At 42.7% G+C, this 144,120-nt stretch overlaps 1 protein-coding gene and 2 long non-coding RNA genes across 8 annotated transcripts; 2 read left to right on the top strand and 1 right to left on the bottom strand.

Moving 5' to 3' along the window:
- Window positions 1-16,033: 16,033 nt before the first annotated feature.
- Window positions 16,034-84,879, top strand: ILDR2 (immunoglobulin like domain containing receptor 2). Of its 6 annotated transcripts, XR_003033820.2 has the most exons (11): window positions 16,034-16,382; window positions 37,474-37,806; window positions 38,841-38,960; window positions 60,721-60,777; window positions 64,125-64,271; window positions 65,362-65,538; window positions 74,047-74,160; window positions 78,041-78,257; window positions 79,397-80,072; window positions 81,327-82,123; window positions 84,642-84,879. XR_003033820.2 is itself a non-coding variant. In NM_001102073.1 (10 exon segments), coding segments are annotated over 10 exon segments (1,923 nt in total). In that variant the 5' UTR covers window positions 16,077-16,336; the 3' UTR covers window positions 81,363-82,832.
- Window positions 56,604-61,442, bottom strand: LOC112445923 (uncharacterized). Its single transcript, XR_003033906.2, has 2 exons — window positions 57,612-61,442; window positions 56,604-56,696 (listed from the first exon to the last, which is right to left on the bottom strand). It is a non-coding gene; the product is annotated as an uncharacterized lncRNA (long non-coding RNA).
- Window positions 84,880-89,811: 4,932 nt separating the features above from the next.
- Window positions 89,812-96,507, top strand: LOC112445924 (uncharacterized). The gene is made up of 2 exons (XR_003033908.2): window positions 89,812-94,671; window positions 96,289-96,507. It is a non-coding gene; the product is annotated as an uncharacterized lncRNA (long non-coding RNA).
- The last annotated feature ends 47,613 nt before the right edge of the window (window positions 96,508-144,120 follow it).

Here is a 144,120-nt window from a genome sequence, read left to right on the forward strand (position 1 = left end):
TCCCGTCTTTTGAAGAATTTTCCAGTTTGTGGTGATCCACACAGAGGCTTTGGCATAGTCAATAAAGCAGAAATAGGTGGTTTACAGTTGTAAGGGGGCTTTCCTCATAGCTCAGTCAGTAAAGAATCTGCCTGTAATGCAGGAGACCTGGGTTAGATTCCTGGGTCAGGAAGATCCTATGGAGAAGGAAATGGTAATCCATTCCAGTATCCTTGCCTGGAAAATCCCATGGACAGAGGAGCCTGGTGGGCTACAGTCCACAGGGTCGCAAGAGTCGGAGATGACTTAGCAACTAAACGACCACCACCACCATGGTTGTAAGGGGCCAACTCTGTGCCAAGACTGTGAAAGGTCTTGGGTGGACAGAGGGAGGAACACCACAAATGAGATCTTTTCCCTCAAAAAGTTTACAGTCTAATGGGGGGAGGGGCAGGTAAGATGACAAAAGCAAGAGAACCAACCAGAATGATTTGATTTGGTTTCCGCCCTGATTCTTAAACATTACTTAAGAATATGGTTTTTAAAAAGTTTTTCATAAGTATTATAAAGGAAACACAGTAAGAGGCTGGGATGTTAAATACCGTCCTTGAATAAAGTTTTATAGATTTCCTCATAAAGGTCTGATTCATTTTATTCCTTTCTTTGTTTTATTCCTAGAATGTATATAGAAGTATTATACATGTTTCTTTTTTCCATTATGTTTTCTAATTAGTTACTGATGATGTGTAGAGAAACATATTGATTTTAGTGTTAATCTTGTGTATTTAGACACTGCTGAATTCTCAAATTGATTCAAATAGTGTCAGTCAATTTTCTTGGATTTTCTTGGATATGTGCTTCCCAGAGAACTGTCTGTCTCTATTTGGTTAAGTATGTGTATGCATGTTGTATATATATATTTTAAAAGCAAGAACAAGATTTTAAAATATTTTTAAACGCTTTTTGTGCATCTTCTCAGATGACCATGTGGTTTTATCCTTTGTTTAGTATAGTAAATGATATTGCTATATTTTTCTGTTAAAGCATCCTACCATTACTACTACTATAACCTCTTCTCAATCATGCTTGGCATTGTTTATTTTTTAAAGTATACTCAATGTGGGATTTTTGCCTCCTTGATTGAAGTGATATTAAATGATGGATTTTTTCCATGCGATCCGTACAAAATGTTGGTATAAGCAACCATAAAATGAACTGCCATCTTTTTCTCTGTTCACTTTGAAGAACAATGGCATTATCTATTCCTGGACAATTTGATAGAACTTCACTAATAAAACGCTTTGATCCTAGTATATCTATGGAGAATGGAGTTGACCTTTGATTATCATTTCAGTATTTTGCATGGTTATTACTCTTTAGGTTTCCCCACTTTCCTTCAGCTAATTTTGGTAATATTCCTCTTTAGAAAATTGTTTCATTTAGGTTTCCACTTATAGTGCTGTAAAATGTAGGCAAGGATGTGACACAACTAGGGTTTTCATACAGTGACAGTCTCTTATACAGATAAACTTACATTTACCATCAGACCCAGAACTTCCATTCATTTAGGAGAAATGAAAAAAAAAACAACACTTGGAAATGAATTTTCATAGCAGCTGTATTTGTAAGAGCCTCAAACTGGACAACCCAGATGATCATTAAAAGAGGAATTGATTTTAAAATTGTGGTATATCCTTATTAGCTACCCTGGTGGCTCAGATGGTGAAGAGTCAGCCTGTAATGCAAGAGACCTGAGTTTGATCCCTGGGTTGGCAAGAGCCCTTGGAGTAAAGAAAGCCTACCCACTCCAGTATTCTTGCCTGGAGAATCCCTTGGACAGAGGAACCTAGTAGGCTACAGTCCATGGGGTTGCAAAGAATCGGACACGACTGAGTGACTAACACGCTGCTATTCAGGAAAGAAATGCAATGAACTGTTGATATTTAACATGGATGAATTGCAGGATAATTTCATGGAGTGAAAAAAAAGAATATATAAAAGGATAGATAGATATCTTGATTCCATTTATACAAAACTCAAGAAAAGGCCAAACTATTGTATAGAAGACCACCCCCCACCCCCACACCTGCCCCAGGGATTTCCCAGGCAAGAATACTGGGGTGGGTTGCCATCTCCTTCTCCAGGGGATCTTCCCAGACCCAGGATAGAACCTGTGTCTCCTGTATTGACAGGCAGATTATTTACCACTGAGCCACCAGGGTTGCTCAAATCAGCAGTTGCCTAGGGCTAAGAGGTAGAGGAAGGGGATTGACTGAGATTGGAGAAGGAAATGGCAACCCACTCCAGTGTTCTTGCCTGGAGAATCCCAGGGACAGGGGAGCCTGGTGGGCTGCCGTCCATTGGGTCGCACAGAGTCGGACACGACTGAAGTGACTTAGCAGCAGCAGCGAGAGGTAGAGGGAGGGGACTGACTGCGAACTGACAAGAGAACTCCTGGGTTGTCAGAAATATTTTATACCTTGATTATGGCGATAGTGGTTACAAGTGGCATATCGTTATCAAAATTTCTCAAATAATATATTTAAAAGGTGTGCATTTTACTGTGTGTAAATTATACTTCAATAAAGTTGATTTAAAAAACAAGACTTATTGGCATAAAATACTTATAATATTTATTTATAATTTAAAACATACATATTCTAATATTGCTTTCCCTTTTCATTCCTAATATTATTACTACCTCATGTCTTTTTTTCCTCTTGCAAATGTTTATTTTACTTATCTTAAAAAAAAAAAAGCTTTGGGTTTTATTTATGAACTTTACAGTTTTCCTGTTCCTTTTTATTTCTGCTTTAAGTTTATGGAGTCCCTCTGTGTATCTCCTTCGGGCTATTTTGTGGTTCTTTTTCTAGTTTCTTGAATAAAAAGCTTCATTCAAGTATTTTCAGTTTCTGTTTACTATCGTTCTAGGTTTCTTATTTTTCCTTTTTCTGCTTTAGATGGATTGATCAGTATTTTTTACTCTGCTTTTTCTTACACTGGTTTCAAGTCATGCTTTCTATTTTGCTTCATTCTGTAGCTATCTATATTTTTAAGATAGTTGTTTTAAAACATATTTTTATAACAACTTATACAGTTAGCAGGTATCCACATCCATTCTTCTCAAATAGACAAGAAGCTTAGAAAACTATTGCTTCCCCTCACTTAGTATCCCAACTCACTGCTCCACCATTCCACTTGTTATTATCTGGGATTTTAGTTTCAGATTGTTTTTTTATACCAAGGTTGAGACATGTTGGAAGTATAGTAAATTAAATACATATATCTAAAGCATACAACTAGATGAGTTTTAACATATGTGTACAGCTGTGAAACCATCGCCACCATCAAGATAATAAACATATCCACCCCCAAAAGTTCTCTTACTACCCCCTTAGGCTCCTTGAAGTTGCCCCACAATCACTGATACTCTGTTCATTTGTTTTTCCTTCAGTCTTTGTTCTCTGTTTTATTTTTCAGTTTCTACTGTTTCTTCATGTTTACTAACCTTTTCTTTTGAGAGATCTAATTTGCTACTGAACCCATCCAGTATATTTTTTTGTATCAGATCATTTAGTTTTCATCTCTAGAATTTTATTTAAATCTTTCTTATGTCTTCCATATTTCTACTTAACATGGTCGATCTGTCTTCTACCTTTAACATGGAGTGTATTATAGTAACTACTGACTGTCTTTGTCCACTCATTCCATCATCTAGGTCATTTCTGGGTCTGTTTCTACTGGTTGATTTTTCTTATTATTATGGGTTTTATTTTGTCCTGCTTCTTTGTAAGCTTGGCAATATTTGGTTGGATGACCGTTGTAAATTTTACCCTGTTGGATGCTGCATGTTTTTCTAATAAATATTCTTGTGCTTTGTATTATGTTTTTGGAAACAATTTGGGTCTAGTTTTACCTCCTTTTGAGGTTTGCTTTTATGCTTAGTTATTCAGATTTAGAGCAACCTTTAGGACTAATTTTCTCCTCTGCTGATATAACATGCTTCTGAGTATTGTGCTGATAACCCATGAATTTGCAGGGTTTTCTTCCACTTTGGCTAATGGAAACGCAGACTATTTCTAGCCCTGTGTGAATTTCAAGGATTGTTCCTTCCAGTCCTTTCAGGTTGTTCTTTCCCTGGCACTGTATAGTTTCCTCCCACACATGCACTCATCAGTATTCAGCTGCAGCTCCAAGGGAGATCCTCAGCAGATTTCCAGAACCCTTCTTTGTGCTGCTCTCTTTGTCTGGTACTCTGCCCTGTGAACTCTAGCCACCTTGGCCTCCCTAGACAACAAACTCCATCTTCCAAGGAGGCCACAGGGCTCTGCCTAGGTTACTACTCTTGATTCATTTCCTGTTATTCCATCTTGGCTCAGATTGCTTTATCTTATTTTAAACACTTAAAAGAATACTCGGATTTAACTGTTAAATGTTTAGATAGGTGATCAGAGGCAAATCTTTCTGAGATATCATTTAAAATGAGAAAGAATGCAAAGGTATGGAGCTAGTCATGTTAAGAGTTGAAGAAGTGCATTCCAGACAGAGGGAACAGTGTATGAAAAAGCCTCACACAATAAAGAGCTTGGTGAATCCTCAGAACAAACAGAAGGTTGGTTGGTGTTGCTGAAGTGTATCCAGTCAGGTGGAGTGTGGTGCTTACTGAGGATGGAGTGACCAGCAACGACCTGGACGTGGCCAGTATCAGGGGTTCAAGTATTATCCTAAGGATGTTGGTGGTCATTTAAGAGATTTTTTAAGTGTCACATGGTTTAGAGTTTAAGAAGCTCACTCTTGATGCTAGTCCGAGAACAGTTTCAAATCAAGAATGGGCACGAGGAGATGAGTTAAAAGGTTCCTTCAGGAGTCCATGTGAAATGATGATGACCTAGAACAGAGACATGGAGCAGACATGGAGAGGTGACCATGGTTTTAATTGTACTTTGTGGAAAAATAGAACTAGCTGATGGATTGGTTATAAAGTGAGAGAAAGGGAGGAATACTAGGCTTTCTAGTACCAAAGAGGGTCTGCTCTTCATACTACTATTATCTGCTCCTCTCCTTCTTTGTTACAACTGACTTTTTTCTGGTTTTACTTAAGATCCTATGTAAACAGAATAGTGTTCCCCTCTTACCAGCCACATGGATCTTCCTATTCAGAAATTCTACAGGGTGGCAGGTTTTTGTTTGGGGCATGCATGGCAAGGGGAGGGGAGTCAAGAATTCAGTTATGGATGTTAATTTTGAAATGCCTATTATACATTCAAGATGTAAAGCAGTCAATCGGCTATCTATCTGGAGTTCTGGGCTAGCAATAGAATCTGGAAGTAAGCCACATAAAGCTGGTACATAGACTCATGGAAATGGATGAGATAATTTAGGCTGAGAGTGAAGAGAGAAAAAAAGGGCCCATGATGGAGTCCTGAGGAACACCAGCATTTAGAAGTCAGTTCATGGCATCTGGTCCCATCACTTCATGGCAAATAGATGGGGAAACAATGGAAACAGTGGCTGACTTTATTTTTTTAGGCTCCAAAATCACTGCAGATGGTGATTGCAGCCATGAAATTAAGATGCTTGCTCCTTGGAAGAAAAGTTATGACCAACCTAGACAGCATATTAAAAAGCAGAGACATTACTTTGCCAACAAAGGTCCAACTAATCAAAGCTATGGTTTTTCCAGTAGTCATATATGGATGTGAGAGTTGGACTATAGAGAAAGCTGAATGCTGAAGAATTGATGCTTTTGAACTGTGGTGTTGGAGAAGACTCTTGAGAGTCCCTTGGACAGCAAGGAGATCTAACTAGTCCATCCTAAAGGAAATCAGTCCTGAATATTCATTGGAAGGACTGATGCTGAAGCTGAAATTCCAATACTTTGGCCACCTGACGCAAAGAACTGACTCATTGTAAAGACCCTCATGCTGGGAAAGACTGAAGGCAGGAGGAGAAGGGGACGACAGAGGATGAGATGGTTGGATGGCATCACCGACTCAATGGACATGAGTTTGAGTAAACTCCAAGAGTTCGGATGGACAGGGAGGCCTGACATGCTACGGTCCATGGGGTCACAAAGAATTGGACATGACTGAGCAACTGAACTAGAAAAAGAATGGGGTTTCCTTGGTAGCTTAGCTGGTAAAGAATCCCCTGCAAAAGAGGAGATCCCGGTTCAATTCCTGGGTCAGGAAGATCTGTTGAAGAAGGGATAGGCTACCCATTCCAGTATTCTTGGGCTTCCCTGGTGACTCAGCTGGTAAAGAACCTGCCTGCAATGTGGGAGACTTGGGTTTGATCTCTGGGTTGGAAAGATTCCCTGGAGAAGAGAAAGACTACCCACTCCAGTATTCTGGCCTGGGAAATTCCATGGACTGAATAGTTCATGGGGTTGCAAAGAGTTGGACATGACTGAGCAACTTTCATTAGAAAAAGAAAACCTAGTAAAAGTAAGGAAGAAGGAATGTCTGAGGAAGCAGGGAGAAAACTAGGGAAACTAAGAGTTTCCAAGAGGAAGTGCTCCATTCATTTAATATTTGTTCAGAGTCTATGCAGCGCCAGGCTCTACTTCAGGCACAATAATAAGTAGAACAGAACAAAGCTTATAACATAATGAGGAAGGCAGAAAATAAATAAATAAATAACTACGTATATAATATGTTGTCTGAACACCTTATTGGACAATAAGTCCAATGAAGAAAGACAATACAGGATAAGGGAATAGGGATTGATGGAGGGTACAACTTTAGCATGGTCAGAAAAGGCCCTATTTGAGGAAATGACATTTAAGTAAACTCTGGAAGTGAGGAAGCAAACCATGAAGATATCAGGCAAAGATCACTCCCAGTCAAGGAAATAGCAAGTTCAAAGACTCCAAGGTGGGCACGCATCAAGGATGTCTGAGGAATAGCTAAATACGTCTGTAGTTGAAGTGAGCAAGGCGGGGGAGGGGCTCAGAGAGGTTATTGCAGAGGGAGATTGGGCCAAATCATACAGGGCTTACAAAGACAGTCTAAGAATTTTGGATTTCAATCTAAATGGGAGAGAAGCCATTAGAAACATGCATGGCTTCTACTTTTTTAAAATATTAAGTATGAGGTGTGATTTTCAGCCAAGTGAGTATGAAACCACCCCAAAAAATACAGCATTTTAAGAGAATGTTTATCTTATGCTATTTTTTTCCTGATGCTAGTTTAAATTAAGGCCCTGACAGTATAGAGTGCATCCTCCAACCTGTGCTAATAATAGTAATAATAGCTAACGTTCATTGAAAGCTATTGTGTCAGACTCCCTGCTAAACACTGCACAAGGGTTATCTGATCTCTCCTCTCCATAACATCCCTATGTAATAAATTCTATGATCTTCTGCATTTTGCAGAATGGGAAATTGGGGCTTCCCCAGGCCACACAGCCCATGAATGGCTCTGACCTCTGTGAGATCCCTGCTTCTTTAACACAAGTATTCCAAGCTGTTCATTATAGATGCTCAAGGATGTTTATTATACAAGGCTCTGCCAAAGCAAAAAAGGGGAATTTCCAAGTTCCCCATCATCTCTAGATGTTGCCTGAATTCACACCACATTCCTGAGTAACTCAGCCTTAAGTCTGGTTGGTTTTTCAGCTTGCTCAGTCTATACATATACAATCTCTTGTCAGGTTATGTGATTCCACTTCCTATGTCTCCCTGTAGTGTCTCTCACGTACAGTTGGCTTCCCATTCCTGCCACCCTATAGCTGAGTTCTGGTGCTTGTTCCTTCTTGGGTTCTTATGATGAGCTCTCCACTGAAGAGGCCTCTGCCTGTTGTCTCTCTTTCCACCAGTACATCCTACAGCCTGTGGCCACAATACCTTGTGTGAAGTATACGTCTGATCTTGTTTTTCCGCTTAGATATCCTTACGGGTGGTCCACTGCCTGCAGAGTTAAGTCCAGGCCTGGTAGCCTGGCTCCCCTTGTTCTGACCTCAGCCTGCCTTCCAGCCTCATTGCTGACTCACACTCCTGGCAGCAGGCCCCACTCTCACCTCAGCCCACTGCTGTGCATCTGCCCTACCTCTTGCTCCACTTCTGCTTTTAGAAACTCTGCCCAGATCATGTTTAGGACTTAGCTCAGGGGTCACCTATTCATGATGACATCTCTGACTGGCACTCCCACAGGTAACTGACCCCTCTCCCTTTGTGCCCCCACCATACCTACAAATGTCCCTACATAGGTCCTGCCACACTATCACATTCAAAGGCCATGTGTCTGACTCTCACCCCCCCAACACACACACACACACCCAGCCACACCCACATACGGCTACAGTTCAACTGTAAGCTCTTTGACAGAAGAGGCTGTGACTCATCCATCTTTGAATAGCTACTCATCTTGCATTTCTGGGCAGCACACTGTCTAAAATATAGTAGGTGCTCAATGAATGTGTATGGAATAAATAACTGAATGAATTCAAGAAAGAGAGAAGAGAAGATGAGGAAAAGGGAAGTAGGCCTTGGAACAGGTTGAAATCAGACGAAAAACATCTTGATCATATTTGTGTACAGGGAACTCATTCAGGATTGGGCTAGGAGTACAGAATTAACAGTCTATGAGACAGGCTCATGCTACAACTCCAACACAAAAGTCAAGGCTGCTGTTTTTTAACACTAGTTTTCAAGAGCCCACAAATGGCCATTCTGTTGCTTGAGCAGCTTCCTTTCATGATGTTCAGTGTTCTGGCTCCGTTTTCCCAATTGCCTTACCTGCCTGTTTTCTGGGGGTGAGGTCATTGGATGACACACTTATTCACTTCCTTCCCTTAGGGTCCATGTTAGACCTGTGCCAGCGGAGAAGGCCTCTAGGAGAATGCTTAGGGCTGAGAAGCAATCTTCTAGCTTAATCACCAAAACCTAGAACCCAAAGAATTGATAAAATACAGAAAGACAGGCTCCCTTCATCATTCCCCCTTTGGCTAAAGGATGCTCCTTGATTACTGGACTCTGCTCTGCTGCTAATTTGGGGGTCTTTCAATGCTGTTTTGATTTCCAAAGGATGCTAACACTGAAACAAAAACAGAAACAAAAGCAAAAACCAAAGATAGGGCTCATAAGAGAGAAGCAGACTTACTTCATGTTTGGCTCTGTTACTCAGAAAAATTATAGGTTGAATTGTCAGTCAGTAAGGGCTCCCAGGGCTTCAACCACTCATAATTAACTTGATTAACAGCTCATGATTGAGACAGAATGAGAGCAGGTGTACATCTGGGGGCTTTGTATCTGGCTAAAGATATAGGCCTGACAAAACCCCTGTCATTTCTTCTCGCTGACTCTCTCCTTCCTCCAGGGATGTCCCAGAGACTGAGTAAACTGTGGCACAGCTGTACCTATTGTCTAAGCAACAGTTTCTACACTGTAGAACTATTAGTGCATAGAGGAAATCTAAAGAAGAAAATATAAAGGAATGACTGCACTCCCTGATAAAACCATTATTACTCTTTTGTTGTTTCCATTGACTCCTTTAAAGGCATTTTCCATATTTGGGACTGTGCTCTAAATATAATTTGATGTTCTGCTCTTTTTTCCTGCACACTATTCTTGGATGGGCCTCTATGGGGAAAATATAGAGCGCTAACTCAGGTGGGGCTGCCTACTGATGGGGAGTCTGGCCTCAGGATGAGGCAAGCTGACGTCATCTAATTCTGTACCACCCCCTGCCCCCAGCACCACCGCAGTTTGATTTGAAGCCTGAGACAGCAGGCTGTTGGGTTAAATCTGCTTCAAGTTCATGAAATTTTCAGTATGTTCTCCCAATCTTCTACTGTTCTTGGCAATACAGCTTTTTAGAATTCTCTGGCATCATGCACTTTATATTTGCATTTCCTTTCTTTAAAGCATTTTCTTAATGAAACAGTTTATTCTTCAATATGAAAGGGCTTTCAGATTGAAAATGTTTCCAGTTTCTAGTACAGGGTGCTTAGAGTCTTCAGTATTTGTTTGTTCATATTTATTTATTTATTTTGGTTTCTCACATTAATTTAGACTTTTAAAAAAATTATAATTCATTGAAGGTGGTTTTGAAGAGATGAGGGATGGGAAAGATAAACTGAAAAGGTAGTACAAGGGAAGGAAGAGAAACAAAACTCAGATAAGAAACATAGTATCTGTTTGAAGGTCACACTTCATAGATTTCTCCTGGAAGACCAGATTGGACAGAAGTAGAAATGTGGTATTATCTATCTGCTTTAAAAAGACCTACATTCCACAGAATTCATGTGCATACATGCCTATGTGCCTGCAATGAAATCATGTTTTAAAGAGGATTCAGCTGCATTATATTTATAACTATGTGGTTGCTACCAGCTACCGGCCTGTCTCTTGCAGTGGTTCACTTCTCTTTTCTCCATGTCCTAATTCTGTTCTAAAGGGTGCAGCTTTGCTGAAGCTGCTGGTCAGTCCACACCCTCTTCCCATCATACACAATTCCAGCTGTGGCTTCCTAGGAATCCTGATCTGGTCCCACATGGGCCTATGTTCTGACATTTTTGTCTCTGGGTTGCAGAAGAAAGTTTGAAGCACTGGGGATCCAGACCCTTCCTTTGGTGGTGAAAGATGCATTTCTATGGGCGTCCTGTCCTATTTGACCAGGATAAACAGATAATTAGAGATCAACTGGATCTGAATCTGAGGCTCATTGGTAAACATCAAGTCAACAGCTTCCCCAGAAAACAAAGAAAGTGATTAAGTAGGGCTTCTGAAATATTAGTGAGCTTTAGAAGTATGCGAGGAAAGTGGTTAAAATGCAGATTTCCAGGCCCCACCCAAAGTTTCTGATCTCAAAGTTTTTAGTAGAGCCTGGGAACCTGCATTTAATCAAACACTTTCATGTGAGTCTGATGCTAGAAGTTCAAAACCACGCTTGGAAGAGCATCAGGGTTCTAGTGGCATATCCTGCTATGAACACCAATTCAGCAAAATAATGCCATTGTCCCAACCTCCTCTTACTTCTCTCTTTAGGTTGCAGGTTGTGAATCATTAGGTGTACCTAAAGTTCCTCGTAATCCTCAATTACCTTGCTAATAATATGTGTACTGGGGAGGGGCACACACTTCCCAATGACTTAGTCCAGTTTAGCAGCTCCTTCCTGGAGAAGAAAATGGCAACCCACTCCAGTATTCTTACCTGGAAAAGTACAAAAGAGTACAGCATGTTCACAGCATCATCTTTCAAGTTTTGCATAAAATATCCTTGTTATATGCTTAGATACTAAACATTATTCAGACTCTTTCATGCTTTGTGTGCATGTGCCCACCAGCACCCAGACACATACTTAGTAGGTGTGTGTAAATAAGTTGTAGACAATAAACATACCTTGTTATATCAACCCTCTGGTCTAGATGTCCCTGTCATAATGCAAAGGGCATATGCTTTGGAGGTTAATAGATCTTAATTCAAATCTACATGGAAACAACCTAGATGTCCATTGACAGATGAATGGATAAAGAAGCTGTGGTACATATATACAATGGAATATTACTCAGCCATAAAAAGGAGCACTTCTAAGTCAGTTCTAACGAGGTGGATGAACCTAGAGCCTATTATATAGAGGGAAATAAGTCAGAAAGATATTAAGCAGAAGGTATGAAGAAGAGATGGCAAGAATACACAGAAGAACTGTATGAAAAAGATCTTCACGACCCAGATAATCATGACGGTGTGATCACTCACACTCACCTAGAGCCAGACATCCTAGAATGTGAAGTCAAGTGGGCCTTAGGAAGTATCACTATGAACAAAGCTAGTGGAGGTGATGGAATTCCAGGTGAGCTATTTCAAATCCTGAAAGATGATGCTGTGAAAATGCTGCACTCAATATGCTAGCAAATTCGGAAAACTCAGCAGTGGCCACAGGACTGGAAAAGGTCAGTTTTCATTCCAATCCCAAAGAAAGGAAATGCCAAAGCATGCTCAAACTACTACACAATTGCACTCATCTCACACACTAGTAAAGTAATGCTCCAAATTCTCCAAGCCAGGCTTCAGCAATACGTGAATTGTCAACTTCCAGATGTTCAAGCTGGTTTTAGAAAAGGCAGAGGAACCAGAGATCAAATTGCCAACATGTGCTGGATCATGGAAAAAGCAAGAGAGTTCCAGAAAAACATCTATTACTGCTTTATTGACTATGCCAAAGCCTTTAACTGTGTTAATCACAATAAACTGTGGACAATTCTGAAAGAGATGGGAATACCAGATCACCTGACCTGCCTCTTGAGAAACCTGTATGCAGGTCAGGAAGCCACAGTTAGAACTGGACATGGAACAACAGACTGGTTCCAAATAGGAAAAAGAGTTTGTCAAGGCTGTATATTGTCACCCTGTTTATTTAACTTATATGCAGAGTACATCATGAGAAACGCTGGGCTGGATGAAGCACAAGCTGGACTCAAGATTGCTGGGAGAAATATCAATAACCTCAGATATGCAGATGACACCACCCTTATGGCAGAAAGTGAAGAAGAACTACAGAGCCTCTTGATGAAAGTGAAAGAGGAGAGTGAAAAAGTTGGCTTAAAGCTCAACATTCAGAAAACTAAGATCATGGCATCCAGTCCCATCACTTCATGGCAAAATAGATGGGGAAACAGTGGAAACAGTGGCTGACTTTATTTTTGGGGGCTCCAAAATCACTGCAGATGGTGATTGCAGCCATGAAATTAAAAGACACTTGCTCCTTGGAAGGAAAGTTATGACTAACCTAGACAGCATATTAAAAAGCAGAGACATTACTTTGTCAACAAAGGTCCATCTAGTCAAGGCAATGCATTTTCCAGTGTTCATGTATGGATGTGAGAGTTGGACTCTGAAGAAAGCTGAGCACTGAAGAATTGATGCTTTTGAACTGTGGTGTTGGAGAAGACTCTTGAGAGTCCCTTGGACTGCAAGGAGATGCAACCAGTCCATCCTAAAGGAATTCAGTCCTGAGTGTTCATTGGAAGGACTGATGTTGAAGCTGAAACTCCAATACTTTGGCCACCTGATGCGAAGAGCTGACTCATTTGGAAAGACCCTGATGCTGGGAAAGATTGAGGGCAGGAGGAGAAGGGGACGACAGAGGATGAGACGGTTGGATGGCATCATCGACTCCACGGACATGGGTTTGGGTGGACCCTGGGAGTTGGTGATGGACAGGGAGGCCTGGTGTGCTGTGGGTCATGGGGTCACAAAGAGTCGGACATGACTGAGTGACTGAACTAAACTGAAGTCAGAAAGAGGATCGTATACTTATGCATATATATAGAATCTAGAAAGATGGTACCAATGAATTTATTTACAAGGCAGCCTTGGAGAAGCAGACATAGAGAACAGACTTACGGACTCAGGGTGTGGTGGAGGAGAGGGTGAGAGTAACATGGCAAATCACATTACCATATGTAAATACACAGCCAATGGGAATTTGCTGTATGACTCAGGGAACTCAAACTGGGGCTCTGTAACAACCTATGGGGTGGGATGAGGAGGGAGACGGGAAGGAGGTTCAAGAGGTAGAGGACATATGTGTACCTATGGCTGATTCATGTTGATTTTGACAGAAAACAGCAAAGTTTTGTAAAGCAAGGCCCTTAATTTAAAAAGTAAATTAATTTTAAAAAATCTTAGTTCAAATCTAACCACTGCCATTTATTAGCTAGCTGATCTTAGAGGAGTTAAATTCTCTGGACCTGAGTTTCCTTATTTGGATTAATTGAGAAAGCTTGTAAAACATCTAGGACTATTTCTAGAAATGCACATCCCATGGACAGAGGAGCCTGGCAGGCTACAGTCCATGGGGTCACAAGAGTCAGGAACAACTGAGCATCTAAACCAATAATTGTTAGGTATCTCCTTTATTTCTATTTTCTTTCTTAATTTTTGTATATGAAAGAAAACAATCCTTCAAATTTCTCTCACACAGCCTCTTAGTCAGGGTTCTTAATTGCAAACTTCAGAAATCATCTCTGGCTAAATCAAGCAAAGAGGGAATGTACAAGGGGCCATTGGGTAGCTCACAGAATTGCTTGGAAGCCTGAAGAGCCAGGTGCAGAAAAAAAACTGGAACTCAGAGAGGCTTTACAACCAAAAGCACAGCCAAGATCTCACCTCAGAGTAGTCCGATGGCCTGGTATCTGCCACCGTTGACCGTGAACACTGGAGGCTGCTGTCCCCTCAGTGGCAAAACCGATTCTCCTCGGACTCTGCTTCTTGTCTCACGTGCTCCTGGTTCAAAAAGCTCTGAGAGATCAAGGAAAGACAGGATAAATTCTACTCTGGGTTGAACCAGCATCACACCTGGGTGTACGTTCTCCTAGTCTCCCATCAGTTCCTTGGCAATTCTAGTATAGGCTTCCAAGCAGCCTGCCCTTAGCTTATTCAGACGATCCACCATGTTGTAATCTGGCTTGTCTGCTTGGGCTTGGGAGGCCTGCTTAAAAAAAAACAAAAACAAAAACAAAACTCTGAGTGAGAGGCTTCCTGGTTGGTGAAACTGCTCTAGAGTTTTTGTCAAGGCTTTCATCCTTGACAATAAGAAGGGAATTGAGATGTCAGGAAGCCATGAAAGCCCAGAGTAAATCCTCACCATTTCTGATGTTCACATCTCATCCTCATTTCACATATACATACATTCATTCCTAAGGTTGTAGTCTCTCTCCAGGAACTCTCCTTAAGCCTAGAACCACTCTGTTTTCAGAGCAGTTTTACACCTTTCTGCCTCATCTCCTTTCTTTCCTCTGCCCAGTATTCCCCTGCCCTGTCCCCTTTCCACCACCAATCCCTCAACATAACAAATCCTGCCCATCCTGTAAATACCAACTGAGACATTAATTCATTTTTGCTGGTGTTGCTCACTGCCCCCACTCCCCAGCCCCACTAAACTGCTCCTTCCTTCATATTCCAGGGGCACTTTCTCCATACCTCCACCATCATGTTTGCTCCGTTTTATCACCAGTATGTCTTTTGTGTTTAATAGTCTGATTTTCCTCCCTCTCCTGGACCCAAGATGAGGCCCCTTAATGGCAGAAAATCTGCCTTCCTCATCTTTGTAGCTTTGGCTCTTAGCACCTAGTAGATGCTTGATACATGTTTGTTAACGTATATATTTCTTGGTTGTCTCGAAACATACATTTAGGATCCTTCCCTACACACACAGACAAATCCTTTTTAAAACTGAAGTAATCCATTTAAATACGCCCTGCAAACTATAAGTGAAGTTCGCTCAGTCATGGCCGACTCTTTTCGACCCCATGGACTATAGCCTGCCAGGCTCCCCTGTCCATGGAATTCTCCAGGCAAGAATACTGGAGTGGGTACCCATTTCTTACTCCAGGGTATCTTCCCTACCCAGGGATCGAACCGGGTCTCCTATATTGCACGCCGATTCTTTACTATCTGAGCCACAAGTGCGCCTTTTTTTAGACAAAAGGCGGAAAAGTGATTAAATGCTGGACAAATGTGAGCCGTATAATTGTTCACTTCATTCTATATTTACATTTTTTTCTGTTAAAGAGCTGCATGCCCTTATCTCATAATGTTTTAATCTCATAACGTTTCTAAAAGAAGAAAGTTTGGATGCGGATTCTCGCGTACCTTTTCCAATTCTGTGGAGCCCCTTAATGTTTGGCATTGTCAATAAGCGATCGGGATGGGGGGGGGCGGCAAGGGGGTTCAGCGAAAGCCCACAGCCTTGCCAACAAGTTATGCCAAGTCGCCGCAGGTCCCTCTCTCCCAGTTAGAATGGCCCTAGCCACGTGCGTACCCAGACTCCCTCCTCGAGTCCACAACCCCGCTTCTGGCTCTGGTCCCGAACGCTGGCTTCGCTGGGAGCTGCCGGCGCTGATCGCTCCCAGCTCGGCGCAGCCCGCTCAGCCGCCTCCCCCGCACCCCTCTCCCCCTTGTACTTTGTCTCTCGGCCCTGACCTCCCGGCCGCAGGGGCGTGCACGTGACGGAGAAACTTTGGCAGGCCCGGGGTGGCGGGCGGCGGGCGGCGGGCGGCGGGTTGGGGGGCCTGCAGCTGAGCCCCCCCGCGCGGCGTGCGCTGCGGCGGGAAGGCGCTCGGCGGGCTGCGCTGCCTGCGCGTGCGGGTGCGCCAGAAGGCTGGGAAGGCGCCGCCGAGCGCGGGGCGGACTCCTGGAGCCCGCGGCAACGCGCGTGCAGCCTGCGGCGCTGTCGGCCCGGAGGCCCGCCTGCGCTGCCGAGCCGGCGGGCGGCTGCATCCAGGGACGCCGGAGCCCCGCTCGCGCCCGGCGCCACGGCTCCGCTGCCGCCTCCGCCGCTCGGTTATATAGATCCTCAATCTATGCCGCTTCCTTCTTCCCTCACTCCTTAATCTGGATGGGAAGTTGGGGGAAATGGACAGGGTCGTGATGGCTTGGGTTGCTGTCCTCTGGCTAACAGGTAAGAGACATTTTCAACCGAGACGGATAACTTGACACGTATTCCGGTACTGGTACTGTTCTCACCCTCCTCCCCACCCCATCCCCAGTTCCCCCAGACTGTGTTTAAAGCTGCTTAGCAGGCTGGTGGTAAGTGGGGGAGGGGGCTGTGTGTGTGTATCTATATATATCTATATGTATGTATTAGAATGGTGGGGGAGGCCAAGAGAAGCCCGATAATCAAGTGAGCCGGATGGAGATGCAGGTGTTTTGACTCATTCGAGATATGAGATTGTTCTTGACAATGTGCATTTCCCTTTCCATACCACGGTTCTTCCTCAGTCTTATCCGGAGTTTGTATTATGTGAGTCCTGGGAAAAACCTGGTTGGGAGAAAAATGAAAGCTCAGGGGAGACTGATTAATTAAGAGAACTAGTTTTCTGGAGGTTGGAGGTACACGAGTGTCTCCTTAATTCCTTCCCTGGAGAAGCCCGGAGCCCCAGGGGCATTCTTCTGTGGCTCCCAGGGGTGCAGGGGAGCTGGAATGAGGAAGGAGACTGGGATGGAGGCTTGATTGGTTGTGGAGTTTAGGGCTTTGCGCTCACTCATTTGGTAGCATTTGGGGAGTGGTTCCATAGAGGAAAGGAGCCTTCCTCCCCCGATAAACAAGTGGGAACACCTCCTAATAAAGATAATTTGCAGATATATTTAGAAGGTAGGGTTTCTCTTTAGCATTAGAGTCACTTCTTCTAGCTTGGACCTCCATATTTCCCCCTCCCTTTTGGTGAACTTTCTACTCACCGTCCTGGGATCTGGAAAGGCTGTAGTTCCAAACATGTGTTCCCACAGGATGATCTGCGAGGTTGAGAGGTGGCCAGGCAGGGTGGGCAGCCCTGCGAGATTCATGGAGCAGCCCTGCCTTGGGTGGGGATGGAGGGGTTAAGCAAGCTGGAAACCAGGTGATGGAGGAGAGGAACAAGGGAGCAGAAAGGTGAGGACAAGAGGGGGCAGAGAAGGGCAAGAGAGAAAATGTAAAATAGCACCAAAAATAAAGTTGTGTCCCCTCTGGGGGCATTGAAGACTGGGAAAAATCAAGTCAGTAGGAAAAGAGGACCAAGATTAAAAATCTAAGGGAAGTGATTGAAAGAGGGTCAATAACACAGTTAAGAAGAAAGAAAACCACTATTTCCCTTAGTTTCAGAGTAAGGTTATAGATTGCCTCAGTTTTTTTCCTATCCCTAATGAAGGGTCCCTAACACTGGCTCTTGCTCCCTGCTAGGTTTAGGTTTGGGGGGAGTCTTTAGCAGAGTTAGCCACTTCTCTTGGCTGCTCTGAGTTCATCCCTCCCACATTATTCAAATCTGAATCATCTCTAATTTCAGGGTTTGGCTGATCCATGCCTCCCCACTCCTCTGGCGTCCCAGTGCCTTCCACTTCTACCCTTACTGATTCGGAATGTCCTTAATTTGCCTCTGCTTCTCAGTTATCATATTTGAGGGGAACTTTGGCCTTGAACCTCTATCACCTCCTTAAAGTCCGCTAGGCAACTGCGGAGGAGTCCTTGATTCAGAGATGCTCTTCTAGACACCCTGGGGTGTACCCTAGAAAAGCTCTCTAAGGACTTGCAGGGCATGGGCAGAAGGGGAAGATATAGCCCACGCTAGAGGGCTGACAGCTTTTTAATGCAATGGTCCCTGGAAGGAACAACCTAATTCAGTCCTCTCAATTTATACAAATGGAGACCCAGAAAAGCAATATTCACACAGTAAGTTTGTGTTAGAGCAGGTGCCAGAACCCAGTTCTCTTGAACCCCGGGCCTGTCCTTCTCCCATGGGCACCTGGAGAGATTGCTCCTGCCTGGGAACAGGCAACAGGTTATCAGGGCCATCCCAGCTGTCAGAGGGCCAGAACTTCCAGGCTCTGCAAGTCAGGTGGCTCCAGAGATCCCACTGATCACCCACTGGCATCCCCTGGTCCTAGCTTCTGCTTCCCTTTCTTGCCACGGTGGACAAGCCTTTCAGTCTCAGCAAAGTGCAGGAGCTAACAATGGCGGCTGGGGAGGGCGGGGGAGTTGGGGGGTGGTGGGGGGGTGGGGAGGAGAGAGGAGCAGTCAAGGATGAAATGGATTCAGACTCTTCGTTTACAGAGCAACCAGGAGAGGAAAGGTAAGACATTTTAGTCCAGCCCAATCAATGAATTTTCTCTTGAGGGGGTGGTGGAAAGGGAGGGAAAAAGGAAAGGACAGATTAAAAATGAGTCAGAGAGAGCCAGAGGGGGAAAAAACACATTCATTCTCCCTCTCCCTCCCTTTCTCTCTCCTCCTGCTTCTCTCCTTTTCTCCTCCCCTCCTCCCATCCACCCTCCCCCCGCCCCCCACCGCCAGTTTCTCTGTTTTAATGCAGGCTGAGCAATTTCTAATCAACACTTCAGGTTTTTTTTCCTCAGGCTCTAGCAGCTTCTTCCTCGTCTTTCAATGCAAAAATTCTGTATTTCTTTCTGCTATATATTTAGCCTCCTGATTTCCCATTGTCAGTGTGAGGGAGCTTCCTGCAATGGACTGTTTTGTTGCTGTTATTGTTCTTGTTGTATTGCACAAAATAAAATGCTTACCAGCTGCTATTTTAGCAACAGGTGCCATCTAGCAATAAGACTTGAGGACGGTTCACTATGCCTTTGTTCCTGAATACGGATGGTGTTTCAACCTTTCTGGCAGCAGAGGCTTTGAGAAACGCCAGAACTGTGACACTCTGGGAACATACTCTAGGAGCAGGCAGTGCATTTTCCTGGAGACTCTTTTGGGTCTCTCTGTGCTAAAGAGTGCTTATGCTATTTCTTTTGGTATTTCTATTAGTATTTCTTTTGGTACCTTTTTGGTGGTATTTATTCATTTATTCATCCATTCTCCAAGCACGTACCAAATACCTGTGGTTTCTAAGTATTTTTATAGGTGCTGAGAATACAGAGAGAAAAGACATAGTCTTTGCCCTCGAAGAGTGGCCAGTCTAGTGAGTGACTCAAATTTTTCAGATAATTTTGATATGGAGGTAAAAAGTCCTAGAGTAAGGGCCATGAGAGCCACACAGGTGCTGTAAGGGCATGGATGGGGCATACCCACCTCAAACCTGGGGTGGGAGTCAAACAACTCGGAAACAGACTCCTGGAAGAGGTGATGGCTGAGTTAGCATGTTTGTTCAAGCACAGTCAGCTGCTGAGTTACTGTCACATCCAGGCATTGCTCTGTGGTTAATAAGACAGCCCTGCACCCCAGCAACTTACAGTCTGGTGGTGGTGACATCAGTGATGGAACTGTGAACAGTTACAGAGTACCACTTGCAAAGGCGACCGTGGAGATAGGCATTAAGTGTTGTGGATGCCGTAAGGTGGCTACTAACCCAGGCTACATACAGCAGGAAGGGAAGTATCCAGGAAGGGTTGTTACCTGGTTTATTTGCATTCAGGTAGATGCCTGGTGACCATGTGAGAATGGGCTTGCGTATGGAGAATTAAAGTGTTATTAGTCCTAGAGAGGCAGAAGTTTCTTTTAAAGATTCCTGACACCTCAGCATCTGGCGTGCTGCGGTCCATGCGGTCATAGAGTTGGACACGACTGAGCAACTGAACTGAACTGTCACCTCAACTTCCATTATCTCCTTTTTCCATTCTTTGAATTCCCTTCTCTCCTCTGTCCATTTTTCCCCATAGAAGAGACCTTTTTTGTACTGGAGCATCTTTCGGCACTTTATTACAACTCTCTCCACTTCCTACCATAAGCCTGGATGAGTCTCTCCAGACTAGGAAAGGGGGCTTGTTTCAGTGTTGCATTCACTCCTTAGATTTTAGACTCATAATTCTGCCGAGTGTCTGGCTTATACAGACGTGGGGATTCGTTCTAGTAGTCCTAGTGTAATACTACGCTAGTACTATACTAGAGTCTTAGTGAAAGTACCTAGTGCTTATAGTGTTAGTAGTGTTAGTACCCGGAGAAGGCAATGGCACCCCACTCCAGTACTCTTGCCTGGGAAATCCCATGGACAGAGGAGCCTGGAAGGCTACAATGAGGTCGCTAAGAGTCGGGCACAACTAAGCGACTTCACTTTCACTTTTCACTTTCATGCATTGGAGAAGAAAATGGCAACCCACTCCAGTGTTCTTGCCTGGAGAATCCCAGGGACGGGGGAGCCTGGTGGGCTGCTGTCTATGGGGTCACGCAGAGTTGGACACAACTGAAGCAACTTAGCAGCAGCAGCAGCAGCAGTGTTAGTACCAGGACTTGGTTAGCGGAAAGAACTCTAACCTAGGATTTGAGGACTGGATTCCAGTCCCTTCTCCACAGATTAACTGTATATCCATGGGATCTTGGCACGTAATTTTATTATTTCATTGAGATATAATTGACATATAACATTAGTTTCAAGTGTACAAGTTTCCATATTTATATGTTATGAAATGATCACCACAATAAGTCTAGTTAACATCCATCATCATATATAGTTATAATTTTTTTTCTTGTGATAGCTTTCAGCATTTATTCTGTTAGCAACTTTCAAATATGCAACATAGTATTATTAACTTTAGTCACCAGCCTGTGCATTATATTGTTGTGGACTGCAGCACGACTGCAAAACGTGATCCCTGTCCTTCACTATCTCTCGGAGTTTGCTCAGACTCATGCCCATTGATTTGGTGATGCCATCCAACCATCTCATTCTCTGTTGTCCTCTTCTCCTCCTGCCCTCAGCATCAGGGTCTTTTCCAGTGAATTCGCTCTTTGCATCAGGTGGTCAAAGTATTGAAGCTTCAGCTTCAACATCAGTCCTGCCAGTGAATATTCAGGGTTGATTTCCTTTCGGATTGACTGGTTTGTTCTCCTTGCCTTCCAAGGAACTCTCAAGTGTCTTCTCCAGCACCACAATTCAAAAGCATCTATATTTGGTGCTCAGCCTTCTTCATAGTCCTACTCTCACATCTGTACATGACTGCTGGAGAAACTACAACTTTTTTTATATGGACTTTGTCAGCAAAGTGATGTCTCTGCTTTTTAGTATGCTGTCTAGGTTTGTCATGGCTTTTCTTCCAAGGAGCAAGTCTTCTAATTTCGTAGCTGCAGTCACCATCTGCAGTGATTTTGGAGCCCAAGAAAATGAAATCAGTGCATTATATACTCAGGACTTATTTATAAACTGGAAGTTTGTACCCTTTGACCCCCTTCACCCAGCCCCCACCTCTGGCAACCACCAATCTGTTCTCTGTATCTATGAGCTTGGTTTTTTGTTTTTGTTTTTAGAGATTACACATATAAGTGAGATCATACAGTATTTGTCTTTCTGATTTATTTCACTTAACATAATTATCTCAAGGTCCATCCATGTTGTCACAAATGGTAAGATTTCATTCTATTTTATGGCTGAATAATATTCCATTGTGTGTGCATAGATATAAATGTCAATTATACACACACACATGTATAAGTATATAGTATGGCATCTTTTAATCTATTTATTAAATGACAGACACTTAGCTTGTTTCCATATCTTGACTATTGGCTATTGTAAATAAAGTAGCAGTGAACATGGGATTGCATATATTATAATCTTTTAAAGATCCATTTCTTTTTATTATTTTATCTTTAATTGGAGGATAATTGCTTTACAATGTTGTCTTGCTATTATAATCTTTTGAATGAGGTCATGTCTTTCAGCTCTAAGATCCTTTGGTATGGAACTTTTCTCCCTTTAATTTTGATGAGTTGGAAATCAGACTTACAGAGCCCTTAGTGTCCCTTCATGGATCACAGCCTTGTCGTGGCAAAGGGACTTGCATAACTCAATGAAGCTATGAGCTATGCCACGCAGGGCCACCCAAGACAGACAGGCCATAGTGGAGAGCTCTGACAAAACGTGATCCACTGGAAGAGGGAATGGCAAATCACTCCAGTACTCTTGCTGTGAGAATCCCATGAACAGTATAAAAAGACAAAAAGATATGACACCAGACGATGAGCCCCCCAGGTCAGAAGGTATCCAGTACGCTACTGGTTAACAGGGCAATTACTAATAGCTCCAGAAAGGATGAAGCGGCTCAGCCAAAGCAGAAACGACTCTCAGTTTTGGATTTGCCTGGAGGAAAAAGTAAAATCCGATGCTGTAAATAACCGTCCTGCATAGGAACCTGGAATGATTGCCGAGAGAAATATCAACAACCTCGGATATGCAGATGATACCCCTCTAATGGCAGAAAGTAAAGAGAAACTTAAGAGCCTCTTGTTGAGGGTGCAAGAGGAGAGTAAAAAAGCTGACTTAAAACTCAACATTCAAAAAACTAAGAACATGAAATCCAGTCCCAACACTTCATGGCAAATAGGAGGGGAAAAGGGAGACGCAGTGGCAGATTTTATTTTTTTGAGTTCCAAAAATCACTGCTGCTGCTGCTGATGCTAAGTCGCTTCAGTCATGTCCGACTCCGTGTGACCCCATAGACAACAGCCCACCAGGCCCCACCGTCCCTGGGATTCTCCAGGCAAGAACACTGGGGTGGGTTGCCATTTCTTCCTCCAATGCATGAAAGTGAAAAGTGAAAGTGAAGTCACCCAGTCGTGTCCGACTCTTAGCAACCCCATGGACTGCAGCCTACCAGGCTCCTCCATCCATGGGATTTTCCAGGCAAGAGTACTGGAGTGGGTTGCCATTACTGATGGTAATTGTAGCCATGAAATTAAAAGACACATGCTCCTTGGAAGGAAAACTATGACCAACCTAGATAGCATATTAAAAAGCAGAGACATCACTTTGCTGACAAAGGTCCGTCTAGTCAAGGCTATGTTTTTCCAGTGGTCATGTATGGATGTAAGAGTAGAACCATAAAGAAGGCTGAGTGCCAAAGAATCGATGCTTTCTAACTGTAGTGCTGGAGAAGACTCTTCAGAGTCCCATGGACAGCACGGAGATCAAACCAGTCCATCCTAAACGAGATCAACCCTGAATATTCTTTGGAAGGACTAAAACTGAAGTTGCAATATATTGGCCTCCTGAGGCAAAGAGCCAACTCACTGGGAAAGACCCTGATGCTGGGAAAGATTTAAGGCTTAAAAGGAGAAGAGGGAAGCAGAGGACGAGATGATTAGAAAGCATCACTGACTCAATGGATATGAATTTGAGCAAACTCTGGGAGACTGTGAAGGACAGGGAAGCCTGGTGTGCTGCAGTTCATTGGGTTACAGGGAATCAAACTCAACTTAGCAACTGAACAAACAGAAACAAAAGGTCCTCAGTGAGGAGCCACAGAGGGAGCCCCAGTTATCTTCAGCCTTTCTCTGACCACCAATGATTGGAATGAAAAACAGCAGCTGGGAAAAGAGAGCACATGTTAGCATTTTCAGAGGAATGAGTAGCACCCAGTGCCTGGTGGACAGGATAGGGTCAACTCTAAACAATTAAATGTTGTCATATTGGGGGAACTGTTGAAGAGAGTCAAGTGCTTTGGGCCAGGTGGGATGAATCCTGCTCTAGCCAACATGGCCCTCAAATGTCCTTTCTGGTCTCAACTTTTTGTTCCAGGACACACTCACCTCTTTCAGTTCAGTTCAGTTCAGTCGCTCAGTCGTGTCTGACTCTTTGTGACCCCATGAATCGCAGCACACCAGGCCTTCCTGTCCATCACCAACTCCTGGGGTCCACCAAAACCCATGTCCATCGAGTCAATGATGCCATCCAACCATCTCATCCTCTGTCGTCCCCTTCGCCTCCTGCCCTCAATCTTTCTGACAGAATGTGGTCCACTGGAGAAGGGAATGGCAAACCACTTCAGTATTCTTGCCTTGAGAACCCCATGAACAGTATGAAAAGGCTTACCTCTTTACTCCTTCCAATTATTTTAGCTTTTATACCGACTTTCCCCCAATTAGGAATTATAAAGAAAGGTATAATCTAATTGTTGCTCTTGCTTAGATACTATAATGCTTTTCTAGTTTTGTGAGTGATAAAGAATCTGCCTGCCAGTGCAGAAGATGCAAGAGACACTGGTTCAGTCCCTGGCTCAGGAAGATCCCCTGGAGTAGGAAACGGCGACCCACTCCAGTTTTCTTGCCTGGAAAGTTCCATGGACAGAGGAGCCTGGCAGGCTACAGCCCATGGCGTTGCAAAGAGTCAGACATGACTGAGCATGCATGCAATACTTTTTTAATGTGTTTTATGACTTTTTAAAATCTCTTTTGATCCTTCTAAATAAGGCTGGTTATCATCTACCTATACATAAGAAGAATAAGGCTCAGAGGAAGTAAATGACTTGTCTAAGTCCATTGTATCTTATTGATTAAAAATAAGAAATAATGTCATTGACTTCCATATGACTTGGTTGTTTCAAATGCCTGAATCCAAGGGAAACATTTTCTAGTTAAGGTGGGTGAAACTAGAACTCCTGACTTAAGGGAACAAATCCAGGTGTCTGGGTTTCCCTGATGGCCCAGTGATAAAGAATCCACCTGCCAAGCAGGAGATCACACATTTGATCCCTGGGTTGGAAAGATCCCCTGGAGGAGGAAATGGCAGCCCACTCCAGTATTCTTGCCTGGGAAATTCCATGGACAGAGGAGCCTGGTGGGCTACAGTCCATGGGGTCACAGAGTCAGACACGACTTAGAGACTAACAACAGCACAACGTGGTTATCTGTCATAGGGCATTGGGTAATGAGGCTCAGAATTCACAGAACTCGGGGAAATATTACAGGGGAAAGTGGTAAAGAATAGCATTTAGTATTTCTAATTAAATCCTAAGATCTACAGGAAAGGAGTGAGTGAGGAGTGCTCCAGTGAGGCACAGGAGAGCATCAGATGTGGCCCTGTGACAGCAGAGACTGCTGGCATGTCAGAGCCCATCTGGGAGTAGTGGCCGGTACTGTGTATCCAGGAGCCACACAAGAGGTAGCATATGTAGCTTTAAAATCTTGGTCTTTAAGATAGCTTCTGGCTTGCTGGAAATGAAAGAAGGCATCTTGGATGACTAGAGTTCTTTGTGGGCCAAGAAACAAGGAAGAACTCAGAAGAACATGCTGCTTCCCTGTTCTCCTCCAGCGGCTGGAGCCCTGCAGGAAGTATTGCTCTAAATTAGGAGTAGAACCTTCACATTCAGCTGGAATCCTGCATCGTCACTCCTCCCTTGCCCTGGGCTCATCAGGAGACAGTTGGGAGAGAGGGATAAGGCTCAAACTGACTTGGATTTAAAGACTAAATTAACAGTTTACCTTGTTTTCTTTAGCTTTAAAATGGGAAAGCTAACTTACCTTGTAGGGTTGTTGTGATCATTAAAATGAAATGATGTACAATTCCTAGCACAGTATTTGGCACATAGTATGCGCTCAATACTTTTTATGGGCCCAAAATAGGAATATTAGTCAGCATTTTGATGTAGCAATAATCAACCTCATAATCTCGATAGCTCACAACACCAAATGTTTAGTTGTTCATATTATATGAGAGGTGCAGTCAGCTGCAGGTCAACTGTGAATTGGCTAGAATTGGTGGACTTGGCTCATTTCCAGATGTCTTCTTATTCCAAGACCCAGGATGAAGGAGCAGCCACAATGTGGGCATGCTATTCTCCTGGTGGAGGACTCAAGGCTGGTAGGGAGAGGGCACAGAGCCAAATGCCACAAATGCCTTTTAAGCTTCTGCTTGGACAAGTCTTATGGCACATGTACTCACATTTCATTAGCCAAACGTGTCACCTGGCCAAGCCATAGTCTATGGAGTGGTAAGTGTACTCTGCCTACAGGGAACAATGCAAGAGTGAAGAGAGAAATCCAACGGGGAGCAAATAATACAATCTATCAACTGGGTTAAATCATTCAACTGAATGTGCTGAGTACCTACTGCTGCTGCTGCTAAGTCACTTCAGTCGTGTCCGACTCCGTGTGACCCCATAGACAGCAGCCCAACAGGCTCCTCTGTCCCTGGGATTCTCCAGGGAAGAATACTGGAGTGGGTTGCCATTTTCTTCTCCAATGCATGAAAGTGAAAAGTGAAAGTGAAGTTGCTCAGTCACGTCTGACTCTTAGCGACCCCATGGACTGTAGCCCACCAGGCTCCTCCGTCCATGGGGTTCTCCAGGCAAGAGTACTGGAGTGGGTTGCCATTGCCTTCTCCGGAGTACCTTCTAGGTAGCGGTTTTTAAAAGCCTTCAGGAGAGAGCTTGTTGTTATTAATAATGACCAAGACAGATGACTAAATAGAAAATTCTTAGACAAGATTATGTGATTCTCTAGGGTACTATGACTGCAGTAAGAGCAAGAAGAAATTTTATATAAGAAGTGATAGCTGAGGAAGTCAGGAAAGATAAGTTGGTGTTACTAGAGGAAGAGTGGGATTGAGGGAAGGGAAATTTACAGAGGAGACAGCATGTGCAAAAGCCAGGAATCAAAAGAGGACATGATGTTTTTTGGAAAGTACAAATATTTTACTTTTTTTTTTTTTTAATGTGAGTGGGTAGCCTGTCCCTTCTCCAGGGGATCTTCGTGACCCAGAAATTGAACCAGAGTCTCCCGCGTTGCAGGCAGAAAGCCCCATGGAAGAGGGTGCCTCCATCTAAAATGAGTCTTGTACTTCTGAATGCCTACAGGGAGTATTTGAAAGTGTGAGAGCAAAGGAGTGCTATGACCAGATGTGCATTTTAGAAATATTATTTGAACCTCAATGTGGAGGGTAGATTAGATATAGGCAGACATGCAGCAAAAACCAGCTAGAAGACCCTTGCAGAAAGAGAAGGGAGACATGACGAGATTCTGAGCTCCGGTGGTGCAGTGACGACGAGAGGAGTAGACAGTGACAAGAGATGGAGGAAGTAATCCTGGCCTGGTTGCAAGTGGAAGTTGAAAGACAAGAGTATCAAAGATGTCTCCAGGTTCCTGTCTTGGGATTGCTAGAATGCCATTTATGGACATGAACTAATATAGGAGGAGGAACTTGTAAGGGAGGGAGATATAGGTTCAGTTTTTTGCATTATATTAGTTAGAGTAAGCCTAAGATGCTATAACAAAGAGACCCTAATAATAGTTTAAAACTCACATAAAATAGTTTTTTTTTTTTTTCCTCTCTCCTATAACAGAAGAGAACTAGTGGGACTGAGTCTACTGTTCCCATATGTGGCTCTCAAGACTGCTCCAGTGATAGGTGTTTTTCAGCTAGTAGAAGCAAGGAAAACAGAGGATCAAGTAGTTTGTTTTTCGGGAGGTGACGTGGAAATCGCATACATCATCCCTCCTCACTGTGTCCTGAATCTAGTCCTATGACCATAATTAGCTTCAAGGGAGGCTAGGAAATATAATATGTGGCTGTCTTGGTGGCCAGATTAAAACCTGGAAGGTTCTGTTTCTAAAAGAAGTGGACAGTTAGCATCTCCATCTATAGAATGATGAGTTTGGGGTGATTGTGTAACATCCGGATGGAAAAAGAAGTTATATATTTGGGTTTGGAGCTTGGGTAAGAGATCTAAACTAGACATACAGGTAACAAGTTGATGAAAGTGGAGAAGAGCTTTCTTACAGGAGCTTTCTCTGCCCAAATGGCTGGTCCATCCAAGGAGTCTGACCCACCTGATTGAATCAGAACCGTTTCCACGGTTCCTGGGCCGTGCAGGGTAGACTGACCTCTTTTAGTACTGCTTTGGTCACACTGGAACAGCATGTAAGCCAGCTAGACATTACCCATGAGCTTGCTTCAGATCTCTGGAAGATGAGCAAATCAAATAGAAAGGAGATGTGCTTCTGGCTTTCATTTGCACAGTGGTGGCAGAGAACGGGATAGCGTGGCTCAGTGGGACACACAGGACATATGCTTAATGAATGGCAAGCTCTGTATGCACAAGGGCCAGAGTTATAGACAGCGAATAATAAGTAGGCCATGAGCAAAGCCCACCTGAGCAAGGGTAACGCCAGTGTTTCCTTTAGCCCGTAGAAATGGGGAGATACTGATGCTTTTTAGGACCCTTGGGGAGAAAACATGGAAGAATGTTGTCATACTTTTAAAATATTTTTTAAAAGAAATCTCAAAATAGTACATCTGGTCACCCTAACCCTAAAATGTATCAAGCCATTAGGTACTGTGGTAGGAAACAAGAGAAACTGATTCTGTTCAATTTAAGCAATTGGACAGAAAGAAATTTATTGAAAGAAAATTGATTAACCTATAGGACCAATAAGCAAACTGGAGAACTAGGCTTAGAAAATAGGCAAGGGAATGTCTATGATTCTTGGTAAAGCCTTTTTTATTTTATAACCCAGCTATATCAAAAGATGAATAGTTTTTACTTCTGGTGGCTAAAAGGTTCACGTTGTGTTTTGTCTTTAAAAATTGAGTCTGTAGGTCAGAATTTCCCCAAATGCTTTGTTTTCCATGCTGACAGTACTCAGGGATGGGCACACTGGAGCAAACCCAGTGGAGATGCTTTAGCACCCATTATCCATCTCTTACACTTAGAAAACCCGCCTATCAGTTGTTCCTAAGACAATGTCATAGGAAATTGGCACAGTATGTTAAAAATGTGAGGACAAAAAGATGAATTTCTTAAAGATCTAACTTAACGGCAGGAAAAAGGAGATATGTATTGTCATATTGAATGAAGGAAAAACTCAGGGCTCTGAAAGCCAAGATATGCTGGTGAATGGGCAATTCTGAGGGCTTCAAGAGTTAAAGGATGGATGAGCTTGATATACAATTTCTAAAGATGCTGGTCTGTGGTGATAATAATTTTCCATTATCTTTAGCAGCAATCTTTACTTCTCTAAAATGTGTCTGTGCTTATAGATCTGCATCTCAAAAATGCTGGCAGGAATAGCTTACAACTAGTGGGGAAAAGGGACTTGCTTTGAAAAAAAAGAAAGTGCTAAAATAAGAACAGCATTGCTGTAGATACTGCTTTTGTTATCCTTCCAAGAACACAATTCCTCATGTAGAGACTCCTTTTTTTTCACATGAGAATTGGGGCAGGAACTTATTTTGCCATATGTAAGGAGGCACTGTCTATACTTGTAGCTGATCCTCCCTGGCCTGGTAACTAGGCACCCCTGGTGATTAGCTGAGATGGGGCCTGATGCGCTGAGCTGTCACTCATCACTCTGCCTTTAGGCAGCTTTTCTAGTTATTGATCAGAATCCATTCTCTGCACTGAGGACCACCTGCTGAGAAAGACCCTTTGGATTCACTTATTCATTTCTTCATTCATTCTTTGATTCATTCCACGTTTTGTGAGCTTCAGCTCTATTCTATGGCCTTGCTGTATAATGAGGATACAGAGTCAACCAAATCCACCAAGCTGGATTTAGAAAAGGCAGAGGAACCAGAGGTCAAATTGCCAACATCTGCTGGATCATCAAAAAAGCAAGAGAGTTCCAGAAAAACATCATCTACTTCTGCTTTATTGACTATGCCAAAGCCTTTGACTGTGTGGATCACAATAAACTGTGGAAAATTCTGAAAGAGATGGGAATACCAGACCACCTGACCTGCCTCTTGAGAAATCTGGATGCAGGTCAGGAAGCCACAGTTAGAACTAGACATGGAACAACAGACTGGTTCCAAAAAGGGAAAGGAGTACATCAAGGCTGTATATTGTTACCCTGCTTATTTAACTTATATGCAGAGCACATCATGAGAAATGTTGGGCTGGAGGAAGCACAAGCTGGACTCAAGATTGCTGGGAAAAATATCAATAACCTCAGATATGCAGATGACAACACCCTTATGGCAGAAAGTGAAGAACTAAAAAGCCTCTTGATGAAAGTGAAAGAGGAGAGTGAAAAAGTTGGCTTAAAACACAACATTCAGAAAATTAGGATCATGGCATCTGGTCCCATCAATTCATGGCAAATAGATGGGGAAGCAGTGGAAGCAGTGACAGACTTTATTTTCTTGGGCTCCAAAATCACTGCAGATGGTGACTGCAGCCATGAAGTTAAAAGATGCTTGCTCCTTAGAAAAAACGTTATGACCAACCTAGACAGCATATTAAAAAGTAGAGATATTACTTTGCCAACAAAAGTGCATCTAGTCAAAGCTATGGTATTCCATCTAGTCATGTATGGATGTGAGAGTTGGACTTTGGAGAAAGCTTAACACCGAAGAATTGATGCTTTTGAACTGTGGTGTTGGAAAAGACTCTTGAGAGTCCCTTGGACTGCAAGGAGATTTAACCAGTCCATCCTAAGGGAGATCAGTCCTGAATATTCACTGGCAGGACTGATGCTGAAACTGTAACTCCCAATACTTAGGCCACCTGATGCAAAGAACTGACTCATTGGAAAAGATCGTGATGCTGGGAAAGATTGAAGGTGAGAGGAGAAGGGGACAACAGAGGATGAGATGGTTTGATGGCATCACCGACTCGGTGTACATGAGTTTGAATAAACACTGGGAGTTAGTGATGGACAGGGAAGCCGGGCGTGCTGCAGTCCATGGGGTCGCAAAGAATTGGACACAACTGAGCAACTGAGCTTAACTGAAATCCACCAAATCCTAGTCCTTGCCCTCAGGGACCTTAGAGTTAGAAACCAATTTATATTGGTTCAATATATAAAATTCAGTTTATATTGAATTTTTCAAGATCAGAAGATGGTCTTTTAAATTTTATTTCCCCAGAACTTAACACTGTATTTTAAAACATGTTTTTGAATGAATTTGAGCTAGATAGTCAAGGGCAGTTTTCCTGAAGATCAGGGGCACAGTATAAACTGGAAGAATGGTCTGATGATCCAAGAATGATGACTCCTTTTGCAAATAGAGAAAACCACCTATAATCTTCAATCTTCAATATCATCTGGTGCTTCTTTTGGTCAGGAATCCTAGTTTTTACAGATGTGTTCTATATAGTATGATCCCTTATTTGACTTGCTTCCTTTTTCTGTCTTTTGTCGTCTTCTCTAAGCAGTCTCCTTCCAGTTTGGGGGGATCCTTGTTTTATTTTGTAGAGTGAAACATGGATTCTTCCCATACCTCTGTTAACGTCTTTATAAGAGCTTCAAAACACAAATCCTTTCTGGTGTCACCAGTGCCCAGATTCCGAGTCCCAGCCTTCCCATTGTGCCAGCATCTGCTTCTCATGTGTGTGCATGACCTACACTCAGTGCTTCTCCCTGTCTGCCTCCCAGAAACTCCTCAGCTACATGTCCTGATGTTTCCCCAGCTGGGCAACTAACATGTTTATAGTAAAAGAATGGAAAACATCTTAGTATGCCTGGAACATGTGTGGGGCCAAATCATGGAGAATATCTTACATGCCATGTCAAGGCATTTGGACCTTATCCTGGAAGGATTGGGGAATCTTTTGAGCCTTAAAACAGGAGACTGTCTTTTCTGAAAGAATATTCTAGATATAAAAAATGTGGAGAGTGCACCGGGCTGGAAGTAGGGAGACCACAGAAGAGGCTATTATAGAACCAGGAAGGTAATGAGGACTTGTGTAAAGTGATAGTAAGAGTTTTGGGCCCACTCTAGGTCTGGGCTTCTCTGGTGGCTCAGTGGTAAAGAATACACCTGCCAATGCAGGAGCCCCAGGTTTGATCCCTGGGTTGGGAAGATTCCCTGGAGAAGGAAATGGCAACCCACTCAAGTATTCTTGTCTGAGAAATTGCATGGCCAGAGGAGCCTCATAGGCTATAGTCCATGGCGTTGCAAAAGTGTCAAAACACAACTTTTACTTAACAGTAAAAGCCTAGCTTCAAATCTGTCACTTGCTAACCCTCATGTGTTAGGCAAGATACATACATTCTCTGAGAATCAGTTTCTTCATCTATAAAATGGATGTAATGATAATATCTACCTTATAGGGTTTTTTGAGAGAATTAAGCTACTACATGAATGACACTTAACACATTTTCTAATATATAGTAATTCTTTCACAATTACTTCCTGGTAGAAGGAATAGAAACCTGATTTATTCCCACTAGGAATGACCGTAGGAATAGAGAAGAGTCAAATTGGAGAAAGATTTGGAATTAGTGACCACTGAAAGTGGGTAGAGACAAAGAGGAAATGATCAAAGCTTTACTTTCTATGTGCAGGCACAGAACTAGGGCTGCATTGGCAAAAGAGCTAGGGAGACAAGGAAGACCAATCTATGAGCAAGAGTTGAGGTGGGAAAAGAGAAAGTGATGTATGTTTAATTGGAATAAAGAAAGTGAAGTCGCTCAGTCATGTCAGACTCTTTGTGACCCCATGGACTGTAGCCTACCAAGCTCCTCCGTCCATGGGATTCTCCAGGCAAGAATACTGGAGTGGGTTGCCATTTCCTTCTCCAGGAGATCTTCCTGACCCAGGGATTGAACCCGGGTCTCCTGCATTGAAGGCAGAAACTTTACTGTCTGAGCCGCCAGGGAAATCCTGTTTAATTTGAAGTATCTGTTAAACATGCAGATGAGGCTTCATAAAGTTGAGGGTCTGAGGCAAACTGGTAGTTAGAAACATGGGAGAATAAGATTTCTTAGATCAAATGCACAGGTGAACATTACAAAATGGCTGAAAAATTTCAGTTTATTTACCTGGCATTCAAAGATGTTCTTATTAGTCTGTATAGACCAGCATAAGAAGTACTAGGTTTTTGACATCTGACAGGTGGTGACATAGGAAAAAAAAAATCTATAAGAGGTGGGACTCAAGTTCAGGACACTAACCCTAGCCCCAGGGCAGATCTCTTGGGAACTAGAGTCAGAGGGAGGGTGTTCCCAGGCCAAACCTCAGTGTCCACAGGAGACTGTCAGTCTTGGTCCTCATCCAGACTTGCTGTGACTCTGAGGGGCCTGATCTGGCACAGGAGTCAGGATTCCATGAGTGGTGTTTTTTGAAGTTGAGTGAATAGCACTTTACAGTTTCAGATATAGATCAGTCGTGTGTGAGTATATTGGAAACAAAACCTAGTTCTCAGGAGAAGGACCTTATATCAGGGCCCAAGCAAGCAGGGCTGGATCTCGGGACAAGCCTTTGGTCCCAGTGGATTGCAAGCCAGGTGGAAACACAGCCTAATATAAGCAAGGACTGAGGGAAAGATCTGGCTCAGTGGGTGTGGGAATCGCAGCCCTCACCCAGAACCCAGGGTTAGGGCCAGAAGAGCAGTTCTAGGCCTCGCCTTCTGGTGGGAATGGGGCATCTAACAGGGCTGGCCAGGACAGGCTTGGGACCTGGGTGCCGTGTATCCTACAGTTTGGAAGCTCCTAGAGCTAATGCAGGGATTGGCTTCTTTAGCTTTCTAACTCTTCACTCTGGTCCTCAAATGTTCAATAAACTGACATTTCCTTGAAATTCCTAGTTCTGGCCTCTCCAGCTATCCAGATGTATCCCGAGCTTAGATTCCCAGGATTTTCATTGTCCCTGCATATGTATACATGTCTATGTATGTGCACACACTCAGGGGTACGCTCTGTTTCCAACTGCTGGGAGCTATGGATGTGACTGTGCTGTGCACCCAGTCATGGTTTGATACCGAATTACCCAGTCTGCAATACTATTCCTTTGCAGTTTCTGCCCATTCTGCCCTATAACTCACACCTTTGTGCTCACCTAGCTCTAGATTAGAAGAAGGCAATGGCACCCCACTCCAGTACTCTTGCCTGGAAAATCCCATGGACGGAGGAGCCCGGAAGGCTGCAGTCCATGGGGTTGCTGAGGGTTGGACATGACTGAGCGACTTCCCTTTCACTTTTCACTTTCATGCATTGGAGGAGGAAATGGCAACCCACTCCAGTGTTCTTGCCTGGAGAATCCCAGGGACAGGGGAGCCTGTTGGGCTGCCGTCTATGGGGTCGCACAGAGTCAGACATGACTGAAGCGACTTAGCAGCAGCAGCAGCAGCTCTAGGTTATATGGCTTTACAGAAATCAACAGATTGTTATTGACAGCAGCAGCAACAACTACATTTATTGAGTGCTTACTTTACATCAGTATTATCCTAAATGCTTAGGATAAAATCTTATTTAACCCTCAAACAGCTCCACAAAATAGTTAGTTATTCTGGTTTTACCAGTAAGGAAACCGAAACTCCTAAGAGGAGTAATCTACTGCAAGTCATGCAGTTAGGAAGTGGTAAGACTTGGATTTTAAATGAGAACTCCCTCTAAAATCCATGCCTTTAACTATCATGCTATAAAGAGGTAAATGTTTCTGAAAACATAGTCTTTATTCTTTGGAACATGAGCTTATGTGTATGTCATAGAAGAAACTGAGTTGACTAACCTCTGTTAATAATTAAGGGAGTCCACGATTTTAAAAAACAATAATTAATGGTGTCCCATGGCTTGGTCAAGTGTCTAATCTCATTAACAGAGAATAGAGCTGAGAAGGAGGTTATCCTTAGTAATCATCTAACGAAGAAAACCCTATACTTAAACAACCCTTCCCCCAACACTTTTTGTGTTGCACCTGCCTCCTTTGCTAGTTTCATTTATCCTGGAAGGGCTAGGAAATATTTCATTTCCCAAGTAGAGCCTGAATAGGTAGCAGAGAAGAAAGGTGGTTGGTCAGCAGCCAGCATTGTGATTGGTCAATACCTGTGACTGGTCATCCAGCCTCAGCGACTGCTCACTGAAGTCATTTCACCTCTCTGTCCCATTTTGTTACCTGGAAAATCAGACTGTGAATAAGGATTTGAAGAATTACAAGATTAAAAATTAATGCAGTAGAATTCAAGGAGAAACTATAGGAAAACAACAACAATAACACACAAGTCTTTGTCATCTAGATTCTAGATGTGTGAGTTGGGAAGAACAGAATCAGTGACACCAGCATTTGAGGGTGGTGGAGGGAAGCAGCAGAGCCTAGGAGGTTCTTTTCTGAGCTTCCAGATGGGAATTATCTGCCCCTCGCTGGCACTGATCTACATACTCTGGCTATAATCAAACCTTTTGGTGATGAATGGTCATCAAGATTCAAGAGCCTCTGAATGGGAGTCAAGGGCAAAGGCAGGAAAGGTAAGGGAGGGTTCCCATTTGAGATGTACCATCTATGGGTCATGGTCAAGGTGCTCTTAAAGAGTCCTCTCTCTGCAGGCACCCAGAGAGAGAAGGTTTAACAACTCTGTTGAGTTAAGGAATATGAGGCTCATTTTACAGGTGAAGGTTGCTTAAGAGACTTCATTTAGGCCTTACCATTAGTGGGTAGCCAGATGAGATTCAAAGCCTTATCTCTTTGATGCCAATGCTCTTTTACTATACTATGCTGTTTATGTCATTTAAACATAAATGTGAAGTCCTAGAAATTTGTGAAGTCCTAGAAATTTTCATATTAATATTCATTCATTTACTTGCCCATTCCTTTATTTATTGTACCTATCCAGCACTTAAGGTTCAAAATACTAAATCTTAAATACTCTACTGTATTCACTTCCCAATTCCATAGGATGAAAACCTTTTCTTCCTAACAGGAATTAAAACCTAGTTTTCACAGTGCTTTCATGGGGGAGAGTCACTAGTCTGGAAATCAGGAGTGAGTACAAATGTGGTATCTTGCCCTTGTTGAGCGAGCTATAAAGCTATTATTCGTGACTCTATGAAGAGTCATGAATAAATGCATATTCGAGTTGTGAGAGTGAGTTTGCTTTGTGGGCTGTCATCGTGACCATGGGCAGTAATGAAGGATAGTAGGCCCCCCTAGGAAACTAGTCCTCCTGCCTCTGAAGTCCACCTGCAATTCTAGGGTGAAACTCTTTGCCTCAAGCTACCTGAAGGTGGCTTGGCAGCCTCCTGGTTTCAACTCTGGACCTCTTTATCCTGTCTTTTTATTCATATTCCTTTTTTTGCTTCTCATCATGATTCTGCTTCTGTTTCAAAGCAGAATTAGATCAAGCTAGAAACTCTTACCTCTCCCAGTAACCTGAAGAAGTTGTGTTCTCTTTGTCTGGAGTTTCTAGACCTTACCATTGAGTTCATAGAAGCCCTTTGCCTCTCAAACACTCCCCTGGGCTTTCATTCATGGAAACTTCCCTCTCTTTCTTGGACACCAAGCTTCAAATTGATCTTTTTAACACTTAAACTTCTCATCTGCTTTCTAGTCTCCCCCCACCTCTTTTTGGATCGCCTTCAAAGCTTTTGAACTTGGTCTACTGCTTTTGATCTGAAATTCTCCCATTTCTCTCAAAGCCTTCTTTCCCCCTTAATCTCTGTCTCCTTTGCTTGGTCACCAGCTAGAAGGGAAGTCACTTTCTCCTAAATTCATACTTCCTGGATTCATTTTCCTCATTTATCAAATAGTTTAGTGTCTATGGGCTTCAGGAGCCAGGACAGCTAAATAAGACACGTTACTTAGTTGACCCGACAAGTCTGATGGTGTGAAAAGAAGAACTTGCAAAATTATTATAGTAAATGTCTGGCGGGGAATGCTGGGGACACTATGGCACAAAGGAGGAAGTGATACATAGATTGACTGGTCAGAGAAGGCTTGACAAGAAGCCTCTGAACTGGGTTTTAAAAGATGAAAATGAGTTTCCCAGGAAGATAAGTGAGGAAAAAGCTTGCCATAAACAAGAAACATGATGTGCCAAGATCTAGAGGTGTGATATAGCACATCCCACTTAGGGAAACTGTTAGTTTGCTGTCCTCTGAGGTTGATGCTCAAACAGAGGTGCTGCAAGAAGTGAGGCTGAGGAGGAATTAGATGATGAAGCACCTTAAACGCCTTGCTGAGAACTTTGGGTTTTGTTCTAAAGGCCATGGAGGATGAGTGAAGGATTTTAAGAAGGAGAGCCATAACAGTCAGATTTAAAAAGATAACCTGAAATTATAGCAAGGAGGATGGATACATGTGGGCAACTGCAGGTGGAGAGACCAGACAAGAGATTATTGCAAAATTATAGGCAAAAAATGAGAAGAACATACACGGAAGCATGGGTAGTGGGGTTAAAGAGGGGGGTGGAAATATTAAAGATGTTAAGAGGTCACGTTGACATGACTTTGTGACCACCTGGGTATTAGGAATGAGAGCAGATTCTGGACAGGGCGACCAGGTAGATATTGATGTTCTTCATTGTGATGGAAAAAACAAGGTGAGGGACAGGTTAGGGAGCTAAGGCAGAAAGGCGTGCCTGTGTAGTGTGAGGTGAGGTCCAGGATACAGATACTGTTTGGACATCTTCATTCTGTTTTGCAGCCATGGCTGAAGGCCTTCAGGTTACAGTGCCCGACAAGAAGAAGGTGGCCATGCTCTTCCAGCCCACTGTGCTCCACTGCCGCTTCTCTACATCCTCCCATCAGCCGGCCGTCGTCCAGTGGAAGTTCAAGTCCTATTGCCAGGATCGCATGGGGGAATCCCTGGGCATGTCATCTCCACGGACCCAGTCTCTCAGTAAAAGAAACCTGGAATGGGACCCTTACTTGGATTGCTTAGACAGCAGGAGGACTGTTCGAGTGGTAGCTTCTAAACAGGGCTCGACTGTGACCCTGGGAGATTTCTACAGGGGCAGAGAGATCACGATTGTTCACGGTAATAATGCCTCTGTTTTTAAGGAATGGGAGGGAGGTTGGTTTCATTCTTCACAGGTGCAAGAGGGTGTCAGCTGTGCACCCTTTCAGTCTCTCAAGGGTTTGATTTTATGGGAGATGATAGCATCAAGAAGCTTTCATGAGCTTGACTTTTAGTCTGATAATAAATGTATTATCAGCACTGAATTGAAATGGGTTCTAGTGAAAGCTTTCTCAGTCAAATACTTTACAGCTTGACACCAGGCTTTATTGCCCTTAACTCAGAAAGTAAACTTCCCTAGAAGTTCTCTGCTGGGAAAAGGGATGCATGTGTGTAAGTGCAGAGCCAGGTCACTTCATGGCCCAAGTCCCAGGCAGTTTTGCATTCGTTCCACTTTTTCTCCTGGTCTCTAAAGCTTTGGACAAGAAAAGGTCCAAAGTCTGGTATGACCTACTTGATTATTGGAATTTTGAAGAACTCCTGTGAACCCGTCTTGGGCTTCCCTGGTGGCTCAGACGGTAAAGACTCTGCCTGCAATGCAGGAAACCCGGTTTCCATTTCTGGGTTGGGGAGATCCCCTGGAGAAGGAAATGGCAATCCTCTCCAGTATTCTTGCCTGGAAAATCCCATGGACAGAAGAGCCTGGCAGGCTAACAGTCTATGGGGTTGCAAAGAGTCAGATACGGCTGAGTGACTAACACTTTTCACTTCCTGTGAACTCAGCTCATTTCCAGGAGTCCAGGTTAATTCTGGAATTTACTTGGCTTTCAGAGGCCTCAGTAAGCCTGGTTGAAAGCAACTGTTCTATTCCTGAAACCAGCCTGCAACTAGACCAGTTTCTGGGTGTGAATTCTCTCACCTTAGGGATGCTAGTTTTTATCATTGTTTTGTTAGTTTGTTTTCAGTAAAGCAAACATCACGTCAGCCACCATTTAGGCTGAAAAATAGAACACTGCAGACACCCAGAAGCACCTCATTTCCACCCACCCTCTGTTGTTCAGTGTTTTCTTCAAAGGACAGAATTTAGAACCAGGTCCTTCTCTTTGTGATAACAGATGCAGATCTTCAAATTGGAAAACTCATGTGGGGAGACAGCGGACTGTACTACTGTATCATCACCACCCCTGATGACCTGGAGGGCAAGAATGAGGACTCCGTGGAAGTACTGGTGCTGGGTAGGTGATGGTCCTCAGCGATATTTTCATCTTAGACTGCTTGCACTGCTCCTTCTTCTCACTTCTCCCTGCGTGTATCAGTAGGTTGCACACGCAGGCTTTACCTTTGGTGCACAAACTGATTTCAGAATATGGTCTTTAATGAGTATTTGTTATATTTTGTTTCTTGGCTGCTATGATCCCCTTTTTTGCATTGCCTAAATGTTTCTTCTGCTTTCTTAGTTTTTTTCTCCTCCTTTCCACTTGTACCTTTAACCCTGAATTATTTCTGCTTATTCTTTACATATGCTACTAGTGAGGAAAATGCCAGATGCCTTTGAAGCAGGGTAGAGACAGGAATTCACTGGTGTGTTAGGATCTCCTGAGGCCTTTGGGAATCTTTTCCCATTCAATTATCTCCCCTTAAGGCAATCCTAAGGAAAGATGGCTGTGCATTTTTAATAATAAAAGGTACCCAGTGAAAAGAGCTCTGGGGTAGACCTACTAGTGTTTAATTGGAGGGCAAATTTCTTGAAAGCTAAAAGTGCCTGAATTAGTCTCAAAGCAAATATAATCTAATCCTTATTAATATTAATTCCCTCATAAATGAAAACTCATTACTTTTGGCTACTTGTCTCTTTTGTGGATTAGAAGAATGTCAGTGGCAGATGACCTCCTTGTATGAAACTGAAGAACTGAGCACATATTTCATGCTCTATAAATGTTACTTGAACAAGAAAATTGGAATAAAATATGCAGAAATTAAGAAAAGAAACATTAACTGTAGGATAAAATGTAGATCCTTGAAGTCATTTTCAAAAGAAATTACTTTTTTTGTAGCCTCTAAGAAACCAGGTGATAACAATTTGGGGGCACAAATAAGGTGCTTTCTTTTATAGGCAAATAAAATTAAAGGTTAATTTTTACCCTCTGTGAGAAATTCAGTGCCCAGGGAGAAAATGGGATTTTCTACTTAGGATTTTTAGTTTTATTCTATCATGATTGGCAAATAAGGTTTACTGTTGCCTTAATTTTACGGTTTACAAAATGGACTAAGGTAAATATTTATTAAGTATTAACCCTTTAATAATAATCAGTGAATTGATGCTTTCAAATTGTGGTGCTGGAGAAAACTCTTGAGAGCCCCTTGGACTGAAAGGAGATCAAATCAGTCAATCCTAAAGGAAATCTACCCTGAATATTCATTAGAAGGACTGATGCTGAAGCTGAAACTCCAATACTTTGGCCACCTGATGTGAAGAGCCAAGTCATGGCAAGAGACCCTTATGCTGGGAAAGATTGAAGGCAAGAGGAGAAGGGGGCAGCAGAGGATGAGATGATTAGGTAACATCACTGACTCAAAGCACATGAATTGGAGCAAATCCTGGGAGATAGTGAAGGACAGAGGAGCCTGGCATGCTGCAATGAAAAACTGCTGTGATCTGTAAAAGAATGGGAAATACGACATACATTCAAAAGGAAATAAAAATGTAAAAGGTTTATATTGACATTATAAAAGACTACAGGGCAGTTAGATTTAGGATCTGTGTGACTCTGTAAATCTGTAGGAAATAAAAAGATAAATGTCTGCCTAATAACACAACTCTAATGGTTAAGTTTGAAGGAACAAGTGGCTCATTGAGCCTGCAATTAGCTGATTGTGAACACAAGTTATTTGACCAGTGCAACCGTTTGCAGCAAAGTAATTACCTGTGCAGGAAAAGGAGGCCAGGTAAAAACCACTTGAAATAATTTGGTCCCCGTTCTGCAAATGTGGGGAAATAAATAGAGTGAAAGCCTTGTCATTAGAGGATGTGCTGAAGTATATGAAGGGCATTTCTCTGGATTGAAACATACAGAGTAACTTGGGCAAAGATGCTATCCTCAGGACCAACAGGGAGGTGAAAGGAAGGCTCAGATGAAAAGGGTCAGCAATGATGGGAGAAAAGATAAGAAAAATTAGTGTTATCCTAAAAAGGGATCAGAAAGGCCAAATGTGGATGCTGCAAATCAGATAGAAGCAGCACATTTGTGAGATAAACAGATACACAGTGGAGTTCTTAGGGAGGAGAAACACATAATTCTGCTATTGTTGTTGTTTAGTTGCTAAGTTGTGTCTGACTCTTTTTCAACCCCAGGGACCGTAGCCTACCAGGCTCCTCTGCTCATGAAATTTCCCAGAGAAGAATACCGCAGTCTGTTGCCCTTTCCTTCTCCCGGGGATCTTCCCGACCCAGGGATCAAACCCGTGACTCCTACTGCGTCTCCTGCATTGCAGGCAGATTCTTTTCCACTGAGCCACTGGGGAAGCCTGTATCCCGCATTGATTAGAAATGTTCAAAGCACGGTAAATTTGCCATGTAAACTTTTTAGGGCAACACTGGTTGTGTTAGTTAATTAAAGGTATTAGTTTGAAATCTAGGAGAATTTCCTGAATGCGATATTTACTTTCCAAATGCAACATTCTGAATCTTCTTGGTCTTGACACCCCATTATGGAATTTTTCAAAATATTGTCACAGTTTTTAAAATTCTAATTATTTAGTGGTTATATATTGCAGGCCTGTTCATGAGGTATTCTTTTTATGTGAGACCAAGAGAGCAACCTGTTTCTGAAGTCAACCTCTAGGAGATAAAGACCTCGGTAGGAAGATAATGGTCCACAGTTTGCTGACTACAACCGTCATGAGCCACTTGTGGTCACCGAACTTACTATGAGGAATAGTTGGAGGAACTGGGAGGATTCGGTCTTGGGAAAGGGAGCATGGGAAGCCTCTCCAGATATCTGAAGTGAAATTGTGTAGGAGGATTGGAAACTTACCCATTGTAGCTAGGTAAAACTAGAGCCAGGAGTGGAAGTTACAAAGGGAAGGAGTCTGTCTCAGGATAAAGAAAGAACTGTTAACAATCGGAGAGGCATCTGAAGATGCAGTGTTCTTAGGAGTATTAATTTCTATGTCCTTAAGAAGGTGGAAAATTTCTTTTGAGTTATTGTATCATTTATTTATAGTAAAAGGTGTTCAACTCACTTATTTTTGAGCTTTATTTCAAATTTAAAATTATTGGTTTTAAAAAGTAGATGAATATGAGTGATGTGACTACTCTGATAAAGGGAGAAAATGACTTCCTGGTAATTTAGTCCTCATGACAGAGATAAAAGGGTTACAAGTTGGTTACAAGAACATACAGGATAGCATTCACTCAAAAGGAAGCCAGAGGGAATGCACTGTGGTCTTTTGTGGTAGGTCAGTGTTAAAAGAACTGATTCCACAAGAATAAGAATAAACTTGATGGAGGCTTGTAGGAACTGAAACGAGCTCTTCTTAGAGGATAATCACAGCGTGAGGAATAGAAAACTGTAGAATTTCAGATGACCAATTAGTAAGGGAGTTAGTTAAAGGGATAAACCAGAGGCAAAGTTAAGGAGAATTTGTTGTTTTCATTATACGCACAAAGGTAAAGTTGGAAAAGTTAATGGAGCAAGATTATCAAGTGTCTTATATGTCAGACTAAGAACTTTGTGTTCCATTTGAAGACTTAGAGGCGCCAGTGAAGAAGCCATCACAGAGGAATGAAATTAGATTTGAGGATCAGAATAGTAGTAGCAGGGTAGACAGTACATTAGAGAGGAGTACTAGAACAGAGGGGTTGGTTATGGGGTACTGCAGCAGCATGGGTGAAAGGGCATGAGATTCTGAACCAGAGTAATGAACTGAGAACAGACAGCATGGAAACATTTCTGAGAGGGAAGTGGTGGATATTGAGATACAGGGATGAGTCAAAAGGACACCGTGATTTATAGTTAACTGGGGAGCCAACTGTTCTGTCAACCAAGAGAGAGGCTACAGATTGGAAACCAGGTTGGAGAGGCCAGAAAATGAATTTGGTTCTTAATACATGGAATGTGAGATGTCTTGATGACAATTAGAAATATGGTCTGGAATTCAGTGGAAAAACAGGGATTAGAGATAATAGATTTGAGAGTCATGAATGATAGTCACAACCGTGAAAGAATAGATGAGTCACCCAAAAGGATTATATAAAGTGAAAAGGGCCAAAGGACAGAAGCTTTTCAGTCTTATATTCTAGTTTGACTTCATGTGAGTGGTGACCCTGGTACTGCGTGTATACTTGTCTTAATTTCCCTTACAACACTGGACCCTTCTCAGTAGCACTGGAACATGAGCTCTTCAATGGCCAGGGCCAGTTCTCATTCATCTATTTGCATTGGTTTGCAGAGTTTCTAGAATAAAGAAGTTTAAGTGAATGTTTTTTTAAATGACAAATGGGCAGAATCTGTAACTAATACTTACTTTGTACCTCTTAAATATTAGTCAATGCTGAGTATGTATTTGTTGACTTATGAAGTGTTAATACAATAAATGTTTACAGTCTCAAGTGAGATATAGCATAATTTAATCCCTTTGGTCATGATTCTTTATCTAGGTATTTAAATTTTTCCTAGTGATAGAACCACCAGGAAGTACGGTTGAAGCCACAATACCACACAACCTGTCTATATTACGAAGCTATAGAATGCTCCCTGGCATCAATCATGTTTTCAAAAATGTAACTGCTGCTTTAGGTAATGGTTTTTACTTGGCCCACATTTGCTTTAGTACTTCATTTCATTTCTCAGTGAAACTGCCTATAATCATTAACCTCACTTCAAAGACATAGTTGTCCTTGTCTATACTGCTTACCTCCCCACTGAGTATGACCTACCTTCTTTTCCCCATACATCTGAACTATCTATGAATTGCAGCTGATGCTTCTTTCAGAGGTTCAGAAATATCCAAAGATGTGATTTAGAGAAATGTGAGGATAACCACTGATTCACCATTAAACTCGAACACTATACTGAACACTTTTAAATCTCTTTTTGATGATTCAGAAGGTAGAGTCATTCTGAAGAAATGCTCGTGGTGTTTAGGGTGCTCTGAGATGATAGTGACAGGTACCTTAGAAATATTTAGATAGATGTTTGGGGTCATAGAGCCATGCCAGCAGACAGTTACAGAAGGTGGAAGTGTCCAGAAAATCTGCCACCCTGAGATTAGACATAGGTCTAGGATCAGGAACAATCTGTTTATAACCTGGAACCATGCCACTGTTTGGATAGGAATAAAGTTCCCCCGGGCAACTCCAGCTGGCAGGAAAAGGACTTCACCATTCAGGAAGGCTCAAGTAGGGAAGTTGCTATTTTAAAATCTAAAGGCAGCTCGCCTTGTTCTTATTTCTTTCTATGCACAAGGTAAGGGCCTGACCCCTTCTCTCTGATGTCTCATGTGATAGCTTGTTTTCTAAGGGCCAAAAGAAAAAAGGAGGGAAAGGGCCCCAGTAAAAATATGGCGCAATGAACACTTGTGCCTCTGGACTGAGAAAAGAATAACGACATGAGCCTGTTTCATGAGCATGTTTCAGCATGGAACAGGTTCTCTTGTCCAGGTTATCAGGATCAACAAGATGGCTTTAGCATCCTTTCTATAATTTTGACTTTATCTAAAATATCCACAAATTGCAGAATTAACTCTCTATATAGGGGATGCCCAAATACTGCTGTCCTGTTTTGTTTAATACTGCTTCTATTTTAGGAAAAGTGATACCTCTTTATTATAAAAACCAAACAAAACAGAAAACACGAGAAGAAAATCTCTTTTAAAAAATTCACCACTCACAGCTAACTATTGTGTTCTTCAGAACTCTTTTAATTGCAAGGGACAGATTCTCAAACTGGCTTAGGGGAACTTTTTGGCTTAGGTAACCAGTAAAGTGAAAGTGAAGTTGCTCAGTCGTGTCCGACTCTTTGCGACCCCATGGACTGTAGCCTGCCAGGCTCTTCCATCCATGAGATTCTCCAGGCAAGAATACTGGAGTGGGTTGCTGTTTCCTTCTCCACGGGATCTTCCTGCCCCAGGGATCAAACCGGGGTCTCCAGCACTGCAGGCAGACTCTTTACTGTAACCAGTAAATCCAAGGGTATTCCTAACTTCAAGCATGGTTGAGTTCCAGTGTTCAGATTATGTTTTAAATATCGCCATCTCCTCTGTGTTAGATTCATTCTCCAGCACGCTGTCTCCAAATGTGACCCCTAGCAGATCTTTAACACCTTTGATCTCAGGAGGATAAACTGCCTCTCTCCATAGTGTGGCAAAAGTCCTATTGTTGGGGGTGGGCTGTGCATTCTGGGAGGAACATAGGGTACCACCAGCCCCAAATGAACCATATGAATTGAAGGGAAAGGGAGTAGCTTCATAAAGAGAAATTGGACATTTGTTTCCAAATGAAGAAGAAAAGAATGCCAGGCAGGCAAAAATACACACTGTTAATATTTTGTGGAATTCATCAATTTCTGCTTCTTTTTAGGCCAAATGCAATGCTATTCCAGGAGGCCAGAAATAGGCTTGCTCCCAGCAGGTCCTTGTGAGTAGGCACTAAGTTGGAATTGCTTCTTCCCTGTGAAGGTAATGCAGCAGAATTACCTATGTTTTCCTGTCATGCTTCTATTTTTCCTTCCATCTCCTCCTGTGATTTATCCTGATTTATATTACCTTGACAAGAGGTGGAGAAACAGGCATGCATTAAATTTTTTAAAAATCAAATTATTCACAATACCGTGCCTGAAATTGTTCAGTTCAGTTCAGTTCAGTCGCACAGTCGTGTCCGACTCTTTGCGACTCCATGAATCACAGCATGCCAGGCCTCCCTGTCCATCACCAACTCCCGGAGTTCACTCAGACTCACGTCCATCGAGTCGGTGATGCCATCCAGCCATCTCATCCTCTGTTGTCCCCTTCTCCTCCTGCCCCAATCCCTTATGGCAGAAAGTGAAGAGGAACTAAAAAGCCTCTTGATGAAGGTGAAAGAGGAGAGTGAAAAAGTTGGCTTAAAACTCAACATTCAGAAAACGAAGATCATGGCATCTGGTCCCATCACTTCATGGGAAATAGATGGGGAAACAGTGGAAACAGACTATTTTTTTGGGCTCCCAAATCACTGCAGATGGTGACTGCAGCCATGAAATTAAAAGACGCTTACTCCTTGGAAGAAAAGTTATGACCAACCTAGATAGCATATTCAAAAGCAGAGACATTACTTTGCCAACAAAGGTCTGTCTAGTCAAAGCTATGGTTTTTCCAGTGGTCCTGTATGGATGTGAGAGTTGGACTGTGAAGAAAGCTGAGCGCCAAAGAATTGATGCTTTTGAACTGTGGTGCTGGAGAAGATTCCTGAGAGTCCCTTGGACTGCAAGGAGATCCACTCAGTCCATTCTGAAGGAGATCAGCCCTGGGATTTCTTTGGAAGGAATGATGCTAAAGCTGAAACTCCAGTACTTTGGCCACCTCATGCGAAGAGTTGACTCATTGGAAAAGACTCTGAAATTGTTATTCTGGTCTAAAATCAACTTTTTGGCCTACTAGCATTAAAAAGCCATTAAGAACATAATGAGAAATCAGGGAATTCTAGGGAGGGACATCTCTGAACTAGTGATCCACTTTAGGGATTTTTGATAGGAATCTGTTTCTATGGCTGTGCAGAAATATTCAGGCACACACCCCTCTGTCAGAGCTGCCTCAATTTGAATCCTGTTGTACTACCCACCCCCCTCCCATTAGTTCTGGCTATTTAGAAAGATTACTTGTTGCCAAGACTCCCCCTCCCTCTTCTCTTCCTGGCTTCCAGCCCCTGCTGCTAACCAAGGAGATTTGCCGATTAGAAGGGCTTCAGCTCAGAGAGTTCCCATGGCAACAGACTCCTCAGAGGTCTTTGTTGCCTGCTAAAACTTTGATCTCTGAGAGTGGCTGCTGCTGTTTCTCTCTAAGATTTACAAACAGAGGAAGAGGAGAAAAGAATTGGAGGAGAAGAAAAGTTTACTCCTGGCCAAAAGGAGAGAAGGAATTAATTACAGCCACACTCTAGCCATAAATCTGGAGGTTACTCCTTTGGAACATCTTCCATTTGGGCTGTTCCTACATTTTCATTTGTAGACTCGATTATATTACAGCTATCTTGGTTTCAAATGAAAGACTTAAAGTGGAGTTGATTCCTCTTGGAAGGTGGACCTATCCTATCCATCTTCAGATTTCCAGAAGAGTCGAAATAACTGCACAGGCTGCCATGAAAGCAGAGACACAGAACTAATATCGGGAGAGAGCTTTTTAGGCCCCAGACCCACTGGCTTTACTCCCTGCCCTTTCTCCTAATTCTGGCCTACTCTGCCCTGAGCTTACCTACATGCCTCTGTTGATCTTGGTTTTGAGAAGAACCAGAGTAATGTGTTGAAGGAGTGGGGAAGAAGGAAGAGGCAGAAAAATCAGCCAGGCATCAATAAGAAGTTGATTCTGTTTAATGGCTGTCAGTGAGCCTTCTACCATCTGAGGAGTGGAGTGGGGTTTGTGGTTGCTCCAATGACTGAGGATCATGCCTTTCACTCTTTGCAAGAAGCCTCTGATAGCCTTCACGCCTCTCTCCTGCATAATCACAGCCTTGTTCTTTGATGGGCATCATGGAATGGAGTCAGTTTTGCTTCAAGTGTGACTCGTATTTGCATTATGATTTAACTTTTAACCAGTCTTGTTTGCATACTATGTCCCTAACACAGGGAGGATACAAAATAAATAAAAGGCACTGTTCTGTCCCTATATAAATTACCATCTTTTGATAAAGATAAGTATTATATTTCTGAGGCAATGAGAGAATAATATAAGAAAAGTTAAAAAGTGTATTGATATTAAATATCTAGGCTACTGATTCACAAGAGGGGCCACTTTTGCCCCCCAGAAGATATTTGGCAATATTTGGAAACACTTTGGTTGTCACAGCTTGTGGGATACTATGGCATCTAGCAGGTAGAAGCCAAGGAGACTGCTGAATATCCCACAATGCACAGAACAGCCCTCCCACCTCCAACAAAGGATTATCTGTCCCCACAAGTGAATAGTGCCAAGGTTGCAAAACCCTGATCTTGATCAAAGGTCAATCTGGATACTGGATAAGGTCCACTGTGAAGAGCGTGGGCTTTGGGGGGGGTCACATTTATGTGGACTCCGTGCAGCCACATAACCTTTAATAACTCAATGTTGATGAGTCATGGTATCCTTATCTGTAAAAATGAGGGAGGAAAAACAAAAGTTAACATGGAAAACCTATTGTGAGGATTAAATAGCACAGAACACAAACTCAGTAAAACGTCAGTTCGGGGCTTCCCTGGTGGCTCAACAGTAAAGAGTCCGCCTGCTATGCAGGAGACTTGGTTTGGGAAGTTTGATCCTTGGGTTGGGAAGATCGCCTGGAGAAGGAAATGGTGATTCACTCCAGTATTCTTGCCGGGGAAAGCCCATGGACAGAAGAGCCTGGCAAGCTACAGAGTGGGGGTCATCAAAGAGTCGGACACAAGTGAACGACTAAACAGCAACGACAAAATGTCAGTTTCCTTCTACTTTTGCCATCCCCCACGTCTAGTTTGCAGTGTGCCACCCCTCATCCAGCGTTCTTGCCTGGAGAATCCCAGGGACCAGGGAGCCTGGTGGGTGCCAGCTATGGGGTCGCACGGAGTCGGACACGACTGGAGCGACTTAGCAGCAGCAGCAGCAGCCCTCATCTGAGGGAATCCTCTAAGGGAATTCTGTGTTCTGGGACTCATCCTAGAGAGCCGATTTTCCTTTAGCCTGTTCCATAGCAGAGGCTTTAATGAGCCATCTGAATTGGCGATCCTGTTACTAATAGGTTCATGTTTTTTCCGATGACATCTGTGCAGTGCTGTGCAGCGGTGACCCTCATCAACCCCGTGGGAATCTTCCTGCTAGTGGGTTTCAGGGTATTCTGTCCCAGCATGCAATCTTTTGGTTGCTATGTTTTGGTAGCTGTTGAAAGCCCCTGTTTCTCGTTAATTACACAGTGTTTGCTACCTGACCTACATACAAGGATTAGGTCATACAGGCCACTCGATGAAGGCTAGAAGGGTTTGGGAACACCTAAGACTTGGATTAGGATCTGGATGGACTTGGAAAGACTTTAGATAGGACAACCTTATAATTTCTTGTCCAAATTAGGTTGAAAGTGAAAAGGGGAGACTTTAAATAATTTATATCAAGACAACAGGCCTATGGGTGTGGTGATCACCCTGTCTCTAGAGATGATCACCTGGAAGGTTTTTTGGTTTTTGTTTTTGTTTTTTTTTTTTTAATTATAGAGAACAGAAGAGCCAGAGGAGCTGGGAGCAAATTAGTTTCAGCTCACCTTCACCTGCTGACCCCAAGATGTTAGCAGGCATTCTAATTAGGGAGCCTAATTAGCTTCCCTGGTAGCTCCTGCCAATGCAGGAGACCCTGGGTCGGGAAGATCCCTTGGAGAAGGGAATGACAACTCACTGCAGTATTCTTGCCTGGAGAATTCCATGGATGGAGGAGCCTGGTGGACTACAGTCCATGCAGTCACCAAGAGTCTGAGACCACTGAGCAACTAACACTTTCACTTTTACAGGGCTGTGTACATATCCATTCATTTACTGCTGCTGCTGCTGCTAAGTCGCATCAGTCGTGTCCGACTCTGTGCGACCCCAGAGACGGCAGCCCACCAGGCTCCCCCGTCCCTGGGATTCTCCAGGCAAGAACACTAGAGTGGGTTGCCATTTCCTTCTCCAATGCATGAAAGTGAAAAGTGAAAGTGAAGTCGCTCAGTCGTGTCCGACTCTAGCGACCCCATGGACTGCAGCCTACCAGGCTCCTCTGTCCATGGAGCTTTCCAGGCAAGAGTACTGGAGTGGGGTGCCATTGCCTTCTCCGCATTCATTTACTAGAAGCAAGCAAAGAGGTGGTGGTTTGCGGTACTACTTGTTCACTGAAAAATGTGTGCGAAGATTTCTGAACGGTGAAGGACGTTTAGGCTCTTCACTGCCCTGGGTTGTTAACAAACGAAGTCTTGAAGGCACTCATTGCCCTCCCCTCACCCACAACCACCCAGCCCGAGCTGTGACTGCCTCCCCTCCCCCCTTCCTCCGTCGAAGCCTGTATCCCGCCTCACTATTTTTGCTTCACTTGTTGCTCATCACTGTGGGAGGAAACTGGGCCTTCAATTAGTGCGCATTCCTGAAGCCCGCGGTTGCCGTGGTTACCCGGGCGGGAGCCGGGCAGCTGGGTCAGCTCGCCTGGCGCATTGTAGTCGGTGCACCCGGGCGGCGGTAAACGCGCTAAGCTGGTGCGCGTGAGGGCGGGGACGGGGCCGGCGGACGGGAGGCACTGGGGGCCCGCGGGACAGTGGGCGTCGCCGAAAATCGGCTCAGCTCTGGAAAAAAAGAATGGCAGCCCTTGAAAGCCGGTCAGGAGACAGTGACGGCATTTTTCTCCAGAGCCAGCTGCTGCTATTCGAGTCTGCCGGTTTTCGTTCACAGGGGGATAGTGCCTCTGAGTTCGCTCTGGGAAATGCCCCATGCTCAAGCCCCTCGCACTGAGAGGGGGCTGACCATGGAGGAAAGGGCAGAGCTCTGACCATCTAAGGCCTATCAAGCTGTGTGCCCCTGCGGTCAGCCTCGGACCTCCTGGGCTTTTTTGGTTAAGGAAACTAGCCATTTTGATACCTTTGCATCTGTGGTATCTGTGCTGGCCTGATGGATGGAGCACAGTGAGCTCAGGAAATCACACTGGGCACCAAGAAACTCAATTTCCTTCTTCCAATAAATCCCACCCTCCTCTATGTCATTTTGGAGTCAAATCTACCTGTCTTCAGCTTTTCATCTCATGCTAAGTTGAGCATGTTATATTACTAATAATACCTTTGCATCTGTTCACTCTAAGACTAGGGAGTTGGATCACTATAGCACTTTGCAAAGGCAGAGTGCTTCACAATCATTTTTATTATTACTTTTAGTAGTTTGTAGCGCACAGTGAATACCTTTTAATTAGCTCATACTGTGTTATGTATTCAGTAATCATTTTCTGGTCACAACTTTAAAAGGTGTTGAATTGTTAACCACCTCCTATCCAAAAATTATACTTGAGTTATGTAGGTAGAGCAATAACGCCACAAACACAGATTTCTGCATTGCTCATTGCAAAGACTAGAAATGCTTCACATTTCTAACATTTCTAAATTTAGAATAAGCAAAGCTTGAGGTGGAGTGAGATTGGGAAAGATACAAAAATACGGGTGAGTAGACCCAGGTTCTACTCCTGGTTTGATTATTAGTCAGCTGTGTGATTTTGGGTAAGATTCTTAAGCTCTCTGAACCTCAGGTTCTTGAAAATATGAAATGGATTATGGATTAGATGACCTCTGAAATCCTTTCTAGCAATACAATTCTAGAATTGTATTGATTGTATTGATTCAATCAATATAATCAATTGTTTTGATTCTAGAATTCTGTGTGAATAGAAGTCAGTGCCTTAGGCTAAGCTTACAACCACTGCCAAAAAAGCCTGAGGCATTTATTAACAGTTAATTGCAGATGGTCTGATACTAGTCATTTTGTGGAGAGAATTCAATGTCAGAATTACTCCCTATAATTTGAAGTGAACTAAAATGAAAGGGACAAGAAGAGAAAAAATACACACATGAAATGCTTACATAGTTTAAAAATACATATAAAAGAGAAGCTATGTCCACATTTGTGATGGATAATCATAAACTGTATATATTGAATGCATGGTTGCCATGGAAATATAGAATAAAAACAGAGATGTGTGTGCCCTTGGGAAATTTCCAATTGGAGGGGATTCCAAATAGTCATAGAAACAACTTTACACTTTAAAGGACCAGAGAGAAACATCTGCTCTTCTCAGAGACTTAGGAGAGAAACATTCTGGAGGGTTAGGAGCTGAGACAATAGGAGTGGATATAGTGCATCACTGAAAATGGATCCAGGGAATCTTAGGAAAGCTTGGAAGTATGATGAAGCCCAGATGTGCATTAAGCAGAAGGGGAAAGGAGGAAACCTCAAGGATCTGGGGAGGAAAAACATTCTATATTATCCTGAACAGAAGGTTCATTTTATAATATATTGGCAAACCCAAGGAGGACTCCCAAGTTAGTACATTTCAGAGAAATGGATGGAGATTCAGCAGTTTTGGCATCACATGGACAAAAGGAAGTTCTGTTTTCCCTTTTCATAGGTTCCAGTGCATAACATAATGTGTAGTCTTATGACTTATTAATGTGTCTTATAATTACTTAATCAAGTAATTAAGTAGCAGATCTAAAAATCTGAAAACAAGTTTGTCCTACATCTAGAACTTCTGTACCTTCCATTGTACTAAAAAGGCTTGGAACAGAACTTGGATTTAAGTTTTAAGACTAGAGACAAAAACCAATTTAGGGAGCATATTGAATCTCTCTGTAATGACTGCCTTGAAAATACCCTAGCATGGTGGCTTTCAACTTGTAGGGCTGGGGTATGGTGGTGCTTCAGTTCCCCAAGATGGCAGGATGGCATTTTATGAGATATTTCAGTGACCTGAAGATCTTCCTGACATTGAGCCCTGAGTCCAGGGCTGCTAAATATTCTCCAGTACATAGTATAGTGCTGAATGAATGGGCAGTTCCTTCAGATCCTCATTAAGAGCCCATTTCCATCTGGGATGGGTAAAAGGCACTATGGTGAGCAGTAAATCAGAAGTCTAGCATAGAAAACTGGGGATTTGCTGCTGGGAGAACTTCAAGGTCCTGATGGGTGAGGTGACTTCTTGTGCCAGGCTCTTAGGGATGCAGCACAGACACAGGCCCTGCCCCAGAGGGGTTTCCATCCTGCTAGTGGAGGAACATGTAAAGGAATCACTGTAGGCAAGATGTATTCTCAGGAAGGTGTGTACAGTGGTCATCAGGAGCATGGAGGAGGATGCACCCTATCAGAGCAGTATTCTTAGAGGACTCTGTTAGAACATATTTCGGAGTTTTGCAGACTGCGTGTGCTATGGATTTGAGAGAAGCAGAAGTTCATTAGCTAGTTATCTTAGTACAGAAGGTGAGTACGTCCTGCACTGAGAACCTGGCCAGCCCAGAAAAAGGGATTAGAACCTTGGGGAGATGTTACCAGGACATGGTCTGTTGTAAATATGCAAAAATAATGCCATGGATAGGAGAAGAGTGGGAAACCAGGCAAGGACTGTGTCTCTGAGGGAAGGCCTCATGACTAGGGGGAACCTGATGTCAAAAATGCCCCCCAAAAGCTGATGAAAACATGGAATTTGGCAGGAAGATAGTCCTTTGACCTTGGTAAATCATATGACACAGAAGCAGATAAGTAAAGATGAGTTCTTAACCTCACACTTTTGGACAAGCTGTGTGGGCAAGCCTGTGACTTTCAAGCATAGGGATCATGTCTTCTTCTCTGTGTCTCCACCTGGCACAAATAATACACATTTCCTTATTGATTGAATGAATGAATTGGAGACATTCCAAAACAGAGCTTGTTCTCAGGAATATGTACCAAGAGTTTAGTTGGGGATAACTTCACGTTGTCAGTGGCAGAAAACAGTTGAAATGGGGAATTATATAGTTAAAATCTGTAAGTTATTTTATTCACAATGATTGTTTTCTGCCCTCATCATTCAACCCAAAATATGTGAGTGTTTTGGGCTGTGAAGTTTCTGATGGTATGGTATGGTATGATACTGGCACATGTGTATGCGCATTACAAACTATTAGTATGCTTGATTCGTTTGGTCTATTCATGTGGAAGTTTCTTTAAAATATTGGATTCTGCAAGGTTTGGGGAAAACTGAGTGCTTACATGAAAACTATTTTCTAGTCATAACTTGAGCTGGGTTTGAAAAGAGTAAAGGTGACTTCTATTTGTGAGGTCTGTTCTCTATCCTTTTCTTAGACAGTAAAGTAACTTCTAATTGCCACTCTTAACTGAATCCTAGAAGAATGACAGTGATTCACAAGTGTTAGTAAAGTGCGGTGGAAATCTGGCATGTTTTTACTGCAGTTGTTCGGACTCTCAAAGATCAAACCTTCGTTGGATGTGATAGAATAGCAGAGAAAGGGAAGAAAAGTTAGAGCATTTCTAACTGACAACAGCATTTCTTAGAAATTGTTAAGCAAGAAGCTGAAAGCAAAATGACTTTCAGAAATACAGGATTTCAGTATAAATCCACTTGTTAAAATGCCTTTAGCTCCAGGAAAATATAGGTCATGGTATAAAAGCCAGAGAGCTTTTCTCTCTCTCCCTCTTCTCTCTGCTGTTGACAGAACATAGTGGTATTATCAGCTATCCCCAAACCCCTACTATATTCTGAATTTTGAAGACATTTAATTTTACCCACTTTACTGCCAAATTCTGTCACTCACAGCACCCTGGGGCTAACACTGCATGGGTGCATTATGGGAAGGCTTTACCGGCTTCTGGAACTTCAGCTTTTGGCTGTTGCTTCAGGGAGAATGAGAAGCCTGATGCATGTCTCTCTGTTGGAGTGACGAGTTTTGTGAACCTCCTGTCCATATTTCTTATTGTAAGTTTTTTAATTACACATATAAAAAAAATCTAAAAAATGAAAGCCCCTTCATTGTTCTTCATGATGCCCATTTCAGTTCCCCAGAAATAAGGGCTAACAGTTTGGTGTGTCATACTGTTGTTTTCAGATTTTAATTTGAACATCATGCCTAGAGCTTACATTCACTAACATTCTGTGTGTACAAGTAGTGTCAGAACACCATCAAGATGTTGTTTTAAACAGTCTCTGGGGAAACCCAGCTTTTGTGTTTTACCCATCATAATTATATCTGTGTTGATAGCACAGTTGGTAAAGAATCTGCCTGCAATGCTGGAGACCCTGGTTCCATTCCTGGGTCAGGAAGATGCACTGGAGAAAGGATAGGCTACCCACTCCAGTATTCTTGGGCTTCCCTTGTGGCTCAGCTGGTAAAGAATCCACCTGCAATGTGGGAGACCTGGGTTTGATCCCTGGGTTGGGAAGATCCTCTGGAGAAGGGAAAGGCTACCCACTCCAGTATTCTGGCCTGGAGAATTCCATGGACTGTGTAGTCCATGAGGTCGCAAAGAGCAGGACACATCGGAGCAGCTTTCACTTTCATGTATATCCCTCAGTGATTGCAAGCACATGATCTCTAGGTTTTATAGCCCCCAAACATATTTTATATGGCTTGCCCAATGCTTTTTAACAATTTATGAATCAGTTGCCAACATCTGAAAATCGGGATTTTTTACATAAAAATCTGAGGTCTGGCTAATCTTGAAAAATAGGAAGATTTGCAACCTTGAAGACACATTTCTGTGAGGTAACAATAGTCTAGAGGTGGGTAGGAGCAGCCCCTACAGACACAATATGCTGTTTGCCATACCCTTAACTGCTGTTGGTTGTATTACAGAAGGGCAGCTGCACTTGATTGCATTACCTACTGGAGAGTTGAGTTTGAAACTCTAATCATTAAGTATCAGATTGGAGAGTAGAAAATGTTATGGATGGGGTGACCATATAAATAATTGTCCAAATTAGAAGACTTTGAAATTAAAAAGGGGTGTTCTTAATAATTACATCAGGCATAAACCAGGACTGTCCTAGACAAACCAAGATGTAAGGTCTCCCTATTTATGGATCTCTTCCTCAACTATTTCACTTGACTAATGAGAAAACTGAACCCTAGAAAGAGGAAGGAATTTGCCTGTTAATGGTCAGCAAGTAAACTCTTGGCAAAGCTGCCTTTATTACCCTGATTCCCAGTCTACTACTTTCTCCAATAGAACATGCTCTATATAACAGGTGTGAGCACCATATCCTCCTTCAATTTTTTATAATGATTTTGTATTTATAGTTAATGATTATCATGTAGCTAATTTTCTGTGAGAAACTGTATACAAATCAATAGCTTGTATCATCGGTAACATTTCTATTATGAATGTAATTAATGATTTGGGCTATAGCACATAAAAGGATGTTTAAAACATTGGTAGGCTTGAGAACTAGAGAGTAAACACAATAAATGTCTCATTTTACTAGACATGATAAGAGATATATTTAGAAGTGCTAATGGTCCATATTTAAAAAAAAAAAAACCTTAAGTATCTGATAACTGTCTTGATAAAAAGCAAAGTATATTGACTTTTTAATCATTGGCTGTTGCCTGGTAATTAATACTAATTATTCCTTTAAGAGATGTCTAAGATCCTAAATTCCCAAATCCTTGACCACCTGTCTGTTACCTTGTTGATTTCCAAGAAATATTTGTCCACAAATCACTCCATAGGAGACCAATGGATGTTCTTCATCACTTGCTTGGACTTTAGTCCCATATCTGTGTCTCTCATAGGGAACTGGACTGCACCACATGTAAGCTTTACCGTTACCTCTCAGCCTTTCATGAAGGCTGAGGCCAAAGGCTAGTCAGAGAACTCTTCTTCAAGATGCCATTTTCCAGTGACCTACTTGGGCCCTACTTGTCTTTCCAAGAAACTTTGCAAGCAGCAGACTGCTCTTACCATGTCAGCTGCACAAGAAGGAAGATAGAAAGAAGGAAACCCTTCTTGCCAAAACCTAAAACAGCTAAGCTAGTGGCCCACTCCATGCTTCATTTTCCTGGGAATGTACTCTGGTCCTGATTAACTTTTCAAATGTGGGACCATGCAGGAGACATGACCGGGACACATTTCACTACACTGGCCTGGTATAGTTGAGGAGAGCCAAGAAAAATAAAGTGAGCAAAGAGTCCTCTCACCTGACTCCCTTGCACCTTGCCTCTGGTGCAACGTCTTCCTCTAGTCCTGGAAGAGCTCCTCTTTTCTTTGACTTTTGTCAGAGCTGCTTTTCTGTGGAGTGATTTGATAGAGGAGAGGATCAGTGACCAACTATGTCCTTTAGACACAAAATATAAGCCACATACATGGGTAACTTTTTCTTTAACACACCTCAACAGGAAAAGTTGTCTTCTAAGTGACCCAGAGAGACCAGACGTCTGGAGTTGTGCTTTGTAATAGTGATGAGCCTTTGAAGCATTAATATTTTGGCTACATTGATACAAGTGAAAATATTATGAAGCTAATTCCATATTTTTTTTAATTTAAACAACATACCTTTTTATTTACAATAAAGCCAATTGAAAGAGCTACAAAAGGAAATCTTTCAAACAAAACACAAATTTACCAAGATAGAACTTATTTTCAGCAAACACATTTTTCCATAATATAACTTTACAAAGTTTTTCATATGAATTGTTTCATGCCTCCTCCCCTAGAACGTGTACAGGATGCAACCCTTTCCCTAAATGGTGGGGGGCAGGGTGGATAGAATGTACAGATGCATACATACAGGATGCTTCATAGGCACGAGACATCTCTGCAAGGATTCACAGAAACTCATAACAATGGTCACCTCTAGAGATGGGTCCTGAGAAGCTGGGGTTAGAAGTGAGAAGCCCACTTGGTACTGCATGCCATTTTATACCTTTTAAATGTCGAATTCCATGAATACAGTTTTAACTTTAACAAAAATGGAATCATACTCTACACTGTATTATAATCTCTATGTTATATGATGTTACAAGCATCTTTCCTCATTAACACTCCATCATGTATAGATTCTACATCTTAGCTTTATGGCTTTAACAATTCTGTTAGTAAAGATAAAATAACTATGTGTCATCCCACCAAACTTGGCTAATCATTTGAATTCTCCCTGGCAATTCCATCAGGCTTCCTTCGATATATCCTGAATTATGTACTTACTTTATGCCAGGCCCTGGTGGCTCAGATGGTGAAGAATCTGACTGCAGTGCAGGAGACCTGGGTTCAGTTCTTGGGTTAGGAAGATCCCCTGGAGAAGATAATGGCTGTCTACTCCAGTATTATTGCCTGGAGAATTCCATGGACAGAGGAGCCTGGTGGGCTATAGTCCATGGAGACGCAGAGTTAGACACAACTGAGCAACTAACACTTTTACCTTTCACTTTGTGCCAGGCACTATATTATATATATATACATAATATATATAATAAATGTACGACTCATTGAGTCCTATCAACAATTCTATGAGGCAGGTACCATGAATATGCCTATTTTATAAAATTTAAAACACAAAACTGAAGCTTAGAAAGATTAAATAACTTGTCTAAGATCATAAGGTCACACATTCTAAAATCCATGCTCTCTTAACTTCTTTTTGTCCTAGATTGAACCCATTCAATCTAGGAGAGACAACTCTCCAAGACTGAGTTTATCAGTTCCTTAATTGACCTCAAAGCAGTAGTGTTGCTTGAATACATTTTTATGTGGTTTCAACAGTGAGAAAAAGAATGGTGAACCGGGCGCTTCACCACACAAGATAAGTCTACAACATTAATAATTCATCTCTTCCACAGCTGATGAAAATTATGCATAGCACATTTTACTTTACAAATTACAAAGTCTCTAAAGTATATGTGCTTGTGAAAAATATATCGAACAGTCCATTCAGGTAATACACAAACATTAATTACAATATTAAAAAATTTTAAACATGCCTATGTACAAAGTTGGGGCTTCCCAGGTGGCACTAGTGATAAACAGCCAGCCTGCCAATGCAGGAGACAAGAGATGCAGGTTTGATCCCTGGATCAGGAAGATCCCCTGGAAAAGGGAATGGAAACCCACTCTAAGATTCTTGCCTGGAGAATCCCATGGACAGAGGAGCCTGGCAGGCTACAGTCCACAGAGTCTCAAAGAGTTGGACACAACTGAAGTGACTTAGTATGCACCCATGTACAAAGTTAGTTGTTCCATCAGTAGGGTCAATGATCCATGTAGGATTGTCAGTTAAGACACCTTTTTTCCCCAACTGCCACAGATGACTCACTAATGAAACTGTGAGATATATCAGTTCAGTTCAGTCGCTCAGTCATGTCCAGCTCTTTGCGACCGCATGGACTGCAGCATGCCAGGCTTCCCTGTCCATCACCAACTCTCAGAGCTTGCTCAAACTCATGTCCATGGAGTTGGTGATGCCATCCAACCATCTCATCCTCTGTCGTCCCCTTCTCCTCCCACCTTCAATCTTTCCCAGCATCAGGGTCTTTACAGTGAGTCAGTTCTTCGCATCAGGTGGTCAAAGTATTGGAGTTTCAGCTTCAGCATCAGTCCTTCCAATGAATATTCAGGACTGATTTCCTTTAAGATTGACTGGTTGGATCTCCATGCAGTCCAGCGGACTCTCAGGAGTCTCTCCAACACCACAGATACTTTTCCTTTATGGAAGAGGTAAGCATTTTTTCAACTTTATGATCAGTGTATGTTTGTGTTAGTCGCTCAGTCGTGTCTGACTCTTTGCAACCACATGGACTGTAGCCTGCTAGGCTCCTCTGTCCGTGGGATTTTCCAGGCAAGAATGCTGGAGTGGATTGTCATTTCCTCCTCCAGGGCATCTTCCCAACCCAGTAATAGAAGTTCGGTCTCCTGCATTGGCAGGCGAATTCTTTACCATTTGAGTCACCAGGGAAGCCAGCAGCAGTTACCAAATCAACTGGAGAGCTTTTAATCATAGCATTCGTTTCATTTCTTAGAGCTTCATGAACTACCTCTCCAGCTTGACTTGCTAGGGTTACTGCATAACCAATGCATTCGTGCCAAGAATCAGCCATGTCCTTTTGCAGGAGGACATGAGGCTGGGACCCCCCTAGCAGGCTCCAATGCTGGGCTCTTCCAGAGGGAGAACTAATTTCAACTTAAAAAAAAAAAAAAGAGCTATTTTAATGCTATTACTGGAAATGCTAAAATTGCCAGTTACTCACATTAATTTCTACTGGACAGAGCTATTCTATAGGCATATGTCATGCCCATAAATGAAGTCAGATTCAGTTGCAGGCTTAGGAATCATAGTGACCTTTGCCACCACAAGTCTGAAATGAGTCGAGTTTGCAACTAGTTTGCTACTAGTTGTCACCTAGTAGAACTTGTTTATTAACAAGGCTCCATGGGATAGAACCTGGTAGGGGCAGAAGTTCTATCCTGGCCTTTACATTTACCTGGATATGAGAACATGGTGGAAGATTCAGCCCTTCTTTCTGTATAAATCAGGCCAGTTTTTTTTTAAAAGACTAATCTCCTTCCCCACATCTTCTAGGGTGCTGTTTCTTGCACAGCTCTTTGCTTCCCAGAGTCCTGAGCGGCACCTGTTCTGACACCAGCCCTTAAGTTTTTGTGCTGTATCATGCAGAAGGCACTTGGTCCCATGCCACGCCAGCTGTGGGTGCCATATGGAAGAGCCATACCATATACATTGTACAGAATGTTTCTGAAGCCAGAAGGAATGTTGAAGTATGTGTAACTGATCTAGCTGTATCTTTTCCTTCCCTTTGAAAATTTTAATCATTGACATATCTTTAGTCTATAAATAGAATCATGTAGGGAGATAATTCTGAGTTAAAACAAAGTATGTACTTTTGTTTTTATATGGACATGGGGCTGTATATAGATGTATGAAGATGTAGGTTGACCCTTTAGATACAGATGTGTTTGACTTTCCAATAAAATATGTGGATGTATAAGTGAATGGAGATGGTATGTATCAAGCAGGATTGTTTTTGTATTTGAAGCAAAGATCTCCTCCTTCTATAATAGTTGGAAAGAAAGTTCTGTTTCTGCTTCTGCCTGGTCTAGGCGCAGAGTTCTCCTAAATGGCTGCCGAGGATTGATGGAGAAGGTCATGGTCTTGACTGAGCCCAGCCTTGGTGATGTGCCTTTCATCACTGAAATAGCAGGGATCAGTGGCCACATGTAGGGATGGTACCAACTGAAGCCAGGCTTCAGGCTGTATTTGCCTTTGGAGTAACCGCTTTTCTTCTTTTCCTTCCACCTCTTCTAGGCAGAACAGGGCTGCTTGCTGATCTCTTGCCCAGTTTTGCTGTGGAGATTATGCCAGGTATTCAGTCATTTAACTCTGTATTTGCTTAATTTGCTATCCCTCCATCTGTCTTGCTTCTGCATTAGTTACTAATTGCTCCTTTAACTTATTTGCACATTTGTCTATATATGTCTGTGGTATTTTCCAGGATGAACTAAGCCCATTGGAAGAGCCTTCAAATTGTATTTCTTCTGTTACTAGGCCCTAAAAGAATAATGGTAGTTAAAAACAGGCTGAGGCGGGGCCCAGGCCTTCTGTGTCAGCGGTGCGGGCCCTGTGACAGTCTCAGAATCTTGGTTGCACCCAGTTGCTGTAAAGTGTCTTTAATGGAGTTGTTATTTATGTGCATTCGTGTTCCCTAAGTTTCATGTTTGAAAGTGAAAGTGGACGTTGCTCAGTCATGTCCAACTCTTTGCAACCCCATGGACTATACAGTCCATGGAATTCTCCAGGCCAGAACACTGGAGTGGGTAGCCTTTCCCTTCTCCAGAGGATCTTCCCAACCGAGGGATCAAACCCAGGTCTCCCGCACTGCAGGTGGATTCGTTACCAGCTGAGCCACAAGGGAAGCCCAAGAATACTGGAGTGGGTAGGCTATCCCTTCTCCAGCAGATCTTCCCGACCCAGGAATCAAACTGGGATCTTCTGCATTGCAGGCAGATTCTTTACCAACTGAGCTATCAGGGAAGCCCAAGTTTAATGTTTACCCATTCATCACTGTACAACCATGTTACTTGGAATTGCCTTTTATAACTTTAACAAAACATTTTTTCAAACCTTATGAATGCTATGTACTCCTCCTACCTTGAAAAATACACATTTACAGGTCTATATTGCATTGTATATGATCTATATTGCTTTCAAAGAAGGCAATGGCACCCCACTCCAGTACTCTTGCCTGGAAAATCCCATGGATGGAGGCGCCTGGTGGGCTTCAGTCCATGGGGTCGCTAAGAGTTGGACACAACTGAGCGACTTCACTTTCACTTTTCACTTTCACGCATTGGAGAAGGAAATGGCAACCCATTCCAGTGTTCTTGCCTGGAGAATCCCAGGGACGGGGGAGCCTGGTGGGCTGCTGTCTGTGGGGTCGCACAGAGTCGGACACGACTGAAGCGACTTAGCAGCAGCAGCATATTGCTTTGTATACAATAACAAAGCAATTACAAAGCAATAACAAAGCAATTTAGGACTTTTTGACCTCCTAAATCCCTGGGGTCCATGGACCCTGTCAAGGACACCTGCAGCAAATGCACACCTCTGTCTTTTTATGTAGCGTCCGTTGAACATATCAGCTAGACAGTCAGCAATGCTGCACTATAGTCCATCATGGAAGGAGCTCAGAGAGAAGCAAGAATGAACTATGGGAGAGGACATATCCAAACACAGAAAGTAGAAAAGGGTGAGATTCAGTTTTGCTTTGGAGGGCTTCTGCCAAAGCGTTAAGAGCTGACTAATAATTGAGAGCAACAGAAAGATACAAAATAATCCTGGTGATTGTTTTAGACTTGATTCAAGTTTTGAGAACTATCCAGAGTCCTCACAGTTGAGCTTCACTCTTCTGTGAAATCTCCAGATCCTTCCCCATTAGCTGGTTAACCCAAATACAGACATTCTTCTTACTGATGTTGATCCCAAGATCACAAATAGACATTTCTTTGTGATCCGCCTTATCCAGAGTTCAGTCAATTTGTACTCATTTTTTTCATCACAAAAAACCCCACAATGTTACACTGCATTGCTTCAAACTAGATGTTGCATCCCCGAGTCCCAAGGAAAAGTTATGGTATTTCTCATATCTGGTCCTGGCCCTCCGAATTTCCCCCCTTCTGACTCCAAGAATCCTTTCATGGCTAACATTTTTTGTTTCTCCAAGGCAGCCTGGCAGTCTTTAATCCTTGACTGCCTGACCCCAGTTGTAGCTACCATACCACACAGCTCTTCTAGTCCTCAGGGCCCATATCTATCTCAGGTCACATTGTCTTGTTATGTTAGTGCAAAGGCAATGCCAAAGCCTTCAACTATCTACTGTCCTCAGCAAGAAGCTCTTCCAGAACATTCTGGCCTTCTCACTTCCGCCCTGAAGAGAGGGTGACCTGGTTAATTTGAGTGTATTTCTGTTGGGTGAGTGAAGAGGGACACTTAGGAAATCTAAGTTGTGTGTTTTCTCTGAGAAAATTATGTTCTAAGCAAAGGTCAAATAACTTTATCATTATCACAAAACCCTTTATCTAACCAAAATGTCATATTCTCAAGCTCCAAATGAATGTCCTATTTTGTTGAAGAAATATTTAATAACTAAAATGCAAACAAAATAATGTATACTTGAAGTTTGTTGCAAAGGGATTTTTGGTAGATGGTTTTCAATCAAAATGAATTGCTTTAATCTTTTGCTTTGAAAGGAAATCATGGCTCATTCCAGTCCGTCCCAGGCCCCAGCAGGACATTAGGTCTTATAGCCAAGTCCCAAAAGCATGACATCAAGTCCCTCGAGGGCCACAGTCATTTTTCTCTAAGTCAAATGGAATTTGTTTCCTTTCTCTTTATCTGTTGGATAGGCAAATGAATTAAATTCATGTTCACTCTCTGGCAGAGCTGTGAAAATAGCTGACGTTAACAAACATGGTCAGATATACACATTAGCCTTGCCAGTCATCACAGCCTAAGTCACTTTAGTCCGTGGTTGTGCTGGCTATGTAGCATGGTCAGCCTGCCTGTGATCAAACCATTCTTAGGGGACAGGGACAGCATTTCTCTACCAGAGCCTATGTCTCTAGTGTTTTCAAGGAAATGGTTTTAATCTCAGCTCTGATGCTGAGCACAGGAAAGGTGTCAAGAGGCGATCAGCAGGGAAAGCAGATGGCTACATAAGGGACCTGGACCACCTACAGGTATTCTGATTTAGACCACACAGACATGGAGAGCTTTTCTCAGGACTTACACTATTAAGGGATAAGATTAAGTTGACTACCAAAGATATGTATTCATGGAAATCACCACTTTATAGCTCAGCAAGCAAAGTCCCCTGTCCCCAGCCAGGAATTTCTCTGCTCTAGTCCCCTACCTCTTCTGACACCACAATCAATAAGGTAAGCCCTTTCCTTGGGAAGGGGCCCTGAAACTGCTCCTAGCACTTTGTATTGGACATTATGTGTGCTCAGTATGACCTGGGTAACCGTCCCTGCCCTCCACACCGCAGCCCTGGGATGGTCTGCACCTCTCAGCCTCAGAGCCCCTCCTGAGTCTGGGAGCTCTGCGCCCTGTTACAAGGTGCCTTCTTCCCCAGGCTGCTCCCACTCTTGCTCTCACGGGGAGACCCAGCAGGGGGCTGCCACGAGTGTGGGTTTCTCTGTGCATCCTTCCAGAGTGGGTGTTTGTTGGTCTGGTGATCCTGGGAGTCTTCCTCTTCTTCGTCTTGGTGGGGATCTGCTGGTGCCAGTGCTGCCCTCATAGCTGCTGTTGCTACATCCGCTGCCCGTGTTGCCCAGACTCCTGCTGCTGCCCTCAGGCCTGTGAGTAACGTGACGCATGGGGAGACACAGAATGACCAAAAGAAACGTCACCTTTCCATCAGACAGCGGTGTGCCCTGAGCGCCTTGTCGGCCACCTTTCCTTCCACCGCAAAACGGATCATTCCAGACTGTCCTCTCCTGGGAGGCCCTGACTTTCTGAGATGACCATTCCTGTTTGCCTTCTCACACACAGGCGCCTCTCTATGCTTTTGATCCACACTTACCACCCCTGCATTTGGAATTCTCTTTAACACTATTGATGAAAGGAAGGGCAGGTTCAGGATGGTGAGGTTGTGGGATAAGGCTTTTGCCCTCTCCTTGGGCATCCAAACTAGAGAAAACTTTCTCTGGCCATGCCTCTCACATGCAGAGAACTCTTCTTTTTACCAGCAGCATGTTCAAAGTACAGCCTTTGGGTCCCCTCTAGCCACAGATGAGTTTTATTTACTGCTGTGACAAAATGGTCCACAAAGGGACTAGTCCTCATTTGGGATTCACAATTTTACCTCCCTAGCCAAGCCCATATAGGCATTAAGTTTGGAACCCCTGCCATAAACATCTTGACGGAGAGAGACACAATATGTGTCTTTAGTATCCTCAGGAACACAGCGGTTTCTGTGAGGTGTCAGGTTATTTGCTCTGCTTTTGAATTCTAATAGCAGGGCCATGTGTCAGCGCTTTGCTGGCTTTGCCTCTCTAGAAGAGGTTAGGATCGTCTTGGAAGCAACCCTGGGCAGTGCCAGTGCTAGGCCTCCTACAGAGGGCTGAGGCAGCCTGCAGACAGGGTGGTTAAGAGTAGGCTGCTGCTGTCACGGGAGGCTGCTGTGACAGCTCCCAGCACCACTGAATTACTCAGTTGCCAGGTACTACTGAACACTGTAATCCCTTATGTCACTGCTGGAGGAGTCCAAGAGAGTGGGGGAGAGTGTTTCCAATGAATCAAGTCAGGCCTAGTGGAACACACACATATACACGCAAGCCCGCGCATACATCCAGGAGCTCCCTTAAGCGCATCTTCAGGGATTTTTGGTGTGAGGGTTGTGGAGGGTGGAACGATGTAATCTCTCTTGCTCTTCATCTCCCTCCACAGTGTATGAAGCAGGGAAAGCAGCAAAGGCCGGGTACCCTCCCTCTGTCTCCGGTGTCCCTGGCCCTTACTCCATCCCCTCTGTCCCCTTGGGAGGAGCCCCCTCATCTGGCATGCTGATGGACAAGCCGCATCCACCTCCCCTGGCACCAAGTGACTCCACTGGAGGAAGCCACAGTGGTAAATGCAGTTCCAGACTGTCCTGCCCCATGCTCCTGTCGGGCTTCCATTCTGATTCCTTGCTGATAAGAACCATCAGCCCAGTGATGCTTCCATGGACAATGATTATCTCCATTCTGGAAATGGGATCCTGACAGCTGTATCAGATATCTCCTGAAATGCATGTCAAGCTTGCCAAGGGCTGCAGGACATAGCTGCCCCTTGCTTTCTTCCTGGGCCTCACAATAACTAAAATCATAAGAAAAAGAGGCAAGGTACCCCCTGAATGTTGATCATTCAATTAATAAATGGTTATCTCTTATACCTAGTGCTCAGGACTTTACCGGGTACTCTGAGAACACCCAGAAGTGTAGGACATGGTTTGTCTAACCAGCAGTATGGCCCAGCCAGGGAAAGAGAACGGACTTTTACTAGACAGTTAGATGCTATAGTGAATGTACTGGGAGTTCAAAGAAGAAAGAGCTGGAATGCTTACAAAGTCTTCAGGGAGGAGGTGAGATTAGGGCTAGGCTTAGAGGACTGAGATGGATTAGGAAAGCACAGACACTCACAGACCAGCATAATGGAAACCCAGAGCTAAAAGAACAGTGTGTGTGTTTGACAGTGTCCAGCTTGTTGGTCTGACTGGAAGACCATGGAAGAATATGGTGGAGCCAGATTAGGCAGGGCCTTGGAACCCTCCAGAAGAGCCTGGGTTGGTGCCATAGTAAATGAGAACCCCTGTAGCCAGGCTCCTGAGCGGCGAGGTGACATGCTGACAAAGCTAGTGGTGAGTAGGACAGAGGAGAACCAGAGACCTTGAGCCGAGGTGTGATTGATATGTTTCAGGTGGGACATTATGATGCAGACAAAGGGAATTGAGTGGTAAATCTGAGAGATGCTTTGAAAGAGCAAGCAATTAGATGTTAGAAAACTTTAGAATGAGCCCAAGTTGTCTAGTGGTGTATATCCGAGACAGAGAAGAAATAACTGGTAAGGAGTTTCTTTGGATGATGATTAGCACCACTGAGGGCATGATAAATTTGTTGTTATAGGCAGTGGTAGAAGAGTATAGGTGGAGAAGGCAATGGCACCCCACTCCAGTACTCCTGCCTGGAAAATCCCATGGATGGAGGAGCCTGGTGGGCTGCAGTCTATGGGGTCGATAAGAGTCGGACACGACTGAGCGACTTCACTTTCACTTTTCACTTTCATGCATTGGAGAAGGAAATGGCAACCCACTCCAGTGTTCTTGCCTGGAGAATCCCAGGGACGGGGGAGCCTGGTGGGCTGCTGTCTATGGGGTCGCACAGAGTCGGACACGACTGAAGCGGCTTAGCAGCAGCAGCAGCAGAAGAGTATAGGGGTGTTAAAATGTAGCTTTCCTGGAGGCATCTGAAGAGGACTATACAGAGTAGTAAAGGTTAGAACTGTGTACAGAATATATTTAGGAGGTGACTTTTAGATTCCTAGTTGTAAATGAGCCACTAGGGTTGGTGAAACAGACGTTTCTCCCCCGGAGGGCTCTGGACAGACTTCAGTGGGAATCGGGGGCCGAAGGTCTAGATCATTTAGTGACCTGTCAGTGCTCCACCATGGAAGGGGTGGATATCCTCAGTGAGTAATTGGTACTTGTGTTTTTTCTCTCTCAGAAACTATTAGTGGAATTCTGACGTATGAGATTGGGAATGAGTCATAGACTGAGAAGTAAAAGTTAATAATCAAGGACACACAGGGTATTAGAGAAATAAAGACAATACAGTCCATTTTCCCAAAGGATGGAGAGGACAAAAGAGGCATTAATAGGACTCGTTGCTGCCTTTTTCTCCCAATCTTCTTTCTCTTTCCTTCCCACCTGGACCCTTCCCCCTTAGTTTATTGAGTAGATTCTCTTAATAAAATAACTATTATTTATAGGATGGCAAATACTTCTGTCCTATTTTCAACTTTTTTCCAGTTCCTGCTTGTTGCAGTTCAATCATTTTGACTCCATCCTGCCATGCTAACCAACTGTAGTTAGAAGTGGCTTAAAAAAAAAACAGGAAAAAAATACGGTTTCACATAGTGAGAAATTCCAAGGTAAGGTGGTTCAGGGGTTGGTTAATGGAAGAGTTCAAGTGGCATCCCTGAAGGACCTGCTTCTTTCCATCTTGTGTTCAGCATCCTGAGTGTATCCTCTGTTCTCCTGGACGAGCTCCCTTCTGGATCCCATAGTCTCAGACACTATATGCATTCAGAGATGGAAAAGATATGCTTCTTCCTTGTGTTCCTTTTCCCAAGAGGGAGGAAAGCTTGTCCATAAGTCTCCTTCCCTTCCAGCAGACTTCTACTGTCATTTTATTGGCAAGAATTATGTCCTGTGTCCATTCCTAAGCCAGATTGACTTGGACCCACCAAGACTCATCTGTTAGGCCAAAACACCTATTCACCTCAGAAATGAACAGTCAGAATTCTGTTCGCCAGGAAAAAGGGGAGGATGCATAACCAGCTTTGGCCACAGCCAGTCTGGCTCATGTTATCTGGCTTACTGAGTCAGGAGTGAATTCTTCATGATCCCTACCAGGCACATTTCTGTACTCATGGTCCTGTGGCCAGAATTACTGATTGCATTTAGCTGTTTCTCCTTTAAGAAAGGTGGCTTAAGCTAGTGTTCCATGTAGATTGTTTTTCAAAGAATGTTCGAAGTGTTAAGAAATGCTGATTTATAAAGATGTAAATGTAGCTTATTTTATATTTTTATGCTACTTCAATTTTAGGGTAATCATCTAGCAACAGTAATTTTTCAGATTACATTTGTACACAATACTCTTTGAATGTTCTGTGTAGTTGAAAAGCATCTTTGATGAGCTATATATAGTATAGCCAGTTAGTTACCAAATGGGGGAGACAGAAAAGGAATCCTGACTCCTTCTCCCATTCTTCATAGCAGCTATTTATTACCTCTTTACAAAAAAAAAAAAAAAGGACTGTCTCCTCCTGCCCTGCTCTGGATTCATTGCTTTGTCAAGTTTCTCTTTTTATTGACTCTCTAAATCCCACCCCATTCCCACCTCATGGGTCCAGCCTTTCCTTCTTCAGTGACTTCTTCCTATCCACATTCAATACATGCTCAGATCTCGCATTAAAATACAACAATTTGCAAAAACCCTTAGTCCTCTAATACTGTGTCCCTGTCCACTTTCCCCTCTTCACAGATAAACTCCTTGATAGAGTTTTGAATATTTAATGTCTCCATTTCCTCTCCTCAGCTAACTTCTGTCTTGCTGTCACTTTCACCACTCCAAAGACCAGCTCTTGCCAAGACTGCCTTATTGCTAAGTCTAAAGGATGCCTTTCAAAGCTTGCCCCCCTTGACTTCTCAACAGCATTTGCCACCCCTGATGATACATTCATATTCTTTGCCCTCCTCAACACTGTATTTTGTAGCTTTTCCTAGCCATTTCACTATATGCTGGCTGTTCGTCCTCTGCACATCCCCTAGATGTTGGTGTTTCTGTTTTGTCCAAGGTCCTCTCCCTGGGAAATCTTACCTTGTCCATGGCCTCAGTCATCATCTGTATGCTGATGACTGCCAGTCTTTATGTCCATCCTCTCTCCTGTTCCTCAGTCCCACATATCCAACTGCCTTCTGGACATTTCTACCTGAATGTCTTTCAATTTCAATTCAACCTCTATCTAGGAAATGGAATTCATCTGCTGTTTCTCAACCTCAGACCAACTCCAGCATTTCTCATTTCAGCGGATGGCATTATTACCCACCTAGTAGCCCAAACCAGACATCCTTATCCCTTCCTCTTCCTCACTTCTCGAATCCAGTTGGTCACCAAGTCCTTCAGATAGGATCTCAAAATAACTTTGAATTGGTCCATCTCTACTCAACTATCCTAGTCATTGCTGCCATCATCTCCCACCTTAATTAATGCACTTCTCTCTTCCCTTGCTTGAATCCATTTTATTTTCATATCTACCTGGTCTCCACTCATCCTTCTTACAAAAGAACTGAATAGGCAAGTAGGGTTTTGAAATGTCATTTTTCAAACTAATAAGGATATATGCCTACTGTATGTATACAGAGAATATGCAAATTTTAAGCATCACGCCTCCCACAGCTGAGCTGCTGCCACCCTGGGGGTGGAATCTGGCAGCTGTTCCATTATCCATAAACAGCCTTCCTTAGCTTATTAAGATAGGACAGGAAGAACAAGGCTATATACCCATGGATATCTGCCTTAGACACTTTTGCAAGTTCTACAAATTGAATTTGGTGTTAAAGGGGAAATTAGCTGAAAAATAGTTGAGTCTTAATTGGATCAGAATTATCTTTTAACAGTAAGAATTTTTTAAATTTGGCATCAAAATGAATATCCCAATATTCCCTCTCCAGTAAAAATCAAAGTTGGTGAGGCTAGTAAATTAGAGGAGCTGAAGTATGAAAACCACACCAACCAAAGGACTTGGACCAGACTGAAATTCAAAAGAGAAATAAATCTTCCATTGACCCTGAACTGAAACATCACCAGGAAAAAAGTCATTTTCCAAAAAATGCTGGTCTTTGACCAATAAAAATATTGTAGGATATTTGTTATTAAATATTGTAGGATATTTCTTTTTAAAATATCACCACACCTCAGAGAGTTCTCTGATCTAAATTACAGATAAAAATCAGCCCAACACCATTCTGTTTTCAAATCAAGAAAAATTTAATGAATGTCTACAAATTTTTTCTCAAGGAGTTTACAGTCCAGCAGAATGGTTTTGGGCGGCTTGTGAATGGAAATAAAATGAGTAAAAAAATAGAAAGGAGCATGTAATAAGACTAATCTCTGATGTCAGCTCAGAGAAGGCAAAGTCTCATCTGCTTGGAGGGATCAAGAAAGGTTTTCTGATGTTTTCTATGCTCCTGAGCATATATGTGACACAGAGTCAGTTCCTGCCACAATGAGAGAATTATAGTGTGCTGCCTAATCGAATTTACAGCTTTTGGTTAAAAAAAAAAAATCTTTTCAAGGGAGAAGCGCCTAGCTTTTTAACTGCTGAAACCAAACGGATGATGCCTCTGAAGTCTGTCAGTGCTCCACTCTGTCCTTTTTGACAAAGGGGACAGATTTAGATTTCTGAAATTATGAGCTGGTGTGACTGAGAATAAAATCTGAAAGTATTGGGCTGGCCAAAAGGTGTGTTCAGGTTTTTCATAAGATGTTACAGGAAAACCCAAACAAACTTTTTGGCCAACCCAATATGTAGTACAGTAATGTCTCTTTATAATGCCAGTACTGAAAGGTGAAGCTGACATCTTCGTCTTTTCAGAGGCATGATAACCTATGCATACATGATCAATCTGTGTCATAATTAGGAGCGTAAATTCTTATAACGACACAGAAAGCAATCTAAGCTCCAATCCAAGTTGCAATTAAGGGAGATTTCCAACTGTTGCTTGGGGTGGCAGCCTTCTCTTACCACCAGGGTACAGCTGGTACATTGTTCCATATAGCAATACTTTTCCCCTTTATCTAAGTATTACTGAATGTCTGCCATAACAGCACTTCAGATATTAAGAACACCTAAAGACACAGCTGCAGGTAGAGTAGACCCCTTCTTTAAGGCCTATAAACATGCTCCTTTTCTTAACTAAAAATATTGTTTACAGTCCCTAAGTTGTGTCTGACTCTTTTGCAGTGCTATGGACTGTAGCCCCCCAGGCTCATTTGTCCATGGGGTTCTCCAAGCAAGAATACTGGAGTGGGTTGCCATTTCCTTCTCCAGGGGATCTTCCTGGACCAGGGATCAAATTTGCATCTCCTACACTGGCAAGTGGATTCTTTACCTCTGAGCCACCAGGGAAGCAGACTAAAAATATAATCATCAATAAAAATAACAAAACTTGCCTAAACCTTGCTGCTCCCTCAAGCTACCATTCAAGGCTTCCCCTTCCTGTTCAAAATTCTCCAACAAACCCACCACATGTCTCTTCTGCCTTACTTTGCAATTCCCTGTAATACAGTTTCTATTCCTGATTTTCACTTCATTCATTCATTCATACAAACTCACATGTTTGGAGTGTCTGCAATGTGCTAGGCTCTATGCTAGGTGCTCAGGAATCATAGATACACAGAGAGAACTGGTCCTTGATCTCAGGAAGTTTACAATCTAGAGAGAGAAATTCTACTGTAAATAATCTTTCTTAAGAAAGCATTAACCTCACACCCATCCCCAGGCTGGCACCATTTCAGCTCAAACAAACATACTACGTTTGTTTAGGAATATACTCTGTAGAGCACCATCCTGGGCGTTCCACTGAGCTAGAATGATAAGCATTCTTTTCCCTCAAGAATCTTTTGGAAGATTAGACATTTATACATATCATTTGAAACAAATAGGAATATATTAAGGGACATATGATGAAAGTCCAAAGTAAATGATTTGTAAGTTGGCGGTTGGATAGAGAAAAGAGAAAACTTTTCTAGCTGGAGAAAAAGAAAGTCTTTTGGATGAGATGTTGTTTGCGCCACCCCTAATAATTACAAAGAACTCAAAGTGCTCCACTGAGTTGGTCTTTGTTGTCTTCTTTTTTTCGTTTATGTATTTGTCTTCTCTGACTTATAAGATTATTTAAAAGGTGAAAATTATTAGTTGTATTTCGTGGACATGCAAACTGAATCCTGGATAGGTCACCACTTATTTGAGGTCCTCGTGGCCTACAGGGTGCCCAGTTCCCCACTTCCTAGCCCTGTATTTTATTCATCAGACACAAACACCTCAGAACAGACATAGCAGTTCCGTGGGATAATTGCATTTTAATTGAACTGTCTGTGCTACTCTGTAAACGCCTCTGCAGAGATGGGAGGGTGTGGAGGCTTATAAATAAAACCATTTCTGCTAATAATTGCTTCTGCATAAGGATTAAGGATCTAACCTCTGGGAGAAGGTGTCACTAAAAAGCGTGTGCTGAGATTCATTAATTTTTTAAAGTAATTCCACAATTGAAGCTGAAGGTGGATTGTCCATCCTATGCTTATAGAGAAAACCAGTGCACCTGCAAATGGATGTGTGGGCGTCTTCCCAGTTTTCAACACCAGGGCTGTGATTAGAGTCTGTGAAAGATGATATTTTAATCTTCCACATACATGCTTGTGTAGGGGGCTATGTCCACAGCAGGGGAACATAATCAGAGAGCAGAACGCAGAACTTTCTCCAGAGACACGTGCAGTTGTGTGGTTTCCTTGTGGTATTTTCCCTGCTCTGGGAATAGAGAGTGTTGGGGGTGGGTCATCTGTTTCCATCCCCATTGTATGGTCCCAATTGGCTGCATGGTAGGACAGTGCCTCGGATGCCCAAGGTCCACCTCTGGGTTCTTCCTTTTTGTCTTCCTTTCATCTCTCTCTGCTGCTTCTGGCCCCAGACTCCAGACAGACAGGTGGCCCAGTATTGTTGGGCTTCCTTCAGACTACATTCCAGTCCCGGCACTGCCACTTATTGCTGAGCAAGTTATAAAACTGCTCTGAACCAAAGTTTCCTCGTCCGTGAAGCGCAGCTGCTAACAGCTGACTCCTTATGCAGTTGCGAGGACTGAGTCCACGGAAAGCACGTAGCGAGGTGCCTAGCACGTCCCAGTGCCCGCAGGCCTTGTCTGTCACCCCTGCTGTTCTGTCCCCATCCCAGTCCTTTCTCTTTCTTGTTTTCTCTTTATCTGTGAATATTAGAGCTGTCTGTGTCTGATCACCCTTGGGGTTGGTATTGGATTAGGTTGATGCTTAAGTGATACCAGGCTTCAGCAGCCTTTGTCTCTGCCAACGTGAGTGATGAGAACGTAGAGGATGGTATTATCTCTCACGCTTTAGTTTTGTTTTATTTTTACTAAGCCCTGAAAATAGCACCTGCCTGTAACCACATTGCAGCAGATTGACTTAATCATGTCTAAAATATGGTATTCCCTTTCCTAAGGGGAAAATGCTAAAGAAATAATAATGGAACCATAATTAGTAATCCATGCATTTTATTTTGTTCTACTGTGTATAAAGCCTGCAATCTAATATTAGCTCTTAGGCATCGCCTAGTTATGGAATTTTTGTACAGGCAACTACAGGCTTTTAGGCCACCTGTGTCAAGGTCTCTGACGTTTGGGTATCTGTTTTAAAGCTACATGTGCTTCCAAGTGAAGGTATGATCCTCAGACTGTAGAGTGATCTGTATCCCTAGTCTAGAAAGTGGTCTTTTTTAGTGTGAGTATACTCCCCCAAACTTTGAGAAGATAATCTTTAAGTGGAGCTATAAGAGGTCAGGAAGTAGGAAGGAGAGGTTACTGGAACAGAAGTTTTTTCTTGATGTGCCAATCCTCCATTCTAATGGAACCATCTGATAAAGGGTATGGTTCCATATATAGAAATATAGGTTACTGTTTCTGGGTGATTTAAAAAAGAGTTGAATCACATGGGTCCCTATCTGGGACCCATGTTTTCTACTGGTAAGTTACATGGAAGTCACCTTTTCCTGATTTTTTTTCAGCTTACTATCTTGTTTGTTTCTCAACAGTTCGCAAAGGTTACCGGATCCAAGCTGACAAAGAGAGAGACTCCATGAAGGTCTTATACTATGTCGAGAAGGAGCTGGCTCAGTTTGATCCAGCCAGAAGGATGAGAAGCAGATGTGAGCATCTGTTAGTTTTATGTGTTCTGTGCATCATGCTAAAAGGGATTTGGGGGTGACCATATATGTGGAGCCCTGAGCTTTCAGGGTCAGAATTAGTAGGGCTGCTGGTGACACCACGCTAAAGAAAGTAGCTTTGAGTACAGGGAGGAAAGAAAAAAAGGGTTCTGGTATGAAGGATAGGGTGATAACAGGGAACTATATCCAATATCCTATAATAAACTATAATAGGATTTTTAAAAAAAAGAATAGAGCATCATGTACCATCTTGGCTTCTGTTGCCTCTCGCATGGGGCAGTCAGTATTGCTGGGCTGTGCAGTGGGGTTGGCACCATTTTATTAAAACAGCCTTTCCCTACTACTCCCTTTAAAATATATTCAAAATAATGGCTTACAATGGGGAAGCTTCAGTGTCAGTTTTTTCCAACATGAAAGGCCCTAGCCTCGAATGACAGTCCAGCTGCCAACTTGCCATATCAATGAAAGTAAAAGAACAAGTCTGCCAAATGAATTTCATAAAAAAGATGCCTACATTCCTTTCAGATACCTAGTGGCAGAGACTGAGGGGCAAGCAAAAAGTCAAAAGAATGTTTTAATTATTGAGTCTGTAGGCGGCAGGGCCCCAACGCTTAACTCACCCACAGACCGTGGAGACTTTGCCGCTGACATAGCTGATTCTTGATTTGGACTCCAAATTACTGTCTATCATGAAAAGCAACACAGGGCAGGTCTGACATGGATGGGCTAATTGTCAGAGGTGCTGGCAGGCGTGGGAGTGCGGTCACTACATTGCTCTCTTTGAACCCTCCTTGTCTTGGAACCAACTCCAGACTCAATGGCATTGTTGGGAAAACAGACCCAGACTAGAGGAACTTGATTCAGATTAAGGACAACATATTCCTCCCAGTTTGCGATTCTAATTTCATCCTGTCTGAGTTGCATCCATTGCTGCCTCCTCCCACCACACTGGCTATAAAAAGACCATCTCCAGATTGGAATGTCAGGAATGCAGATGTCACTGCACTTGACAAGCTAGTTGTAACAGTGTTGTCATGGATCCCTGTAAGGGGACAGACATAGAGAGAGTCAGAGTTCAAGGAGAAAGCCCGTGGAGGAAATCTGTGAACTCACAGCTCAGAGAAAAAACAGAGGTTAAAAATAAAGGGTAGATCCCGGTTGAGATGATGTCTTCTGTCTGCCTGGATTAAAGTGGTCTCCAAAGGCCTGGCTGGCCAGAAGGTAATGACCAAGGAATCTTAAGAGTCCAAGGGGTGGCCTGGGTCAACAGATGAAGAAACTGAAGCCCAGAAGGTGGAAATGACAGTATCAGGACTACAACCCAGGTCTGTGGTTTGCTGTCCTGTGCTTTGCTGCTAAACTAGAAACTTTGGAGCCAACTGTGGATGGTGCTATGGCTGCAGTAGCAGTTTATATTCAAAGATCACAGCCTTCTAACTCTTGGGACTTTAGGATGTTGGAGCGGGAAGAAAGAGACTGAGATTGTTGAATGTACCTCCCTCATTTTATGGAGGAGGAAAGGGAGGCCGAGGGGAAAGTAACCAGTGCCAGTACTCACTGCCAGTGCCAGAATTGAACCCAGAGCTCTTGGAACCTACACATTGCAATAACTGCACAGAGATGAAGCAGAAATCTAAGTTCACATTGCAATAACTGCACAGAGATGAAGCAGAAATCTAAGTTCTCTTTACTTTGAGAGGTTCTATCCCCGAAGAGCAAAGTAAACCTTGGGATGGATCATGGCCACGGGATGGTCTTAAAGATCTCATCATAAAATGAGCCACACCTAGTTGCAGGTGTGGCAAAGGAGTAATAGATTCTGTGAGGCATGGGAGTTTCAGGGTCAGGCCTATGAATTTCCCAGAATGTGTGAGCCTCATTCACCTGCTCCCTGTAAGTAGGGGCTTGCTCTGGGGATATTTTAGTCTGGAATCAGCAAACCACAGCTCCCAGGGCACATATGTTCCACCTCCTATTTTTGAAGTAAATTTTCTTGGAACACAGCCATGCCAATCTACTTGTCTTATCCATGATTCCTTTCCTATTGCAGTAGCAGAGTTGAATAGTTGTGACAGGAAGACTTGCAAAGCCCACAGTGTTTACTACCTGGCCCTTTACACAAAGTTTGCCTCTGCTGCCCTAGAGTCCCACTGCTAGGTGTCTCTGAAGTGGGGGATGTTGATGTTCACGTTCACTGTGGCAGAAGTTTCAGAACAGCATACATCCTGGACTATCCATCATATGAATGGAGAAACATCTCTCCCTCACATCTGGAGAGATGAAAAATGTCCATTATTCCCTGAAGTTTAAGGCAAGTTCTGAGCCAATAATGTAATTTTCCAATAAACACACTTGGTGCATTTTAAAGTTCTCTTCTGTGGGGTTCCCAGAAGACTGGAATTCACTGGCATCGTGAGAAAAGGAAGACAAGATTTTATTAATCAATAGGATCTGAGTTATTTCCCTTTGAAATAGGCAGGCACTAGACCATTCTCCTTATGAGGAACAAAAGACTTAGATTATAATTCAAAACCAACTGATCACATGACCAAACTGAATGGCATTCCTGCTCAGCCCTGTGTCCTCGTAAGGAGATTGTGTTTATGCTGTGCAGGGAGGCCCACCCTTCCCTTCAGGGGTGGGAGCCAGCAAAATTCCTCTGCTCCTCTAAGGACTGTTGGGGATAGGGAGGAGATAAAGTAGAGGGGAACATGAGACACACACTTGTGCTTCCCACATCTGATCTTAGTTTACCTCTCATTCGGCAGCCAGGCCCTACAACTTATAATTGTTGATTCTGATAATAGTTTGAAGTTCAAAGGATTTTTAGAAAACAATGGATTTTCAATGGATTCAGTTACATTACAAATAGATTTGCTAGATTTATTTTTTAAGTAATATGAAATTCAATCCATTTCAAAGTTTTCTAAATAAATAGTTTCTTTTGTTTTTTTTTTTCTTTCCAAATTGTGATTCTGGTCCTTATTCACAAGTGCTTTTGTGAAAAGCTACTTAGGCCACCCTAAAAAATGAGAAAGCTGTGACCATCCCCTCCCTTTTTACATTTTTGGGCTGGGACTAGAGCATAAGTGGAGGTCCATGGACCATAAGTGCAGCCTAGCCTTCCCCATTTCTTCCTACACTTCCAAACAGCTATCCTGGCCATCCATGGCCACATACACCTGAACAGTCTGGGGAGTGAAGAGGTCTACTTAAGCCACAGAAATGAGCTTGGTACTGTTCAGGGAAAATATTCCAAATTCCTGGATGAACATCCAGGAGCAGGGTGTGCACACTCTCTTTGTCCTGTGGGCTCCTTCCTCTGTGGGGAGGGGCACAGCAGCAGCTGGGATGGGGTGCGTGTGAACCACAGCATGGGACTGGCTCTGAAGGCTCCATCTTGGGACTCAGATAACAGCAGGGAAGATACTGTGATCTGTGGCTTTTCTCTCTTTTCGCCCCCTTTGCCTCATGGCTGGGATCATCATGGCTCATCACTGATTTAAACAAGAAGAAGCAAAATATTTGAGCGAGGATGATGATATACTAGGAGGAGACCAGCTGCAGAGAGCCTAAGTTCTGGAAAGCCTGCCTTAGGTGGAACAATAACAATTGTTTTCCTATTCTAAGAACAGAGCATGTGGGAAGCCTCCCCTCTGTCGGCAACTAGGCTTCCAACTGAAGCCAGTTGCTGCTGAGCTGAGAACACAAATACCATTAGTTCAGGACTACAACCCACCCTGGACAGGACTGAGACCCTCGGGTGGGAGTTTCCCAAAGATTCCAGTGTTAGCCCTTAACCAAGTTCCTGTTCTGTCCTACAGGTAGAAAGCTCTGTCATGCCTAGTTTTTGTCCTTGCAGATAACAACACCATCTCGGAACTCAGCTCTCTGCATGAGGAGGACAGCAGTTTGCGCCAATCTTACCATCAGATGCGGAACAAGCAGTTCCCTGTGTCTGGGGACTTGGAGAGCAATCCTGACTACTGGTCAGGGGTCATGGGAGGCAGCAGTGGGGCCAGCCGGGGGCCCTCGGCCATGGAGTATAACAAAGAGGATCGGGAGAGCTTCAGGCACAGGTGAGGCTAACTGTGGCAAGGCAGCTCCGGTGCCGGGCATGAGGAGCCAAAAGCTGGGGGGCAGGATGGGTCTGAGGCTGCAGTGATCCGAGAACATCTCTGTCTGCCCTTCTAGGTTATCTTGCCTCATCTCTCTCTGTGCCTATTGAACACCCCTTTCCCACATGTATTAAGCAAGGGAACGCTTGGGGCACCATGTGCAGAAGTAATCAGTCAAGGCTCTTTGAAGAGGATTCTCTAGACCCCTTAATGAACCCTGTTGACATTTCTCTGCCCTTCTCATATATTTTATCTTGTAACCTCTAAAAGACCCCACCCATCATCTCTCTCATTTTTGATCATTTGTTTTGTGAAAAGTCAAATGCCAATTATGTTATACTGTTGGATTTGATTCTCATAATTCCAAAAGGCAGGTACTATTAACGTCCTCCCAGTTTTAGCTGGGGAAACTGAAACTTAAAAACTTCTAAGGGACTTACACAGGGTCATGTGGCCAGTGAATGTGAAGGGACAAGATGTGTGTTTGGTTTGGTATGGCCAATGCCCCGATAGCACCTTCCCCACTCACCTATCCTGTATATCGAAGGACAGTAGCTATTGCTCTTCTCTCAAAGAACCAACTGCGGGGTCCCTCTGGCCTGTTGCCCCACGAGGTAACTTGCCCTTCACTCTGAGGAAGGAAAAGGCCTCTCTGTTTCTCACCAAATAATACAGGGCTCCGTGGGCCACAGCTGTTTGGACAGCAGGCCACATCGCCCATGCCGGCTTCGAGGGTGTGAGAAGTGAGTCAGGAGGCTGTCAACCAGAGGTCATATCATAATGGCCAAAAGAAGGCCCACGTGTGTTTCAGCACCGTGTAGATCACAAAGAGGTTTTTTTCACACAACCCGTTAATCCTTAACGCTAACTCACCAGATGGGACGGACGCCTTGACTTGGCTGTGATTCTGAGGCGTGAGAGGTGCCTGGGGTGATACATCCAGCCAGGAGCAGAGCCGTGTCGGGCCGCGCAGTCTCCTGAGCGAGGCCCCAGCCGCGATGGGGTCCTTAGATCCCAGCTCAGCTCCCTGCCTCGCGCGTCTGACAGGTCTTGGGTACCTGGGCCTTTCAAGGACTGACCAGCGCCTCCTCTGTCCGCAGCCAGCAGCGCTCCAAATCGGAGATGCTGTCCCGGAAGAACTTCGCCACCGGGGTGCCGGCCGTCTCCATGGATGAGCTCGCGGCCTTTGCCGACTCCTACGGCCCGCGGTCCCGCAGGGCGGACGGCAACAAGCAGGACCTCCGAGGCGGGAGCCGCTTCGAGCGCTCGGAGGCGCGGGCGCACGGGGGCCTCTACCAGGACGGCTCGCTGGAGGAGTACTATGGGCCGCGGAGCCGCAGCCGGGAGCCCCTGACCGACGCGGACCGCGGCTGGTCCTACAGCCCCCCGCGCCGGCGGCCGCCGGACGACGCGCACTTGCCGCGCCTGGTGAGCCGCACGCCGGGCACCACGCCCAAGTACGACCACTCGTTTCGCGGGTCCGGGCTGGAGCGGCAGGTGCGGCCAGAGGGCGCCAGCCGCGGCGGCAGCCTCGAGACGCCGTCGAAGCTGAGCTCACAGCTCGGCCCTCTCAGCGCCTCCTACTATGCCTGGTCGCCGCCGGCCACCTACGAGGCGGGCGCGCCTCCAGACGACGAGGAGGACACGCCCGACGACACGTTGCCTCCCTACAGCGAGCTCGAGCTCAGCCGGGGCCCGTCCTACCGCGGCCGCGACCTGCCCTACCACAGCAACTCGGAGAAGAAGAGGAAGAAGGAGACACCGGCGAAGAAGACGGTGAGGCCCAGGCGGCCTCCCCGGGGGCCGGTGGGCACGATCGCCAACCGGGGGCCACGGGGCTGGGGAGGAAGGCGAACAGAGCAGGAGGGCCCTGCCCTAGATGCGCAGACACCCGATGGGGCCCAGGTGGAGAGAGCAGGCTCTCCTGCTTGGGGAATCCGGATGTTAGGCTGGTTTGTCCCCCACCTCCTTCTACCCAGGCAGGAAGAAGTAACTGGGCTTGGAGCCCGGAGCGTTGAAAACAAGCAGAAGTAGCAGATATGCAGGTGTAGCAGATTAGCATTAATGGCCAGCTTTAAGAAGCGTTTAGCATCAGGGATTCTAGGGCTTCATTCCCACCACAGGCCTTTAGGTGGGTTTCTGAGGTCTGCATTCTGACGATCTATGCTCTATGCATGCTTATGTGTGCGTTCCTCCCTAGACCCTGCTCCCTTTAGGGTGAGGGTTTGTAACTTGCATCAAATGCCGGAAGAGTCCAGATTCCAGAGAAGCCGTTGGTATTTATGAAGGACAACTCACTTCTTTTTTTCCCTTGACGTTTTATTGAGTGTAAACTGTACTGTGCCTGTATATGTGAAGGAAATCTTTCCGGCCCTGCCCAACTCATTTGTCTGTGTAAGTGGCCTTTTTTAGACTTTATTGTTTTCCCTCTAAAAGCCAAGAGCAGCCCAGTGAATCCTGCAGGCCCCTAATGTGAGCTCTGAACCTGAGAGATTGTTGGGGGTCAAACCACAGATCATTGTGGGTTTCCAGGGTGCCTCTGTGCTCCAGAGGCCCTCTCCAAGCCTGGTGCTACTGCCCCCTCCTCAGTTACCCTGCCTCTCTTGTGGTTTTGTTTTTCTCATGGTTCCAAGCAGCACGTTTGTATGGGGAGAGAACATGAACATAAAAAGGTTCTGGCATGATTATTAACCCCTCCAAAACAAAACCTGCAATGACCCAAGTATTATGAGTAGAGAAGGAACTTTCAGGTGATGTCAGCTGTACGGTGCACCATCCACACCAACTGTTGTGGAAATGTAAACATTTTAGTTATCCCCAAAGGGGTGAGAGGTTTTTCTGTGGTCATGGAACTAAGTTCTATGAGATGTGTGTTGGCTTCGGCACCAATTGAGGCTTAGGGGCAGTAGTCACAACCTTAATGAAATGTCCTAAAAGTCAGAGTGTGCTAGGCTCTGAACAGGTGTGGATTCTTCCCAGGGAGCCATTGGTTGTGTTTCTTTAATCAGGCTTTTTCTGTTCTTTCCCCAGAGTGACTTTCCAACCAGGATGTCCCTTGTGGTCTGATGTTTGTTTTCAAGACAACTCTCTGAATGACTAGGAATTGGGAACAGAACATGGGAACAAGACACAAATCCAAGAGCCAGCAGGCCCTGGACCTTCTTGGGCCACCACCTTGGAAGATTTGCTGATCTTTGCTTTGGCAAGGGATGGGGGGCAGCCTTTAAGGGAGGCTGATTGCAAACCTCAGTGCCCATCTAACTAGTTTGAGAAATTTATCAAGAAAACAAGTACAGGTGAACGCATTCCTACACATGGAGTTTCTCACCCACAGAGTTCATCCCGCCCTGTCTCCTCCCTTAGCCAAACCAGGATTCCTTTTCCATTTCTGAAAGAGAGTTAGTTCTGGACTGCTAATCTCCAGATAATGCCTATACTACAGTCTGCTTTTCCATACCTCCTGTGCTGTGCTTAGAAACAGAACCGATTACTACTATTAGAAGGCCTTCACCCACAGTGGAAGATAGCTTCAGGCAAAATACACCTTTTAGCCCCATCACTTCCCAGTCACTTGTCAATGACTGTTGTTACACTGAAATCAGGCCTGTGGTGAGCTCAGTGACCATGACCTGCTGGACAATCACAGAAATGACTTCAATTTGCTGTTCCTAATGACAGTTCTTGGCTGGAACAAAACAAGAGCTGTCAAAGTGGTGTTTCTTTTTTCATTCTGAGAACATGAACTGCTTTTTCTCTTTTGTCATAGCGACGTGAGTCTTGGACATCAAGGGCTCTTCTCGTCCTCCCCTTTCCTGGACTGTCCACAGGTTGGTGCCACACACAGAGCCCCGTGTCCCTCTGCACTCTTGATTAGGTTGTCATCAGGTGCCTTTTGATAAATGTTTAAAATACACATATGAAAGAGAAGAGGGGGAAAAAAGAGAAGAGAATAAAGCAAAAGAAAGAAAAATGAGAAAGAATCTAAGAAGAAAAGAATGTTCACTATATGTTGAATATGGGCCATTTCCTCCACAGGCTCTGCTGGCTCTTCTGCGTGTTTTAGACTTCATTTACCATGAGTTGTTCCTGCCCAGCCCAGTTTCATCACCCCAGGACACCTGAGTGTGGAGCAGGCATCCCTGGGCCTCACCAGGCTGCCACTCTAGATGCTTTTGGGAGATGAGGGATATTGCTTTCTCAGGAAGGAGCACTTCCTACTCCGTGTGTGCATGCTAAGTCGCTTCAGTCATGTCTGACTCTTTGCGACCCCATAGACTGTAACCCACCAGGCTCCTCTGTCCATGGGATTCTCTAGGCAAGAATACTGGAGTGGGTTGCCATGCCCTCCTCCAGGGGATCTTCCCAACCCAGGGGTCAAACCTGCTTCTCTGGTTTGTCTCTGGCATTGGCAGGTGGGTTCTTTAACACTAGCACCATCTGGGAAGCCCTTTTCTACTCCTACCCCTGCCTGAAGGATAGATTTTGCTTAAATCTCAAATCTAGGACTCTCTGGATTTCATAATTTGTATAGATTGGTAAAAAAAAAAAAAAAAAGGCTACAAACTCTTCTCTTCTCATCAAGAGGTGCCGTCTATTTCTCAACCCCTTGATTTGGGATTGGCCATATTATTTGATTTAGCCAGTGGCCTAATAACAGATATGATAGAAGCAGAAACTTGACAGATTCTTGTGCATGAGGGAATTTATCCTCTCTTGCTGCTTTTGGGAACCGTGCATCACCACCAGGTAAATTAGCCTGGCTGGCCTGCTGCATGATGAAAGGGCCCAGTTACCCCATCACTCTAACTGGCAGCCTATCAACTCTCAGCTGATTGCAAACATGAGTGATCCCAGATAAAACCAAAAGAAGAATTGCCTCGCTGAGCCCAGCCCAAATTGCTGATTGCTACCCAAGGCATGAGAAGCTGGTTCACTCTTTAAATGTTCAGTTTTCTTCAAGGAAAAAGCTGAGTTTTTTTTTTTTTTTTTTTCCTTGTCTGAATATTTAACCCCCAAAACTCTAACCTTAGGTGAGTGCTGGTCTCTACTTTCTTTGACAGACTTTTGTCAAAGCTTTTCACCCCACAGTTATGGTGGGATACTTGGTTAGGTCAAATCACTGGCAGACAGTGTTGCTTGGTCTCTGTATCCCTCTACTTCAGCAGGCTCCATCCTCTGTCTGTGGATCCATGGACAACTGCTGAAGAAAGTTTCTTCCTCAGCATCTCTTTGGTCTTCTCCGGAACCACCTGACTGGGGCTAGGCCCTTTTCTCAGAGTACCATTGCACTGATATCCATTTAATTCATGGCATTTCCAAACCAGTTCTATGTGTGCAATGAAATAATAAGTGACTGGGTGAGAGTCAGAAGGATGAGTTGATACCATTGCTGGGGGTAGAATTGGCCTGCCAAAAGACTTCATAATGGCCTTGGCCTGTATGAGTTGAACCAGGAGGACAATTCAGTCCACTGCTGGCACTTCCAAGGGCTGGAAGACACAAGCCATAACCCTGGTGCTGAGTTTTTAGACTTGCTGAGCTTTTAGTCCTTGTCATCTGAAAGCCTAGGTCTCATCTGTCTGTTTGGGCCCCATTTCCACTGGAAAAGATGATTAAAACACCAATTCTTAGTCACCAGCTTTGGATTTTAAATTGCTCAGGCAATTTTGGAGAATCTTGGGTAGCTGAAGTAGTTATTATTTCTTCATACTGAGCACTGTGTCGGGCTATTCACCACCAAAGAGCCCCATAGCACCAGCTGCAGAGACCAAAAATACTGCTTTCATTAGCCAGGGGCATGTATGATTTTGGTGAAGGGAGCCATGGGAAAGAATTATTAAAATCGGAAACCTGAAGGCAACAAAACTACCGACAGACAATAAAAAATACAAAGATGATAACAGATTACCGAAATAAACTGGGTACATGGGACCAGGTTGTCCTCGGAAGGGCTGCATAAATCACTCAGACCTCCAGGTTTCTGGTCAAGAGAGAAAACAGTCATTTCTGGGAATGTGGACAAGAGATAAGTCTGACCGGACAAGTAAAGGCAAAGCTGGCCATCCTCAGCACCCTGGCTTTTCTCAGCACATCCTTCTGTTTCTTTTCCCCTGACTAGTCCTGTGTAGAAAGTGCTTACACATATTAGCTTCCTTCCTTTGTTTTACTGGGGGTAAAATATTAGGCTTGTGTAAGACAAGATCTCTGTCCATGCATGCGTGCGTGCTCAGTCCCTCAGTCAGGTCCAACTCTTTGCAACCTCATGGATTGTAGCCCGCCAGGCTCCTCTGCCCTTGGGGTTTCCCAGGAAAGAATACTGAAGTGGGTCACCATTTCCTCCTCCAGGGGATCTTCCCGACCCAGGGACTGAGCCTCATCTCCTGCGTCTCCTGCTTTGGCAGTTGGATTCTTTACCACTGAGCCACCTGGAAAGCCCACTCTGTCCATGGGGACGCTGCAACTGAATAGAGGAAACAAGAAATGCCCAAGAAAGAATTGGGAGATTTTATATGTATAATATGAAATACTGCTATGGGTAAATTACAACAAACCCAGAGAATTAAAGTTTTTTTATTTAAATGGGTATATTTTGATATCTAAGTGTTGTGTGTATTTGTCCATCCATCCTATTTAAAGACATGCTCAGTGATCTGAAAAGCCAGTATTAAGAAATCTGAGCTGAAAGAGGTGAGTTGGAATGGGGAGGGGTGAGAGGCAGAGGGCTGAGTAGGATGATGTAGGAGCGTGTTTGCCTGTGAGTCACAGCTGAGTCAGGGACATGTTGGATGAGGGCACAAGGAGGCAGGTGGCAGGCAGATGAACTTCTCTAGGCCATGCAGGCTCATGAGGAAGCTGGGAGAATTTGCCATGGACCTGGTGCTCATGGGGTGCTCTCCATCTGCTCCTCCAGGGGTTCGTTTTGCGGCCATGGAGTGTTGGCCAGTCTCCCTTTCCACACCAGGCAGACTGTGCAAACTGGGCATGGCAAATGGCTGTCACTCTAGCCTAAGGAACATCTAGATCTAGCCACATTTCTAAAAAGTCTGAAAGACTTCATACAGGTAATCCAGTCAGACCTTAGGCAGCCTTTGAGAGAGGCTGAGGTCACTGATTGCATTGTAACCCACCCCCTCTTTTCTTTATAGATGGAGATGCCGCCATTAGTGAAGTCAAAAACCTAATTGAGTCTTTTCTTTTGGACTGGCATTTTCCCAAATTGTCTAACCGTATAAATTACCTGATTGCTGTTAAAAATGTATTGTTGGGCCCTGCCCAGGAGACTGATAGGATGAGTCTGGAGCTAGGATTGGTACTTTTAACATGTATTTCAGGAGAGTCCTGTGATCACATGTATTTGGAAAATCTTACACTAGATCTTACCTCATCATGTGCCCCAAACACTTAGTCCTGAGGGTTCCTTGGGCTTCAAATATTTTTCTTCAGATGTCCTGGTGAGGTTTCTCATGCTCCCTTGGGCCTGAAAGTGGTGAAGCCCCAGCAGTCTCACTAGGATGGTGGTGACTGGCTGACCAGGCTCCAGGGGTAGGAGAGCTGTGCAAGGCAGAGGGCAAGGACGGCCAGGAGCCCGCCCTAGGAGGCTGCTCCCAGTGCTTCCAGTCCTGGAACAGAGATCCTGTTGTGACAATTTCAGATCTGACAAGAACTGCAGGTAATTTCCTCATTCCCCTGATGTCATTCTGAGCAAAATTTAGATCATGAATAGAAATAAACAAGACCTTTGGGGGAATGGCAAAAATAAGTCATTTTTGAAACATTCAAATCACAGCCTGACTGGTCAACACCTACTTCCTCCTTAAGACCCAAACTGAATGAGCAAAAATAATAAAAATCTGTTACATATCCTTCCAACATCAGATTTAAATGCTGCCACAATCTTACAGGGTTTTGAAATTGATTTATAGAATGTAGAGATCCAAATTCACCAAAATGGGGGCCAGGTACTTAAAAAAACTGCCTAGATTTTTCCTGCCCGGATCCTTCCTCCTTTTCACCTGGGAAACTGTTCAATGAAGCTCTGAGTCAGTTCAGTTCAATTCAGTTCAGTCGCTCAGTCGTGTCCGACTCTCTGCGACCCTATGAATCGCAGCACACCAGGCCTCCCTGTCCATCACCAACTCCCGGAGTTCACCCAGACTCAAGTCCATCGAGTCAGTGATGCCATCCAGCCATCTCATCCTCTGTCGTACCCTTCTCCTCTTGCCCCCTATCCCTCCCAGCATCACAGTCTTTTCCAATGAGTCAACTCTTCCCATGAGGTGGCCAAAGTACTGGAGTTTAGCATCATTCCTTCCAAAGAAATCCCAGGGCTGATCTCCTTCAGAATGGGCTGGTTGGATCTCCTTGCAGTCCAAGGGACTCTCAAGAGTCTTCTCCAACACCACAGTTCAAAAGCATCAACTCTTCGGTGCTCAGCCTTCTTTACAGTCCAACTCTCACATCCATACATGACCACAGGAAAAACCATAGCCTTGACTAGACGAACCTTTGTTGGCAAAGTAACACCTCTGCTTTTGAATATGCTATCTAGGTTGGTCATAATTTTCCTTCCAAGGAGTAAGTGTCTTTTAATTTCATGGCTGCAGTCACCATCTGCAGTGATTTTGGAGCCCCAAAAATAAAGTCTGACACTGTTTCCACTGAGTAAGGGACTTTTAATGTGAGGATGGAGCAAGGATAGTGTGAGCTGCTTTAAGAGGGTGATAAGAATAAAGTTTGTATTATTTTTATGGTGTATTACTGTTTACAAAACACTTTGACATGCATTATCTCATTTGACTGTCTCACAGTGACCTCTATGATAAAGGCAGGGTGAATGTGCTGATCCCATCAAATAGACGGTAAAACTGAAACTGACAAAGGCTAAGTGATGTGCCTATTGTCAAATGAGTTTTTAAATCATAGAGCCAGGCCTTCTGACTATCTCTTGAGGGTTCTTTCTAATTCCTACAATACTTGTGGGACTGGAATCAGCCCAACATCTGGGAGAAGAGTCCTGGAGGTGATGCTCACTCATGACATCCCTGGAATGAACCTGTGGGGACAAGCACTGTGGGGTCTTCCTCTTGCCAAGCATTGGTCCTCAAATGCTGCTGTGAGCAGAAGTCAGTTCTATTCAAGGAGACTTTCATTAGCCATGCTGGAGTTGAGAAAAGGTTTTGATAAAAATGTGCTTTAGATTTTAGAATCCTTCTTGAGAAGGAATTTCTGAGCCAAATAACAAATTCCTGTAGACTCAGAATTCCGAAGCTTGGGGTGACCTGCCTGGAATGAACAATCCGGCATCTTCACTGCATTTGGTGATTTTAGATAGAACTGAGAGTGGCCAGATATAGAGGGAGCCATGAGGCCGTTTAGTTAAAAGTTTTATTTCTTGGTGAGGCAGGATACAGGTCCATGTAGTCTGGCCCGTTTCTTTGGGGAAGGCTAAAAGAGATTCAGATAGCTTGTCTCTTACCTTGGCTTCCAAAAAAGTCACTCTATATTAACAAATGTATTAGGCACTATCCAGTGAGAATTTTCTTTGTGGGAATAAAGGAAAAGGGAATAGAAGGAACCACAGGCCAAGAAAGCTCGGAAAGCTGCTTCATGGTCGTTGCCTGTCCAGTTGTTTTGAGCCTTGTCTGTGGCATCAAAATTTAAATGTTTGTATCATGTTGCCCATGACTTTTTTTTTGGTATCAGACAAATAAATTGAATTTGGTTGTAATGTTTAAATAAAGCATTGTCACCTACATTGGTTATCAAGAACTCATGATTTATTATAACTATGTTTAATCATGACCTGTCATTAAATGATCCGAATAGAAAAAAAAAAATCATACAATCCATGGCCTCCTCAGATTTTCTTAACTACTGTAATGGAGAATGAATACTGTGGGACTAGAGGCAAGTACTGACCAAGTGTAGTGTATGTTTTTATAGATTTTAGTAAGCTTTCTGTGGCCACTCTCACGACTCTGCACAGACATGAGGAGTAGGACAGATGCTGGGACAATGGGAGGGTTCGTAGTTCATTTTCAAAAAGGGTCCAAGCATTTGCTGCTAGAAATGGTATTTGGGGAAGGGAAGAAGGAAACTGTATTGGGAAGATTAAATTCTGAGGAGATTTGGAAAATTCCACAGCATCATAATTTAGAGAAGGCAACTTAAAACCTTTGTTAGCAAAGTGAAAGTTGAGTGTTACTCTCCCAGTCAGGTCCAATTCTTTGCGACCCCATGGACTGCAGCCCACCAGGCTCCTCAGCCCATGGAATTCTCCAGGCAAGAATACTGGAGTGGGTTGCCTTCCCCTTTCTCCAGGGGATCTTCCCAAACCAGTGATTGAACCAGGGTCTCCTGCATTGTAGGCAGATTATTTTTTTAACCAGCTGAGCCACCAGGGAAGCCCTTTGTTAGCAATATAGGTGATACCTCCAGAGAACTCTTAATCCTCTCTTCCTGGCCAGGTCCTCTCAAAGGAGTTCTAGACTTTAGGGTCCTGGTTGAATGAAAATTCAGTCCTTGCTTAAATCATCTGGACTCAATTTTCTTCTTTTAATAGTTAACTAAAAACGTTTATATGTAGATTTAACTTATACACTAAAACAGTTTAACTCTGATTACCTCCTTTGAACTTTCTGCTATTTTATCCATTTTTAAATTTCTATCTTACCTTTCAGCTTTAAAATATGGTATTTGACTTATTTGTTTAGAATCACCTACACCTTTTCTTTCTACATTTCAGATCTGCTTTTGAAATCTTCTCCCTTCTTTTCTTTTTGTATTTATTTGTTTTTAATTTTTATTGGAGTATAGTTGATTTACAATATTGTTTGTTGCAGCAAATTGCATCAGTTATACATATACATATACCTACTCTTTTTTTCAAGATTCTTTCCCATATAGGCCATTACAAAGTATTGAGTAGAGTTCCCTGTGCTATACAGTAGGTCCTTATTAGTTACCTATTTTATATATGCTGATAAGTCACTTCAGTCGTGTCCAACTCTATGCGACCACATAGACAGCAGCCCACCAGGCTCCCCTGTCCCTGGGATTCTCCAGGCAAGAACACTGGAGTGGGTTGCCATTTCCTTTTCCAATGCATGAAAGTGAAAAGTGAAAGTGAAGTTGCTCAGTCGTGTCCGACTCTTAGCGACCCCCTGGACTGCATCCCACCAGGCTCCTCCGTCCATGGGATTTTCCAGGCAAGAGTACTGGAGTGGGGTGCCATCACTTTCTCCAATTTTATATATAGTAGTATGTATATCAGTGGAGAAGGCAATGGCACCCCACTCCAGTACTTTTGCCTAGAAAATTCCATGGGTGGAGGAGCCTGGTAGGCTGCAGTCCACGGGGTCGCTAGAGTCAGACACAACTGACCGACTTCACTTTCACTTTTCACTTTCATGCATTGGAGAAGGAAATGGCAACCCACTCCAGTGTTCTTGCCTGGAGAATCCCAGGGATGGGGAAGCCTGGTGGGCTGCCGTCTATGGGGTTGCGCAGAGTAGTACACGACTGAAGCGACTTAGCAGCAGCAGCAGCAGTATGTATATGTCAGTCTCCATCTCCCAGTTTATCCCTCTGCCCCTATATCCCCTGGTAACCATAAGTATGTTTTATATATCAGTGACTCTACTTCTGTTTTGTAAATAAGTTCATTTATACTCCTTTTTAAGATCCCACATATAAGCAATATCATATAATATTTGTCTCTCTCTGTCTTAATTCATTCAGTATGACAATTTCTAGGTCCATCCATATTGCTGTGAATAGCCTTATTTCCTTCTTTCCTCTGACTGAATAGTATTCCATTGTATATAGGTACTACATCTTTATCCATTCCTCTGTTTATGGACATTTAACTGCTTCTGTGTCTTGGCTATTGGAAATGGTGCTGCAATGAATATTGGGGTGCATGCATCTTGCTGAATTATGGTTTTCTCCAGGTATATACTTAGGAGTGGCATTTCTGGGTCATATGATAGTTCCACTTTTATTTTTTGAAGGAGCCTCCATACTGTTCTCCATAGTGGCTGTGACAATTTACATTCCCAACTATAGTGTAAGAGTCTTCTCCTTTCTAAATAAAGTTTTCTTTAGTAATGGTCTATTGGTGGGATATTCTGTCAATTTGTGTTTAAAACAAAATCCTTACTTCATTCTTGTTCTTGAAAGATAATTTCACTAAGTATACAATTTTAAATCAATAGTTATTTTCTCTCAGTGCACTGAAGATATTATTCTACTGCCTTCTGCTTTTGTTGTTGATTTGAGAAGGCAGTTACCAATCTAATTATCCTTTTTTCATAAATAATCAGTCTTGTCTCTCTGGCTATTTTTAAGATTTTCTGTTTCTAGTGTTTTTTGGCCTAATCAACATGTGACTGGTTATGGATTTCTTTTTACTTATTCACATTAGAATGTGTTGTGCTTCCTGAATCTGTGGATTTTTCATTAATTATGAAAAACTCTCAGGCATTAATATGTCAACTATTTCTTCTCCCCTTTAGCTCTCTTTTGAGAATTCTGATTGAATGTATATTAGACCTTTTCATTCTGTCCTACATACTGTTTAAAGCCATCTTTTGTATTTTTCATCTTCATCATTCTGTGCTCTCTTCTGGGTAATTCCTTCCAGTTTATCTTCCATTTCACTATTTTTCTCTTTAGTTTCCTCTAATCTCTTTCCTTTGAGTTTTAATTTTAATTAATAAATATCTGTGAGGTATTCATTTTTAAAAATTCAATTTAGTTCTTTTTCAAATCAGTATGGTCACTGGCAATAGTGTCTTGCTCTTACTGCTATACAATTTCCTCTTATTTCTTTGGATATATTAAATGTACTAATTTTATACTTTATTCCCAGTAATTCCAATATCTGAAGTCTTTATGGGTCTGCTCATTCTCACTTGTGGTTTCTTATCTCCTTATATGTTTTGTAGTTTTTGATTGTGAATTCATGTTTGGTAAAATGTCACATTATATTGATGCCAGTCAAGAAAAACATTTCTTGCTCCTACTGCTTACCTGTCCTGTTCTCTCCATAGTAACTCCACATCTATATACATACACACAGCAGCCCTGGAGGATCCAAAAAGAATAAGTGATTGAGGGAAGAAGGAATGGAAGTGCTAAGTGGGAAAATCTAGACAGTATATGCATTTCTCTCTAATGCAAACTTCTAGAGTAAAGTGATCCTACAATAGGGGAGAGCAAGAAGTCTAATTTTACAAATTGTGCAGTTTGATCATTATAAAAGAATCATCATTTGAATTACAGAACTAAAACTATTTGGGTGAGTTGAAGGTGAATAGAATGCCATGTATTATTCAACAGTGACCAAAGAAAGTATGGATCTAGATTTCATTCATGAAGCAAGGAAGGGCTTGACCCATAGGGTTAGAATTAGGCAGTTGTGGGGGAAAAATCAACTATTTAATGTTTTAACCCTACTGATTTCCATTTGCTTCATGTAAGAGTCATATTTAAAAAAAAATCTTTAGTAATTTATTTATTTTTGGTTGTGCTGGATCTTCATTGCTTTGTGGACTTTTCTCTAGTTGTGGTGGGCAGGAGCTGCTCTATACTTGCGGTGCACGGGCTTCTCGTTGCCATGGCTTCTCCTGTTGTTGAACACGGTCTCTGGGGTGCACAGGCTTCAGTAGTCGTGGCACATGGTCTCAGTAGCCGTGGCTCCCGGGCTCTAGAGCACAGGCCCAATAGCTGTGGCACATGGGCCTGGTTGCTCTGTGGCATGTGGGATCTTCCCGGATCAGGGATTAAACTCCTGTCTCCTGCCTTGGCAGGTGGATTCTTTTCCGGTGAGCCACCAGGAAAGCCCCCAAAGTCAGATTTTTAAATACATTCAATCCAAGAAACAAAGAAGTAGGCTGATTTCAGGCTCTGAAAAAAATCTTGGCAGAGGCATCCTAATAATACTCATCATACCATCTAGGTGAGTTATATTTTCTGCTGAATTGGTCTTAAGTATTTCCTGAGTGTTTATCAGGTGGCCTGAGGTGACTCACCAAATATGGCAGGAGGTGAAGAGGGAGCTAGCAAGTTGCTCAGAGAAGGGGAGCGAGTTAGCCTGATACGCCATCTAGTGGCACACATCTAAAGGAGCGTCTCAGGTGCTAACTTTTCAGGACTCAAGGTAGAATTGATGCTTTTGAACTGTGGTGTTGGAGAAGACTCTTGAGAGTCCGTTGGACTGCAAGGAGAGTCAACCAGTCAATCCTTCAGGAAATCAGTCCCGAGTATTCATTGGAAGGACTGATGCTGAAGCTGAAACTCCAATACTTTGGCCACCTGATGCGAAGAACCAACTCGTTGGAAAAGACCCTGATGCTGGGAAAGATAGAAGGTGGGAGAAGAAGGGGATGACAGAGGACGAGATGGTTGGATGGCATCACCGACGCGATGGACGTGAATTTGAGTAAGCTCCGGGAGTTGGTGATGGACAGGGAAGCCTGGTGTGCTGCAGTCCATGGGGTCGCAAACAGTCAGACATGACTGAGCGGCTGAACTGTGCCTCACGTTGTCTAAGAGATGTATTCTTAAAACACTGTGTATGAATTCACTTTTGGCAAATTAAACTAAGTGCATTTGGAGTTCTTTATGTAGAAGTGATAAGTCCTTGTATATGTTTTGCAAGTTTAGATCTTGCCATGTTATATTTTCAGGGCGGACTTCTGTGGCTACAGAGTTATAGTGAAGTCAGTTTACCATTAGCAAGCAAAAATTATATCATTGAACTGTGCAACCAAAGGATCTAAATAGTCTATTCCCTGGCTTTTGGGTGAAAAACATTTGAATCAATATTTCTCTCTCTCTCCTTTGCTTGTTCACTTGCTCTTGCTCTCACTATTTTACTGTCTCTAAAAAGCAAGTAGAAAAAATTCCATAGTCTCTTACATGAAAACACTTTTTATAAAAAGCAATCCTTGCTCTTAAGACATGTTTTCTTGTATTTTGTATTTGTATTTGTATATGTATCTTGTGAAGCAGCCTAGCACTAATGTTTTCTTGGCTTGTTTTGGTTTTTCATGAGATGTTCAGTCTCCAGTAGACCAAAACCAGAAAGAGAGAGAGAGAGATGCCAACTTCTATTTAGCACTGTTTTTATAAAAGCCCTTTGTTCAACTGAATGAATCCATTTATAATGGACATTACTGCCACCCCTTCTCCCCCATAACCTCTATGGTCCAGGCAACTGGCCTTTCTTATTCCATCATGCCAGGGAGACAGCCACTGAAGTTCTAGTTGAAGTTACTTTCCTTTTGCAGAGGTATTAGTAAAAAATCTTCTGGTGGAAAATAACAGAAAGCCATCTCAGACTAGCTTAAGGTAAAAAAAGGAAGAGAGGGAGGCTGTTTATCAGAAAGACCCTGGGATAGATCACGGGATGGAAGAACAGCTGTAGGAACTGTGGGTAAATCTGCATTGTGATGTATTCAGATTCTCTCTCCATCTATCACTCACATCTATTTGGCTTTTTATGTCTATATTTTTCCCATTGAGGACAGACTTCTCTACAAGGCAGGAATATATCCAAAAGCAATTCAAGAGTTACAATTTTTCACCTCATGTGGCCCCAGAGAGATGAAGGGCCTTCCTCATGGGAATGATCCTGGGGAAAGGCTTGACTAAACCATCTTGAGTCATGTGCCCATGTTTGAGCTCATCCTTGCGGCCAGACAGATGGCAAGTCCATTCCAGAGAGATGGCAAGTCCATTTTTGACTAGAAAGTTGAGATTTGGTGACGGACTGGATCATGGGATAAGAATATTTCTCCAAAGGAAAGAAGACAGTGTTATTAACAGAAGTGGGAAAAGGGATGTGGGGCAGATGGGACACCAGAATGACAGGCATGCACTGCTGCATCCTGAAAATTTCTTCTATAGTCATGGAGCCTTGAAAACCCCTCAGGCATAACATCGTATGCAGGGCAGTAGGGAGGCTGTTTGCAATTCAGTGAAAATCCCGTCAGAGCCTTCCACATACTGGTGTATCTCCTTGGTTACCCTCTACTCATTCTAAATTCAGAAATCTGTCTCTGGGTCACTGCCTTAGTGAAGACGTTTCCTCTCTGTCCTGAGTTAAGTCTAATATTCCCTCTTTATTCTTTCCTGCTTCCCGTGTTGTCCCCCTAATAATTCACCTTCTCCTTTGTTGTCAGAAATTCTAGCTAGTTTCAAGAGAAATACTTGATGTTGGGCAAAATGCCTTCTTTCCTCTCCAAGTTCCGCAGAGCTGGGGAATTCGAGTCTCTCTATGCACTTTCATTCTTTTCTGTACCAGCAGGAAAGAACTAACTGGATTACTGAGAATCCCTGAAGCTCACCGCGCCACAATTTATGCATAAAGGTAAGTGTTCGCAGACCACACACTCTTTTCTGGTCCCACTTCCCCTTCCGTTTCCTGTTCTCAAGATGCCCAGCACCTCTGAGCTTCCCTTCCCCGTGGGGGGGCGGCACACGTGGGCAGAATCAGCACCAAGCACCTCCACCTCAGAGCACGGCTGTGTTCTCACACACATTCTCTCACATTTGTCCCTCAGAGCCCTCATTGGAATTCTACTCATTCTGGGTACAGGTAAACAGGGTTGTGCCTCTCCAGACCTCTAAGGCTGCTAAGACATTTGTTGATATTTGTACAGCTATAGAAAATTTATTGAAGTATGTTATCTATACAAACAACTTTTACTTTATATTATGTAACTTTAAATATATCTTTTCAAAAAATTTATTGCTTCCAAGCCACCAATATCTCACACCCATCTGACCATAGATTTGCATTTCTTTTCCATTCCAGCATTTGATACAGAAATTGAAACAGAATACTGAACCAAGTGTTAACAGATTTAAAGCAGCAGGTTCTTGAGGGGAAAATACATTTATTGAGAGATGTTGCCTCAAGAAAAGTGAATGCCATGTCCAAGATCTCCCCATGAGGAGAACTTGGAGTGCACCCATAGAGATTCTTCAGATTTAAATAAGTCCATTAAACAAAGGTAGATTTTCACAGTGATCCAAAATCTCACCACTCAGAGCAGACCATGGGCATTTTCAAAAGGAAACCTCTTCTCTCGGTGTTTGAGGGCTCTTGTGTCTACTTTCAGTGCTTCCGAAGGAAAAATCTTCAATAGCTGGCAAATAGCTCTTCATCACAGCAAATGTATCTCTCATTCCAAGAAACACATGTTTTTCTCTCAAGGAAATTTGAAACAAACAAAAAAAAGTGTTTTAAATTCTTGACTTAAGGAGACCTGGGTTTGTTTTATATATATAAAGCTGCCAAATGCTCCTCAGAGTATAAGAAAGAAAAAAGTCTACCCAAAGACTCTCACTGTCGGAACTGTAAGGGATAAAAAGGAGCTAGTCAAGTCTGGCTTGTAGTGGAAGGCAGCCTGACACCAGGCAGTGCTGGGAGGGTAGGGTGCTGGGCACTGGGCTGTGTGCCAGTGACTGGCGGGACCAGAGCCCCTGGATCCAGGGCAAAAAATAAATCAGCCAGCAAAGTTCATCTGAGAGGGAGAGCCCAAACACTCTCACACAAGCCATGTTACACCTTGATGATGACCCTCGGTTACAAAAGTCCAGATATGCAAATATTTCCTAATCCAAAAACTAAAATAAATAGTTCAGTTAAAACCAAGATCCCTGGCAAGATCAAAGTCTGACTTTGTCACTCCCTGCTGAAAACTTTTCTGGCTCTCCACAGTCTTCTTGGCATAAGGTCAAGTGTCTTAGAAAGTACACAAGGCTCTGTGATCCAACCTCTTCCTGCCATTGCAGCTTCACTGCCAGTTTCTACTTAGACTTCTCTTTTTTCTTCTTCTTTGCTGTGCTCTCACATGCAGAATAATTTGTAGGACTCAAATATACTGCGTTGCTTTGCATCTGTATTATAGAATGCCTTCTTCCTCCTCCTTGGGCACCTTACACACATTTTAAGATTCATTCTGGTTGTCACATCCTCTAGGAATCCCTGCTCTCATCAGGCTGAGCTAAGAGCCCCAGATCCAAGCTTCTCTGGCAGTGTTCATCCTGTTACTGCAATCAACGTGAATTCAAAATGATTCCTTTTTATGCCTGTCCACCCACTGAAATGCAAGTTTTTTGAAAGTATGCTTTTCCTGTCTCCTTCAAATCATCCTGGTATGTGGTACACAATAAATTTACCAATGTTAGTTGAACTAAACCAGAGTGAGCTCATGATATTCTGAAAGCTCTGAATGCAGAAGGGCTGGAAAGCAGTTACTCTCATGCTGGTTGAATATGCCCAGACCTTTACATATCCAGGTCACAGCTCAGCCAGGACAGATGATCTCGGTCACCTTGAGGCTTTCCTCATAGCCATATGCTAAAACAGAGGTTTGAAAACTTCTGAAAGGGACTTGCCAAGAAACTAGTCTCTTTCTCGGTGACATGTAAACCTAGAGATGTTTGGAGGGCAGGAGATGGGGATTGTGTTCACCTATAAGCCATGGGTGACAGGCCAAATATTTTGGAGGTAGAAACACCTGATGCTACATATTGGCTGCCAACTTCAGCTTTTCACTCCAATTGAGGATTTATATCCATGGAGGATTTTTCATGCTATTGTGACTGAGACATGAAAGAAGCAGCCAGTCTCAAGGCCACAAGATGTTTGTGTGTGTCTCTATCAGCACCTAGACCAGTCATTACTATCTGCAAGCTCATGAGAACCACGAAAGATTATAAGCTGTGTATCCAAGACAGAGACAGCAGGGTTGGACAACTCAGGAGGCCTGGAAGACATCCTGTCCAGGTTGCGGGGAAGATGAAGCCTGAGGTGCCAGAGAAATCTGCTCAGTCATTGACTGGCTCTGGGTCTGCTCCCTTCCTCTCCACCGTATCCGAGCCTCAGTTTCTTTTAGTTTGAAAGGCAACAAATCAGTGTGTTATGTAGAATATATCAGTGGTATGAGCACCCCTTAACCTCTTTCTCTTTCAATCTATACCAAATTCTGAACATCCAGCTCAGTGTCTGCAACTTGTGCTATAAAACAAGGTAATGAGTGAGGCATTCCCTGGTGGCTCAAAGAATCTGCCTGCAATGCAGGAGACTCAGGTTCGATTCCTGGGTCAGGAAGATCTTCTGGAGAAAGAAATGGCAATTCACTCCAGTATTCTTGCCTGGAGAATTCCATGCAAAGAGGAGCCTGGAAGGCTACACTCCATGGGATTGCAAAGAGTCAGACATGACAGCGACTCTGAGTGAGGGCAGAACCTAGAGAACCCTGGCCTGGCTTGGTGGGTTCACGTGGAATGAACAGAGTGTGGGAGAAAAGACAGTAAAAAAAATGGTCAAGATGAGCCAGGAGATTTTGGAGAGGGGATAAAGAGTTATAGGTTATTAAAAGATATTGAATAGAGTTCCCAGTGCTATACAGTAGACCCTTGCTGTTTATCTATTTTATGTAGAGTACTGTATGATGGACAGGGAGGCCTGGCGTGCTGCGATTCATGGGGTCACAAAGAGTTGGACATGACTGAGTGACTGAACTGAACTGAACTGAACTGATACCTGTTAATCCCAGACTCCTAATTTAGCCCTTCCCCTTTGGTGATTATAGTATTATTTTCTATGTCTGTGACTTTATTTGGATGACACAAATATGCTATCTGAGACTGATGAGTCCAAGCAACCCTGGGAGAGAGTCAGAGAAGAAGATACAAAAGAAAACTCTTGCTGGTCCTCAGTTTCTGTGTCTTAGAAACCCAGTTTTTTGGACTGGAGAATGATCATAAAAGATTCTAAAACTGTCTCTCTTTTGTGAGTCAAGCCTCTGATATTTTCAGAAACCAGGCCTTGAATACAAAAAACAAACAGCCTGGGCCTAAGGGGCAAAAGCAGCCTTTGTTCAGGATGAGGGACATAAGGGAAGAGAACCAACAAGAAAAATGTGATATCTTAAGTGGCACCTGCTGTCCAGGGAGACTGATTTTGGCTGGGCAGCTCTTTTGCTTTTGATTCTTTGAATAAGAAGATTTGAATAAGCAGCGTTGTTCAAAAGCTGCTCACCATTAGCTACAGATGAAGAAGCTATTTGAAGAAGTTCTTGGTTAACTTTTGTGATACTCCTGGAGCACCCAATGACTACAAGACCGATGTGGGTCAGGAGAAAGGGAGCAGGGTTTATGCCAAATCATAGGTGCGGCTGCCAGGAACCTAAAAAACTCAGGACATGAAACACCTGGGCACTTGCCAATTAGCTTGCATCGGACACATGGAGTCTGAACTCCCAGTAGTCCTAGATTGTATACCCCGTGCCCCCTGCCCCACCACAAGCCATCAACTCCAATTGCTAAGGACAGAAGGTGGCCAAACAGATCAGACAAAGCTATGAAGCTTCATTTCTGACTTTCGATCTATTTTAGATGTGTTCCATCTATTTTTTTTTTTTTTCTTTTTTTTCTTTGTCACATCACGCAACTTGTAGGATTTTAGTTCCCCAACCAGGGTTGAGTCTGGGCCACCACAGTGAGAGCACTGAGTCCTAACCAGTGGACTTCCCTCCACCTAGCATTTATACAATTTCTTTGTAAGATTTCTTTGGTGTATTGTCTTTGAAAAAATCAGAGTTAACGATTACTACAAAGTATAATAAAGAAGGTAGGAAATTAGAAAAGAAGAAATTTTTTTACATTCCCTTAGAGATAAACTGGGAGTTTTAACATAGGAGTAAAAATAACTTAGCACTAACCACATCAATCACTTCACTTTCACTTTCATGCACTGGAGAAGGAAATGGCAACCCACTCCAGTACTCTTGCCTGGAGAATCCCAGGGACGGAGGAGCCTGGTGGGCTGCCGTCTATGGGGTTGTACAGAGTCGGACACAACTGAAGCGACTTAGCAGCAGCAGCAACCACATCAACCCTAAAACAAAAGTCCTGCCTTTTCACCTGCTTTTTCTACCTGTGTTGATGGCCTCATCTATCCCAGTTAGTTAAGCTGAGTCCTAGGAGATCATCACAGACTTCTCTCACTCTTCCACCCTAGCACGGAGGTGATGTCCAGGTCCAGAGTCAGACTTCTTGGATTCAAATCCCATCCTTTCTATTTTGTAACTCTTTGGATTTAGGCAAGTTATGGAGACCAACATCTTCCCTGAGCCAGATACCAGACTTGTGCCTAGCAGTCCCTGACTACAGGGCTACAGGGGTACTCACAGCACACTACTGACATTGCGCCCATCAAAACCCTTCGAGCCTTGTCATCTGTGCTGTCAGCTTTGCTCTCCATAGATCACTTTTCACGTGGAGGCTTCACACATCTACTCCAGTCATATGGGCCTCCTTTCAGCTTCTTGAACCATCTTATTCTTGACTTTTCTTCATCTTTAATATCTCAGCTTGAATGTCCTTTCTTTGGAGAAGTCTTCCCAGTCAGCCTGTCAACCTAATTCCTTTCATGGAACAGAGATCACCTAATCAACTTGAGTATTTATTGGTTACTTCTTAATGGTGTCTCTTCTCCAGTAAAAGAGAATGTAAACCGACATGGAATATAAGCTCCATGAGGACAGGAATCTTATATTTTCTTCAATTATCACTGGAGTCCAACACCTTTCTGGGAATTGCGTCCTGGGCAAATATTTGTTTAAAGAATTAATATAAAAACACTGAACCGTAAGTGAAGTGAAGTGAAACTTGCTCAGTCATGTCCAACTCTTTGCAACCCCATGGCCTGTATAGTCCATGGAATTCTCCAGGCCAGAATACTGGAGTGGGTAGATTTTCCCTTCTCCAGGGGATCTTCCCAACCCAGGGATGGAACCCAGGTCTCCCACATTGCAGGCAGATTCTTTACAAGCTGAGCTACAAGGAAAGCCCAAGAATACTCCAGTGGGTAGCCTATCCCTACTCTAGGGGGATCTTCCCAACCCGGGAATTGAACTGGGGTCTCCTGCATTGCAGGCAGATTCTTTACCAACTGAGCTATCAGGGAAGCCCAGAACCATAAGGATGATGCTATTTAAAACACACACTTGATGATATACCCTTTAACTGTCCTATCCTGCCTAGGAATAGAGCACTCAAGTAAAAGAACCAGAAAATATTAACACTATTGTTAATACAGATCTCATTTCATAGATGAGAAACCTGATGTTTGACTTTTTTGTAGATAGCTGTCCAGAGCAGCTCAGCAGTGTAAAGAATCTACCTGCCAATGCAAGATACCTGGGTTCAGTCTCTGGTTCACGGAGATCCTCTGGAGAAGGAAATGGCTACCCACTCCAATATTCTCGCCTGCAGAATTCCATGGACAGAGGAGTCTGGTGGGCTGTAGTCTATGAGATTGCAAAAGAGTTAGACATGACTTAGTGATTAAATAACAATAACAGTCCAGAGCCACACAGCTTGTTAGAGTCAACAGTGAATTGATTTGTGGATTCCCTCAAAAATATCCCTGTATTCTAAACCAGATCCTGTGAATGAAACTTTATTTGGAAAAAGAATCTCTGTAGATGTAATGAAGTTAAGGGTCTCGGGATGAGATTATCCTGAGTTATCTGAGTAGGCTCTAAATCCAATGACAAATTTAAGAGACAGAAGAGAAGATGCAGAAAGATAGAAATGAAGTCCATCTGAAGAAGGAGGAAGAGACTGGAGCTGTGCATCCAAAAGCCAAGGAACACCTAGAGTCATCAGAAACTGAAGGGTCAGGGAAAGGTTCTTTCTTGGAGCCATCAGAGAGAGCACGACCCTGTAGACAGACTGACTTCCAATTTCTGGCCTTCAGAACTAGGAGAGAGTAAACCGTTTTTTTTAAGCCTTCAACTTTGTGATAGTGTATTAGTGCAGCCACGGGAAATTAACACAGGGGAGGGGCCTGGCAAGGAACTACCAGCCATACTTCTTAACCAGTGTACTTTCCATGAGCACCCAGTTCCCCAGGTGACTATGAGGAATTACAATATAATCAAGTTCCAGATGACAACCCAACCATTAGCCCCCAAGTCTAAAGACACAGATCTCAATCCCAGACAAAACCCCAAAAGCTGAAACCTAAACAGGGAATGTCTGAATTCTGAATCCAGGGAAAGTTGCCTTTTAAACCATGAAGGGAGGGAAAGTCTGGGCTCTAAAAGTGTCCTGCCACTCAGTTATTGATGGACAGGCCTTGTTTCTCATGGGACCACACTTCTCCCTGACCTCCATTCCAAGAATGGATGCATCAACATTTTGCTCAGGTCCACCACCAATACAAAGCCCATCTCTGCACAACTATGCTGAGTAGAGGTCCCTCTTTCAAGAGTCTTCTCCATACTCGAAGTGGGAGAATGCGCTCAAGCCAAAGGTGATCAGTTCTTTTCACCAGCTCATTAAACATGTCAACCATCACATCGAGTCTTTACCAGGCAGTCAGTGTTTACAGAGGGATTGAAATCCAATTCTCCTTGTGTAATAATAGCATTTCACAAAATTCCACGTGGAACATCTGAATCAGATCAGATCAGTCGCTCAGTCGTGTCCGACTCTTTGCGACCCCATGAATCGCAGCACGCCAGGCCTCCCTATCCAACACCAACTCCCAGAGTTCACCAAGACTCACGTCCATCGAGTCAGTGATGCCATCCAGCCATCTCACCCTCTGTCGTCCCCTTCTCCTCCTGCCCTCAATCCCTCCCAGCATCAGAGTCTTTTCCAATGAGTCAACCCTTCACATGAGGTGGCCAAAGTACTGGAGTTTCAGCTTTAGCATCATTCCTTCCAAAGAAACCCAGGGCTGATCGCCTTCAGAATGGACTGGTTGGATCTCCTTGCAGTCCAAGGGACTCTCAAGAGTCTTCTCCAACACCACAGTTCAAAAGCATCAATTCTTTGGCGCTCAGCCTTCTTCACAGTCCAACTCTCACATCCATACATGACCACAGGAAAAACCATAGCCTTGACTAGACAGACCTTTGTTGGCAAAGTAATGTCTCTGCTTTTGAATATGCTATCTAGGTTGGTAATAACTTTCCTTCCAAGGAGTAAGTGTCTTTTAATTTCATGGCTGCAATCACCATTTGCAGTGATTTTGGAGCTCAAAAAAATAAAGTCTGACACTGTTTCCACTGTTTCCCCATCTATTTCCCATGAAGTGATGGGACCGGATGCCATAATCTTCTTTTTCTGAATGTTGAGCTTTAAGCCAACTTTTTCACTCTCCACTTTCACTTTCCTCAAGAGGCTTTTTAGTTCCTCTTCTCTTTCTGCCATAAGGGTGGTGTCATCTGCATATCTGAGGTTATTGATATTTCTCCTGGCAATCTTGATTCCAGCTTGTGTTTCTTCCAGTCCAGCGTTTCTCATGATGTACTCTGCATTTAAGTTAAATAAACGGGGTGACAATATACAGCCTTGACATACTCCTTTTCCTATTTGGAACCAGTCTGTTGTTCCATGTCCAGTTCTAACTGTTGCTTCCTGACCTGCATACAAATTTCTCAAGAGGCAGGTCAGGTGGTCTGGTATTCCCATCTCTTTCAGAATTTCCCACAGTTTATTGTGATCCACACAGTCAAAGGCTTTGGCACAGTCAATAAAGCAGAAATAGATGTTTTTCTGGAACTCTCTTGCTTTTTCCATGATCCAGAGGATGTTGACAATTTGATCTCTGGTTCCTCTTCCTTTTCTAAAACCAGCTTGAACATGAGGAATTTCATGGTTCACATATTGCTGAAGCCTGGCTTGGAGAATTTTGAGCATTACTTTACTATCGTGTGAGATGAGTGCAATCGTGCGGTAGTTTGAGCATTCTTTGGCATTGCCTTTCTTTGGGATTGGAATGAAAACTGACCTTTTCCAGTCCTGTGGCCACTGCTGAGTTTTCCCAATTTGCTGGCATATTGAGTGCAGCACTTTAAGAGCATCATCTTTCAGGATTTGGAATAGCTCAACTGGAATTCCATCACCTCCACTAGCTTTGTTCGGAAATCTGAATAGTGCTTCTCAAACTTTGTTGCTATTGTTCAATCGCTAACTCCTGTCCCACTCTTTGCAACCCCATGGACTGCAGCATGCCAGGCTTCCCTGTCCTTCACTATCTCTTGGAGTTTGCTCAAATTTATGTCCATTGAATTAGTGATGAGTTGGCTAGCTAAGTATCTCATCCTCTGCTGTCCCCTTCTTCTTTTGCCTTAGTCTTTCCCAGCATCAGAGTCTTTTCCAGTGAGTTGACTCTTCGCATTAAGTGGCCAAAGTATTGGAGTTTCAGCTTCAGCATCAGTTCTTTCAATGAACTTCAGGGTTGATTTCCTTTAGGATTGACTGGGCTCATCTTCTTCCAGTGCAAGGGACTCTCAACAGCATATATTGTGAGTTTAAATGATGTGGGTTTCTTATTAAATATGCAGATTCTAATTCAGTAGGTCTTGCTGGGACCTAGGATTCTGCATTCTAATAGGCCAGGTCACACTAATGCTGTCAGATTTTGAATGGTCCAGAGTAGCAAGAAATAGAGACAGTCCTTGCATTGTGCTTTGACAAGTGTGACAAGTGACCATATTTGCAGCTCCTACAGATCTGTTTGCATTCTACTTTCATAGAGCTTGTCCCAAATAATTCTTCCTCTTTCCCTAGACCACATGTCTATATTCACAGGAGTGTCAGAGAAAGGGGAAAGACAGCTGTGTAGGAAAAGTTTGTGCATGCTGAGTCACTTAGTCATGTCTGACTCTTTGGGACCCAATGGACTATAGCCTGTCAGGCTCCTCTGTTCATGGAATTTTTCAGGCAAGATTACAGGAATGGGTTGCCATTTCCTAATGCAGAGAATATTCCCGACCCAGGGATTGAACCCATGTCTCTTTCGTCTCCTGCACTGGCAGGTGGATCCTTTGCCACTGTGCCACCTGGAAAAAGTTTATTGATATATACTATATACTATGTAAAACACATATCATAAAATGTGAACATATATTCATATAAAATAATATACATGTACATGAAATATAATAAATGAAAGAATATAAAAAATGTTTTAAAAATCTAAAAGTTTAAAATCCCAAAATGTAAAGTCCAAAAATGGAGAAATATTTTATTTTCTGAAACCCAGTTTATTCTTACGGACATTTTTTTAGCATTTGTCTTTATTTGTCTGCAGCAGATCTGATGTGTGGCACACAGGATCTTCAGTCTTCGTTGTAGTGTGCAAGATCTTCTAGTTGCAGCGTGAGCACTCTTAGTTGTGACACGTGGTCTTGTTCCCTGACCAGGGCTCAAACCTGGGCCGCCTGCATTGGGAGTGTGGAGTCTTAGCCGAGGACCACCAGGGAAGTCCCTATGGACAAATACTTGAGGAGACAGTAAAGAGACTTATGACTCATCTTGACTGTTATCACTCTTGTCAACTATAAGATGGCTTTACATTAGGTTACCTCCTCAATTACAATTTACACATAGTCACATGATGAGAAAAATTTGGTTTGCAAGTAAGTGTTCATATTCCTTCAGACTGTAAACAATCATGTCTTTCCATCTTCATATCCTTAACACTAAGCACATACTAGGTGTTCAAATATTTGTTGGGAAGAAAAATGAATGTCTTTGGCATTTAAAAACATGACCTTTCATCATGTTATATTATGCAAAAGTGATAAGACAAACTCTACCTGCAAAGAATCACACTTGTGCCCTCCCCAGGCAGAAGAAAAGGTAGAAAGGGCAAAGTCATGTAGGTAGATAACAGATAAAAATCAGTGAGCACTGAGGATTAATTGCACACACGGTGGGGTAGGGTGTGCTTAGAGCCTTCTGGTTGTTAAGCCTCTCCAGATTATTGGCTCAAATTTGGGCAGGAAGGCAGTTCCAAGGGCCACTTCAGGCCAGAGTGGGAAGAGAATGAAGAGAAAGGAGTAACTTGGTGGTGGTGGTGGGGTGGGGGGACGTGTAGAAAAGACAAAGACACAGGAAAACTGTAGAGTGGGAGGGAAGTGAATGGAAGGAACAAGGAGCCTTAGAGGACAATAAAGCAGAAAGATTCCTATTTCAGCCTGTTAGTTGAGCACCATAAAATCTTCGTCCCCAGCCCATACTCTCTCCTGAACCCCAACTGCTTTGCTTTCTAGACATATCAACCCTGAGGACAACAGACTCTTCAAATTTGACAAGCATAACACCAAATTCACCTTCCTCTGCCCTGACTCAGACCTGCATCTCTTATTGGGTTTGTTATACCTTTAATCTAAAAACTAAAGGCATCCTTGACTTGTTTGCTTTCACCCTGCCACACAATCCTGACACTAGCTAGACAAGTTACATTTAACAGGCTAGGTGCACATTCTTCCACAAGGCTGTCCTTACTTTAGATTTCAGCTACATGTTCAGGGGTTACTATGTTACATGCTAAAGAAAGCTGAGCACCGAAGAATTGATGTTTTTGAGCTGTGGTGTTGGAGAAGACTCTTGAGAGTCCCTTGGACTGAAAAGAGATCAAATCCTAAAGGAAATCAATCCTGAATATTCATTGGAAGGACTGATGCTGAAGCTCCAATACTTTGGCCACCTGATGCGAAGAACTGACTCATTAAAATAGACCCTGGTGCTGGGAAGACTGAAGGCAGGAGGAGAAGGGGATGACAGAGGATAAGATGGTAGGATGACATCACCGACTCAAAGGACATGAGTTCGAGTAAGCTCTGGGAGTTGGTGATGGACAGGGAAGCCTGGCGTGCTGCAGTCCATGGGGTCAAAAACAGTCAGACATGATTGAGCGACTGAACTGAACTGACTGATGTCATATGCACTTCTGACCAACTGGCTATAAATTGGAGGGTCTCCCATGACCTTTTCAGATTTGATCATTTGCTAGAATGACCCTCAGGAAAGTGCTATGCTTCTGATTACAGTTCATGATAAGAACATAAAAATCAGGACCAGCACAAAGAAGAACCGCAGGTGAAGGCCCTAAGTGTGAAGTTGCTGTGTTTTCAGGATGCATCACCCTCCCAATACATCAATGTGCATCACTAGCCATAAAACTCACTAAAGTCTCAGTGTCCAGAGTTTTTACTGGTATTAGGGTTTCGTTAGAGAGGCACTGGTTGCTGGATTCCTTGGCCATGTGATTGAAATAATTCTAATCTCTCTTCCCCTCCCCAAAGTTCAGAGGTCTAGCATATATCACTTGGCTCAAAGCTTCAATCTCCAAACTGCATGACTGGTCCTTCTGGTGTGGCCAGTCCCTATCTTGAAACTTTCTAGGGGCTCACAATGAGTCACCTTATTAGCATAACTCAATTGTGGTCCAAGGGCCCCACCATGAATAATAAAGACACTACTGTCACTTGGGAAATTCCAGATTTCAAGATTACCTGTAAGAAACTAGGGACAAAAGCCAAATTCTTCATTGTACAAGAGACCTCCGCTGCCAGTCCATTACTAAGCGGTGCCAATCTCCATCCTACATATCTTTTCAATAGAGCTCCCTCATTCCATCCCTACTCTTTCAGGTCTTTGTAGGCGCTTATGTGACTTCCCTGGTGGTTCAGATGATAAAGCATCTGCCTACAATGCGGGAGACCTGGGTTCAATACCTGGGTTGGTAAGATCTCCTGGAGAAGGAAATGGCACCCCACTCCAGTAGTCTTGCCTGGAAAATTCCATGGACGGAGGAGCCTGGTAGGCTGCAGTCCATGGGGTCGCAAAGAGTCGGACACGACTGAGCGACTTCAATGTCAATGTCAATGTATGTGGACTATAGCCATAGTCTCCTAACTGGTCACCTTACTCTCTCACCAAGCCATCCTTTGCTCTACTATCAGAATTGTAATTATAAAAACCCACTCAGATATGCAGATGACACCACCCTAATGGCAGAAACTAAAGAGGAACTAAATAGCCTCTGGATGAAGGTGAAAGAAGAGAGTGAAAAAGCTAGCTTAAAACTCAACATTCAGAAAACGAAGATCATCGCATCTGGTCCCATCACTTCGTGGCAAGTAGATAGGGAAACAATGGAAAGAGTGACAAACTTTATTTTCTTGGGCTCCAAAATCACTGTGGATGGTGACTGCAGCCATGAAATTAAAAGGCCCTTGCTCCTTGAAAGAAAAGCTATGACAAACCTAGAGTTCAGTGTTTGGTGTTAGTCTCTCAGTTGTATCTGACTCTTTGTGACGCCATGGACTGTAGCCCACCAGGCTCCTCCATGGGACTTTCCAGGCAAGAGTACTGGAGTGGGTTGCCATTTCCTTCTCCAGAGGATTTTCCCAACCTAGACAGCATATTAAAAAGCAGAGACTTTGCCAACAAAGGTCCGTATAATCAAAGCTCTGGCTTTTCCAGTAGTCATGTATGGATGTGAGAGTTGGACAATAAAGGAGGCTGAGTGCCCAAGAATTTATGCTTTCGAATTTTGGTGCTGGAGAAGACTCTTGAGAGTCCCTTGGAAGATCAAAGCAGTCAATCCTAAAGGAAATCAACCATGAATATTCACTGAAAGGACTGATGCTGAAGCTGAAGCTCCAATACTTTGACCACTTGATGCAAAGAGCCTCCTCATTGGAAAGGACCCTGATGTTGGGAAAGATTGAGGGCAGGAGGAGAAGAGGATGAAAGAGTATGAGATGGTTGGATGGCATCATCAACTCAATGGACATGAGTTTGAGCAACCTCCAGGGGATAGTGAAGGACAGGGAAGCCTGGAGTGCTTTAGTCCATGGGGTCACAAAGAATTGGACATGACTGAGTCCAACAACAAACCTAGGAGATTAAATCAAGATGGTGGCATGGAAGGATGTGTGCTCATCTCTTCCTGTGAGAGTACAGAAATTGCAACTAGCTATTGAATAATCATCCACAGAAGGGTGCTGGAACCCATGAAAAAAGATACCCCACTTCCAAAGACAAAAGAGAAGCCACAACAAGACGGTAGAAGGGGTGAAGTTATGATAAAATTAAATCCCACACCTGCTGGGTGGGCAACCCACAAACTGGAGAACAATAATACCTAAGAAGTTCTCCCACTGTTGTGAAGGTTCTGAGCTCTATCTCTAGCTTCCCAGCCTGAGGATCCAGTAAGGGGACTATAAATCTCCAGGGAATCTGACTTTGAAGGTCAGTGGGATTTGATTACAGGAATTCCACAGGACTGGCTGAAACAGAGACTTCACTCTTAGAGGGCACAAGCAAAATCTTGTGTGCACCAGGACCCAGAGTATTATCTCCTAGATGAAAGAACAAGATAAAACCCCAGAAAAATAAGTGGAGATAGTCAATCTTCCAGAAAAAGAATTCAAAATAATGATAGTACAGATGATCCAGGATCTTGGGAAAAGAATGGAAATGATGCAAGAAATGTTTAACAAAGACTTAGAAGAACTAAGGAACAAGCAAACAGAGATGAACAATACACTAGAAGGAATCAATAGAAGAATAACTTCCAGGATAAGTGACCTGGAAGACAGAATGGTGGAAAATCACTGCCACAAAACAGAATGTAGAAAAAAGAATGAAAAACATGAAGACAGCCTAAGAGTCCTCTGGGACAACATTAAATGTATCAACATTCACTCTATAGGAGTCTGAGAAGAAGAGAAAGAGAAAGGACCCAAGAAAATATTTGAAGAGATAATAGCTGAAAACTTCCCTGACATGGGAAAAGAAATAATCAACCAAGTCTAGGAAGCACAGAGAGTCCCAGGCAGGATATCCCCAAGGAGGAACATATTGAGACACATAATAATCAGACTGACAAAAGTTAAAGACAAGATAAAGTATTAAAAGCAACAAGGGAAAAATGATAAATAACATACAAGGGAACTCCCATCAGATTATCAGCTGATTTCTCAACAGAAACTCTACAAACTAGAAGGGTGGCATGATATATTTAAAGTGATAAAAAGGAAGAAGCTGCAGCCAAGTTTACTCTACCCAGCAAGACTCAGGTTCAGATTCAATGGAGAAATCAAAAGCTTTCCAGCAAGCAAAATTTAAAAGAATTCAGCACTACCAAACCATCTTTACAACAAATGTTAAAGGAACTTCTCTAGGCAGGAAACACAAGAGAAGAAAGAGACCTACAAAGAATAAACCCAAATTAATTAAGAAAATGGATCATACATATCAGTAATTAACTTAAATGTAAAAGGATTAAGTGCATCAACCAAAAGACACAGACTGGCTAGGAGGATAAAAACATGTGGAGGTATATACTTCTACTTAACACATCACTCTACTTAACCCCCTAAATTGTGTGTAATTATTTTATAAAGTGAAAGTCGCTCAGTCCTATCTGACTTTTTGAGACCCCATGGACTATACAGTCCATGGACTTCTCTAGGCCAGAATACTGGAGTGGGTAACCTTTCCCTTCTCGGGGGATCTTCCCAACCCAGGGATTGAATCCAGGTCTCTGTATTACAAGCGGATTATAATTGCAAGCCATAATGGAAACATGATTAGCCTAACAGTATACTGTAATTATCTTTTACCTTTTGTCTGGCTAATAACTGTGAAAACTTTTAATTCTGTGATTCAGTTCAGTTCAGTTCAGTTGCTCAGTCATGGCTGACTCTTTGCAACCCATGGACTGCAGCACGCCAGGCTTTCCTGTCCATCACCAACTCCCACAGCTTATTCAAATTCATGTCCATAGAGTCAGTGATGCCATCCAACCATCTAATCCTCTATTGTCCCCTTCTCCTCCTGCCTTTAATCTTTCCCAGCATCAGGGTCTTTTCCAATGAGTCAGTTCTTCGCATCAGGTGGCCAAAGTATTAGAGCTTCAGCTTGAGCATCAGTCCTTCCAGTGAATATTCAGGACTGATTTCCTTTAGGATGGACTGGCTGACTCTCCTTGCAGTCCAAGGGACTCTCAAGAGTCTTCTTCAACAGCACAGTTCAAAAGCATCAATTCTTCGGCACTCAGCTTTCTTTATAGTCCAACTCTCACATCCATACATGACTACTGGAAAAACCATAGCTTTGACTAGACAGACCTTTGTTGGCAAAGTAATGTCTCTGCTTTTGAATATGCTGTCTAGGTTGGTCATAGCTTTTCTTCCAAGGAGCAAGTGTCTTTTAATTTCATGGCTGCAGTCACCATCTGTGGTGATTTTGGAGCCCAAAAAATAAAGTCCATCACTGTTTCCATTGTTTCCCCTTGTATTTGCCATGAAGTGATGGGACTGGATGTCATGATCTTAGTTTTCTGAATGCTGAGTTTAATTTTGTGATTATGTAACTAATATTCATTTTAATACCATTGTATCATGATTGGTTAAGAGAAAATAATTGACTTCTATATCACTAAAACAACCATTTAATGGAAAAACCTGTAATCACTTTTTTTTTTTTTCCTGTGGCTGCCAATCAGGCAGTTCTCCTTGGTCACTTTATTTATTTTTTTTAATTTTATTTTTAAACTTTACAATATTGTATTAGTTTTGCCAAATATTGAAATGAATCCGCCACAGGTATACCTATGTTCCCCATCCTGAACCCTCCTCCCTCCTCCCTCCCCTACCCTCCCTCTGGGTCGTCCCAGTGCACCAGCCCCAAGCATCCAGTATCGTGCATTGACCCTGGACTGGTGACTCGTTTCATACATGATATTATACATGTTTCAATGCCATTCTCCCAAATCTCCCCACCCTCTCCCTCTCCCACAGAGTCCATAAGACTGATCTATACATCAGTGCCTCTTTTGCTGTCTCGTACACAGGGTTATTGTTACCATCTTTCTAAATTCTATATATATGCATTAGTATACTGTATTGGTCTTTTTCTTTCTGGCTTACTTCACTCTGTATAATAGGTTCCAGTTTCATCCATCTCATTAGAACTGATTCAAAAGTATTCTTTTTAATGGCTGAGTAATACTCCATTGTGTATATGTACCACAGCTTTCTTATCCATTCATCTGCTGATGGACATCTAGGTTGCTTCCATGTCCTGGCTATTATAAACAGTGCTGCGATGAACATTGGGGTACACGTGTCTCTTTCCCTTCTGGTTTCCTCAGTGTGTATGCCCAGCAGTGGGATTGCTGGGTCATAAGGCAGTTCTATTTCCAGTTTTTTAAGGAATCTCCACACTGTAATCACTTTTAAAAATCCAGATGCACAGTAGAATTATCTAGGAAATTTTTGAAAAATACAAATGCCAAGATACTGTTTTTTTTTCCTCCAAAGCTCCAGAGGTAATTCCAATGAGCAGTCATGTTTAAAAACAAATGGACTATATGATGACCTTTACTTTTATCTAGTTTGTTTCATTTTTTCTATTTCATATTCAATGCTCCCATTTCATTAGTTTATGTTTTCTAATTTCTCCATTTCTTTTTGTTGTTGTTCTTTCTCAAGGCTTTATCAAGTGTAGTAGAAAAGCTTTTGTATATGTATGTGTGTGTGTGTGTGTGTATATATATAGAGAGAGAGTAAGTATAATATATGTATTTTAGAAAACTTCTGAATTTTTGCCTAGCTAAAAAATTTATGACATTTTGCGTCTCCTTGTTTGACTTAATATAAATAGAATACTAGATTTGTAAATTTATAGTCACTCAAAACTTTGATACAGTTCCATTTATTCTGGCATCTAGTACTACTGATAAAAGTCTAGAAAATTTATTATTTTAGTGATTTGTAAAAAAAACATTTGAATGAGAAACTTCTAGGGCTTCCCTCATAGCTCAGTTGGTAAAGAATCTGCCTGCAATGCATGAGATCCTGGTTTGATTCCTGGGTCAGGAAGATGTGCTGGAGAAGGGATAGGCTACCCACTCCAGTATTCTTGGGCTTCCCTTGTGGCTCAGCTGCTAAAGAATCCACCTTCAGTGTGGAGACCTGGGTTTGATCCCTGGTTTAGGGAAGATCCCCTGGAGAAGGGAAATGCTACCCACTTCAGTATTCTGGCCTGTAGAACTCCATGGACTGTATAGTCCATGGGGTCACAAAAGAGTCAGACTTGACTGAGTGACTTTCACTTCACTTCACCTCAGAAACTTCTAATCCAATTTTGAAAATATAAAGAAATATTATGTTGAAAAAAACAGGAAATTAACATGTGATACAGTATATTTCCGCCAGCAATGTGGGAGACCTGGGTTTGATCCCTGGGTTGGGAAGATCCCCTGAAGAAGGGAAAAAGGCATACCCACTCCAGGATTCTGGCCTGGAGAATTCCATGGAATCTATAGTCCATGGGGCCGCAAAGAGTCAGATATGACTGAGCAATTTTCACTTTTACTTTCACAGTATTATTAACTAAAGTACAGATTTTGTTCAAATTTCAGAAAATTTTATACTACTGTCCATTCTCTTTTCATTTCTCTTCTGTTACAAATATTTTCTAATTTTCCTTGTTATGTCTCCTTAGAAACACCCATTATTTAAAAGTGGACATTTAATTTCCAAATACATGGGGTTTTTGAAGTATCTTTATATTAATTTCTCATTTTGGTATTAATGTCTCATTTAAATGTTTATTTCTCTGCAATTGCTCTCTGTGGTTTTTTAGTCTTTTAACCTTCTTGAGGCTTTCAATAGCTCAATCAAAGATCTTTCTGGCTAAATCAAAGATTTCTGAGGCTAAATCAAAGATCTCACATTGCACTTGGAAATATGTGGGTTATTTTCAAGTATCTTTTGATATTGATTTCTAACATAATTTACACAGTTATAAGAGAACAGCCTGTGTATACTTCTTTTACATGTCTGGATATGTTTCTGTGTCTCCTGGTTTATAGTCTATGGGAACTTGAATAAATTTGTACCCTTCTGTTGTGTGAAAATTGTATAAATCTTAATTATGTTGAATTGGTTCATAGTGCTTTTCAGGTCTACTATATCCTTCTACTTTTCTGTCTATTCATTCTATTAATTTTTGAGAGTTTGATATTGAAACTCCAACTAAAAACCTTAATTTATCTACTTGAAATAATAATTGGTATAGGGGAACTATATGTAACTTTGTTCTGTATTTTCCAAGTCTCCTGTAAATGTGTCACCATACTTTCATAATTAAAAAAAAATTAATTAAAAAATAAAACCCCAATCTGATCACATTCATTTTTTGCACAAAATCTCTCAGTGGCTTCCAATTGCCTATAGCAGCACTGCCCAACAAAAATATAATGTGAGCTGAACACATAATTTTAAAGGTTCTAGTAGCCACATTTTTAAAAACTGAAAAGGAACAAGTGAAGTTAATTTTAATAGTGTACTGTATTTAACTAACCTATCCAAAATACCAACATTTCAATATGTATCTTTCTATTTTATACTATTTCCACTTTAATTTACATCAATGAAATAAAACAAAAAATTCTGCCCTTCAGTTGCACTGGACACATTTCATGTACTCAAGAGCCATATGGTTCATGGCTATCCTACTGGAATACTACAAGGTTAGCTTCCTGCCTGTGATATAAAGTCCTTCACATGCTGCCTCCTGCCTGCATTTCATCCTGCTTTCTCCCTTCCATCCCTCCTGCCGCCAACTCAGATACTTTCTTCTCTGACCACACTGAAGCACCTCCCTCAGACAGACCAAACTCTTTCCTACTTCACACCTTTACAGACACACACTTAACTGTCTGCCTTAAAACCTGTCTCTCTCCTGTGCCAGGAAATGTCACATATGTTGTTGAATATTAAACCCCAACTTTGTCTCCTCTGTGAAGAATTCTCAGACCCTCCAGGCTGAGTCAGTCATGCTCACTGCTGAGCTTCGATGGTGATTTAATATCTCTATTTGAGCAAACCATATTTTCTGCATCAAAGATTGCAACTCATGATTTGACACATCAATTGACAACTAGGCAGACTATTTGAAAATCAATTTTGTGATTATAATACTTACCATGTTATATTGGTTCCAGTATAACATGGACTTCCCTGGTGGCTCACACGGTAAAGCATCTGCCTACAATGCAGGAGACCTGGGTTCAATCCCTGGGTCGGGAAGATCCCTGTAGAAGGAAATGGCAACCCACTCCAGTATTCTTGCCTGGAGAATCCCATGGACGGAGGAACTTGGTAGGCTACAGTCCATGGGGTCACAAAGAGTTGGACACGACTGAGCGACTTCACTTCACTTCACTTCATGTTATATTGAAATTGTGTTTGTACATGCCTGGGTGGTTAGCTCCTCAAGGACACAGATTGCTCCTCTTTACCTCTGTGTGCCCAGTTCTAGTTCAGTGCCTGCTGACTGCTGGCTCCTTCTCCACTTATTAGAGTCAACAGAACAGATCTCTAACCCTGGATACAGCAAATACTCCTGGGAGAGGAACTATACAGACCAGTTAGTTATATATACTGCAGTTCTTCCCCTTAACTTCCACTGCATGTTGCTTAATCAAAGCACTCTTAGAATATTTGTTCCTGTTCAAGGTATATGTAATTGATGACAATGAAAATTGTTACCAATTATACAAGAGTTTGTATTTTGACAGAGTTCAAAAACTCAAACTATTTAGATGAAATATGATGACAGAATGAGAGGCATCTTCCAACTAACAGCTGATCAGGGAAGTTTTCTGAAGTCTCTGAAAACATACCTCGGGCTTCCCTGGTGGTCCCGTGGTTAGCAAGCTGCCTTGCAATGCAGAGGACAGCGGTTCGATCCCCGGTTCGGGAGAATCCTGCCTGCCATGGGGGAACTGAGCCCGTGAGCCACAGCTGCTGAGGCCACGGGCAGCAGCTACTGAAGCTGGGCTCCACAACAAGAGACCCCATGGCAGTGAGAAGGCCGCGCGCTGCAACTCGAGAGGCGCTGCTGCTCATCGCAGCCGGAGAAAGCCCACATCCAGCGATTAAGACCCAGTGCAACTACAACTAAATATTAAAAAAAAAAAAAAAGAATTTCCTTGCTTTAAAAATAAAGTGCTTCTCATTTAAAAAAAAAAAAAAAAACACACCTCATATAGGTACTACTGGATTCAAGATTAAGTCATTTAAAATATATATATATTCCATGGTATAACTGCTTTTGAAGTTTGAAGGTTTCTTACAAAACTAAACAGTCTGAACATACACTCCAGTAATCACATTCCTTGCTATTTATCTAAAAGAATTTAAAACATGTCACACAAAAATCTGCACACAGATCTTTGTTGCAGTTTTACAGAGAATTGCCAAAACTTGAAGGCAACCAGGATGCCCTTCAGTAGGTGAATGGATAAATAAACTGTGGCACATCCATACAATGGAATATTATTCAGCACTAACATGAAATGAGCTATGAATCCACAGGAAGACATGGAGGGATATTAAAAGCATATTATTAACCAAGGAAGACAATCTGAAAAGGCTACATACTCTATGATCCCAAACACGTTACATTCTGGAAAAGGCAGAACTATACAGACAGTAGAGAGCAGTGGGCTAGGGCTGGGGGTAGGGAGCAGTGAGTGGGCAGCACACACAGGATATTTTAGGTAGTGAAATTATTCTGCATGGTACTCCAATGATGGATGCATGTGCTTACGCATTTGTCAAAACCCATAGAATGTACACCAGGAGTGAACGCGAATATAAACTATGGATATTGGGTTACAGGGATGAGTCAATTTAGGTTCTTGTAACAAACGTGCCACTCTAAGGCAGGATGTTAATAGTGGAGGAGCTTAGGCATGTATGAGGGCAAGGGGTATATGGGGACCCTTTGTACATTCTGCTCAGTTTTTCTGCTCTAAAAAGTAAAGTCTTGGACTTCCCTAGTGGTCCAGTGGTGGGGACACTGTGCTTCCAGTGCAGGGGGCGTGAGGTCAACCCATGGGCCAGGAGCAAGGATTGCACATGTCCCATGGCAGGGCCAAAATAATAATAAAAGAAAAGCAAAGGAAAAAAAGTGTTGGTAAACAAATACTGTAAAACGAGGAAAATTCTGTACACGAGCTTCTCTGGTGCTTGAGGAAAAAGCAGCTTCTCCACTCCCCAAGGCTGAGCAGCCTCTCTGCATCTCACCTAGGGTAAGGTAGGTACTCGGCTTCACTGACCACCCCCACCACATTCACGCACTTCCTCGTCTCCCCTCTAGACTGCAAGCCCCTTAAGGACAGGAGCTGTGTGTGATTCAGCATTGCATCCCCATTGCCTGGTATCTACTAGATGTTTAGTGTATGTATGCTTATTCACTGAATCAGAGCGTGGGCAGCTACAGAGCTGCCCTGAAGTGCACTTGAGCGAAGCCATAGCTCTGGATGCCTCACAGCACAGCCCTCTGGGAACGCGTCCTCTGAATCAGTAACACTCTGTCCTGAGAAGATGGGGCAACTGCTTCTGGTGGTATTGAGTTCTGCTTGAGACGCCGCCTGAAAAAGAGAGCTGCTATTTCTGAAAATATCTCAGAAAAGGGAAAATTAAAGCACCAGGTTGGCCTTCCTCTCTGGATGAGAAATATATTACACCAGCCAATTAAAAACTGACTAGGATCTGGCTGACCTAGTTTCAGGCCCAACTCCTTCCCTCACTGACTATGTGAAGGTGGACACATCTGTGAACCTCGTTCTCTGTAAACAGAATGAACAAACACTTGGGTTGGATGAGCCCGAAGCTCTCTTTTAACTTTGTGATTTAGTACAGCCCAACGGCAAATGAAATGCTTTTAGGCTTCATGGCCTGTGTCTTCCCTGAAGCAATTTACCAGCTATTCCTGCTATGTTTCCATTTGTCACCGTGTTAAAAATTGTTTGTAATGACTTTTACTTCTTGTATAGTGCTCATGTTCTCAGTTTGCCCTCACCCACACCTCACCCTAGATTAAAGGACGCTTTATACCCTCTTCTGCAGACTGCAGCTTCTGTCGTTCGCTTGCCTTTTGACTTTTGCCAGTGGAAAGCACTGGCCGAGATCAGGTGGGCAGGAGAAGGGAAAGGCCATGGCTCATCCAAGTGAGCTAAGTCGTTTCAGTCGTGTCAAGACTGTTGGTGATCCTATGAACTGTAGAGTCCCAGGCTCCTCTGTCCATGGAATTCTCCAGGCAATAATACTGGAGTGGGTTGCCATGTCCTTCTCCAGGGGAATCTTCCCAACCCAGGAATAAAATCCACATCTCCTACCTTGCAGGCGGATTCATTACCACTGAGCCACTGGTGAAACCCAAAGACCAGTTATTTCTTCCCTATTTTTTCTCTGCTATACTTGTTTTCTAAGGATCTTAAAACAAATTACCACAAACTGCGTGGCTTAAAACGTTGGAAATATATTCCCCTCTCACAATTCTGGAGGCCAGATGTCTGAAATCAAGGTGTCAGCAGGGTTGATTCTTCCTGAGGCTCTTGGGGAGAATGTCTTTCATGCATTTCTCCTCACTTCTGGTGGTTCCTGGCAATCCTTGGTGCTCATTTCTTGGCTTGTTGATACATCACTACAATCTCCACCTCCATTTTCCCAAGGCTCTTTCCTTTGCGTGTTTCTATGTTTCAAGTCTCCCTCTCTAATCTTTAATAAGGACATTGGTCATTAGTGTCTGCCTAAATCCAAAATGTTCTTTTCTTGAGATATTTGAAAACATTTGCCAAGAACCTATTTCCAAACTGCCTGAAGAACTATGGACAGAAGCTTGTAACACTGTATAAGACATAATGACCAAAAACATCTCAAAGAAAAAGAAATGCAAGAACGCAAAATGGTTATCTGAGGAAGCCTTACAAATAGCTGAGAAAAAAAGAGAAGTGAAAGGCAAAGGAAAAAGGGAAAGATATACCCAACTGAATGAAGAGTTCCAAAAATAGCAAAGAGAGATAAGAAAGCCTTCTTAAATGAACAACGCAAAGAAATAGAGGGAAACAATAGAATGGGAAAGACTAGAGATGTCTTTAAGAAAATCAGATATACAAAGGGAATATTTGATGCAAAGATAAGCACAATAAAGGACAGAAATGGCAAGGACCTAACAGAAGCAGCAGAGATTAAGAACAGGTGGCAAGACTACACAGAAGATCTGTACAAAAAAGGCCTTAATGACCCAGATAACCACAATGGTGTGGTCACTCACCTAGAGCCAGACATCCTGGAGTGTGAAGTCAAGTGGGCCTTAGAAAGCATTACTACGAACAAAGCTAGTGGATGTGATGAAATTCCAGCTCAGCTATTTCAAATCCTAAAAGATGATGCTGTGAAAGTGCTGCAGTCAATATGCCAGCAAATTTGGAAAACTCCGCAGTGGCCTCAGGACTGGAAAAGGTCAGTTTTCATTCCAATCCCAAAGAAAGGCAATGCCAAAGAATGCTCAAGCTACCATACAGTTGCGCTCACTTCACATGCTAGCATGATTATGATTAAAATCCTTCAAGCTAGGCTTCAGTAGTACATGAATGAAGAACTTCCAGATTTACAAGCTGGATTTAGAAAACACAGAGAAACCAGTGATCAAATTGTCAACATTTGTTTGATCATATAAAAAGCAAGAGAATTCCAGATAAACATCTGCTTCATTGATTACCCAAAACCTTTGTCTGTGTGGATCACAACAATCTGTGGAAAATTCTTAAAGAGATGGGCATACCAGAGTGCCTTATCTGCCTCCTGAGAAAACCAGTGTGCAGGTCAAGAAGCAACAGTTAGAACTGGACATGGAATACCTGACTAGTTCAAAATTGGGAAAGTAGTACATCAAGGCTGTATACTGTCACCCTGCTTATTTAAATTCTATGCAGAGTACATCGTGAGAAACGCTGGGCTAGAAGAAGCACAAGCTAGAATCAAGATTTCCAAGAGAAATATCAACAACCTAAGATATGCAGATGATATCACTCCAATGGCAGAAAGTGAAGAGGCACTAAACAGCCTCTTGATGAAAGTGAAAGAGAAGAGTGAAAAAAAACTGGCTTAAAACTCAACATTCAAAAAACAAAGATCATGGCATCTAGTCCCATAAACTTCATGGCTAATAGATGGGAAAAAAGTGGAAACAGTGGCAGATATTATTTTCTTGGGCTCCAAAATCACTGCAGATGGTTACTGCAGCCACAAAATTAAAGACACTTGCTTCTTAGAAGAAAAGCTATGATAAACCTAGACAGTGTATTAAAAACTTGAGACATTATTTTGCCAATAAAGGTCCAAATAATTCAAAGCTATGATTTTTCCAGTAGTCATGTATGGATGTGAGAGTTGGACTATAAAGAAGACTGAGCACTGAAGAATTGATGATTTTGAACTATGATGGTGGAGAAGACTCTTGAGAGTCCCTTGGACAGCAGGGAGAACAAATCTGTCAATCCTAAAGGAAATCAGACCTGAATACTCATTGGAAGGACTGATGCTGAAGCTGAAGCTCCAATTTGCCACCTGAATGTGAAGAACTGACTTCTATCCCTGATGCTGGGAAAGATTGAGGGCAAGAGGAGAAGGGGATGACAGAGGATGAGATGGTTGGATGGCATCACTGACTCAATGGACATGGGTTTGAGCAAACTCTGGGAGTTAGTGAAGGACAGGGAAGCTTGGCGTGTTGCAGTCCATGGGGTCACAAAGAGTCAGACACAATCTAGCGACTGAATAGCAACAGCAATATTGAAGTCATCTCGGATATTTTTAAAAAGTATTGCTTTGGTGCCTTCCCTTTGATCTACTAAGTTAGAATCCCTATAAACAGATTCTAAGTAGTTTTACACTCAACTTTCAAACCACAAGAAATTACTTTGGGCACATTTCTGATAGAACAGTCTTGATTTGGGTTCCCCAAACAGGACTTTAAGGATAAGTACTCTGTTGGAGAGGTGATCCTCAGCGAGAGGAAGGAAGCCAGTATGAGTTCATTGTCAGGCAGTTACTATTTCCTGCCACTGGCACTCAGTCCTGATGGGAGCTTCTGGAAGATTTTACAGGAATGCCTCATCATCCCAACTGAGATCTTAGAATTCTATTTACCATTAAATTCCCTTCCTATCTTTGGTTCAGAAGCAGAAGATATTAAGAAAAGGTGGCAAGAATACACAGAAGAACTGTACAAAAAAGAGCTTCACGACCCAGATAATCACGATGGTGTGATCACTCACCTAGAGCCAGACATCCTGGAATGTGAAGTCAAGTAGGCCTTAGAAAGCATCACTACGACAAAGCTAGTGGAGGTGATGGAATTCACGTTGAGCTATTTCAAATCCTGAAAGATGATGCCGTGAAAGTGCTGCACTCAATATGCCAGCAAATTGGGAAAACTCAGCAGTGGCCACAGGACTGGAAAAAGGTCAGTTTTCATTCCAATCCCAAAGAAAGGGAATGCCTAAGAACACTCAAACTACCGCACAATTGCACTAATCTCACATGCTAGTAAAGTAATGCTCAAAATTCTCCAAGCCAAGCTTCAGCAGTACGTGAACCATGAACTTCCAGGTGTTCAAGCTGGTTTTAGAAAAGGCAGAGGAACCAGAGATCAAATCGCCAACATCTGCTGGATCATCGAAAAAGCAAGAGTTCCAGAAAAACATCTATTTCTGCTTTATTGACTATGCCAAAGCCTTTGACTGTGTGGGTCACAATAAACTGTGGAAAATTCTGAAAGAGATGGGAATACCAGACCACCTGACCTGCCTCTTGAGAAACCTATATACAGGTCAGGAAGCAAGAGTTAGAACTGGACATGGAACAACAGACTGGTTCCAAATAGGAACAGGAGTACGTCAAGGCTGTATATTGTCACCCTGCTTATTTAACTTCTATGCAGAGTACATCATGAGAAACGCTGGGCTGGATGAAGCACAAGCTGGAATCAAGATTGCCAGGAGAAATATCAATAACCTCAGATATGCAGATGACACAACCCTTATGGCAGAAAGTGAAGTGGAACTAAAAAGCCTCTTGATGAAAGTGAAAGAAGAGAGTGAAAAAGTTGGCTTAAAGCTCAACATTCAGAAAATGAAGATCATGGTATCTGGTCCCAAGACTCATGGGAAATAGATGGGGAAAGAGTGGAGACAGTGTCAGACTTTATTTTTTGGGGCTCCAAAATCACTGCAGATGGTGACTGCAGCCATGAAATTATAAGACACTTACTACTTGGAAGGAAAGTTATGACCAACCTAAATAGCATATTAAAAATCAGAGACATTACTTTGCGAACAAAGGTCCATCTAGTCAAGGATATGGTTTTTCCAATGGTCATGTATGGATGTGAGAGTTGGACTGTGAAGAAAGCTGAGAGTTGAAGCATTGATGGTTTTGAACTGTGGTGTTGGAGAAGACTCTTGAGAGTCCCTTGGACTGCAAGGAGATCCAACCAGTCCATCCTAAAGGAGATCAGTCCTGGGTGTTCATTGGAAGGACTGATGCTGAAGCTGAAACTCCAATACTTTGGCCACCTCATGTGAAGGGTTGACTCATTGGAAAAGACTCTGATGCTGGGAGGGATTGGGGGCAAGAGGAAGAGGGGATGACAGAGGATGAGATGGCTGGATGGCATCACTGACTTGATGGATGTGAGTGTGAGTGAACTCCGGGAGCTGGTGATGGACAGGGAGGCCTGGCATGCTGCGATTCATGGGGCTGGAAAGAGTCGGACACAACTGAGCAACTGAACTATACTGAACTGATCTTTGGTTCAGCTGCTTCCAGGACATTAACTTCCGAGCATATCCTGCTTGTCCTCCTTGCTGGGCTGAAGACAAGTCCTCAGACAGAGTTGTGGATACTTGCAGTAAGCAGCTCTGTCTTGTAGAGGTGAATATTAAGTGGATTAGAGGTGGGGCATTAAATAACATCTGCTAAAGAAATTAGTATCATTAAAGAAAAAGACAAAACCAAAAATATAGACTTCCTTTCTATTTATTTGTCAGACTAAGTCAGATTGTATGTATTATCCAAAAGTCTTCCTTCTTCTAGCCTTGCCATGGCTGAATGATGAGCAGAGTGTAACTCTCTCACACTATGGACTAGGGTGGCCAAGTGACCTGCATTTGTCCAGTGGAAAGTTAAAATATGTGATGGGAGCACAGACTCTAAACAGCCTAATCTCTGTGTTCATGTCATCTACCTTTACACATATAAGTACACTTTGGGGAACTGACCCTATAGAAATACAGAAGTATACAAATAAATTATGCAAAATGATAGTCTTATAGAATTGATTGTAAAGGTAAAAAAAAAAAAAAAAAAAAAAAATGGAAGGAACCTAAATAGAAGAAAGGGTAAATAAGTTATAGTATATTCTTTTTTCCTGATTCTGATTTTGGCCACACAGTTTGGCATATGGAATCTTAGTTCCCAGTAAAGGATCAAACCCATGGCCCCAGCAGTGGAAGCGCAGAGCCTTAACCACTGGACCACCAGTGAAGTCCCCATATTATAGTATGTTTTCACTGTGAAATCTTATTCAGTATGTCTTTACATGGAAAGATGTGAATGGTATATAAAAAAGGAAAAGGCAATTGCAGGACTGTATAAAAGAAAAACCCCAAAAATAAAACATATCTCTGGGCACTGCAATTGGGAGAAGCAGAGAAAAGCAAACTGCTGCTGATAGTTTTTTAAATGTCATATATAAAGCACATATAAGATGAAAAATGTAATGAGTGAAAGATAGAAAATAAAAGTGAGAGCTCCTTTCTTTCTTTAACACCAGTTCCCATACCACTGATAACAGTTTCTTGTAACTCATTTCAGAAAAAATATTTTAATGTATATATTCACATAATATATGCATCTATTTATCAGTTCTTATAAAAATGTTACACATTGTGCTGCTTGTTCTTCTGCTTTTGATGACACAGTACTACCGTGCTCTTTCCATGAAGGCATTCTTATTCTACCATATTTAATTTAGTTAACTTGTCCCCTTCTTTTGAATGTTAGATGTGTCTAGCCTTTTGGTGTTGCAAAGCAATGTAGCAATAAACATTCTAGAACATATTTTTGCTAAATAATTGCAACTAAATGTATTGGGTAAGTTTCTGGCAGAAGGATTACTAGTGAAAGGGGATGGATATTTTTAATTCTGACAGGTATTGTCAGATTATCCTTCAGAAAGAATGCACCAATGTACATTTCCACTAATTATTTATGAGACTGCTCATTTTCCCCTCAGGCTTGCAGTACTAGGAGTCATCAAACATTTCTATTTTCCAATCAGATCAGTAAAAAAAAATTATATTGTTGTCATTGTAGTTTCTATTATTTGCATATATTTAATTATGAGTGGAGTTTAATACCTTGTCACTTGTTTAGTGGATGGTCGTGTGTCTTTTTCTATAAACATTAGTTTCTTCTGATCATTTTTCTCCTGGATTAGTCTTTTTTTTTTTTTCAAACTTACACATATGAACTCTTTGATAATTGAGGAAGTTTAACTTTTTACCATTTGCTTTGTAAATACATTTTTCCAGTTTGCCATTAGTCTTGGTTTATAGCATTTTCCTCCACACAGCTTTTTAAAATGATTATACGATTAAATACTTTAATTTTGTTTCTTAACAGCTTTGGATTTTGTTCTTACTTAAAACTGCCTTGCTTATCACAAATTATAAATTCTTCTAAAACTTTAATTTTTATGTTTAAAACATTGATGCAGCTAGAATTTTAGTGAAGCGAAGAATATTTACTTTAACTCTGTAAATATCTACACTGTTTGAGTTTTCTAAAATGAGCATGTGTTTGGTTCAGTAATTTAAATTCCAGTAAAGGAAAAAAGCAAGAAGATAAGCATAATAATCCAGAGGATAAGGATAAGACAGAAAGAGGGCTATTTTAATAGTTTTGGTCAGACACATTCATTTAATACATTGACCACCTATTATTTGCCAGGCACAGTGCTAGTGCTGAAGACATAATAAGGGCCTAGATTGAAGGTTTGACAATGGTAATGGGAAGGAGGGGAAAGATTGATGAAAGTATTTTAGCTCATAGAAGAATCACCATGGCAACAGGAGCCTGAATCATCACTATGGAGACACAGTGCTTGAAATTATGACTAGAGGGCTACTGTGACTCTGTTGGTGAGGATTTTGAAAAAGGCAAACAAGTATGTTACAGATGTTTCAAAATGACACTGTTTCGTGCTTAGTTGAGGTTACTGCTTTGCTTTTTCCCAGTGCTCTGTTTCAGGGAGGCTAGACGCAAAAGAGTTCAAAGACAACATAGATTAAGACAAGCACAAGTTTTTTTGATCATTGCTACTCATGAATGCACCAGCCAGGGAAGAGTGTTATATTCAAAGCCTTGTATTTCCTAACCACTATGACATGTGTTACATATAAAGTGACCTGGCATCCTGGACTTCTGATCTCCAGGCTGCTTAGTTGTTGGAGACGCTGCTCAGACATTTTCTCCTCTGCAGCAACATGAAAGACTTCTGTCCAGTACTTAAAGCCTAAGAGAAACTTATATATGGTTGGGAATGAGGCTTAATTTTAATATGATATTCATCCATGGTTTGATCTATAACAGGCAAATTTGGGCTTGGAATATGGAATGAAGCAGGGCAAAGGCTAATAGAGTTTTGCCAAGAGAACGCACTGGTCATAGCAAACACCCTCTTCCAACAACACAAGAAAAGACTCTACACATGGACATCACCAGATGGTCAACACCAAATTCAGATTGATTATATTCTTTGCAGCCAAAGATGGAGAAGCTCTATAAAGTCAGCAAAAACAAAACTGGGAGCTGACTGTGGCTCAGATCATGAACTCCTTATTGCCAAATTCAGACTGAAATTGAAGAAAGTAAGAAAAACCACTAGACCATTCAGGTATGACCTAAATGGAATTCCTTATGATTATACAGTGGAAGTGAGAAATAGATTTAAGGGACTAGATCTGATAGATAGAGTGCCTGATGAACTATGGATTGAGGTTTGTGACATTGTACAGGAGACAGGGATCAAGACCATCCCCATGGAAAAGAAATGCAAAAAGGCAAAATGGCTGTCTGGGGAGGCCTTACAAATAGCTGTGAAAAGAAGAGAAGCGAAGAGCAAAGGAGAAAAGGAAAGATATAAGCATCTGAATGCAGAGTTCCAAAGAATAGCAAGAAGAGATAAGAAAGCCTTCCTCAGCGATCAATGCATAGAAATAGAGGAAAACAACAGAATGGGAAAGACTAGAGATCTCTTCAAGAAAATTAGAGATACCAAGGGAACATTCCATGCAAAGATAGGCTTGATAAAGGACAGAAATGGTATGGACCTAGCAGAAGGAGAAGATATTAAGAAGAGGTGGCAAGAATACACAGAACTGTACAAAAAAGATCTTCATGACCAAGATCATCACGATGGTGTGATCACTGACCTAGAGCCAGACATCCTGGAATGTGATGTCAAGTGGGCCTTAGAAAGCATCACTATGAATAAAGCTAGTGGAGGTGATGGCATTCCAGTTGAGCTATTTCAAATCCTGAAAGATGATGCTGTGAAAGTGCTGCACTCAATATGCCAGCAAATTGGGAAAACTCAGCAGTGGCCACAGGACTGGAAAAGGTCAGTTTTCATTCTAATCCCAAAGAAAGGCAATGCCAAAGAATGTTCAAAGTACCATCAATTGCACTCATCTCACACGCTAGTAAAGTAATGCTCAAAATTCTCCAAGCCAGGCTTCAGGATGTGAACTGTGAACTTCCAGATGTTCAAGCTGGTTTTAGAAAAGGCAGAGGAACCAGAGATCAAATTGCCAACATCTGCTGGATCATTGAAAAAGCAAGAGAGTTCCAGAAAAACATCTATTTCTGCTTTATTGACTACACCAAAGCCTTTGACTATGTGGATCACAATAAACTGGGGGAAATTCTGAAAGAGATGGGGATACCAGAACACCTGACCTGCCTCTTGAGATACCTATACGCAGGTCAGGAAGCAACAGTTAGAACTGGACATGGAACAGACTGGTTGCAAATAGGAAAAGGAGTACATTAAGGCTGTATATTGTCACCCTGCTTATTTAACTTCTATGCAGAGTACATCATGAGAAATGCTGGGCTAGAAGAAGCACAGCTGGAATCAGGATTGCCGGGAGAAATATCAGTAACCTCAAATATGCAGGTGACACCACCCTTATGGCAGAAAGTGAAGAGGAACTCAAAAGCCTCTTGATGAAAGTGAAAGAGGAGAGTGAAAAAGTTGGCTTAAAGCTCAACATTCAGAAAACAAAGATCATGGCATCTGGTCCCATCACTTCATGGGAAATAGATGGGGAAAGAGCGGAGACAGTGTCAGACTATATTTTTGGGGGCTCCAAAATCACTGCAGATGGTGACTTCAGCCATGAAATTAAAAGACACTTACTCCTTAGAAGCAAAGTTATGACCAACCTAGATAGCATATTGAAAAGCAGAGACATTACTTTGCCAACAAAGGTCCGTCTAATCAAGGCTATGGTTTTTCCGGTAATCATGTATGGATGTGAGAGTTGGACTGTGAAGAAGGCTGAGAGCCGAAGAATTGATGGTTTTAAACTGTGGTGTTGGAGAAGACTCTTGAGAGTCCCTTGGACTGCAAGCAGACCCATCCAACCAGTCCATTCTAAAGGAGATCCTGGGTATTCTTTGGAAGGACTGATGCTAAAGCTGAAACTCCAATACTTTGGCCACCTCATGCGAAGAGTTGACTCATTGGAAAAGACTCTGATGCTGGGAGGGATTGGGGGCAGGAGGAGAAGGGGACGACAGAGGATGAGATGGCTGGATGGCATCACCGACTCAATGGACATGAGTTTGGGTGAAGTCCGGTAGTTGGTGATGGACAGGGAGGCCTGGTGTGTTGCAATTCATGGGGTTGCAAAAAGTCGGACACGACTGAGTGAGTGAACTCAACTGAACTGAGTGACCTATTTGATTACAGCCTATATGTGATAAAATTCACATCAGTGCAGGAGAGGTCAAGTTTATCATCATGCCCAAATAATAATGCCTTTTGCCTATCCTGCCCATCCCTTCTCACAGAACCTCCAGCCTCACTCTAAGGGGCACTGGGACCTTGAGCAATCTTGGGGTCAGAGGGCTTCATATAGGTTCCAAGGCAGTCCGTGACACCACTGGATTTTTGCCACTACCTAGCTGGATGCTGTTCCTTGCTCTGCCTGTGATCACTGTTCATGCAACCGCTGACCCCTTCCCAAAGTGCTCAGCCTAAAAGAGGTTTTTGCTCTCTTGCCAGTCCATCCTTAGACACTTCCCTGGTCCCCACAGCACAGCTCAAACCAGGTGTGCACTTTAGGTGTGAACTTTCTTTTTCTTTTTATTTCTTGAAATTGAAGTATAGTTGACATACAATATTATATTAGTTTCAAGTGTACAACACAGTGATTTCACATTTATATATATTACAAATTGAACACCATGATTAGTTTAGTAACCATCTGTCACCATACAAAATTTTTTACAAAATTATTGATGGTAGTCCCTATGCTATACGTTACATTGCATGACATTTATTTTATAACTGGAAGTTTGTACCTCTTAATCTCATTCCCCTATTTCTCCCGATCCCTCACCTCTCTAGCCTCTAGCAAACACCAGTTCAATCTCTACATCTATGAGTCTGTTTCTGCTGTTTTATTTTTTAGATTCCACATATAAATGAAACCATACAGTATTTGTCTTTGTCTGACTTATTTAGCATAATACCCTCTAGGTCCAGCTGTTACTGCAAATGGTAAGATTTCATTCTTTTTTATTGCTCAAGTTATATCCATTGTGTGTGTGTATACCACATCTTCTTTATTCATCTATCAACAACACTTAAGTTACTTCCATATCTTGGCTAACATAAATAGTGCTGCAATGAACATAGGTATGCATATATCTGATATAGGTATTGCTGCACCAGCTTTCCTGTATGGCCTCTTTTTTTCCATCCCTTCACTTTCAAACCATATATATCTTAGATCTGAAGAGAATCTCTTGAGATAGTATATGTATGTATATATATATATATATATATATATATATATATATATCTTATTTTTTATTCATTCAGCTATCCTATGTCTTTTGATTGAAGCACTCAGTCCATTTATATTCAAAATATTTATAGCTATGTACTTACTGTCATTTTGTTAATTGTTTTCTGATTGCTCCTGTTGTTCTTCTCTGTTTCTTCTTCTCATTATCTCTTCCCTTCTGACTTGATGATTTTCTTTAGTGTTATGTTTGTATTCCTTTCTCTTTATTTTTGGTGCGTCTATTACAGGATTTTGGACTGTGGTTACCATGAGATCCACATATAAACAACCTACGTTACAGTAGTTTATTTTAAGCTGGCAATTGCTTAAGTTCAAGCACATTCTAAAAGCACCATATTTTTACTCTGCCATCACATTTTATGCTTTGACATCACATTTTACATTTTTGTGTGTGTTTCACTTAGTTATAAGTGATTTTACTACTTTTGTCTTAATCATCATACTAGCTTTGTGGGCTTCCCAGGTGGCTCAGTGGTAAAGAATCCACAGGAGAATCTGCAGAAGGTGCAGGAAACACAGGTTTGATCCATGGGTTGGGAAGATCCCCCGGAGAAGGAAATGGCAACCCATTCCAGTATTCTTGCCTGGAAAAAAATCCCATGGACAGAGGAGTCTGGTGGGGTTGCAAAGAGTTGGATATGACTGAGCACACATGCATGAACACTTTAGCTTTGTAGGTAGGTGATCCACTATATGTTTGCTTTTGCCTGTAATATATATATATATATTTTCATAATTTTCTTTTCTAAAGTTTTGGCCTTTTCTTTCCATTTAAAGAAGTCCCTTGAATGATTTCTTGTAGAGCTGGTTTAGTAGTGATGAACTCCTTTAGCTTCTGATTGTCTGGGAAACCGTCTCTCATTCAGTGCTGAATGATAACCTTGTGGGGTAGGTTTCTTGATTCTAAGTTTTATTTTTCCCTTTTAGCATTTTGAATTCATTGTGCTAGTCTCTTCGAGTCTGGGAAGTTTCTGCTGAAAAAAAGCAGCTGACTGTCTTATGAGGGTTCTCTCATATGTAACTAGTTGTTTTTCTTGTTCCCAGAAACAAGTTGTTTTGGCCGTTCCCAGTGGCTTGCAGGATCTCAGTTCTCCAACCAGAAACTGAACCTGGGCCATGGCAGTGAAAGCCCAGAATCCTAAGCACTAGGCCACCAGAGAACTCTCTCATGCTGCTTTTAAGATTCTTTATCTTTAACTTCTGACATTTTAATGTGTCTTTGTGTGGAACTCTTTGGGTTCAGCTTATTTAGAACTCTGTGCTTTGGGGACTTGGACATCTGTTTCCTTCACCAGATTAGTTTTTCAAGCATGTCCTTGTCCCTCTCTCTCCTTCTGGGACCCCCACAATATGAATGCTAGTACACTTGATGTTGTCCTATAGATCTCTTAAGTTACCCTCAATAAAAAAAAAATCCTTTTCTCTTTGTGCAGTTATTGAATGATTCCCACTGTCCAGTGTTCCAGATCACCGGTTCATTCTTCTGTGCCTTCCAATATGCCGTTGATTCTCTAGCATAGTTTTCATTTTAGTTATTGTATTCTTTGGTTCTAATTGGTTCTTTTTTACATTTTTCTGTCTCTTTGTTGACGTTCTCACCAAGTTCATCCATTCTTTTCCCAAGTTCAGTAAGCATCTTTATGACTATTACTATGAACTCTTTTATCTGATAAATTGCTTATCTCTGTTTCATTTAGTTCTTTTTTTTTTTTTTCTGAAGCTTTGTCTGGTTCTTGTTTGGAAAGTATTCCTCGGTCTTCTCATTTTGCCTAACTCTCTGTGTTTGTTTCTCTTTATTAGGTATATCACCTATATCTCCTGATCTTGAAAGAGTGGTCCTATGTTAGAAAGTGTTCTGTGAAGGCTCAGTGGCACAACTCCCTGGTCGTCAGAGTCAAGTGCTCCAGGAATACCCCTTGTGTGGGCTTCATATGCCCTCTTGTTGTGGTTCGCTGTGATTGTTGTGGGTAGGTTGGTGGGCAGGGCTGGTCGCCTGGAGTGGGGACCTCTTTGGAGGCGTGCCTGTGATGGCCAAGGCAGCCCACCAGGTGGGGCAGGATGGGCTTTGGTGGGTGTGAAAAAACTCTAGGATAATCAAAAGTGAAATTTGCTCAATCATGTCTTACTCTTTGTGAACCCATGAACTGTAGCCTACCAGGCTCCTCTGTCCATGGAATTCTCCAGGCAAGAATACTTGAATGGGTAGCCATTCCTTTCTCCAGGGCATCTTCCTGACCCAGGGATCAAACCCAGGTCTCCTCCACTGCAGGCAGATTTTTTATCTTCTGAGCCACCAGTGAAGCCCCTAGGATAACCAAAGGGAAATTTAAATTTGGATACCAGATGAGACTGCTTTTGGGGCCAAGGCCCAGGCTCAGCCTCTTCCATGTGACAGAGGCCAGTTGCCTCCATTCTGGAATGCCCTTAACATGAGTCAATTCCTAGGAAGGTTGATAAGAAGTCCGGGGTCCCTGAGGAGGAGAAAGGGGTATGGGGCTCTCAAGGAGGAGATACAGGTCTGGAATTCTCAAGGAGGAGGAAAGGACAAACACCTTTTTTTCCCTCTACATTCCTTAGTCTTAGTCACATGAAGCTTTTTTTTTTTTTCTTTAAGCCTGGAACTGATGATTACACAACAAAAAACTGGGTTCAAACTCTGTTCTAAGGAGTATATAACAACAATATATCCTGCCTAAGGACAGTTTCTCCTTCTTGAAAACTTTCTAACTAATCCTGTTATTTTAGAATGCTTATTATGGGAGTTTGACCACTTCCAATTTGCCTTGATTCATGGACCTGACATTCCAGGTTCCTATGCAATATTGCTCTTTACAGCATCGGACCTTGCTTCTATCACCAGTCATATCCACAGCTGGGTATTGTTTTTGCTTTGGCTCCATCCCATCATTCTTTCTGGAGTTATTTCTCCACTGATCCCCAGTAGCATATTGGGCACCTACTGACCTGGGGAGTTCCTCTTTCAGTATCCTATCATTTTGCCTTTTCATACTGTTCATGGGGTTCTCAAGGCAAGAATACTGAAGTGGTTTGCCATTCCCTTCTCCAGTGGACCATATTCTGTCAGACAAGAGATGGCAAGAGTGAATGTCGACATTCTAGGAATCAGTGAACTAAAATGGACTGGAATGGGTGAATTTAACTCCGATGATCATTATATCTACTACTGTGGGCAGGAATCCCTCAGAAGAAATGGAGTAGCCATCGTGGTCAACAAAAGAGTCTGAAATGTAGTACTTGGATGCAATCTCAAAAATGACAGAATGATCTCTGTTTGTTTCCAAGGAAAACTATTCAAATATCACAGTAATCCAAGTCTATGCCTCAACCAGTAACGCTGAAGAAGCTGAAGTTGAACGGTTCTATGAAGACCTATAAGACCTTTTAGAACTAACACCCAAAAACATGTCCTTTTCATTATAGGGGACTGGAATGCAAGTGTAGGAAGTCAAGAAACACCTGGAGTAACAGGCAAATTTGGCCTTGGAATATGGAATGAAGCAGGGCAAAGACTAATAAGAGTTTTGCCAAGAAAATGCACTGGTCATAGCAAACACCATCTTCCAAAAACACAAGAGAAGACTCTACACATGGACATCACCAGATGGTCAACACCAAAATCAGATTGATTATATTCTTTGCAGCCAAAGATGGAGAAGCTCTATATAGTCAATAAAAACAAGACCGGGAGCTGACTGTGGCTCAGATCATGAACTCCTTATTGACAAATTCAGACTGAAATTGAAGAAAGTAGGGCATACCACTAGACCATTCAGGTGTGACCTAAATCAAATCCCTTATACAGTGGAAGTGAGAAATAGACTTAAGGGCCTAGATCTGATAGATAGAGTGCCTGATGAACTATGGAATGAGGTTCGTGACATTGTACATGAGACAGGGATCAAGACCATCCCCATGGAAAAGAAATGCAAAAAGGCAAAATGGCTGTCTGGGGAGGCCTTACAAATAGCTGTGAAAAGAAGAGAAGCAAAAAGCAAAGGACAAAAGGCAAGATATAAACATCTGAATGTAGAGTTCCAAAGAATAACAAGAAGAGATAAGAAAGCCTTCCTCAGCGATCAATGCGAAGAAATAGAGGAAAACAACAGAATGGGAAAGACTAGAGATCTCTTCAAGAAAATTAGAGATACCAAGGGAACATTTCATGCAAAGATGGGCTCGATAAAGGACAGAAATGGTATGGACCTAACAGAAGCAGAAGATATGAAGAAGAGGTGGCAAGAATACACAGAAGAACTGTACAAAAAAGATCTTCATGACCCAGATAATCACAATGGTGTGATCATCCTGGAATGCGAAGTCAAGTGGGCCTTAGAAAGCATCACTACGAACAAAACTAGTGGAGGTGATGGAATTCCAGTTAAGCTATTTCAAATCCTGAAAGATGATGCTGTGAAAGTACTGCACTCAATATGCCAGAAAACTGGGAAAACTCAGCAGTGGCCACAGGACTGGAAAAGGTCAGTTTTCATTCCAATCCCAAAGAAAGGCAATGCCAAAGAATGCTCAAACTACCACACAATTGCACTCATCTCACACTCTAGTAAAGTAATGCTCAAAATTCTCTAAGCCAGGCTTCAGCAATATGTGAACCGTGAACTTTCAGATGTTCAAGCTGGTTTTAGAAAAGGAAGAGGAACCAGAGATCAAATTGTGAACATCTGCTGGATCATGGAAAAAGCAAGAGAGTTCCAGAAAAACATCTATTTCTGCTTTATTGACTACACCAAAGCCTTTGACTGTGTGGATCACAATAAACTGTGGAAAATTCTGAAAGAGATGGGAATATCAGACCACCTGACCTGCCTCCTGAGAAATCTGTATGCAGGTCAGGAAGCAACAGTTAGAACTGGACATGAAACAACAGTCTGGTTCCAAATAGGAAAAGGAGTACATCAAGGCTGTATATTGTCACCCTGCTTATTTAACTTATATGCAGAGAACATCATGAGAAATGCTGGACTGGAAGAAACACAAGCTGGAAGCAGATTGCAGGAAGAAATATCAATAACCTCAGATATGCAGATGACACCACCCTTATGGCAGAAAGTGAAGAAAAACTAAACAGCCTCTTGATGAAAGTGAAAGTGGAGAGTGAAAAAGTTGGCTTAAAGCTCAACATTCAGAAAACAAAGATCATGGCATCCGGTCCCATCACTTTATGGGAAATAGATGGGGAAACAGTGGAAACAGTGTCAGACTTTATTTTTTTGGGCTCCAAAATCACTACAGATGGTGACTGCAGCCATGAAATTAAAAGACACTTACTCCTTGGAAGGAAAGTTATGGCCAACCTAGATAGCATATTCAAAATTAGAGACATTACTTTGCCAACAAAGGTCCATCAAGTCAAGGCTATGGTTTTTCCTGTGGTCATGTATGGATGTGAGAGTTGGACTGTGAAGAAGGCTGAGCGCTGAAGAATTGATGCTTTTGAACTGTGGTGTTGGAGGAGACTCTTGAGAGTCCCTTGGACTGCAAGGAGATCCAACCAATCCATTCTGAAGGAGATCAGCCCTGGGATTTCTTTGGAAGGAATGATGCTAAAGCTGAAACTCCAGTACTCTGGCCACCTCATGTGAAGAGTTGACTCATTGGAAAAGACTCTGATGCTGGGAGGGGGGGCAGGAGGAGAAGGGGACGACAGAGGATGAGATGGCTGGATGGCATCACTGATTTGATGGACGTGAGTCTGAGTGAACTCCAGGAGTTGGTGATGGACAGGGAGGCCATGCTGTGATTCATGGGTTTGCAAAGAGTCAGACAGGACTGAGGGACTGAACTGAACTGAACTAATTATGGGAGTGGATCTGGTAAGATCTTTCTATTGTTAGTTCTAATCCTGTCATCTTAAAATGTAAATTATGGGAGTGGGTCTGTTAAGATCTTTACAACCTTCTTTACAACCTTGAGACATTTTTTTGATTTATTGTAATAACCAATTAAAAAAGTATGACTCCCTTGCTTAGACTAGTGATGGGGCCTTCTCCGTCACCTTCTAATGTCTGTGTCAGAAGCTTTCTCTGTGCCTTTTCATTCTTTAATGAAACTCTGCTCCACAAAAGCTCTTGCATGATCAAGTCTGGTCCCTGGTCCCGAAGCTAAATCTTCTTCAGCGATCACAAATCTGACACTGTTCACCGTAAGCTATCAAACATGTGTCTATTCCTCTTTATAAAGTGATTTTGTAAAATTTATTTCTAATGTGAGCTTAGCAATCATCTTGGAACTTGCTGCCTGTCATTCAGTCAGGTCAGTTTTCAGGTTTACCAGGTGTGTTTGGGGTGCCCAACTCACAGGCTTCTACCCTGGCTGGTGGTGTCTTGCACTGTGAAGCACTTATTAACATTTGGGGGAAAATTATGAGGAATGGCTGCACACTGGAATCACCTGTGAGCTTTGAAAAATACTGGCATCTGTGTTCCATTCCGCAGACATGCTAATCTAATCAATTTGGAGTATGCCTGGGCATGGAGTTGTTTTAAGTTTTCCCAAGTGATTCTAACACCGAAGTTGAGAAACTGCTCTTATTAAAGTTATAATGGGGCAATTAAACAGAAATTATTCTCTAATAGAGCAATCAAAGTTCAGTAATCTTTGGCTATGACAGTTTCCAGAAATGGAGAGTCAGCTCCTTATCTTTCACAGGCTCTGTTCATTGTGAAAGTGAAAGTGAAGTCACTCAGTCATGTCCCACTCTTTGCAACCCCATGGAAAGAGTTGGACATGACTGAGCGACTTCACTTTCACTTTCACTATGAAAAGAGCCTATGAAAGGTAGCTCATGTCTTTCATAGGCTCCCCTGGAATTCCCATAGCAACCAGCTTGCTATGGGTCTGATTGATTCCCAGGCATCCCCTAGGATACCGTTGGAAACCACTGGAATAGTCTAGACATTAGAATAATTTTTGTGGTATATTAAGTGCTTGGTAAATGCTTATTAACCTTATTATCTGATCAGAAACTGGCTCTGCTGGGTTTCTGAACACACTCAGTGTTCTCTTTCCATTGGCACATAGGAGCAGAAAAGGCTGGGAAAGATTGAAGGCAAGAGGGGGTGACAGAGGATGAGATGGTTGGATAGCGTCACTGACTAGACATGAGTTTGAACAAATTCAGGGAGATAGTAAAGGTCAGGGAAGCCTGGTGTGCTGCAGTTCATGGGATCATAAAGAGTCGGATACGACTGAGCGACTGAGCAACTGAACAACAGCTCTCGCTGACTGGGGAGTGTGCTGCCTCTATAAGGGCTCCTGCAAAACAAATGCTGAAACTTGACTTTAGCTTTTTGTGTAAAGGGAAAATTCCTCTTCCAATTTTCTCTCAGTAGTGAAAGTAGGTACTAATACAAGTCTTTTGTAAAAGCCAAGGAGTGTAAAGCAAACTTTCAAAAAAGCGAGGGATATCTATATAAGGTACTGATAATAATGGGGTTATTGTAAGGATGAAATAAAGCATCACAAAAATATTCTGCACACTATTTGGCAGATATTAAATTCTCAGTGAAGTTAACTTTAGTATGGTTATTGTGGCAAAGGGGAGAAGTTCATGGATTTGGTGTCAGTCAGACTTGGGTTCCAGTCTTAACTCTGCCACTCTGCGTAACAGAGGGCAACCTAACTTTCCTGAGCCTGTTTTCTCACCCCTGGCATGGGGATGGCAGCAGTTCAAACCTCACTGGGTTACAGCTGGACTAAAGGAGGCAATGTATAACTCCAGCTGGCATCTAGTAGACAGTCAGTCAAGGACAGCTATTATTATCATTATTGACTAGGAGCTGATGAGAAAGCAATTTCACAACAGACTTTTTGCTCACTCTGTTCTTCTGGGCTCATGTTCTCAGGGTTGGGTAACCTCTGCCGGATTCCTGTACTGCTCTGCTTTTTTTTTAAAACCACTGCTGTAAGACCCCTTTGGTCCTCAGCTCTCCGATTGTTCCCAAATGTAGCAATTCAACAATTTATTCCTGTAGGTAACAACATTCCACAGAATCTAGCAATAATTTTGAGCCTATTGCTGTGAGGAACCTTATGGTGGCCCAATGCCACAGTCACTGTCCACCAGTTAAGCCTGAACCCACCAGAGGTCATTGAGCCCCAACATCCTTGGAGGGCATGAGAACTCCCACCTTTGGATGGTCAAGGAGTGTGAGTGCAAAGGCCAGGACTTCCCAGAGCCTCTTAATCTGTAGAGGGAATGCACATAGGTTAGGTGACCACCAGAGCCCCGCTGGTGGCCAGTTGCAGCATCCTAAGTTGCGACTCCAGGATGGGATGCCTGAGGCCCACTGTGCTCGCTCTCAGCTGCAGCATCCCCGGGGAAGGATGAGAGCACACCACCCTCTGGTGGCGGCAGAGCAGACATCAGCCAGGCCAGGCAGCGCAGTGTACCCAGGGCTGTCTCTTCTCTGGAAGGCAGGCTGCCCTGCTCCGGAGACAGTTCTGTGTCCGGACCAGCTCTGAAATCTTGGCTTTTCAGACACAGTTGCTGTGGTGCTGTGGCAGCACTGCCTGGCCTGCAGAAAGATTCCTCTACCCAAAGCCACGTAACAGTCCCCCTATACCTGCTTCCTCCGGGAGGTGGGATCTAAAATCGAGGGGCATGGAGCCCGGGACCTTGGCTTCTCTCCAGCTGCCCTTGGGAGTTGGGTGACAGTGCAGGAGGCTCTCACAGCTGCAGGAGGGCCAGATGTGGGGGACATTCTTTAAACTGTCAGGAAAACAGCAACAGTGTGTGCTGCGTCTGCAGATACGCAAAGAAGGATGGTGATGTTAGGCAAGAGGGTCCCCATCTACCTAAAGGAACCAATCCTGACCCCAAAAACCATTGAGTTAAATTTGAAATTTAAAAAACCTGCCCTCTTCTCCACCAGTGCAGGTTCAGAGAGTTTTACAAGGAATTTTCTCAAACTTTCAAAGATCAAAGAAGCTTCACTCCCCTTTTCAAACATTATTTCAGGGACTAGAAACAGTAGGAAGACTCCCAATTCATGTCATGATGCAATATTTATATCCAAAGACAGTACTCAAAAGTTTTAGATTGATATTACTTATGACCACAGATGCAAAAATCCTAAACAAAATATTCTCAAATACAGCAGTATATTTGAAAAATGCATCACAATCAAAGAGGATTTATCCCAGAAATACAAGAGTGCTTTAGTATTGGATAAAATTCTGAGTGTAATTCACCACACCAAAAATTAAGAGAGAAACACAAGACAATTCCCTGAATGGATGCAGAAATTCATTTATACATTCAGTGATAATCATGGTAAACCTTTCAGCAAACTAGGAGTAGAGGGTATTTTTCTAAGTATACAGCAAACATCATACTTGCTGGTGAAACGTGAGGCGTGCCGTGAAGGCCAGTGCCAGGCCACGATGGCAGGAGCGGCGCTACTTCTGCGGTTGTTGTTCAGCTGCTGTGTCATGTGCAACTCTGTTGCAACCCCACGGACTGTAGCCCACCAGACTTCTTTGTCCATGGGATTTTCCTGGCAAAAATACTGGAGTGGGCTGCCATTTTTTCTCCAGGGGATCTTCCCAACCCAGGGATTGAATCTGTGTCTCCTGCACTGGCAGGGCAATTCTCCACCACTGAGCTACCAGGGAAGCTACCATTACTCTGTTAGAGGATCTGCCTTGAGCTGTTCCATATGGCCGTCACTAGCTACAGGTGGATTTTCAAATTTAAATTTAACTGAGTCTCATTAGCCATATTTCAAGTGATAAACAGCCATATGTGGCTACCATATTGGACAACCCAGCTATAGAACGTATCCATCATTGGAAAAGTTCTATTTGCTAGTAGTGATAGTCTAGCCAATATAACAAAACCAAGAAAATGAAATGAGAGGCCTAAGGATTAGAAAGAAAGAAATGTTTCCCCTGTCTGCATACAATGCAGTTGTCTACACAGGACATCTAAGAAAACTATTAGAGCCTGCAGATAAAGTATTAGATTTAACAAGAGTTTAGCAGTGTTACTTGGAGAAGGAAATGGCAACCCACTCCAGTATTCTTGCCTGGAAAATCCCATGGACACAGGATTTCAAACATAATAAAGGAAAAAAGTAACAGACACAAAAGGTATCTTTACAAGAGCATCAACAACTTTTAAAGAAATTAGGCATAAAGCTAACTAAAGATATGCAAGACAGAGCTCCTTGCTTTGGAGGAAGCCCTGGCTCCCAGCAGCCTTGCTGCATCTGACAGGAGTAAAGAGTGTCTGACTCTTTGTGACCCCATGGACTGTAGCCTACCAGGCTCCTCCGTCCATGGGATTTTCCAGGCAAGAGTACTGGAGTGGGTTGCCATTTCTTTCTCCAGGAGATCTTCCCAACCCAGGGATCGAACCCTGGTCCTCCCACATTGCAGGCAGATGCTTTAACCTCTGAGCTACCAGGAAAGCCCTAAAGAGTGGGCTCAGGGCTCCAGCAAGCAGATAGGATGCTCTGTTTGGTACAACTGCAGCCATAACTTCAGTCAGCAAATCACCTCCTGGATTTCAAATAATGAGTCCTGGGTAAAACTTCTAAGATTGACTTATCAGGTTCCATCCCTGGAGTCTGGCTTTTCAGGGCAACAGCAGAGTTCATCTTTCTGGTTCAGCACTGTGGCTGTCCCTCCTTCCAGAGGGTGATGAGTGGAGCCTAGTCTCCATCTAGCAGTCTCCCTATATTATTAGTAACTCCAGGGACAGTGTTTAAGTCTGGAATCTCCACCTGTTCCCAATGCCAAAGAAGTCTCCAGAGCTCAACCTCCATCACTACACAAAAATATTTTTTAGCATCGTGGAGAAGTTCTTATCTACAAGAAGCCTGGCCAAAGGCTTCAGCCAAGTTTTCCAAATTTCAGTTTGGCTAGCTGCTTACAAAGGTTTGCAGGTATTCTTTTTCAGCCTACACAGTTTAGTAATTTATGTTCTGAAAAAAATATAAAGTGTGAGCCCACAAGTAACTCTGATGTTATGTCCAGGACTGCTGCTGCTGCTGAGTCACTCCAGTCGTGTCCGACTCCATGCGACCTCATAGATGGCAGCCCACCAGGATGCCCCATCCCTGGGATTCTCCAGGCAAGAACATGCCCAGGACTAACTTCATCCTTAATAGAAGCTCTATTTCATTACAGACTGTAGCATTCTTACTATCATAGGATTGAGGGTCTTCACTGTCAGGCTCCCAGAGTGAGAAGAGGCAACATCCTGAGATTCCCTTGAAAGCACAGGAATACCCCAAGGAGACCTATGGAACTGTGCTCAAGCTTGGCTGCCTCTTTGCGTTCTCAGAAGCTAATTAGTGGTTCAGCTCTGCCATGCAGTGGTCCCTCTTAGTTGAAAGGTAAACCCTATCGCTATTCTCAGTTGACTGTCCTAATTCTAAATCTTCTTTTAGTTGCAACAGTACTTATACTTCTGCTCAAACTCCTTTAACTGGGGAAAGAAAAATCGCTCAGATAATTAAAAAAGAGATTTAAAAAGCTAGACTAAGCTAATATTTATAGTTATTTACATTTTATAATGTACAAGTACTGTACAGTTGACTGGCTTATAATTATCTTCTAGCTACCTTATAGATCATGCCTCTTCTTTCTAGTCCTTAGATGTTTGTTCCTCTATTGTAAGACCCAGTAACTCCAGGGAAAATGCTTTACTCAAGTTAATTACAACCAGGATAGTACCAAAAGACATTGTAAAAACAGTGCTCCCTTTTTAGTACTCTAAGGGATTTCTGAGGTGTCTTTTATCAATATAATCTCTAGATGCCTTCCACTTCTCAGAGTCCTGGAACTTTAATCTCCAAGAGCTCCTGAGAAAAGGAAAGAGAAACTACAGGTAAATCCCTGTAGTACTGTTATGGACTGAATATATGCCTCCCCCCACCCCACTGTGGCTGTATTTAGTTATGAGGCCTCTAAGGAAGTAACTGAGGTTAAAAGAACTCATAAAGGTGAAGCCCTTATCCAACAGATTAGTTTTCTTACAAGCAGAGACACGCATGCACGCACACACACACACTTTCTCTCCTCTGCCCCTTTCTTTCTCAATTCTCCTTTTTCCACACACATACTGAGGACAGGCCAAGTGAGGACGTTAGAGAGACGGTGGCTGTCTTTAAGCCAGGTGAGAACCCCCACCTGAAACCAGACTTGCTGGCACCTTAATCATGGACTTCCAGCCTCTATGAGAGACCTGTGAGGAAAATAAATGTATATTATTTAAACCAGCCAGTCTGTGATGTTGGGTTATAGTAGCCTGAGCAAACTAAGTACCTATGAAACTTCAGAGGATTTTAAGCTGGGGCCTATGGATAGTACTTTATTTCAATAAAACTTTTAATTGTAAACCTATGTAGCTTATGCATTTAGAAATATTACTCTGAGAAGGGCTCACCAGACACTCACCAGAGGTCCATGGCACAAAACAAAGGTTAGGAACTTTGGTATATTATTCAGCTAGACATAAAATAAATATATGTAGTCAGTGTGACATGCCTCTCAAGTGTCTTCAAATGTAAATTTTTCTAGGATCTGATATATTTTAGTCTGTAACCTTTAACTATGTTAAAACCTGTAGATCAATATAGATGAGGAAGAATATTATATAGAATTTTCTAAAAATTTTATTTTTCTACCAGACACAGATGTTGAGTGTGAGCCTCAATGTTGCATAGTATAACTGTTTATATAGGTACGATATGTGTGTACCATATGTACCAGAGTATACTATGTAATAGGGGCTTCCCAGGTAGTTCAGTGGAAAAGAATCCACTTGCCAATGCAGGAGCCACAGGTGACGTGGGTTCGATCCCTGGGTTGTGAAGCTGCCCTGGAGAAGGAAATGGAAAGGACCCACTCCAGTGTTCTTGCCTGGAGAATGCTATGGACATAGAAGCCTGGCAGGCTATAGTCCCTGGAGTTGCAAAGAGTGGGACACGACATGAATCATACTGTAGTATTAATAAGTATTGCAAGTTACTGTGAACATGAGGGCAATTTCAACAGAGCAACTAAAATATTATCAATAATATCTTAAAGCTAAACTGTAAAAGTCCTCCCAGTAAAGCAGAGCTACTGACGTCTGAAATGGAAAGAACTCACACGTTTGCAGACAGTGCTTTGAGAAGAAAGCTAAAGAATCAATGCCAATGAGTAGACTATCAAATGAATAGTCTATCAGATATTTCTGCTGCATTAGGCGCTAGCCAGAATAAAGAGGTTGTTGCTGTTGAGTTGCTAAGTCATGTCCGACTGTTTGCAACTCCAGGGACTGAAGCATGCCAGGCTTCCCTGTGCTTCACTATTTCCCTGAGTTTGCTCAAACTGATGTCCATTGAGTCAGTGATGCCATCCAGCCATCTCATCCTCTGTCGTCCCCTTCTCCTCCTGCTTTCAGTCTTTTCCAGCATCAGGGTCTTTTCCAATGAGTTGGCTCTTCACATCAGGTGGCCAAAGTACTGGAGCTTCAGCTTCAGCATCAGTCCTTCTAATGAATATTCAGGGTTGATTTCCTTTAGGATTGACTGGTTTGATCTCCTTGCAGTGCAAGGGACTCTCGAGAGTCTTCTCCAGCGTCACAGTTTGAAAGTATCAATTCTTTGGTGCTCAGCCTTCTTTATGGTCCAACTCTCACAACCATACATAACTACTGGAAAAACCATAGCTTTGACTATACGGACCTTTGCCGGCAAAGTGATGTCTCTACTTTTTAATATGCTAAGTTTGTCATAGCTTTTCTTCTAAGGAGCAAGAGTCTTTTACTTTTGTGGCTGCAGTCACCATCCTCATTGATTTTGGAGCCCAAGAAAATGAAATCTGACACTGTTTCCACATTTTCCCCATGTATTTGCCATGAAGTGATAGGACCAGATGCCATGATCTTAATTTTTTGCATGTTGAGTTTTAAAGAATAAAGAGGAATCAGTGGTTTTATATATATGTCTAGGAAGTGAAAGAAAGTGAAGTCACTCAGTCGTGTCCGACTCTTTGTGACCCCATGGACTGTAGCCGTCCATGGGATTCTCCAGGCAAGAATACTGGAGTGGGTTACCATTTTCTTCTCCAGGGGATCTTCCTGACCTAGGGATCAAACCTGGGTCTCCCGCATTGGAGGCAGACGCTTTAACCTCTGAGCCACCAGGGGAAAAACCTAAATATCATACCTGGGAGAAACCATCATCACCATCAATATCATCATCTCCAGAGCTGAGACATCTCAAAACTCCATCAACATCCCATCCTGCTGCCAAAAAAACAAACCAGGACTTTACAAAATACAGAATTGGGAAGAATTACGAAAGCAGAGGCCAAACTTTGATGGATTTGTAAATGAAATAGCCATGAAAATGGCCTTTTTGAAGGATTTTCCTTTGCATTATAGTCATACACAATCATATTTATAATTTATATAATTAGATTTTGAAAGATTTTGCATTAAAAACAGGCAATATATCAATAATACTACCAACCTTCAACAGTTCATCCTACTAATATGGAAAAATATGGATAATGTAAACACAGGACATTCTTATTTTATATTGTCTGTTCCCAATAGCCTATTGAGTTGACTTTACTAGTTACTCTTAAACTAGCCAGCAATTGGGGGAGAGAAAATTTCTATAAAATAATACTTTAAAAAAGATTTTTAAAAAACTAAATCTATTTTTGTAGAATTATTTACATTTTATAAAAGATTTTCACATTCTCTGAAGCTATTTAATCGGTTCAGTTCAGTCAGTTCAGTCGCTCAGTTGTGTCTGACTCTCTGTGACTCCATGGACTGTAACACGCCAGGCCTTCCTGTCCATCACCAACTCCTGGAGTTTGCTCAAACTCATGTCCATTATCGGTGATGTTATCCAACCATCTCATCCTCTGTTGTCCCCTTCTCCTCCTGCCTTCAATTTTTCCCAGCATCAGGGTCTTTTCCAATGAGTTAGTTCTTTGCATCAGGTGGCCAAAGTATTGGAGTTTTAGCTTCAGCATCAGTCCTTCCAGTGAATATTTAGGACTGATTTGCTTAAGGATGGACTGGTTGGATCTCCTTGCAGTCCAAAGGACTCTCAAGAGTCTCTTCCAAAACCACAGTTCAAAAGCATCAATTCTTCGGCACTCAGCTCTCTTTATTATCCAACTCTCAAATCCATACATGATTACTGGAAAAACCATAGCTTTGACTAGATGGACCTTTGTTGGCAAACTAATGTCTCTGCTTTTTAATACGCTGTCTAGGTTGGTCATAACTTTTCTACCAAGGAGCAAGTGTCTTTTAATTTCATGGCTGCAGTCACCATCTGCAGTGATTTTGGAGCCCCCCAAAATAAAGTGTGTCACTGTTTCCATTGTCTCCCCATCTGTTTGCCATGAAGTGATGGGACCACATGCCATGATCTTAGTTTTCTGAATGTTGAGTTTTAAACCAACTTTTTCACTCTCCTCTTTCACTTTCATCAAGAGGTCCTTTAATTCTTCGCTTTCTGTCTTTTAATGAAAGAAAAATGAAAGCGAAAGTCGCTCAGTAGTGACTCCTGGACTGTGTCCATGGAATTCTCCAGGCCAGAATACTGGAGTGGGTAGCCTTTCCCTTCTCCAGGGGATCCTCCCAACCCAGGGATTGAACCCAAGTCTCCCGCATTGCAGGCGGATTCTTTATCAGCTGAGCCACAAGGAAAGCCCAAGAACACTGGAGTGGGTAACCTATCCCTTCTCCAGCAGATCTTCCGACCTAGGAATGGAACCAGTCTCCTGCATTGCAGGCGGATTCTTTACCAACTGAGCTATCAAGGAAGCCCTGCCATTTAATAGTTGTCTGTATAGGGTATGCATTTTTTTTTACTAGTATTGCTATAACTAAAAAAAAAAAATTTATTGGAGTATGACTGTTTAGTTTCTGCTGTACAACATGAATCAGCTTTCTGTGTA

The sequence above is a fragment of the Bos taurus genome, chromosome 3, assembly GCF_002263795.3.
Source record: "Bos taurus isolate L1 Dominette 01449 registration number 42190680 breed Hereford chromosome 3, ARS-UCD2.0, whole genome shotgun sequence".
Taxonomy (NCBI): domain Eukaryota; kingdom Metazoa; phylum Chordata; class Mammalia; order Artiodactyla; family Bovidae; genus Bos; species Bos taurus.

What these genes read in the sequence shown, in the direction of transcription:
- ILDR2 (XM_010802725.4), top strand. Translation starts at nt 16,337, where the DNA reads ATGGACAGGGTCGTGATGGCTTGGGTTGCTGTCCTCTGGCTAACAG. An exon ending in AGAGATCACGATTGTTCACG is followed by an intron (nt 37,807 to 38,840) that starts GTAATAATGCCT and finishes TTGTGATAACAG; the next exon opens with ATGCAGATCTTCAAATTGGA. An exon ending in AGACACCGGCGAAGAAGACG is followed by an intron (nt 80,073 to 81,326) that starts GTGAGGCCCAGG and finishes TTCTTTCCCCAG; the next exon opens with AGTGACTTTCCAACCAGGAT.